General features: G+C 42.2%; 10 protein-coding genes across 19 annotated transcripts; 7 read left to right on the top strand and 3 right to left on the bottom strand.

Moving 5' to 3' along the window:
• Window positions 1–4,772: 4,772 nt before the first annotated feature.
• Window positions 4,773–9,002, top strand: LOC308120192 (sex comb on midleg-like protein 4). Of its 2 annotated transcripts, none has more exons than XM_080480642.1 (8): window positions 4,773–4,891; window positions 5,845–6,084; window positions 6,424–6,553; window positions 6,691–6,891; window positions 7,068–7,229; window positions 7,364–7,588; window positions 7,671–7,816; window positions 7,914–9,002. In XM_080480642.1, the coding sequence occupies exons 1-8, from the start codon at window positions 4,889–4,891 to the stop codon at window positions 8,037–8,039; spliced, it is 1,233 nt and encodes a 410-aa protein (XP_080336768.1). In that variant the 5' UTR covers window positions 4,773–4,888; the 3' UTR covers window positions 8,040–9,002. The 2 variants fall into 2 exon arrangements, with proteins under 2 accessions (XP_080336768.1, XP_080336769.1); XM_080480643.1 differs by lacking the exon at window positions 4,773–4,891 and adding an exon at window positions 5,223–5,434.
• A 5,453-nt stretch (window positions 9,003–14,455) lies between these two features.
• vsnl1b (visinin-like 1b) lies at window positions 14,456–21,439 on the top strand. Of its 3 annotated transcripts, XM_080479651.1 has the most exons (5): window positions 14,498–14,809; window positions 14,945–15,043; window positions 16,618–16,784; window positions 17,717–17,932; window positions 19,407–21,319. In XM_080479651.1, the coding sequence occupies exons 3-5, from the start codon at window positions 16,623–16,625 to the stop codon at window positions 19,602–19,604; spliced, it is 576 nt and encodes a 191-aa protein (XP_080335777.1). In that variant the 5' UTR covers window positions 14,498–14,809; window positions 14,945–15,043; window positions 16,618–16,622; the 3' UTR covers window positions 19,605–21,319. The 3 variants fall into 3 exon arrangements, with proteins under 3 accessions (XP_080335776.1, XP_080335777.1, XP_080335778.1); XM_080479650.1 differs by lacking the exon at window positions 14,945–15,043 and having other exon boundaries at window positions 14,456–14,809; window positions 19,407–21,439; XM_080479652.1 differs by lacking the exon at window positions 14,945–15,043 and having other exon boundaries at window positions 14,498–14,801; window positions 19,407–21,309.
• Window positions 21,440–30,947: 9,508 nt separating this feature from the next.
• Window positions 30,948–32,214, top strand: LOC308119708 (tudor domain-containing 6-like; the record flags this gene model as incomplete). Its single annotated transcript, XM_080479858.1, has 2 exons — window positions 30,948–31,486; window positions 32,196–32,214. The coding sequence occupies 2 exons, from the start codon at window positions 30,948–30,950 to the stop codon at window positions 32,212–32,214; spliced, it is 558 nt and encodes a 185-aa protein (XP_080335984.1).
• A 140-nt stretch (window positions 32,215–32,354) lies between these two features.
• On the top strand, window positions 32,355–33,234 carry LOC308119706 (tudor domain-containing 6-like; the record flags this gene model as incomplete). The annotated part of the gene is made up of 2 exons (XM_080479856.1): window positions 32,355–33,066; window positions 33,227–33,234. The coding sequence occupies 2 exons, from the start codon at window positions 32,355–32,357 to the stop codon at window positions 33,232–33,234; spliced, it is 720 nt and encodes a 239-aa protein (XP_080335982.1).
• A 26-nt stretch (window positions 33,235–33,260) lies between these two features.
• Window positions 33,261–35,219, top strand: LOC308119705 (tudor domain-containing 6-like; the record flags this gene model as incomplete). The annotated part of the gene is made up of 1 exon (XM_080479855.1): window positions 33,261–35,219. One exon carries the CDS (start codon window positions 33,261–33,263, stop codon window positions 35,217–35,219), a length of 1,959 nt encoding a protein of 652 aa, XP_080335981.1.
• Window positions 35,220–55,842: 20,623 nt separating this feature from the next.
• On the bottom strand, window positions 55,843–69,018 carry slc5a6b (solute carrier family 5 member 6). Of its 2 annotated transcripts, none has more exons than XM_080479642.1 (16): window positions 68,441–69,018; window positions 65,399–65,782; window positions 65,229–65,294; window positions 64,615–64,666; window positions 64,465–64,532; window positions 64,209–64,363; window positions 63,680–63,820; window positions 61,562–61,691; window positions 61,389–61,477; window positions 61,063–61,175; window positions 60,446–60,516; window positions 60,277–60,363; window positions 59,176–59,345; window positions 58,990–59,096; window positions 58,790–58,911; window positions 55,843–57,278 (listed from the first exon to the last, which is right to left on the bottom strand). In XM_080479642.1, exons 2-16 carry the CDS (start codon window positions 65,744–65,746, stop codon window positions 57,156–57,158), a joined length of 1,842 nt encoding a protein of 613 aa, XP_080335768.1. In that variant the 5' UTR covers window positions 65,747–65,782; window positions 68,441–69,018; the 3' UTR covers window positions 55,843–57,155. The 2 variants fall into 2 exon arrangements, with proteins under 2 accessions (XP_080335768.1, XP_080335767.1); XM_080479641.1 differs by having other exon boundaries at window positions 65,399–65,853; window positions 68,441–68,730.
• Window positions 68,608–75,401, top strand: cenpo (centromere protein O). Of its 5 annotated transcripts, XR_013935962.1 has the most exons (7): window positions 68,733–68,894; window positions 69,059–69,210; window positions 70,705–70,855; window positions 70,941–71,212; window positions 72,371–72,530; window positions 74,110–74,428; window positions 74,509–75,400. XR_013935962.1 is itself a non-coding variant. In XM_080479643.1 (6 exons), exons 1-6 carry the CDS (start codon window positions 68,873–68,875, stop codon window positions 74,217–74,219), a joined length of 867 nt encoding a protein of 288 aa, XP_080335769.1. In that variant the 5' UTR covers window positions 68,608–68,872; the 3' UTR covers window positions 74,220–75,401. The 5 variants fall into 5 exon arrangements, 4 of the variants coding, with proteins under 4 accessions (XP_080335769.1, XP_080335770.1, XP_080335771.1 ...); XM_080479643.1 differs by having other exon boundaries at window positions 68,608–68,894; window positions 74,110–75,401; XM_080479644.1 differs by lacking the exon at window positions 74,110–74,428 and having other exon boundaries at window positions 74,509–75,397.
• A 436-nt stretch (window positions 75,402–75,837) lies between these two features.
• On the top strand, window positions 75,838–78,662 carry LOC308119473 (protein yippee-like 5). 2 transcript variants are annotated; one of them, XM_080479491.1, is made up of 3 exons: window positions 75,838–75,990; window positions 76,926–77,091; window positions 77,180–78,662. In XM_080479491.1, exons 2-3 carry the CDS (start codon window positions 76,951–76,953, stop codon window positions 77,402–77,404), a joined length of 366 nt encoding a protein of 121 aa, XP_080335617.1. In that variant the 5' UTR covers window positions 75,838–75,990; window positions 76,926–76,950; the 3' UTR covers window positions 77,405–78,662. The 2 variants fall into 2 exon arrangements, with proteins under 2 accessions (XP_080335617.1, XP_080335618.1); XM_080479492.1 differs by having other exon boundaries at window positions 75,839–75,968.
• Window positions 78,663–82,291: 3,629 nt separating this feature from the next.
• On the bottom strand, window positions 82,292–97,636 carry lclat1 (lysocardiolipin acyltransferase 1). The gene is made up of 6 exons (XM_080480791.1): window positions 97,315–97,636; window positions 90,035–90,202; window positions 89,492–89,690; window positions 88,109–88,255; window positions 85,875–85,991; window positions 82,292–84,579 (listed from the first exon to the last, which is right to left on the bottom strand). Exons 2-6 carry the CDS (start codon window positions 90,200–90,202, stop codon window positions 84,059–84,061), a joined length of 1,152 nt encoding a protein of 383 aa, XP_080336917.1. The 5' UTR covers window positions 97,315–97,636; the 3' UTR covers window positions 82,292–84,058.
• A 9,639-nt stretch (window positions 97,637–107,275) lies between these two features.
• lbh (LBH regulator of WNT signaling pathway) lies at window positions 107,276–116,884 on the bottom strand. The gene is made up of 3 exons (XM_080480684.1): window positions 116,660–116,884; window positions 111,945–112,047; window positions 107,276–109,225 (listed from the first exon to the last, which is right to left on the bottom strand). The coding sequence occupies exons 1-3, from the start codon at window positions 116,686–116,688 to the stop codon at window positions 109,013–109,015; spliced, it is 345 nt and encodes a 114-aa protein (XP_080336810.1). The 5' UTR covers window positions 116,689–116,884; the 3' UTR covers window positions 107,276–109,012.
• Window positions 116,885–125,106: the final 8,222 nt, after the last annotated feature.

Genomic DNA, 125,106 nt, shown 5'->3' with positions numbered 1-125,106 from the left:
CATATTCCCTTTTGATGTATTTTGTTACGTTCTTAAAATGTGGATTTGTGCACATTGAGGATAAAAAAGACAGTGAACCCCAGTGTGTGGTCTGTAGTAAAGTGCTTGAACATGAAACCATCCAAGCAAAGCGGCATTCAGAAACTGAGCATGATCTGTGAGTAGTTCTGTCAACTGTCACCCCATACTTTGAAACTTTATCAAGAGTAAAGCCAGTGCCCAACTGTCCAATTACTTCCACAAATAACCTGGTTAGGAAAACTTTATTTTGAGCAGTTTTGACATTTATTTTACTCTCTTTTGTACATGCAATTGTCATAATGCTCCTTCATCTGTGTGTATTTATTTATTTATTGGTTTCTGTGTGTGTATGTATGTATGTATGTATGTATGTATGTATGTATGTATGTATGTATGTATGTATGCATGCATTTTACCACCTTTATGCAAAAAATATTCACCGGAATTGCATGAAATTTTTTCAGAGATGGTTTGTCATCATCCAAGGACCAATCGATGTGATTTTGGGACGTTACCAGCAAACCGTTTCAGAATAAATATCCCAAACAAAATAGATGAGAGAGGTACGTCATGAAGGAGCTCAAAGGAGATCGCTGTCTGTTGCCATGGAGACGCTCCCTGCTCAGTGTTTCACACTGATGTTGCTACCTGACAGGCTATTTAGCATCTATATGAGCTAACGGCTAACATGCTCAACTCGATTCCATAAACAAATGTGGCGCTGGCGAAGGTGTGCACACTACCGAGTGCCCGCTCTAGTTAGAATTTTGTTTGTTTAAGTAGGAGATATTAAGGCCTGGTTTTATTGTATTTATAGTTTCGTTTGGCACTCAATAGTCCCAACCTCCTCCACAATTGTTCTCTTGTATTTTCTTTTCTGTTAATGTTCAATAAGCTTTTTTGTTTGTCGTCATGCCACTCCTGCTTTGACTCCATGCCCTTTTTGATAATCATGTTAATGTCTCTTTACTTTTACAATATAGACTTAACCCAAAGTGCCATAGGTGTGTGTCCTTCAGTCAGTTACAGGAAACGGTGAAACTCAAACTATTTCGATTTTGTCTGGCACACAGAGGACCTCAAAGTAATTTGTGAGTCAGGATTGCCCTCATTAATCTATAGCCACTGGTTTCCCTGCTCTACTGAACCCTCACAGCCCCCCTGGGGTGAACGGAGAAATGTGAATTCAAAGTCTAATGTGTGATAACGATGTGTGAAACAGAGATGAGAAGCTTCAGTCCTGATTATGGCAGGCACTGTATTATATATATATAAACGTATATATATATATATATATATATGCCATTAAATGGAGCTGCATGCTGCTGCACTGCTGTGAAGATCTGAGCCACGAGAAACTGAGCGGAAATAAAACACGGAGGAAAACAAAGATCCTTCCAAAGCTCAGGGAAAAAATGTGATTGTTTGTTCTGAATTTCCATGTTTGTCACAACCGTGCAAACTTTAGGTCAACAGATCCGTATACTAATCAATCTCTACTCAATACAATATGTACATTTAGGTTTTTCTTACATTCTTAACCAACATTTTTCATAGTGTGATGGAAAGATTTATCTTACAGACCTCCCATCAACCCCCCCCCCCCCCCCCCACACACACACACACACAAGCATTAATAGTTGGTTAAATGATTTGCATGATAATGATGTACACAAGAAGATATTGTTGATAGCAGCTGTTTGGATCCCTCCTATGTCAGCCTGATGCTTTTGAACTTATTTCCACAATGCCTCCTCATCATACTTGTAATAATAAACTATAATCTAAAAATGTGTTTAACTGTTAATCATATGTTTAAGAAAAATTCCTGATCCCTAGATTTTTACTGCTTTTAAAAATCCTTATTCTGTGTTAAAGTGTAGAAGCATCAAGAACATCTTCCCTGGTGGGGCATCAGGTTACCCTCGAATATGACGCACATCGGTTTGAATCCTGGAACCAGGAGGGACAAAACCATTCATACACTACAATACGTTTCTGTGGTGACCCCTGTAAAAAATAGAAGCTGGATAAAAACTAAACTACATCTATTCAAAAAAAGAGACAATATTATGGTTGTTCATGCACAGTTTAGGAATTGAGCTTTGCTGTTGGAGTTCATGATGTGTATTCAGTTCACTATGTATTGGCTCTCGTCAGGGCAAAGTCAAATCCTTTACTGGGCAACTGCCTATGCTAAACATTTGCCTTTTTTTTTTTTTTTTACACCTCTTAGAATGGAGGTAATCTAACTCATTCTTTTAAATGAGAAAAGGGATCTAAGTCCTAAAATCACAGATAGCATATTTGATCCAGCACTCGACACATAAACTAATACAAATAACAATATGTCCATTTTCCAAATATATTTTATACCTGTCTAATACCCGCATTTTCACTACTATATTTTTTGCATATAATACATCAACTTGTGGAATATACAGACTATGACAAAAGATTCTCAAATTAACAGAAATAGATGCAATTTAAAGAATATTTTAATGTTGAAATGTAAATTTAATTGTTGATATATATCCAATTTGGGTCTATTTCACACATCCAAACAAGGTTTAGTATGTATATAAATGCCACATAATTGTTTTTCATTAAGACTGACTTGAATAATCACAAACTTAAAGGTTGAAATATTTTTGCACATATTTAATCTTCTGAAGTGTTAAAAATCTTTAAACCTCAGCAAAACATCATATTGGAAACCAGAAAAAAAAAGTCAAGTATAACATGTAAATAAAAACCATATTTTATTATTTGTGACAGTACAATCCAGGGAAATTGTTTGATCTTTTGTAAAACTGCAATGTGGAGTTAATGAATGATACATGGCGCTACCTAAATTTGGAAAATACATGGCCGTGCCTGAATTATGAAACATGTGGGAGTGAAGCAGCACCATCCTTTCTCGTGTGGAAACAATCCATAAAATAGAGAACGTTTCAATTCAAAATGGAATTGTTATCACGGTGATCTGTATTTAGTAAGGAAATTTGTGTTTTATTATAATTATGACAATAATCATTTTTACACATATTCACCTTTCATAAAGCACACGTTGAAATGTTTGACAAATATCAAGACCTAATTTAGTTTACCTGTGTGACTTTTTGAGGTCAGTCTTCAAAAATACAACGAAATGTTCATAATATGTAATAAAAACCAAATGTAAAAAATGTAAAACTAACCAAAATCACATTGTATTATATAATTCTCTAAAGAGACGGCAATTATTTACTGGATGTCTTTAAAGAAAACTCTTTCACAATACTGTTGTCTCATCATTAGTCCCACATTGTACTGTCCTGCAAAATATATGATTTCTTGTGTTTTATCACAAAAGTGACGTATTCTGTAATTGTCATTCATTTATAATGGTTGGTTAGAAATGATAGTTGTTTCATTTATTTATTTTGCACCACCAGCGACCAAAAGTAGCAGTAAATAATAAATACAGGACTTCTAAATCTCCAGCATGAAACTAATTCTAAATACGCAGGAGCTTTAGCAAAAATGTACTTTCAGTCATATTTAACTACAATGTAATGAATCATAACTCCTAATGAGCAGGCTCCCAGTCAAACAATGGAACATTAGTTGTACTTGAATACAAACGTTCATGACTCCTTCCACACGTCTTCTATGTCACTTTATTCCAGCTTTGAGTGAAGGCAGTGTGCCGCACACCCTGAATAGCAAACACAATTTAGTGTCGCCGATTAGCAGTAAATGAATGTTTTTTTGGAATGTTGTTGCATTATACAGACAACAATCTACACAAATGGACAACAAGCATTCTGTGCACACAAATGATCCTCACACAGTCTGCTGTGTCAACTCAGAAAATAAGCAAGTAAATCACACCAGTACACAAAAAGATCATATGTAGGTTTCACTTTAAAATTGGAAATCAAGCAGGTCGCTCTAGAGATGTGATTTGCAACACATCAGTTACAAAAATTAACAAAAATATGAACTATGTCACAGTTTGTCTCATAATTTTAATTTATCTATGTTGCACTTTGAGCAGATCCTGTTCTAAAATTAATGTTTTACTTAAATATCTACTTGTTTCTTTTTAACTTCATCTAAAAAAGAAAATGTGGCCCTGTCATCCCTTCATCCTATCCTTTGAAAACATTACACGTTTACTGTTAATTTTGATCCATAAAAATTCTAAATTCAGCATTTGTTTTCATTGTTTGACAAAGCAGAACTCAAGTATATTCAGTTTAATGAGCCATGACAATGAAATGCACAATTCATCAAATCCGAGTTAATGAAAACTGCAATTTTACTCCAAACTGACTATTGAAAACCAAATTATTCCATAATTCCCTCATTTGACTGCGTTTCATTCATAAGCCCACACATTAATGCAAATGTGCAGGGCTGCAGAAAAAGATGAAAATACCACTTGTACTTTCTCATTATAAATATTTACAGCAGAAACTCTGTCCTCGCTCTAATTATACCCCCACAGTGCTGAGCTGAGCCGGGAGTTGCAGACAAAACATGGCAGATAACTGTCAGGGTGTTACAGGGCTTACAGGCTTGTTGCCATGACAACAGAGGAGCCCGTCTCCCTCCCTCTCTCGCGCTCTCTCTCTCTCCCCTCCTCCCTTGCTCCCTCTTTAATGCACACACACACACACACACACACACACACACACACACACACACACACACACACACACACACACACACACACACACACACACACACACACACACATACTGTATTACAGTGGAATCCGCCTCGCTGTGAGATCCTCGCTCTGCTATTGGAAGCAGGAAAAATAAAGGAAACACAGTACGGAGCATCAGGATACTCCACATCTCCACATCTGTTCTGGATGGTGAGTGCCTGCAGACTATTTCTTTTTGTTTGTTTATGTACCGCATCCCTTTCATCAAAATGTAATAAACAGGACAAACAGCCATATTAGAAGTGTGTAGATTTCAGTTGGTTGCGGTGCTGCTGCACTGGAGAAGATTCTCTTCCAGTTGCCGCTTCTCGCTTCTTTTCTTTCTTTTTGTAGATTAGGGTAGAAGCTGTCATCATAATGGTAATTCATAGCTGGGTAGCCATGGTGAAGTCAATTTCCCCCCTCCCCTCCTCCCTCCCTCTGCCACTGCTGAATGCATTAGTCTAATGAGATGTCTGCAGCCTGGGTGCTGAGCAGCAGCAGCAGCGGTGGCGGTGGCGGCGGCAGCAGCAGCAGCAGCAGCAGCAGTGTGTTAGCCAAAAAGGGGAACGAGGAGAAAGCCACACACAGCAAGAGCAAGATGGCTTCACCTGCAATGTGAGAGATTTAGGTTTATAGTTGCCTTCAGGCTCTCTGGGATTTAAGACAAAAGGGCTTGGTTGGCTCGTGGGCTTTCACAATAGAAGACAGCAGGTAATAGTCCCCCCCCCCCCCCTCCCTCTCTTGCTCTTTCTCTCTCTCTCGCTGTCTCTCTCTCTCTCCCCTTCAGGTTTATTGGTGTGTTATCAGTGTGTGATGGAGGTGCTGTTTCCTCCACAGCTCATGCATGTGCTGCCTTTTGTTTTGTTTGATTTCTCCGATGCTCTGCTCAAAGCTGCCCCTCTCACTGCATTGCACGGCTCAGTATTCTGCAGTGTTTGGATGCTGTACACCTTTGCCAGCCCAGTCTGCCTCCTATGCTAATGCTGCTCCGTGTAGCTCCAGTAATGTAGCTGCTGAAGAGGAAGAGGGGGGGAGAAGTAGCATTAATGTGCAAGTTAAGTGCCTGATTGCGGCGCGTTTCTCTTTCTGAAGCTCTGTTGTTGTTTTTCCTTTGTCTCCAGCTCCAAATGAGTGTACCTGCAGCGACGGCTCAGAAATCAGACAGCAACGGCAACAGTGAGATGCAATCAGCTGCAGTGGCTCCCTCTTTCATCCCCAGCCAGTCGGGGAAGATACCGGGCAGGAAGAGAGGGAGACCTCCGCTCCGCAATGTCGCCAAGATGGATTTTCCCAACCGTTACCCTGAATCGCTCCCTCCGCTCAAAGTGCCAAAGAAAAGGGGGAGAAAGCCGGGCTTCAAGGTCAGCAAGATAGGAGGGGGTGTGTGATGCTGGTGTGTGGGTGCAGTGTGTTTAAAAATGCATGTGTACACAGGCAGACAGACACACAGGCTCCATGCCCTTCACATTTGTGGGACCCTAGTGTAACACAGCTAGAGAGAGGCTGCAATCTTTACTCTGGAGTTGTTTCATATAAGTAAACAGCCAGTTTTAGATGAAAAAAAAAACTAACCTGACTGATTACTATCAAAATATAAAAATACAGAGATATAACTCTCCCTGCGAATGTGTTTTTGCGTGCATAAACCTGTAATGGGCCTAAACACTAACACAGAAACGCAAAAATGTCTTCCCCTGCAGCTCAAACCCAGAATGGTGATGACCCCGTTAGCCATTTCTCCACCCAGCAGCACCCCTGAACCCGATATGAGCTCCATTCCCCAGGATGCTGCCACCATCCCCCACTCCGCTACGCCCCAGGTGCTCACAGGTAAGCCACAAGAACCGCGAAAATCTCCCGCAAGGAACTTGAACTGTGTTTTCTGTCTCACCTGGATTGGTGTAAAAACTCAAAAAGCTCACCCAACTTCAACGCAAAAGATGTTCTTTTGTCTTCTCCCGTTTCAGTCTGTATCTACATCAATAAGCAGGCCAACACCGGGCCAAACCTGGACCGGAAGAAGATCCAGCAGCTCCCGGATCACTTCGGACCCGACAGGCCCTCAGTGGTGCTCCAGCAGGCCGTCCAAGGCTGCATCGACAGCGCCTTCCAGCAGAAAACGGTGTTCACCCTCCTCACGCAAGGCTACGGGGGAGAAAAAATTTCAGGTGTTGTACAAAGACCTCGCTCAGGTGTTGTTCTGTTTGCTTAATCACTTATTTACCACCTTACCTGAGGTGGCGCTGAGAAACAATTTGCCATTAGCAAAAAGGTTGAATGACCTGATTTGCAAGCAGCTGCGTCTGCGCGGTGTTTCAAGTGGTTCCCTGTTTTGCCCCTGCAGCCACATTTGATGGGAAGCAGCATCTCCTGAGCCTCCCCGTGGTGAACAGCATCGACTATGTGCTCCGCTTTCTGAAGAAGCTCTGTCGCAGCTTGCACTGTGAAAACCTCTTCAGTGATCAGCCCATTACCCAGCACAGTGGTGGCTCCTATCAGTCAGATGGTATTTCTAAATTCTGCATCCCGAGTGGAAGTCACAGCACTGATCCAAACAGATGCTTGGAGGGTTTTTTTTGGGGGGGAAGGGAGTTTTGTTGATGATGGATGTCTCCCTGTTGTTGGGGGTTTCTTTTCCAGCGGAGACATCGATGGCTGAGGACTACCACTTAGACCAGTCAGACGGGAAACGCTACTCTGTCGACCCTGGTGATTCGGCCTTCAACTCCATCAGCTCGTCCTACTCCCCAAAGTCCTCGTACGGCTTCCGATCATCGCAGCAGTTCTCCAACGGCTCAGCCTCCATGAACATGTGCAGGCAGTCCTCGACCAGCCCCAACACGTTCCCGGAGAGCAACAGGACAGGTGAGACACCGCCACGGGACAGTTGCGGACGGGGCCGTCCTCTGAGACGCAAAGTTAAAACCACTTTCTGTTTTCCTCGGAGGCTACAATGGATCTTCAGAGTCTCAAGACTCAAAGGCTCCTCCCAATAAGGACCCGTCCACCTGGTCTGTGGAAGATGTGGTGTGGTTCATCAGAGATGCCGATCCACAGGCTCTCGGTCCTCATGCAGATGTCTTCAGGAAACATGTAAGTTTCTGTTCCTCTCGCTGTGTCGCCCCGCTTCATTTAACTGGCGGCGATGAAAGTCGTTGATTTTAACACAAACTCTCTCTGCCGTTGTCAGGAAATAGACGGAAACGCTTTGTTGCTCCTAAAGAGCGACATGATCATGAAGTACCTCGGACTGAAGCTGGGGCCGGCCTTGAAGCTTTGCTACCACATCGACAAACTAAAGCAAACTAAGTTCTGAACTCTTCCGAGGACAAATCTCCTGAATCCAACAAAGCATTTTGAGAAGGGTCACGTCTGAGGATCTCAGGTCTGTGAGCCGATGGGAAGAAAGTAGCTTCTTGAGGTTTCTGGGGTGTGTCACTTCATCACACAGGATATGACTTCCGGACATTAATCTTCGATACTTGTTCAATACTTCTTTAATTTATTCTTGCTTGTTAGCAAATTTCCCCAGAATGTCATATTCAAATTTCATCTATGTTGAAAAATGTTGGATTGATATTATTGCACAATTGTCCTGATTTCTTAGTTGGATTTTGGTTGAGCTGGTTTAAAGATTAAGAGCTTCAATTGCCTTGTTTTCTCATTTTTATAGTTTTTCTAATGAAGAAACAACAAAGTTTGACATACAGTATAGCTGAAATTGAAAACTTCAACAAAAATGACTTAAAACAATGTATATTTGATCAAATCAGTTTTCTTTGTGTTTTGTCACCAAGTGAGTCAATAATTCCAAAATGCTCCACTTTGTTCACAAGCTCCTCTGATAGTATTTGTGCAGGTCAAGAGGGTTTTTTAGGGTTTGGGAGTCCGACATGATCTATATGCCGCGAGACAAAATGACATTATGAAATAGAACCAAAATGGCCCAAACGTTTCTGTTAAATTGTTAAATACCTCCTCATTTTGCTGGATTAAAAAGTGTCAGTTCTTGCAGAGTTTAAGTCTTTTCTCCTCGAAACTCCACCTTTTACCTGGAGACCTTCCCCGCCTTCCTCCTGGCTCATAGACCTGGACTGAGGGTTTGAATCGTTTCGGTACATTTTACCGAGGATTTCCACGTTATCACGCAGCAACAGACTGACTTTCATCTCTCGCTTATCTCTTAGTCACTCTACATTTGGAGGTTATTTTGAACTCAAGCCTTCAGATCCTGGACCACACACTTCATTCAGTGATACAGCATAACGTAGTCAGTTATAAAAAAAAAAAAAAAAAGATGGTGTCTATCAAAACTACACGTCTCTCTGCCGCACCTCCCATTATATAAATATATATATATCTATAGAAAAAATTCATTATCTGACAAAAAAAAAGTATAACAGAAAACTCTTTATACCTTAAGAAAATAACACTTTGTCAAATATCACTTTACGATCTTGTTTACTCGTGTTTACCAAGCCGAAACATATCTATACCTGTACTTTAAAAAACAGTGCATTAATTACTACAATGCTTTTTGATTGAGAGTTTTAGAAAATCATTTTTATACTATTTTTTCACATTACTGTATTATGAAAAAGTAATGTTCCCATTGACCGTGTCATCCTTTTATTAGTATGATTTGAATTTTACAAACAGCCTAACACAACACAACACAACAAAACATAGGAGTGTTGCTCTCTCTTGTCTATTTACTATATAAAGAAAACGGAGAGCATTGTGAACGTGATATATTTATGTTTCAATATGCAAAATTGCTCCATAGCCTTTTTATGTATGCTCATTTTTTAGATTGAAATGTTTTATAATCAAGCATCTGTGTTATTACAGAGGTCATGGAAACACCAGAAACACCTAAACGTCACACTGGAAAAACCCAAACCGACATGTAAATGGGTATTTAGTACAATATTGCTTTTGTATACCACTTTTGGTGTACAGTATGCATCCTTTTTTAATCAATTAACCTTTGTAAGTGAATGCTGCTGTTAAGATATTCCATGTAAGCCATGCCTAGTGAGATCAAACCAAGGTGTTTTCTTTTGGACGTCACTATGAATAAGAGTTTTCGAGGAAGCTGATTGGAATCAGTTCTCTATGCTGGTGCTAAACGTATTTAACCGTTTGCTTTTGTGTTTGTGAGATGTAAATGAAATCTTACGTGTATGCTGTACTGTATGTGAGTATTAAATGCAGAAATTGAGTAATCGGCGCCGCTCCGTGTGAGAAATGGATGTTTTATTTGACCAATTTGTGGGCCAGGTTGTAAAACCGCACTCGCACTTCACACCTGAATGGACCCAGTTTTGGATTTGGGTCCGCACGTCTGAGAATTATTTTGGCTGGGAGCCTCGTCTGTTCTTGAATACACACAATCTAGCAAAGGTGACCTATATCTGTGTCTCAAAGTGCTGTTCGGGGCCCTTTAAGGGTATCTTGTGGGGCTCTCAGGGGTCCCCATGAATCACAGATGGACTCACCTCTCAACTGTACATTATCATCACAAGTTCTTCAAGCTTTCACATACGTATTGTGTAGCTCTGGTACAATCCCCACCGTCACAGGGAAGCACATCTCTGTGGGTGAGTAAAAATCCATTCTCAGGCTTAGATAAAAGGTTCTAACATGGTCAGGTCTTCAGCGCATAAATTAGCTGCAGCCTATTCTCAGTCATTCATATTGTCTATTCATAGAAGACATTTTGACATCGCAGTAAGAAACGCACATGCGTGAATAATGGAATTAATGATGGATGAATTACACTTAGCTGCTTCCGTTTTAAAAGGCCTGGTTCTTTGCATGCTACTGGTTCACGACTGCAATCCAAGGAGACAAATGTCTGCAGTGAGAAATAACCGTTCCTCTCCTTTGTGTGTTTTTTTTGTTAGGATGATAAAATGAGGTATAAAGTATAAATAAAACAAGATTATTTCTATTTCCATTTCCACCCCCATTCCCATTCCCATTTTTATTCCTATTTCTAAGTGTAAATGCACTGTTCACAGATCTTCAAGTTTGGTGCCCTATAACATTTGTTTTTAACCCTTTAGTCTGGAACAGTTAGGGTCTAATGAAAAGTGTCATTTCCAAGATAACATTTCTGTAGTGCTTTTATGTCTAAAAACCAAAAAGCAAAAAACTCTGAATATGTGAGCAGGTAGAGCTTGTCTAGTATTGCAATAAAAGTTTGCACCACAGACAGGTAGTCTGCAGTCTGCACCACTGGAGGAGCCGGAGCTCTGAAAGCCAGCCAGGACAGGCTGAAGCTGAAGTGACTCAACAGAAGCTGAGGTGAATTAAATTCTACACAATGCCCCTTTAATTAGGTCCACTGGCTAAACAAACACTTAAATCTTTGCAGATTAGTGATAATCTAACTACTTATACTTGCGAGAGACTTTGCCACTCTTAAACGTTCTTTCTATACCCAATGAGGTAAATGATAGTATAAGTTATTGGATCTATTTATGTTTAAGCATGTCCTCACTTGTTTGAGTTATGTTACTGACATTACATTCAAGATATTTTTTTAAATGGTCAAATGTCTTACTTTCACTATATGTACTGTATTTGTATATTGTGAATGAAATACAGGTCGATGACATTTGTGAATCATCTTCTCTTATTAACATTTTCCAGACCTGTTTCATTTGAGACATTTGAAGGGATTTTTTTATTCTCTTCAGCGGTTGCTCGATACTTGTATTTTCACATCAGGAGCACAACGCAATCTTAAACTGTTCTGACATATATGATATACAATCTATTTGCTTGGTTGTAATTTGATGAAAAAGAATTACTTTCGGAACATGCATCATGTAGATCAGCTGTGAGAACGGACTTTGTCAAAAGCTGTCAACATAAGGGGAACATATCCTGGACATCTTTGTCACGTGAGCTGATTTTGTGCCTTTTTTTTGTGCATTCCTCCCACTGGTGGTAGAAATTCATCAAAGTACCACACACCATCTGTCAGTATCAAATACCCAGGGGAAGTTAAAGGTTAAAACGTTCACGCTCAATGTCTGTCTGGAAAGATTTGTGTGAAAATTGGGATGTGGAAAGGTTTCTTTGCAGTACTCTTGGACGTTATGAAATTCACAAGAACAAATAGCGCCACAGAATCAAATGCGTCTTATTTTCTTACATTCCGCAATCGCACAACAGTGTTACTCCAACTAATTTAGATTTCAGTTGTGGTTTAGTTTCGAGGGGCTATCCCAAATGATGAATTGAGTTGAACAACTGTCTTTTTCCTAGAGAAACGTGGATCTGGAGGCCCCTGCTCCCCTGTGATTTGGTTGCATGGAAGCCTTTGGCTCTCGACTTAAATGAGTCTGGACGTTCATGACCTTAGGGACACGTTTGAAGACAGCGAAGGGAAAGACCTGAAAGCTCTGGGAATTAAGCAGAGTCATTCTTTGGGATGAACCTGAAAGCTTCACACTACAGAAATAGAAACATTTAACCCCTTACAAGACTCATTTAAATTCTTGGCTCTTTCATTATATAATCAGATTCCTGTTAAAGGGTTAATGAGCCAACATGGAAGTAATCATTTAAAAAACGGAATTAATAATTTTTTTATTGTTCTTCATTGAAAAAAAATAAGTTTTATTTGACCAATTTAATCTTTCTTTATTATCCGAATTGCCCCTTTTAGGAGGATTTGGTATGTTCCTGCCTATATTTTATTTCTTAAGGCCAGTAGACTTGATCATTAAATATAGATGAGTTTGGATGTTCAATGGAGACATGTTTGAGACACGCTTGGGATTCAGCAGGAGTCTGTGGGAGTGTTACATTGACTAATTGTGTTGGGTAAACCTAAAAGCAAAATTTTAATGTTCCCACCAATGTTTCTTCTGCAGGAAACAAAAAATATCTTAAGACGTCTAATGTTCAATTTCAGGGTATCGACTGTGTAATTACTTAGCTACACGCGATACATTTATTTTAAAATCTGACCTGCTTGAGAATAAATATAAATCAAACTGGAAACCTATTTTCAGGAGACACATTTTAAGACATACGCAATATACAACTGAAACTCCTTAGTTGTTAGAGTAACACCTTGGGATCAACCCGAAAACTTAATGCTATATTATACATTTTTTTTTTAAATCTAAATGACTAGTAGGGACAAGGTGACAACAAGCATGGAAGCACAAGCTTAAATAATTCTATTTCACATTGTTCAACCCTTATTACTCTGGAAGAATGTTGAATTGTAACCCATGTTTGAAATAAACTGAACTTTTTCCACATACACAACAGAAACAATAGGAATAAACAGCAGGTAATTATCAATGATGTGTTAATGTGCGGGAAATGTGACACTTCCAAGTGGGAAAAATGCATTTAAGACAATCAAATTGGAGGTAATCCGATGGCAAAGATGGAAGTTTTGGGATGAAGCTGCTGCAATTTTACTTAAGATGACAGCAGCTGTGATTCTAACATCTTGAAAGTGTTGTTTGAAAAGTTGACTTTATTTGAATGTACATGAGTTACTTAAGATATCTATTGATATGGTTGACTCCTCTGTGTTTTGCCTTGGGTGATGGTAATGTTTCTGTTAATTTTTCCCAGAGTTTTTATTTTGGACTTTATGACTGTTTCATCTTGTTTTTCATGTGGTGCAGACACATTCCTGACTTGTGTTTTTTTTTCAATTTTAAAACATCCATCCATCTTTTTTACGACTTTACAGAAGCTTCGGATCGTGGTGGGCTGGAACCGATCACTATGCATGAAGACAGGGTGCACCCAGGAGACTTAAAGACCTTTCAGAGTGGGGTTTGCATGGTTTTCCTCTGGTTTCCCCCAGCAGACCAAAAAACAAGTGATGTTCTAGGTTAGTTGGGGACTCATGGACAAGATTGAGTGTGTGAGAGATGTTTGCCCTGTCCCTCTTGGTATATACTGTACGTAGCCTTTTGAGGTTTTAATTGTACGGTGCACTCTAAATAAAATGGATGGCTGGATGGATGGATGGAGGAGATATACACAAAGGAAACACAAACACAAACACAGAGACAGGAAGAACATGCAGAAGTCTCTAATCCTGGCCCTGAACCAATATGAGGCGAAAGTAACAGCTACTGCAAATAAAATGGCGTAATAAACATTTTAAATGACTCAATTTATAAAGAAAATACTACAATGATTGAACTATTTTTGCCTCAATATAGTTGATTTGGCATGTCAACACCAGGATTTCTCTTCTTAGGGAGAGTAGACTTTGACACTAACTACAAGTGATTCTTGAAGTTAATTCATGACCTTGGGGATGCGTTTGAAGACACCCTGGGGGATACAGAAGAAAGCTGTAGCCATTTCCGATGACGCTCAAAGCTTCAAACTACAGAAATAGAACACTTAAACAATTCACATTGTTTCTACTCAAATTTTTTGTTTGTTTGTTTTTTATCTTTGATTTTAATTGGGGGGGGGGGGGGGGGGGGGTAATATGAAATGATTTCAGAGTTTGGACAATGAAGTGTGGTTATTGGTGCCTCCTAATCAATTCATATAAAGCCTAATGACAATGGGGCCAAATCATGAAGCAGGAATTAGAAATAATTAGTTGTGAATGATCACAGTCGTGGCGCACATGATGTCTCCCGCCAAACTGTAAGGCACAACACATGTTAAACGGTGAATTCCGAGGCTGACCCTCCTCATCACGATGAAGGATCCGGTCATAACGTGACAGGATCTCGCTGAAGCCAAAGCGAGCATCAGAGCATCAGTGAACTTCTGATCAGGCTGTGATGCACACGGGTGACGCCGCGCTCTTGTAGTCGCATAACCGCAGACTGGCGTGGGATCGGTCCCTGCTGCGCCTCATCTGGAATAACGTCGGGAAAATCCACAAATTTCATTAGCGGCTGCAGCTTCTCCTTCTTCATCTTTTTTTTTTTTTTAAACGGAGGCGAGCAGTGTTGAGAGTAATCCCTTTTGGGCAAACGCTTCCATTGGAAGGGGGGTTTTTTCTGTAGTTTGCAGAAGCCAGAGCAGATTTATTCCGATAGAGAATCATCAGATATAGGCGGTAAGAAGGTAAGAAGTGATTGCCTGCACTTGTAATATTTTTTGGGGCGGGTGTGGGATTATACATGCAGCAAGCGGTGGATGGATTCTGTTAACGTGTCGCGCATTATGTTTGATATTTCCCTTCTGTGTGAATGAATGGAGGGATTGTGGAGAAGAGGGGTTGGCTCACTGGCACCTGCGCATCCCTTAAAATAAAGCCTCTGCGTTTGGTCTGGAAACAAGCAGAAAAACAGAGATAAGGTACAGAGAGATTGTTTGGCGAACCAACAACATGTCATCGGGATTTACGCAATTGATTACAGTTTTTTTTTGTTGTTGTTTTTTTGGGTTATTTGTTATTTTTGGTGTGCGCCTCTGAATGCGGCTCTGCGGAGGCACGAAGGAGGCTGTCTCGCGCGTGTTGTGAGATTTCCCACCCCTCAGATAGATGTTCGGTGGTTGCATTTTGACATGTTTGTCATTATGAGCCGGACAGCGGGGTCTGATCAGAAAACACTCTCACTGCGTCGTTTCCATCGGAATGCAGCAGCGTCTGCCCTGCCTGCGCGCACGGGAGGCGGTTAGCTTTAATAGCATTAACTCAGACGTCTCTGTCCAAAGCGTGAAACAAACAGCATCTGTTTGGCCTGTTATTAGCCTTTCGTACATGTATGGCCTGTGCGGTGGATTATGTGGCGGATCATTTGCGCGAAACGCCGCAGTTGCGCGATGTCGAGCCGTTTTCTCCCGCTCCCTCTCTCCTCCAAGCTCTGCGCGCTGCAAAACACTTTTGTCATCTTCCTGCAAAAAAAAAAAAAAAAAAAGAAAAAAAGAAAAAAAATGTTTGTCCTCAAGGTCATTCGCGGTAGCCTGTTTTAGAGATAATACCCAAGATCTCTTCCTGTAATTGCCAATCATCCTCGCCAGGATGGCCTGTGTGTCACGCAGAGGACGAACATTAAAAGCTGTGATTTTGGCTGCAGCGCACATTTCTGCTGTTAGTTGTTGGAAGGCCCGTCCAATGCGGTGCTGCTGTCTGTGGAGGAGCTGTCCAGCCTGCTGTCATGCTGCTGCTGCAGAGAGGTGGACCATATGCTATTCTCAAGTGGTGGACATCCCCACAATGTCCAGTGTTCAGGCATGCAAATCATATTCTGCCTCATCATTTGTTAAATTATGTATTGGAAATTGGCGCATTCTTGGGCCACCTTATGTCATTTGCCACATCATGAGTCAATAATTAATGAATGTGTTGCTTCTGGCAGGCTGCTCTGGTGTGGTTGCTCAAGTTGCCAATGTAGATGAACTAATCCAGACAGACTGGTCTGTGGATTTGTCCGCAGCTGTTTGTTTTAAAACACTTTATTACATATCCACCAAGCAGTTATAAGCTATATCCCCACCCGGATCGGCTTACTGCTGCTCTGTGCTCTTGCACATTGTCCCTACTCAGGTCTGTGAATTTGCTGCAACAGCGTCTCTTTTACTACCACGCACGAGCTTTGTTGTCGTTGTCGGGGTTATAGGACAATGTTTGCAGTGGAAACTTGATAGCAGCGATCGAACATTTGATGAACTGGATCTGCTCTGACAGTGATGATCCAGGTCAGTGCTATACCCGGGCCGCAGACTGGCACTAACAGGCTGACGGGGGGACAGAAATAGAACAAGAGCACCAGGGAAATATTTGCTGCCATCCAAGGAAAGAGGGGGGGGGGGGGGAAACATTTACTCTCTGTACTCCTGTTTGAAGTGGAAATAAAAACAGAGAGATTTTCATACGGGCATCACTCAAGCATGGAGAAATGCATTATTCACGTGTTCTTGCACCACAGGAACCATGGGAAAGCAGAACAGCAAGCTGACTCCTGAGGTGATGGAGGATCTGGTGAAGAACACAGAGTTTAATGAACACGAGCTGAAGCAGTGGTACAAAGGCTTCCTGAAAGACTGCCCCACTGGCAGGCTGAATCTGGAGGAGTTCCAGCAGCTGTATGTCAAGGTTCGTGTCAACCGATTCTTTCCAGTTTCATGCCTCGAGCACAAATTACAGCAAAGTGCAGATTGTGTTGAGAAATAACCCGAACAATCCCACATAAGCAAGAAAGAAAGACCACTCGTTTTTAAAAGTATGAAAACCTCATCTGGCTGTCTGTGTCGTTTGGGTTTGTAAGGGAGAAAAGTGAACAACAAAAGGCAACATGAACAACAAACAGCAGCAAAAAACACAACACAGTGCTGCCTGTTTGGAGGAGGAAAGAACAGATTAAGATGTTTAATGGCGCAGCCTGAGATACCTGCAGGAAGGCAGACTACAGACTACAGGACAGAGAGACAGAAAGTGCAATGCTGAAAAGGAAAGACGCTCCAGCAGCCGAAACTTACAGCAGCAAAATTAAGAAAAAACCCAGAGTGACCCGAACCAACCTGAACAATAAGCCCAATCCAAAAGGGAGGTTTTAAAACAGATTTCTAAATTACAGACTCTATTAGCACGCTGAATGAAGATAGCTGGTCCTTCATCAGAGGAGCCAGATTTTGCGAATTTGAACTGTTCTGTTGGAATAACACTCACAGCTCTTTATGGTATGATGTGTCTGAGGAGAAGCAAGCAGAAGACATTTACATTGTATTTGAGATTTTACAGGAAGCCAATAAACAAAAACCAATGTGGGGAAAATAAGTTCACGCTGCTAATTCCTGCAAATAAAGACATATGAAAGAATAATTGGGGCACTAAATAAATAAGAGAAAAAATATTCCAGACAAAGTTTGAATTACAAGCTCTGAAAAAACATTCATTTTAAATATCCAATGCTTCTTCTATGTAAATCATCTGTCTGAGAGTTTGATCAAACCACAGGAACTTTCTCTGGCATAACTCACGCTAAATCTGGTTACACCAAAGTATTTACTGAGCGCATCTCTTTGCAGTTCTTCCCCTACGGAGATGCATCTAAATTTGCACAACACGCCTTCAGGACCTTTGACAAAAACGGGGATGGGACCATCGACTTTCGAGAGTTCATCTGCGCCCTGTCCATCACATCCCGCGGCAGCTTTGAGCAGAAACTGAACTGGGCTTTCAACATGTATGACCTGGATGGCGACGGCAAAATCACCAGAGTGGAGATGCTGGAGATAATCGAGGTGAGGGATTATCGAGTCATTAAGCCCTCGCTCATCAGGGAACTGTCTCTGTTTTTCTTTTTCTTTTTTTTCTTTTTTGTTATCGGCCTCCTGCACACCTGCAGTACAGACACAGCCTCCCAAAACTGCAGTTGTATTGAATTACATTGTGCTATTTGTAGAAACACAATCAGAATAGTGACTCTGATGTGTCAGTGATATTGGAGCATATCGATGACTCCTGTAGTGATAAAAATGGAGGGTATCAATTGTACATCAGAGGGTTTCTCTGATGTACTGCCAAAGGGTATTTTTGTCTTGTTTCCAGGCAAAATGTTTTTTTTTTGACTTTATCAAAAATACAAACACCTGACAAGTGGGATTTTAAAGAGATGTGTGTGTATAGTAGACAACAATTGTAGGCAAGGCCTCTGTTGTATTAGCAGGAAATATCTGGTGACGCAATCATATTGTTTTCATTGATGGATGAGGAAAAAAGAGCAAACATGAGGATTTCAGTGACTATGACAACAGCCAAACAGTGATGGCTCAACAGTTTGGTCCGGACATCTCCTTTACTGCTGTTCTTGTGGGGTGTTCCCATTCTGCAGTGGTCAGTACCTTTAAAAATGGTTGAAGCAGTGAATCAGTGACACGATCAAGGAGACCATGACTTATTAATGCACGTGGTGCACTCCAATAGACCAATTAATAGAAAAGAGGTAATGTTTGTTAACTGAAAAGTGCCGGGATACACTGTCTGCTGCAGACCAGTCAGGGTGCCAATACTGGTCTTAATGTTGTGGCCGATCAGTGTAGGGTAGTTTGTGGAGCCTGCATCCTGTTTACAATAGCAGATAATTCTTCATATTTCATACAAGCTAAGAAAAAAAGGGAAATGACTCCGACAAGTGAAAAATATGAGCTCCAAAGTTACTGTTTTTTACGTTGAATTTTCAGTGTTAAGGTGGTTTTGAAAGGAGGGAGATGTGGAACCATTTACTAGAGATGTATTTATTACCTCAAGCTAACTATTTTTAAGGAATGTCGCATACAATTTTGATGAGCTTTCATATTTCATTTCATTTTGAACATAATTGTTGATTCACTGCGATTAACTAATATTTGATCTATTTGTATTTGGTATAAAAGAGCCACAAGGTGACGTAGTGGTGAGCACAAGAGCGTCCTCCACTTTAATGGCCTCTGTAAGTGGAGTTTGCATGTTTTCTCTGTGATTGTTTCGCAGTCTCTTAACATGTATTTGAGGATAGTCGTTGACTGTAATTGCTCCTCGGGGTGAAAATGAGTGTGTTTGGATGTCTCTCTGCCTTCGCCCATAATCAGCTCCACAATAAGTTGGGTAAGGCTGGCGTAGAAAAATGGATTGATGGATATTCCTGAAACGATTTCCATCTCATACAGGGAACCTGACTTGAATGGCATAATGAATCACCACCCTCGGTTAATTGCTGGCCTCGTCTCTCACCCACAGGCTATCTACAAAATGGTGGGCACTGTGATCATGATGAAGATGAACGAGGACGGTTTGACACCAGCGCAGAGGGTGGACAAGATCTTCAGCAAAATGGATAAGAACAACGACGACCAGATCTCGTTGGACGAGTTCAAGGAGGCGGCGAAGAGCGACCCGTCCATCGTGCTCCTGTTGCAGTGTGACATGCAGAAGTGAGCCGCCCCTGCTCGCTCCTCTCCCCTCCGTCTGTATCCACACACTCTGGACAGCAGCACATGTTTTAATGTCTCATTAGGTTCTCTGCCATTTCCACAGGAAAAAAGAAAAAAAATCAATGCTTGGACGATTTTTCAATGGACTCGCTTCTTGTGGTTGTATGCATGAGAATGTCAAATGCTGAATAATTTTGAATATAGCTATACGATATGATACATTTCTATCTCAGAACATGCCAATGTGATTTGTGCACAGTGACCCTCTACATTCTCATTCAACCCCTAGCTTGTATTTCAGTGGAGCACTGCATTAAAATTATGTTTCTGCTGTATTTAGGATTCCCCCAGTGTTCACTGCTGCAACTACTGTACGCTTTACATGATAGTAAGAAAACAATAATTCCTATGATAATTGTAACTGTCTCTACTATCCAGACCTGTTGAGCTCTTGGAGAATAGAGAGGCTCCTGTCTGTTCCAGATGTTTTCACACGGTGGAACCAAGAAGAGTAGGTTCTTTGCATGCATATATTATGTGTCAAAAAATATATATAATCTCTTACCTTTTGCATCTTTAGGTGGTTATAAAAGAGAAACCCTCATACTAAATTCATTTAATATTGTTGCATGGAATGTACAGTATGTGACTCATTATCTCATTCGTTCCCCTCCAGTAATGTTGGAGCATGCTTCCCTTCATCTGATACACATCTTAGCGTGACACTTGAATTTTGGAGGGATACATTCGGGTTGCAGTGGTGGGTCAATGTCCAAGGAAGGTTTGTCACCCACACATCATTTTATGTTTTGCTCATTCATGTGACACTCCTTCCCTTATGATTCTATTGTACTGCTGCCACTTAATCCAAAGGAAAGGCTAAAACTGCAGTTGTCATCAGGCACAGTACTTACACATTACACCCCCCTCCCCCCCCACACAATGATGCAGAATTGGCTTCTTTTTCAAGCTTCTTGTTTGAGTTAGACTTAAAAGACTTTGAATAGTACATATCAATATGTTTACAGAAATGAAGAGCACTGCAAACTGAGTACAAGTCCTGGCTTTTGACTGCTGGGAGCTCACTCTCAAGGCTGGGGACCTTTTGAGGGGGGGCTCCACTTCCACATGCAGCAAAAAGAGTTGGAAAAATAAAAGCCTCATATATGTTTACTGGAAACACTGCATTCCTTCGTACGAAAACCTTTTTGTAAGTAGAAACTTTTTATTGAAAGGTCTCATGGTCTAATTTATTCTGTTTGCAGCAATCATCAAAGATGCAGGACCCTCGAGAGAGGCGTTTGATAAAACTTTTGAAAGAGAGCTTCAGTACGAGGCGAAAAAAGGTTGACGTCGGTTGAAGTGTTTGCAGAAATTCTCTTTCGAGAGTTTTGCTTCCCCCATTCCTAGGCTATGCAAGCATGGACTGAGTGTCTGCTTGTAGTCCACTTATAGCAGTGGAAGTTGCAGAAGCTTTTCATCGTTCTGTTTGTAACATGACTGAAACCGACCCCACACATCATCAGCGCCGCTATTATTTATAGACTTCAGTCCCGTCACCACATCAGATTCTTTGTCTTGTAAATGTTTATATCAACTATGGAAAATCATAATACAAGTGACTGTATTCTTTTATACATGTGGCATGTGTTGCACCCAAAATTAATTCTGTAGTGATTAAAATGAATAAACCATCAACAGGCTTTTTCAAAAGACACGAGCGAGCGGCTGGACTTAATGCTTTCAGGGAAAAGAGTCTGTGTGTGGATGGGTAAAGGAAATGCATGTGTCTGTGTGAGCGTATGAAACAAAGCAGCAACATAAACTGCTTTCGAATTTATGGATTGTTGGGATGGATTCTGTTCTTTTGTGACAAACCACCAGTGATGGCTTCACCAGTGTTACAAAGCAACAGGGAAGGATGAGATGTTTAACACTTTAACATTCTCTCTCTCTCTCTCTCTCTTTCTCTCTCTCTCTCTCTCTCTCAAAAAGTGGGGGGAAAAGTGTATCCTCAATCAGAACAGAACTTTTTAAATAGATGTCTACTTTTCAAACTAGACCAAGACTTTTTCAACAGATAATTTATTACCTGGACCTTTAAAACAACAAAATCCTTACTCGTACTTTGAACTTAACTTGGAGTCCTGTCATTGTGCACTTTTATACACTCTCATAATCACGGTGCTATATGTTTTTGAAAACATGGGGACAATCACTAACAATATAATTATCAAAACACAAAGCAATACTGCAACTTCATGATTGATGTAATGATGCAATGCATCAAAATAAAACTCAAATTTGCTACTGGTACAGTTGTGAACATTTACCGCCGTACAATATACTTGTTCATATGGTCTTTCATAGTTATGGATCTGCCATCGACAACAATATCTTTTGAAATGACAGAAAATTGCATATTCAAACTAAACTGCATAGAAACTGTACATACTGTATCTCACCCATTCTTCCCTGTAAATCGCATCCTGTTGCTTCTACAAACACAGCGAATCTTTTTTATGGTGCATTTGGGAGCCAAACCAACCTTTATTTATGCTCAAGAGAGTTGCTGTTTGAAGATATTGTCCTCTTAGGCAGAACAAATGTGACGCCAGTCACATTATTTGCGTGATGAATACTGATCATGCTGTCGTACGTGAAGATTTGGACTGTTTGCAGAGCAGTTCATCCGATAGCTTCTGTAAATTCTAGCAGAAGGCAAAAAAATGTAATGATTTTATCCTTAGAGGTCTAATTTTGCATTCATAGCAGGGGGGAAAAAAGGCCATCATATATATTGATGGGGCCAGCAGGGACAGACTTAACAGCCCTTTCAGCCAAATCTGTCGGAATGTTTAAGCCATTTAAGCAATAAACAATTCTAGGCACTTTCGAGAACATATTATGGGCTATGCTGCTGTATTATATCATGAATAAGTTCTAAATCAGTGTCAGCAAGTTGTTGGATCAGCTTTGAGATGATCGTGGCTTGGGGAGCTTTCTGATTGGAATTTGCATGTCCTCCAGTTTTCTCTTGAAATCCACTGACACGCATGCGAGGTCAATTCAACTTGTAAGTCTAATGAATCTGTGTGTGTGTGTGTGCGTGCGTGCGTGCGTGCGTGTGTGTGTGTGTGTGAACCCTGTGATATACTGGTGTCCTTTCCCTGCTTTTTGCATATACTATCAACTGGGTTCAACAAATAAAGCCCCCTCCTTTCCCCCTGCAACCGTAAAGAAAAGAAGAAGACATACTTTTAAAGTACACTGAGCTTTGTCATCTGACTTTGGCCCATCATAAAGGAGCAGACCCCAGAGGTGTCAGTGCCTTGCTCAAGGGTCCCCAATGGAGAGAGGCAGAAATCTCTTGGGAGTAGATTCAGCAACTTTCATTTACAAATTCACTTCACAGAACTCTAGACCACCACTTACTAGAGATGTGGAAGCTAATTCATTGCCATTCAGGGGTCACATGTACCCAATTTTGATCTTGACAGGGCCGAACCATAAACCAGACCATTAAAATTCTAGCATAACAATCTATAAAGAACCACAACTCGAAATATTTCTCTTTGTTATACTACACAGGAGTAGCCTACATTTGGACAATATGATTAAATTTGTTCATATAAAACGTGCCAAAAATTGACATTAAGGCATTTTTATGCTGCTTCCTGGTGCAAAATACAGGAAAATATCCAATCGGGGAAAATGCAACAAATTTGACCGTGCGTTTAATTAGACTGCCTAAAACCTGCAGTGAGATCTGAAATCCTCTGCAGCAGTACTACAACTCAGGCCAATGTTGGCAAGATCCTGCTTATTCTCAAAGCACATGACCTTCAATCAAAGACAGCATTTAATTTCATTTCACATTTTAAGTTGATATTTTCTTTGCAGTTGTCACAATTTGCTGAGTTTTACTTTGGGCTGGTATGAACCATCTGACCAGCTGACTTTGGTCCATGGAACATTCAGACGCCACTGACCTGGAGGTTAAGTCGTGTTGAAGGGGAAACTACATCCGTAAATCAGTTCACCGACATAGCAGGGAAGTAATGGAGTAAAAGAATCCTCAAAAACATCGCATTCGTGTTTCCCAGCTTCAATTATCTCAAAAAAGGGAATAACAAAAGAGCAGAAGGATGTATGGAGATAAAAGCTGTAAGGCCTTTCCAGATGTTCAGGGGCGTGCTGAAGATGAACTGCAGGAGGTGCTGACATTCGAACAGCTCCAGGAGGAGATTCACACATTTTCTCCAACTGTGCAGGAAAAAATGCCCAAGAGAATTTGCCCACTAGAATGAGCATGAGCCCAATTTTTTGTTTTTTACTTTTTACCTGATTTTATGCAGAATTGGATGTCAGCGGGTGTCAAATCTTCATTGTGCGCTCACTGTGCAGACGTCAAACCTGTTGAGGCAAAGCTGAAAGGTGACTCAGTGATCTCCCGCAGGGGAAAGCATGAAGCAGACAGTCAAGAAGGAGGATTCACCACCAGACTCTTGCGCTGCTTCTTTCCTACCAGGAAGTTTTGCCTTCATTGTGCCAGAACAGTGAGGGTGGATATAAACTCCACATTAAATTTTTCAGTGTACTCCCTTCCTTCTTTATCTATCTGCCCGTCTGACCGCCGGGCCAATCGACAACCCTCCGACATTCTCGCTTGGTTGGTTTCCTCTCTTTTGAACGTGAGGGTTCTCCCTAATGAGGTCAGAGGGAAGAAATTGGCATCGCCTTCATTTTTCAGACTTCAGAACTCAGCAGGCACGTGCTGGAAACGAGGGCAGAAGATGATTTAGTGATGGCCAACAGGCAGATCCGATTAAGGTATACAGGCCTAAAAACAGTCCGCTGCAAAGGAAGTCTCACTGGATGAAGCTCAGCAGGCAGGAAACATCGGTGGAAATCACTCAAAGCACTAGAACACTCCTCGAATGCGTCCAACTGAAAACTTGAAAAAAACCAATGAAGTTCATAAGTTTGAGAGCACTGATAAAAATTACAGGCATTGAAATGTTCAAACTTGAAGTCAGAAGACACCCTCATCAAGAAGCAAGGCATTGGATTTCAAGGTGAGAGGGCTTTTACTGGTTCTTCTGTCAAAATGTGAATATCCCGCTCTTTGACATTTTTCTTATAATTTTGTACACAATGGCTTTATACTGTATTGAAACAGCAATATCCATTGTGAAGTATGAAAGGAAACCTGGAATTAGTTATTCTTTTCTTAGCTACACCAATCCCAGTTGAGGTTAGTCGTCAAAAGGAAACGGCTGCAGTGCAACCTGCGCAAGCAATGTACACACAAAACTGCCCACCTGTCAGAACTGTGAGTCTATTGTTGATTGATATCTTTAGAATACAATTTTGAAGGGTTTTGAAGGCATTTTTCCCAGTTGGCTGATGTTCTTTACTTACAGTGAGCACATCGTGATGCTCATCTGGAATGACAGTTTTCAAACAGTCTTCTTATTTTTATTGACAGGGATGGTTGCCACATTTGCAAAGGTTGGAATTGACATTCAGTGTCTTCAAAATATAAGCTTTGGGAGAATATGTTTACTTGATACTTGATACAATGCTTTTGATTTCCATGACAAATTGATATAAAAACAGTGTTTTCATACAATTTTTGGGTAGTTGAAATGAAAGTAAAACGCTTCCCCTATATTTCCACTTATTCCTGATGGGGGCTGCAGTGGCAATATTCAGAGCAAGAAAATGCCAGAAATCTCTTTTACTATCTTAATTCAACTCTTCTAGGGGATCTTTGATCTGCTCCCAGCTGCACATGCCTTGTAAACCTCCAATGGGAGGTGACCATGGGGCATCATATCATATCAGACATCCCGAACCACTGCAACTGGCTCCATTTTGTAGCTGCTCAAAAACTTATTTCAGCCATTTGAGCCTGCTATTACATTCCTTGAGTCGTGACCCAGAGTTGATGACCGATAGCGGTACTTTACAGCTCAGCTCCTTCCTTACCACAACAGTCCGATCTCTCCTCCAATCACTTGTAAATATGGCCCAGAGGTACTTAACTCTTCCACCTGGTTAACCTCAAGAGGGCCGGTCATTTTGTTTTCCTATGGATGGACAAATACTTTGAGGGGTTGATACAACATCCCAGCTGCTTCAAACTCAGTTGCAAACTGTCCCAGTGCATACTGTAAGCACTCGTTCAAATGTCATCCGCAAAAAGCAGGTTAGGCATCAACATGGTCCAACACCCAGCTTGAAGTCATTCATCCTAAATACTTAATGTGCTTCAAATTTAGAAAGCAAAATCAATTTTGAACATTAAGTACTTTTAGTGTTTTACATTTCACTATTGGATACCAGAGATAAAACAGAGAGCAGCGGCATATTTTGAGACTATCTGGATTATATATTACCTGTCAGTAAGAACCTGTTTTATATCTCGAGGACGGGGGGCATCCACTGTAAACACTACTGTGCAGCATGTGAAGGCACAGAACAGTCAGTTTATATGGTGGTGAGGACCCCAAGTGCTGCGACATGTATAAATAGACTTGTATATCAGAAGAGGAGGTCTTATGACTCACCTGACAGAGCTGAAGGTTGTCCTGATGTTTGTAATCATTCTCTTCCTTTTTCAGTTCAATCCTTCGCCTGCTGTTCGAGCTGCTCCTTCTCCCCGACCTGAAAAACATGAAAGAAGTACCTTGATCATGTTCAAATGAAGCAAACTCACTGAACTCACTTTTTCCTTCCAAATTGGCATATCAAACATGTAAACATGTACTATATTGTATATTAATTACACATGTGGAAATTCTATACCATCTATTTTTTTCCCCCCAAATGGTTCTTCAGGAGAAACTCCTGCTTTAGGTCCTTCAGAGTACAATTTTTTTTTTCAAAAGTAGACTTTTATCCTAATTCAGTGTGGGAATACTGGTGTGTCATGTAACCACTTGAGATTGGGTTAAACATTAGTGCACTAGGGCATCCAGAGAAGGTAAACAAAACCAAATCAAAGTAGCTAAATCAATATCTGGGGGGTAAAGTGATGAGCTCCACATCTGCAGCCCTGAGGAAGACGAGAGGGCATGAGCAGCAACAATTCTCTAACAATTATTGACAAATGATTCATTGAAGTAAATTTGTTGGTTTTCAGCTTATTTGAACGTGCCACAGAAAGATATAAAAAGTTCATAGCACATTTTTACTGTTGTGAAATAAAGAAAAATACCTATTGATTTCGTAAAACTTTCAACAGATTTATCAAGAACGAACATCATCAATATTTTAAGAATAACTTGGTTTAAACTCTTCATTAAGCTCTTTCAGTAATTCTTCACTTTGGTGTGTAATTTTAGTTTGTTTCACCCCCCCCCCCCAAAAAAAAATACCTTAGTGACATTTACAGCAACTGAAAAATATCTGACTAACTTGTAAATGTAAGACACTCGTGGTAGAAAACAGGGAAGCTGTGACATCCCTATAAAATGTGCGTAAGTTTAAAAACTGAGAGTAAAGAATGTATACAGGAGGAATGAACAGTATCGTCTGGTTAATTTAAGTCAGAGGTGTCAAACTCTTTTAAATCCAGGAGCCACATACAGCCTGGTCTATTCTTCAGTTGTCTGTATCAGTAAAACAGTGGCATAATAATCTCCCTTTTGTTTCAGTGCAAAGAAGTAAATCATGAAGACGATTACATTTAAATCACTGTGTTTTAAAGATGAGGCTTAATGCAGTTTTACTTCACTCCCTGGTGCAGCAGAGTAGATAAAAACATGTCTTTATTTGCCATATCTCTATGTGTCTACATAAACTGTATGTTTATGCATCTACCTATAAGTCTATGTATCTACTTCTATATGTACATTTGCCTACTTCTTTATTTATATGAGTCTACTTCTGTATCACTATGTGTCAGCTTGTGTATTTTTATTTGTCCTCTTATGTGAGTCTAGTTGTATATTTCTATCTATCTATTGGCATTTGAGCACTGCAGTGTTTGGCTCTAAAGCGGAACGTTTAAAAGTCAGGGCTCATCTTGGCTCCATGTCACCCAAGACTACAAATCAAGCCAGAAATTGTGGCGTAATTGTGGACTCAGAGCTGAAATTCAACAACCACGGTAAGAACAACAACCAAATTAGTTAAGTACCATCTGAAAAACATTGCAAGAATTAAATGGTTTCTGGCCGAACAAGATTCAGAGAAACGTGTCCATGCATTTATTTTCAGTAGGCTGGATTTGCTCATAGAATATAAAACATCCACAGCCCCGAGGTCCTTAGAAAGAGGTTTACTCAATGGTAACAGAGTCAGAAGAAACAATGAGAAGCAACTTTTACTTCTTATCCTCCTCACCTGGAACAAACTTTCTGCTGACAAAACTCACTTCATTTAAACCAGGCCTTAAAACACTATTACTAACTCAGGCCTTCCATCGGCCAATAGATTTTACTTATTTTATTACCTTTATCTTAATAAAGTGTTTACTTTATTCATTCTTCTTTAATACCTTTGTTAATCACTAGTGTATCTCTTGATTGCCTCATATTAATGCATTTCCTTTATTTCCTCGTAAAGCACTGTGGATTGCCTTGTGTCCAAATGGTGCGATTAAAAAAAAGAATATATATATATATATATATATATATATATATAACCATCCCTCAGGATTTCCTTGATTAATAAGAACAAATTTAAATAAGCAGCCCGGGATCCGCGCCTTTGTCCTTCGTATTCGACGAACTTCCGCGACGGAACAACGCAGCAGGCTGCACTGTCTCTTATAGTCCCGATACAGATGATAACTGACTGTGTTTATGAGCTAGATTCTGTCCTGAAGCATCTTTTCACCACTTCACTAAACCGCCTGATAAGCATTTTGAGGAAGCAGTCACACGCGCTGGCATGTGGATGGACGGACGGACTTTTTTTTCCACCGTGAAAAAAAAAATCTCGACTTTGATTTTCGACTTTTTCTGTATGAAGCTTTTTGATATATATATATATATATATATATATATATATATATATATATATATATATATATATATATTTTAATAGGAATAAACTTACCTTTCCTTCTCCGTGACTCCGTGCGCCTGGAGCGCGCGTCGTGATTGGCTCCCTACCGCCTACGTGCGCGTTCGCGCTTAACTTAATTGGACGTTGCTCGGACGAAAGCGTTGCGCTTTAGACGACTCGAATTTCAAACTCTCCATTTATACTTTTAGTAAATACTAGCGGACGTTATCACCCCTTCTTGGTTAATAACGCGTTTTTCTCCGTGGTATGTAGGATTGACCGTGAAAACTAACGGCTATAAAAGGCAGTTTTGAGGCGCGTGTCTGCCCCAAGAGACTGAACCAGCTGAAGGCAACATGGCCTGACTTCTGCAAACACGGTACGAAAAAAGAAAACCTGGGGCCTTTTAAAGGCTTTTGTCGTCCAGTAACTTCAAATGTATTGTCGTCTTTAATTAGATTGAAAAATATAGATATTTCTAGATTCAAACTTGATAATTTTACTCAAGTGTTAGTCACTTTGTCTGAGCACTAAATGTGTGTGTGTGTGTGTGTGTGTGTTTTATTAGGCATACATTCAGTAGAGTACAAACCATGGAACTGCAGTCAAGTCCCACACCCCCAAATTAAGAATTAATCAATAGGTAAGTAACTAATATACAGTACAGTATATTAAAAAGTAAACATATATGGTACTTATTTCTATCACGAGTTGGATCATAGTTGATAGAGGGCATCCATAGTCTCAAAAATCTGTGGTTTATCCTTTTAATCTGCATCTTATACTTTCTAATGGTAAGGTTGACATCGTTTGCTGTCTTAATTACTTGGTTGTTGGTCTCTAGTTTGGTGTCCATAATGATGTGATAGTGTCTGGCGTGTCCTCGTTTTTATGGTAAGTCTAATTTATAGTGTAAACCCGGCAAGAAAAGTTTGGGATCCAATACAAGTTTGTATTTTAATGAATAATGTTAGCTTTGAAGCAATGGGATTCAAAAATACAATATCTCAATGTTGATGATAAAAAAACTTTAGTGAACACATTATGTGTAAAAATATCTTACAAAATCCAATTGCATCAGACTAAAGGGTTGGTTAATAGTTGAGTAGATGGGTGTATTTTAACATTTGTTGTAAATTTCCATGAAAGATTTATAGTTGTACATTTTAGCCAAAAACTATCCAGAGAAAATGTATCTCCTGATATCAGATATATTTCATGGTTTGTTTTAAACTATAGGTAATAATGATTGAAAATGAAATCTGGGGGGGGGGGGGGTATATAAAATAGTGTGTGAACGCGTGCACCACGAGGAATTTTTGAATAATAATGAATGTGTTAATGAGTGGCAAATAAATGTTGCCCTCTATGTGGACAATAATCAATACTGGACTTGCATCTGTATTTATAAAATGTTCTGTGGTATTTGTGGTTTTCTTGTTCAAATAATCTCCCACTGTAAGTCGCGATCCGCAGTGGTTGGCGAAGGTGTTTCATGTGCTTGACTTGCTCAAAAAGATGTTTTCAGTTAACCGCTGACACACCACTAAGCTGCCCAGGGGGCTACTTCTACTGTTGAAGTGAATCAAATTAAATTGTTAGTGGGTCAATGTGTGTCAGCTGTAATCACATTGTCTGCAGTGCCCATTGTTTTAATGAGCATTTTGGGAAATGAAGAATCTAGATGGTGCCTGGCTTTCGATGCGCGTTAACGTTTATTGACGAGGGAGTGAAAATGAATCATCTGGTTTTAGTTTGATGTTGTACACTCCTCGCATTTATCGGGAAAAAACATGCAAGGCAGTTTAACCACAGTCGGAGCAGCGAGCAGCAGCTTTGACAGTTCACAATGAGTGAGTACTGATGACCTCCTGTGGAGTAGAATAGATTTGTAGTTGAATTACCTGCCAGGACTGGAAGATTACCAAGGATTTATCTTTCAGGATAAAACAAATTCTACTTATGTATTTGAAAGATCTTAAAAAAAAAAAAAAAACAACAACATGTTTTTAAGAGTTTTGATCAGTGAACTTTCAGACTGATGTTAAATTGCAAAATTATCCCAACACATCAAAATATAATTTTATTGTAAATATAATGTTGAATTTTAGTTGGTTTTTTTTGTCTTTTACATTCGAGTGCCATTAGATTCCATATCATGGTGGCTGATTTGTGAATATTCAGTCAGATGTGGCATATTATTATTATTATTATTATTTTTGGCATTATCCTGAAGTGCTTTACCACAATATTTAAAATGACTGTTTCCCATAAGATTAATGTATGTTTGTTACCTTGCAGGTGTTTTTTTTTTTTTGTCTGCACCATGTGCTCAATACCTGGACTGCCAATGCCCCAATCAGAAGCATCTGTTGTCATTGCAAGGGTGAACCTGAACCCCACCTGTCACCTTGTGCAGTTATGGGTCAGAATGGAGGGTGGGCATAAACACAGTTATGAAAAGATGAGGGATGAAATTCAGACTCCAGACAGAAAGTTCTGTGGACCAGAAGGAAAACCGGAGGACCTCTGTCTGGTTCGCATCAGTGACACCTGGCATCGAGCTCGGATTGTGTCGGTTCAAAGTGAAACTTGCAGTGTTTTTTTGATTGACCAGGGGCAGCTCCATGATACCACAAGTGAGGCCTTAGCCTGGGCACAGAAAGAAAGTTTTGTCCTGCCACCTGAAATTGAATCCTGCATACTCGCAAATGTCCTCTCGGTTGGTAACGGCTGGTCTGAAAAAGCCACAGAGTTTTTGTACTCCTTGCCTGGAAAGAACTTCACAGGAGTGGTTGAACACGTACTGATGCCAGACAGGATTATTCTCCTTGACTTACCACTTGTTTCCACGCACATGCTTAGGCTTGGAGTTACAGAGACGGTCCCAGCAGAGGAGTTTAAATGCCTTGTGCAGAAGAGTTTGCCTTTACTGACAGAAGGGACATCAGAGGACCTCGGTTTAACACAGGAACACAAGCTGAATTTAAATGGCCAGCTTGAAGAACTTGACCAAACCTTTTGCCCAGAACCTTCAACTGGTGATTATAAAACTGTTGCGAATGATGATGGATTACCCATTGGAACTTTTCCAAGTCACGAAGTTCCAGTAGTCAGTGGCAGGACAGAAGATGAATCTACTTCTGACATGAATATGAAAGGAACAAGTAAACATCTAGACCTTCTGATGAACAACAGCGAGCATCTTTTGACAGGTTTTCTCCCTGAGCGGCAGAATGGTGAGGATGGCGATGTGTTAACTGTAGAAAGCAGTGTTGGCATGAAGGTTTCCCCCTTCGAAAGTCCACAGACGTTCAGGTGCTGGACAGCAGAAAATGAAGATTCGTGTGGACTCCTCACACAAGATCTGCAAAAATACTACACATCTTTTCACTCTCAGCCGCTTGTCGAGTCGATCTTTATTGCCCGTAATCCAGACGACAACATGTGGCACAGAGCGAGGATCATTGCAAATAGCCACTCCCCTGTTGTAGACGTCAGATTTCTCGACTATGGTCAGGTTCAAAAGATCCCTCTGCAAGATATCCACCCCATTGATCCTGCTTTCTTACAGCTGGATGCACCGGCTGTGAAATGTTGCTTGCTGAGTTTCACAAGCCCCACGGAGCCCTGTGCTTTCACCCACTCTGATGCTGCCTTAACAGAGTTTCAGAAGTTTGTGGATTTAGGGGTTTCATCAGAAACTGGTTCAAAACATGTCATAAAAGAAGTAATGTTTGATGAAGAAGGTCCGCTGCTTAACTTGGTCAATGTTGAAGCAGCCTCTGACAGTGCAAGCAAGTCTTTGTCTCAGAAATGTGAACAGTCTGAAGCCCATGGGCAAGTTCTTCCATTGGTCCCATCCCATGAATACACTTTCTCCAGGCACAACATTGAAGTTGGTGGGATAGAAAAGATACACGTCACCTCTTCAGAGACCGTCAATCACTTCTACTGCCAACTGGATAGGAATTCTCATTTAAATGACAAGGTGATGAAAGAGATTGCACAGCTGGTTGGCCAACCACCGTGTGAGGATCAAACCCTCAAACTCGACAACGCTTGCCTTGCCAAGTACGCCGACAAAAAATGGTACAGAGCTCAAGTAGCAGAAATGTCTCCAAAACTTAAAGTGCACTTTGTGGACTTTGGGGATACCCTGGTAGTGAATGAATCGGATGTTCGCCCCTTCCCCCCTCAAGCGAGTGTGGCCTTGTCTACTCCTGTGTTGGCTCTTCCTCTTGGACTCTCTGGCATCCCCGCAGATGTACCACAGGACGTTAACCAGTGGTTTGCAGATCACGCCATTGGAGAAGAGTTTCTTATCTTGGTGGTTGCAATAGGGGAAAATGGAAAGTTGATTGTTCAACTCTTTGGAGAAACAATCAATGAGATGGTCGGAAAGAAGGTGGCACAAAAGAAACAAACCAGAAAAACTACTTGGAGTAATCAGACTGACCAGCTACATCAAAATGGCTCCAAATGGACAGCTAAACCAAATAAGGTCGCTACAAAGACGACTCCGCAAAACGAACTCCACGAACATAATGCGAAGTCTGCTAGTGAAAAAGTACAGATTAAATCAAAATCTATTTCGCTTTGCAGTAATGTGAGCATCTGCACATACACAAGGCCCAATATGGATCAAAACAAAATCACAGAGGCATACGCGACCTGCATTGTTGGACCAAATTACTTCTGGTGTCGGCAGACAAACCCTGAAGATTTGCTCACGCCGTCGAAGCTTGCACAAACAGCTGAGCTTGCTCAACAAGTAGTTTGTCTTAAGACACTGAAGCCTGGAAGTCCATGCCTTGCTCTTTACTCCTGTGACAACCAGTGGTACAGAGCGCAAGTCATCCGGACAACAGACCACATGCTTGATGTTCTGTTTGTTGACTATGGAAATGAATCCAAGGCGGACATCGGAAATGTGAGACCTCTACCAGAGAGTTTGCTGAAGGCCGCTCCTCAGGCGTTTTTGTGCTCTCTGAATGGTTTTGATGAATCCACAGGCTCCTGGGATGATAATGCTTGTGATGACTTCTATAACCTCGTGGTTGACAAGCCACTTAAAGTCACGGCCATGCAAAATGGAACCAACTCAGAGTTAGGAGTTTCTCAGTATGCAGTAAAAATTGAGTGCGATGATACAGACATCAATGGTTTGATGCAGAAATACTGGCGCTCATCTTTTAAAGAGCATGCCAACAGTGCTGTGGTCCGAAGTGAAACTTCACCCCAGGATGCTCAAACCGAAGGCAAAACAACTCAAACTGTTTCCAAAAGGAATGTCAACACCAGTATGAGCAAAAATCAAACCGTAACAGTGTATGGCTCTTGTATTTCAGAGCCACACTTCTTCTGGTGTCAGTATTCTAACACAGAGGATCTAAACACGGTGCTGGAGCTTGCTCAGGAGGCAGGACAGGCACAGCAGGACATGAGATTTTGTGAGACTCTCAGTCCTGGCAGTCTGTGCCTCGCTCTGTTTCCCAGTGACAACAGATGGTACCGAGCTCGAGTCACTCAGCAAGTTGATGACGTTTTCCACGTTGTTTTTATTGACTATGGAAATGAGGCTGAGGTTGAGAAAGAGAATGTGAGGGCACTGCCTCGGCATCTGTTGGACATTCCTCCCCAGGCCCTCTTATGTTGTTTGGGCGGTTTCAATAAATCTGAGGGCTCGTGGACTGACAAAGCTTATGATGACTTCTACAGTCTTCTGGTTGATAAACCATTGACACTAACCCTGTTGAGTGTGGAAAAGCATTCAGAGAACGGCGTCCCTCAGTATTTTGTGGAAATCAATTGTGAAGGACTTCTCGTGAACACAGCAATGCAAAAGTACTGGAAACCAGCAACAGTAAAATGTGCGTCAAAAGAAGGGCTTCCAGCAGAAGGTTTACTCCAGGGCAGCCAAACTGAGTCCAAGACAAACCAGGATTGTGTTTCCAAAGAATATGTGAGCATTGGGATGTACAAAGAGGCTACGATTTCCCAAAATATGACGGAGACGGTCTATGCATCTTGTATTGCAGAGCCACACTACTTCTGGTGTCAGCATACAATCACAGAGGATCTAAACAAAGTGTTAGAGCTCGCCCAGGAGGCAGGACAGGCACACCAGAACACAAGATTTGCCGAGACTCTCGGTCCTGGCAGGCCATGCCTCGCTCTGTTTTCCAGTGACAACAGATGGTACCGAGCTCAAGTCACTCGGAGAGTTGAAGATGTTTTCCACGTTGTGTTTATCGACTACGGAAACGAGTTGGAAGTTGACATAAACGGTGTGAGATCGGTACCTCAGAATTTGCTGGAGATTGCTCCTCTGGCCTTTTTGTGCAGTCTGAATGGATTTGAGAAGTCGAAGGGCTCCTGGGCGGATGAAGGTTATGATGATTTCTACAGTCTTCTGGTGGATAAACCACTCAGACTGACCATGGTCACCATGGAGAATCACTCAGAAGCCTCTGTTCCCCAGTACTATGTTGATGTTGAGTGTGAAGGAGTGGTGGTGAATAGACTGATGCGAAAATACTGGAAAAAACTGGATGCCGAAGAAACATCGGTGGAAAATCTGAAATCAGGTCTGTAGGTGATTTGCATCATGTTGTTTTACTATATAAGCTGTGGAAGTAAATCTGCTTATGTTTGATTTGATTTACCACCTTCAGAGGACCCGAACGAAACCAGCACAGTGGAGGAGAACTGAGTTTAAAGCCATCAAGCTGATCGATTAATGGTAAGACAATGGAGGTTTCACTGTTTCTAATGCTCATTGTAGGAATACATGTTTATTATTGGTAAATAGCTGAACCTAAAAATATATCTTTTTGTTTGTGAATCAGTTGATTTCAAGAAAAGCAGAATGATGTTCTCTGAATCCTTTGTTTTTTTCAGTTTTGTGTCTAGATAAAAGGCGGCCGGGGAGTGGAGTGGTGGCAGATTGTGATGGCTTCAGTGAATTCAACCCACATTTGTTCATGTGGGAACTTTTACAAAGAACATTCACAGGTTTCAATGTGATTTTTGTCAATAAACATTCAGTTTTCAAGCATTGAAAAACAAATGATTTTGTGTGTTTCTGCAATGCAATAGACATTTAAATGGGTTAATTTGGTGGATGCATTTACTTCAACCAAAATAACACACAGCATATATAAACACTATGTGAAGTATAACCTTGTAGTATAGACCACACACACGTACTCGTCAGGTAACCTAACAATGGAGGTCAGAAGAAGGTAAGAAAATCCACGCTAGCACAGGGAGACCATAATTGGGGGCCCCCTCTTCAACAAGCTTAAGTAAAGCTTCCACAGTATTATTTAAAGTACATTAAAGCTACTGTTCACACATGTGAACCAACAATATTTAGCTTATTTAACATAAGGCCTTCCCTTGGTTGTCGGCTTCCTTCCTCGGTCCAAAAACAATTCCCATAACCCATCTTCTATAAGGTGAAAGAATACTAAACACTACATCACCTTGCAAATGTAAATAAGATTGATAAGTGCTGTAATCAACTAAAATGCATATCTGGCATTGATTTGTTTAAAAAAAAAAAAAAAAGCCTATTTCTTGTGATAAAATTCACAAACGACCCCCAAAAAATAGGCGCATTCTGGTCTAAACTGTAGAAGTAGAAGTTCACTTGATATTAATCCTTTTGACTTTTATACATGACTCATTTCATATAGGTGAACAAGTTGAGGGCCACAAAAACATCTCTGAGGGCCAATAAGGCAGGTTCTGATGTATGATGATTGGAAGAGCTCGTTTGCACATTTATAAAGCTTATAACTGCATATATATATATAGAGAGAGTCAAAATGCTAAAGAATTATTAGCAATCGATGTTGGGTTCAAACTTGGTACATTTTGGAAATTAGGACAGCACATCTGTATTTTCCATTTTTTTTCCGATAACATGCTTTATTCAAACCCTCTTGAATTAAAATGTATTTTAACGGGGCAAAAGTTGAATAGAGACAGGAAGGTTTTTATTCCCAACACAATATGTTATTACAAAATTTATAGTAGCCTGATTCAATTGTTAACTTGATTGATAGGCACAGAATCTAATCTGTTATAATAATCATGACCAGCAGGGGGCAGCCTTTTCTTATTCACAGGTTCACTTCCGGCAGAAGGTGTGTTGATCCGCAGCGTTGCTAGGGCAACCGTGGCATCGACATGACCGAGTTGCACCAGGCAGCAGCAGCAGGCAACTATGATCACGTCGAGGAGCTCCTCAGGCTGCAGAAATGCGACCCAAACCAGAGAGACGTCGACTGGAGCTACAAGACTGCTCTCCACTGGGCTGCAGCCAAAGGTAGTTTGTGCCGTGTCCACGCTCACCTGCTGCTCCACAGGTCATCCAAACACTGCAGCTGAAGAAGTGTGTCGCTAAATTAACAAACGAGCTTAAAATCATCAATGCCCAGTTTAGTATTGGTTTCACTGTCTTCACATGTGTGGCGTCTTTAAATCAACTCTGTGACCACTAATTATGCGTCTTCATTTCAATCTAAAGATAGTGTAAATATATGAGCATGGGTCCAAAGTACGTGTCACATCTTAAGGATTGAAGGGTTGAAAAGTAGCAAATTGATATTAATCATATATTTGACCATTTTTATGCCAAAAACTCTAGAATTTCTATGTTCATTGGTTTTTTGTCTGTTTTTTGATGATTGGATATCTTTGGGGGAAATGTCTCTCTATTTCTGTTTATTTAACCATTCCTGTTATTTTTTTAATCTTGATCGCACATAAGGAGCAGTTGACTGCTGCAGTGTATTGCAGCTCTGGGTTAAAGGCCTTGCTTAGAGACCCACAATGTTTTGTTTTGTTTTTTTTAATTAATTTCGCTATTTCCTCACTCATGTCCTATATATTATTCATCCATCCACCAATCTTTCCCTATTAGTCCATCCGTCTCAGTGGCAGTATCAAAGAAGACATTCTTTGATTTATGTTTGGGATTTAAGGAAACACCATTCCCCTAAAACTAAATATGACTTACCATTGATTCTATGTATTGTTTATATTCATGCATGCTGTAACCATAGCTCAGTTTTAAAAAATAACATTAATTTTATTAATTAAAACATCAAAAGGATCAATCAGGCACTTTCAATAGGAAGAAAAAAATGCCTTGAGGCAAAACATAACCAGTAATTATGTATTTTCTATTTAATGTTAATTTGTAAATTACATTTTCAGAAGCGAAGGGTGATGTGGGTGTTGAGAATGCATTGCTGCACATTTCTACTTTCTCACTGACTGCATGTCGAAGTTGAACTTCATGAACAAGCAGGGTCACAGGGTGTCGTGTCTGTGCGCCCCAAAGGACACACAGACACAGTGAGGATCCTCACGGCGCACGGGGCCAGGCCGTGCCTCAGGACAGAGCACGGGTGGACCGCTGCACATTACGCCGCAGAGTCCGGTCACCTGGCCGTGCTGCAGCTGCTGCACTCCCTCCACGCACCCGTCGACAAGGAGGACTTCTGTGGAGACAAACCGGCGCGGATAGCCGAAATATACGGACACCACAACTGTGTTGCATTCCTAAAAAAGTAGCTCCTCTTTCTTGCCATTTCGATAACGGTAACCAACACGTTCATCCATGTTCATACATGAGGAAAGTCTTTCTGTTCCTGTTTGTTGCAGAGCAGAGCTTGAAGCTGAGGCCTACCGCAAGATGGCAGCCCAAAGCGGGATCGCCATTGATGAAACAGATGAGGAGTGGGGAGAACGGGACAAAGAAACCGAGGAAAACAAGATTTCTAAAGGCAACCTTCAGACTTAAGTCTACAATACCTTGACACAAAGAAATCCTGATCCTAATTGCCATGAGCCTCGAGAACCTCTTCTGTGAGTTCACTGCGAAAGTAGCAATTAAAACTATCTCCTGCAGTATTACCTTGATCCAGTCGTTGCAAGTAACTGGATATTTGTACTTCATGGCAGTACTGAAGCACATCCGTTAAACAATTTATTCCAAACCAGGAAGACAGTTTGGTAAGACATGATCAAACAGGCGAGGTCAAGAAACACGAGGAGCAGGACAGAGCACGGGGCACAAACTCAGGCCTTGTTTACAAGACAACATGTGACAACACCTAATATGTAAAACAAACAAAAAAAAAGTGTCGACACTGCAGCATCAGATACACTGCCAAAGATGCAGTCAATATGCTGGGCCACGGGAAGGCGCTGTTACTTGTTTTTGAAATGAAACCACACAGACGAGTGCAGAGAACAATGCATTATAAACGTGAACAAAATTGAGAGAACCCGACATTTGGATGGTCTGATGACGAATCGGAGGCAATTACAAGTCTCAAATTATAAATTATAAAACTAAAATACGAACCACGAGTCATACCACTACAGGGGCCGCCATGTTTGTTTACTGGCGCTTATCTACTTACTATTTTGGCAGTCTCCGCAGGGGGGAATTGCTCCCGTAAAATAAAAGTTCCACTTTGGGAGTCGATATAAAAAAGTCATGGATACATTAGATCGGACCCCCTAAAAGTGAAGGAAGTTTTGCGGAAACACTTGTTTCCGTTGTCATGTAGACTCAGTGGCTGACTGAAGAGACTCTGACAAGACTGTGGACCAAATATTTATATACCACAGCAGACCTAGAGCTGACTGCAATCAAGCATTAAGGGAGCTGGAAACTAGAGATATTACAGCTCTACACTGTGAATTCAACTAAAATCATCAGCAAGAAACAACATAAGTCTAATCAAGCAATAACGTCTGCAATCGTAAAAAAATGGCTTCCTGAGTGTGCATGATGAAGGTGATATTCATTTCTTCTGCGTTGAGTTAAGCTCGAGAGTGGTACTGATGGTCAGTACGGAGCCTCTGAATCCCTGGTAAATAATGTGTAAAATGACGTCACGGTTACTGTGGTAGCTACACAGGAGTATTCCCACCTCCAATTCACGTATTTTCTTTTCGATGGAGCTCATCAGTGTTTCACCGGACAGTCGAAAGTGGATCAAAAACATTTTAGTGATGCTTTACTGTCTTGTGTGTTGTCAACTATTTATTGGTAATAAAGAAAATAAATTAATTTACTTTTTTTTCTGTGAAATTAAAAGCAAAGACTGATTGAAATGCAGTTGGACGGTCATTTAATTTCTCTTACCATTTGGTCCCAGAGGCATGTGGTCAGAAACCCTGGGGAAGGGGGGGAGGGGGCGGCAGCAGCGAAGAGGATTCACTCAGCACGGTCGTACTTCGTATGAAGACAAATGGCTGCAGGTGCAGCAGGCCTCATGAAAAAGACCTTCCCATCTGCGCCCATGTGGTGACCACTCTTTGCTGCTGTAGTTCCAGGAGACGCAACTCATTTCTACGCCTTGGATTGAAAAACAGAAAGTCAATCATGACCCTTAACTTGTTGTCTTTCGTAGTTGTTACTGACACAGCGATACTGTTGGGCTCATAGTTCCCACCGTCGCTGTGGGGCAAGTACCTCTCCAGGTGTTTAAATCCAGCTGTTTTCTCTCAGCCCTTCCCTGAACTATTCAGGCTTATGTTGAGGTTATACACTGAGCTCTCACAGGTTGCCGTGGGATTGCACATAGATACTTCAAGGTTTGCTTTATTACCGTTTACTCTGCCAATTAACTGCACAACTGAAAGCAGATATCTCTGAGCCAGAGATTGGTTTGCTTCAATAAATGTCATTTTCCATGATTTCGCAAGACTTGTTTCCAGCAGACTGCCGGATGACGCCAGACGATTCTGAAAGAAAACGAAAAAAGAAGAACCACATTTAATGTTAGACATGATGACCAAATTGGTCATATGGAACATTAATTTGGTCATCTGATAACCTTATAAACATGCTAGCTCTTGTGAAATCCTCACACTGCTTTTTTGCCCTGGTTAATTTTTTGGGGGGTGAAAAGGATAAACCTTTTCCATCACGTAGACTACACCACTGTGTAGCAATCATGGGCTTCAGCCATTGTGAGCTTTTCCTCTTACTGCTTCAACTCAATACACCATCTTGTGGTTCAGGCTTGTATTGCAAGACAAACGCGGCGACAGAAAGTTGCCAAACTTGGTCACTTTTTCAGATATACCAGCAAACATTCAAAAATTGTCTTTAAGACGACATCTGTACTGTTTTAGCACATTCGGCTCATTATTTAAGGTTATTCCGTATTGTATACCCAATAGCATTTTGAGGCATAGTTCAGCAATTTGTGTTCACAAGACTAAGTTTTTTTAGATAAACTCACGTAACTGACCTGAGCTTCAAAGGATTGTACATGTACATGTCAATTTACAAGTTTACCAGACTTCATTTGATTGTATAGAAATGTATTAAGACCTTTGATTGAAAACACCAGAATTCTGTCATTAAAACTAAATGAAACTTCATGCTGCTCGTTTTGGTATTTCACATCCCATGAACATAATATTTACATCTGCAGTTGTTTCATCAATTATGCTCCGCAGGTTTTCGCCCAAGATGCTCAGAACCTGAATTGATGCACTCATGTTGGCATAAGAATTAATGCTCTGTGTTGTTAGTGATATATTTAGGTAAAAAAAAACGTCTAAAGCATTTTCCTCTAATGTGCCGAGTCAGCCACCTGGAACCAGATGTGGGAGGAAGATTGAACCTTTTTAAAGAAGTACAACTACATTACTTAAGTTGCACTCTATTACAAGTGAAAGCGGGCACGATTGTACAGAACATAGGAAGACTCTTCTCTATATATAGGTATGGTGTTTTTTTGTATATGTGTATATATATATATATGTACGTGTGTGTACACACTGCATACTCCCATAAGAACAAGAACAACAGAACAACAATTGGGCTGTGAGAAATATGTTGTGCGGTTGAAAAGTTAAAACGCCACTTCACAGTTATGTGCCTGCTGTGAGGGGGTGTGGCCTGTGAGTTCGACAGATTCTTCTTGCAGTATGAGCTGTCCTGCCGAAAAAGCATTTTTTTTTTCGGGAGCTGGCTGACGTCACAGTCGAACTTTGTTCTTGTTCTTGTGGCTTCTAAATGGGAGTATTCAGGGGCCTTATAATGTGCGGTCCAATACAAAAAAGAAAAAGAAAAAAACACTCAGCTGGCCAAACAAATCTCCATCACTATGTCACTGCTTTTTAGAAACAGTGACGTGTAAGACTACTCTATTTGGTTTACCCAAAAATCCTTCACTAGTCTTTGCTTGCTATTACAAAATGATGGTGGCTTGATCGGGAGCAGTTTGTAGGCATGACCGGTCACACAAGCAGTTTGTATGAATGTAGAATGTATTCTGTTTGAGGCAAACGTGGTGTTTCAGGTTGGGTTTTTTTTAAAAACATTTATTTAAACAGAATACTTCAAATCTGAAGTTGACCATGAATCCTTGTTCATATTTCACCTCCAATCAAACGCGCATATCATTCTCTTCCACACAACCCCACCAGATGAACTCAAAAGGGCAGTTCTAAAATTTAAATAACTTCTTTGGTTTTCAATAGCTGAGCACTATTTTAGCATACTCCATTAGATAATATCACAACAAATATTAAATATAATTTTTTGAATGATTACTTTGTTTTGAACATATTCATTTCAATCAACAGAACAATATTCTAGACAAATGCTCTTGGTGCAGGAGTTTTCGCACAGAGTGTCTATAACGCTCAGCCTCACTTAAAAGACAGTTATTCTGCCTTTGTCGTTCACATTTCCAATAATCTCGTCTTTCAGTTAGATGTGCAGCAACCTGTCAAACAAATGGACCAGCAGGTGCCAGTGCGGGCAGGACCATATGATGTCACGCATCATCCTCGCTTTCATCTGTCTTGGGCCCGTTATGATGTCTTGGCTTTCATCTGATTGGCAGCAGTGATGCAGGAATCTAGGCAGGACAGTCCAGATCACAGTGATCACAGAACCTGCAGCTAGTAAAGAAGATTACAGAAGATTTCTCAGCTTTAAAACTATCCCTGTGAGATAACATGGGCAAAAAAACAACAGAAATGTAGCTCGGACAAATTTAGTGGTCCAGGTGAGAAACATCCCAGACTTAAGGCCAATTCATTCTCCATAAGAACAAGAAGAAAGTTCGGCCCTCCGGGTCCTGCAGAACAAAATGATGTCATTTTCTTCAGGCAGCTGGCGGAAGAAATTTGATTCGGCTGTGCAAAGCTTCCGGGCTGAAGTATGTCGGTTCCGCACTATGGAAACTTCTGCACTGCTGTGCGCTGTGCATGCGTGTTCCAGCTCGCTAATGACTATCAGTCATATTTCAATCATGTTTACCGTGTAACCTTGTTACTATATGAGCCCACAGCCTATTAATATGTATATAATATTAATATGAGTGCAGATTTACATGATACACCTGAACGCATCACTCAAAGCGGTCAGCTCCTGCAGTTAAAGCCGGTCCAACATTGCGGCTTGGACACAAACTTTCCCTTTTTTTTAATGAAACAGTTCAGCGAAATGCCATTCTGAAAACATATGAAGCAAAAATAAGCTGTGCAGTCGAGAAGCAAAAACGCTGCTTCAGAGAAGTGTGCTTGCTGTGAGGGGGCGTGGCCTGTGAGTTTATGAACTGTTCTGCAGGCAACTGGCTGAAGTCACAGTGGAACTTTCTTCTTGTTTTTATGGCTTGGAAGTATGCAGGGACCTTAGTGAAGACTGTGTTGAGTGGGTCTGCTGTGAAAAGGCGATTTGATTATTGAGTGTAGAGCAGCACACAGCAGCTCTCAGAAAAATATCTTTGATTTAAAATATCGTCATTTCATGACAAATCCAGTGATTTCAGAAACTCATGCCACCTCAGCAGCTTCACTTTGGTTCTCACGCTGTTGAAAGATTTCCTGTAGAAGAAAAGTCATTAACTGACCTCCCTCAACCTTTTTCTCTCTTTTCTCTTCTCTCTCTCTTTGAGCGTTCCCCCCCCGGTCGTGTACGGCAGCCATGCCATCTTCTGACGGAGAAGGCAACAGGAGGAGACTCCAGGTCTCTCCCTGTTGCAAGACCAAAATCTGTTCTGACTCCGAAGGCTCTCAATCACATCATATTGTTGGCCCAAGCTGCCGAACAGGACAAGGGCCAAAAAAAAAAAAAAAAAAAAAAAACTGACAGCAGGGTTGTTTTTTTTTAATTAAATAATGATTATAATAATAATAATGATAAACATGTCAAACACTGTAATATTAACACATACAAACAGGGGTGTGGGTACCCAATTACACATACTTAGATGTGTTTTATTGGACGGTCCAATAACACCCCATTTTCAACGTCTATGTTTGGGCTAAATTTGGGAGTGCCAATTTGAGGGTGCTGTCATGCCACCCTGTCACGGACCCTAACCATCAAGAATACATTACGAATGCTGTCACACTCTATTATGCATCACAACTAATCCACACGCTCAGTTGCAAACTCTGCAAATCGAGGCAAATTGATGTTTGTGGAAGATTTTTTTTGGCAGCCAAACTCAAAAATCAAAAATGCCACGCTCCGAAACACCCATTTAAGAACCCTATTCAGATGCGTTACGGCACATAAAGAATGTTAGGAATGTGCCATGAATGACGGGAAAATGATATTCGGAACATATCGTGCCTATGTATAACCCCTGCATACGTTTGCAGTTTATTGATCTGTCTCACATCGCTCTGTTCAAAACCGTCAGAGTATTGCATCCGTTTTATTCCATCCTGTTGAATGTAGAGGAGCCATGGTTTCTGTTGGATGGACTAAGTGTTTCTAGCAAACTGAACACCTTGTCTCTGTCTCTGTCTCTGTCTCTGCAGTAGAGCTCCTCTACGACCTCAAATCCTATCCTTACCGGCTCCTGGACATAATTGGTCTATGTGGATTTGGAAAACTGGCAACATTTCAGAAAGTAGATGACCAGCAGATTGTGGTCGTCAAGGTTGTTATGACAAACAACATGAAGGCCACTGACAGAGAGGTAGATATTTGGACCTCTGGATATATTTCCATGCTCAGATTTATTCTCCCACAGCAGAATATGTACCATAATATGTTGTTAGTTGTTGTAATCATTGAGACAACGTCTTCCTTTTGTCTCCCCAGGTGGCCATGTTAAAAGCTATCAGTGTCCTTGATCCTGACAGCGCTAATGTGGTCAGATTTTATGAAAAGTTTGATTACCTGAGTTTCACCTGTCTGGCATTTGAAAAGTTGGATGTGAATCTCTATACCTTCATGGAAAAACGACGATTTGCACGATTACTGCCTCATGAAATTCGCCCTATCGCAAAGCAGGTTTGGAATCTTGGCCCCAGGAATGTCTGAGTCCTCAGCCTGCACAGCATCACAAACCTGACCTCTCATGCTCTTTCTCTGCAGCTTCTGGTGACTTTAGACGCTCTGCAAGGTCTTGGTATCCTGCACACGGACATCAGACCGGGCAATATAGTGTTTGTTGACACAGTGAACCAGCCTTTCAGGGTGAAACTAATCGACTTTGGGCTTGCTGTACCAGCCAGTGGAAAGAAACATAGACGCATGAAACGTGATATGTGGCCTAAGCTTCGTGGGTACAAGTAGGTTCACGCTGAGTAGATCCTTGTTTAAACCACACTACCTATGTTCTTCTAAATCTAAAAGTTATGTGGATCCTCACAGTTGTCCGGAAGATTTCACAGATTTAGCAACTGTCTTTCCTCCCCAGAGCCCCGGAACTTCTTCTCGGCCTTCCGTTCTCGGGAGCAGTCGACATATGGGGACTGGGCTGCACCCTGGCCTTTCTGTACCTTGGGGAACACCTCTTTCCAATACACTGTGACTTTCAGATGGTACGTCTCCTTCCTCAACACGTTTCCAGAACCCAGTGGAAACCTTGTAAAGAGCCTCAGCTGATGTGTGTGTGGTTTGTGTCTGCAGATGAGTGCCATGGTGAAGTTTCTTGGAAAGCCACGGGACAAGAAGCTCCAGGCCGGGAAACACTCCAAGAATTTTTTCATCAAGTCGAAGGAAGCTTATGGCCCACGATGGAGGCTGATGGTGAAGTAGCATACACTTTTTGATTGAAACTGGTGTAATACTTTTCTTTGAAGACTTCTAAAACAGTTATGTTGATTCTGTTTCTTTAGACAAGAACAGAATACAGGGACGTGGCTGGCATGCGAGGAAGACAGCGGTGTCCCTCCTTTCGGGCAGCCTGTTTGGATGATCTGGTTAAGGTAGGTCTTCTCTGCTGTGTTGTTTGAGTCAATTGGTGCTTTTATCTTCTTCAGTTTCTCACCTACAGTCACTTTAATAAATTGCCCCAGTCATCAAAACCTACTGCCGATCAAAAATACAAAAATGTACCCAGATACTGCTCTAAACTGTTTATGATGGCTGTTTTCAGTCCTCAGTGACTGTTTCTATTCTATTACATGTTTTCACCTTCTAGATATTCCAGTCATTGTTATCAATTTAATAAGTTTCTGGATACTGAAAAACAAAGAAACATTTGTTCTTGATTTAGAACATGAACTTTTGAAATACATCTCATGTAGCTCATTATATGTCTGAAAGAAATACCCTATTTTGCGGACTATAAGACAGTTTTTTTTTTTGATAGTTTGGTTGGTCCTGTGGCTTATATATCAAAATATATAACATGTATAAAACAGCTGGTATTATCGCATTTTTGCCACCGATATGATCGAGTATGAAGCCAACTTCATCAGTCAGCCGTTAGCATAGCCACCTACGTTGGCATCAATCAGTTGTTAGCTTAGCTGTCAATCAGCTGTTAGTGTCGTGGTGCACTTCCTGCTCCGCACCTTGGCGTGGGGTGCACACGCCCGACTCAGTGCGGGCATGTGCGATTTATAGTCAAGTGCGACTTATATATGTTTTTTTCCTCTTCATGGCACATATTTTGACTGGTGTGTCTTATACTCTGGAACGATTTATAGTCTGGAAAATAAGGTGAACGCCTAACAAACACTCATATTATGAGTCATGCTATGGGCCATTACATTACTTTTCCCATGCTTCAAGGAAACGATTGAAATCAGTGAAGAGAAGAAAATGTACTGTAAATACAACAAATATGAAGAGAGTATATCTTTGCTATGTGGTTGTTGATCCACTGACGTGACTGTTTTTCAAATCCAGATCAGTCCACACAAATGTGATGCCGAGCTGGCGGACAGGAGGGCTTTGGTGGACCTCCTGAAACGGATGTTTCATCTGGAAGGGCATCTAAGAATCACACCCGGTGAAGGTCTGCAGCACCCCTTCATTACCATGTCCCACCTGAACCAGGACCCCAGCAGCACAGAGTAGTAAGTGGCTCTTTGTTTGCTCACATGTTAAGGTTCTCTGTTGTTTCCCACAGAATTACTAACTGTCATTCTTCCTCCAGCCTGATTACCTCCCAGGTTAACATGGGCATGAGTCCAGTGCAGACGGTAATAGAGAGAGATATGACATCTCCAGCCCCCGAAGTGTCTGCAGCTCCTGCAATGTTTACAGCTCCCAAAGTATCTTCATCTATCGAAACGTCTTCACCTCTCGAAGCGTCTTCACCTCTCGAAGCATCTTTACCGCCCGATATGTCTTCACCTCTCAAAGCGTCTTTACCTCCCGATACGTCTTCACCTCTCGAAGCGTCTTTACCTCCCGATACGTCTTCACCTCTCGAAGCGTCTTTACCTCCCGATACGTCTTCACCTCTCGAAGCGTCTTTACCTCCCTGTAGGAGCCAAATGTGATATTGGATTGTGTACAAATGTTTGACCTGTGTGGGTGTGTCACTGACGTCATGCGCATATAGATTGGGGCAATGAAGGAGGAGACAGGTGTTGACCCCTGAAGGGCACACAGGTTTTTGACCGCTCTGGCGGAGTTTAACGGAAAATACTTCTGGTTTGTGCTCTGGAGAATTGAACTTAAGAACTTAACTGAAATAAAGAGATTGTTTATATCTTACCGGAGCGTTGGACTCAATTGATGGACACAAAGCAAAAAAGGTAAACAATAGCCGCCTAGCGCGTCAGACCCACCTACCGAGGCAACAGCTCACCAGCCCAGTATTGGGTGGCTGGTATACTCCCGATACGTCTTCACCTCTCGAAGCGTCTTCACCTCCCGATACGTCTTCACCTCTCGAAGTGTCTTCACCTCTCGAAGCATCTTTACCTCCCGATACGTCTTCACCTCTCAAAGTGTCTTTACTTCTCGATACGTCTTCACTTCCTGAAAAGTCTTCACCTCTCGAAGCATCTTCACCTCTTGAAGCGTCTTTACCTCCCGATACATCTTCACCTCTCAAAGTATCTTTACCTCCCGATACATCTTCACCTCTCGAAGCGTCTTCACCTCCCGATACGTCTTCACCTCTCGAAGCGTCTTCACCTCCCGATACGTCTTCACCTCTCGAAGCATCTTTACCTCCCGATACGTCTTCACCTCTCAAAGTGTCTTTACTTCTCGATACGTCTTCACTTCCTGAAGAGTCTTCACCTCTCGAAGCATCTTCACCTCTTGAAGCGTCTTTACCTCCCGATACATCTTCACCTCTCAAAGTGTCTTTACCTCCCGATACATCTTCACCTCTCGAAGCGTCTTTACCTCCCGATACATCTTCACCTCTCGAAGCGTCTTTACCTCCCGATACATCTTCACCTCTCGAAGCGTCTTTACCTCCCGATACATCTTCACCTCTCGAAGCGTCTTCACCTCTCGAAGCATCTTCACCTCTCGAAGCATCTTCACCTCTTGAAGCGTCTTTACCTCCCGATACATCTTCACCTCTCAAAGTATCTTTACCTCCCGATACATCTTCACCTCTCGAAGCGTCTTCACCTCTCGAAGCATCTTTACCTCCCGATATGTCTTCACCTCCTGAAGAGTCTTCACCTCTCGAAGCATCTTCACCTCTTGAAGCTTCTTTACCTCCCGATACATCTTCACCTCTCGAAGCATCTTTACCTCCCAATACGTCTTCACCTCCTGAAGAGTCTTCACCTCTCGAAGCATCTTCACCTCTTGAAGTGTCTTTACCTCCCGATACATCTTCACCTCTCGAAACGTCTTCACCTCCTGAAGAGTCTTCACCTCTCGAAGCATCTTCACCTCTTGAAGTGTCTTTACCTCCCGATACATCTTCACCTCTCGAAACGTCTTCACCTCCTGAAGAGTCTTCACCTCTCGAAGCATCTTCACCTCTTGAAGCGTCTTTATCTCCCGATACATCTTCACCTCTCAAAGCATCTTTACCTCCCGATACGTCTTCACCTCTCGAAGCATCTTTACCTCCCGATAAGTCTTCACCTCTCGAAGTGTCTTTACCTCCCGATACGTCTTCACCTCTCGAAGTGTCTTTACCTCCCGATACGTCTTCACCTCTCGAAGCGTCTTTACCTCCCGATACATCTTCACCTCTCGAAGCGTCTTTACCTCCCGATACATCTTCACCTCTCGAAGCGTCTTCACCTCTCGAAGCATCTTCACCTCTTGAAGCGTCTTTACCTCCCGATACATCTTCACCTCTCAAAGTATCTTTACCTCCCGATACATCTTCACCTCTCGAAGCGTCTTCACCTCTCGAAGCATCTTTACCTCCCGATATGTCTTCACCTCCTGAAGAGTCTTCACCTCTCGAAGCATCTTCACCTCTTGAAGCTTCTTTACCTCCCGATACATCTTCACCTCTCGAAGCATCTTTACCTCCCAATACGTCTTCACCTCCTGAAGAGTCTTCACCTCTCGAAGCATCTTCACCTCTTGAAGTGTCTTTACCTCCCGATACATCTTCACCTCTTGAAACGTCTTCACCTCCTGAAGAGTCTTCACCTCTCGAAGCATCTTCACCTCTTGAAGTGTCTTTACCTCCCGATACATCTTCACCTCTCGAAACGTCTTCACCTCCTGAAGAGTCTTCACCTCTCGAAGCATCTTCACCTCTATAAGCGTCTTTATCTCCCGATACATCTTCACCTCTCAAAGCATCTTTACCTCCCGATAAGTCTTCACCTCTCGAAGTGTCTTTACCTCCCGATACGTCTTCACCTCTCAAAGTGTCTTCACCTCTCGAAGCTTCTTCACATCTTGAAGCATCTTTATCTCCCGATACGTCTTCACCTCTCGAAGCATCTTTACCTCCCGATACGTCTTCACCTCCTGAAGAGTCTTCATCTCCGGATATGTCTTCACCTCCTGAAGAGTCTTCACCTCTCGAAGCGTCTTCCCGTCTTGAAGCGTCTTTACCTCCCGATATGTCTTCACCCCTCGAAGTGTCTTTACCTCCCGATACGTCTTCACCCCTCGAAGTGTCTTTACCTCCCGATACGTCTTCACCTCTCAAAGTATCTTTACCTCCTGATACATCTTCACATCCCGAAGTGCGTGCAGCTCTCAAAGTATCTTTACCTCCGGAAGCATCGTTAACTCCCGAAGCGTCGTTACCTCCCGAAGCGTCTTCACCTCTCGTAGCGTCTTTACTTCCCGAAACGTCTTCACCTCCCGAAGCATCTTTACCTCCCGAAGTGCGTCCGGCTTTCAAAGTGTGTGCAGCTCCCAAAGTGCTTGCCACTCTGAAGTGCCAAGTACGTGGAGCTCGCAGACTACGTGCAGTTCGCAAAGTGCATCCAGCTCCCAAAGTCTGTGCAAGTCCCGTAGTGCGTCCAGCTCACAAAGTGTGTGGTGAAGCTCACAAAGTGCGTGTAACTCATGACGTGCGTGTAGCTCACGAAGTGCGTGTAGCTCATGAAGTGTGTGCAGCTCCTAATTTGTCTGCAGCAGAAATCTCCTCACTGGACTCAGCCTCCACTGGTCATTCCAGTAAAGTGATGAAGACAATCCGCATAGTTTGGAGGAGGATCGAAACCGTATTTTGTTGCTGCATCTGGCCCCAAGTTGAGGACTAAAGTTTTTGGATAGCTCTATCGTGTCAATTCAGTGCCAAAATCACAAGGGCATAAAAAATCTAATCGTTTGATCACTCCATGCCTTTTATAGGGTTATATTTATGCTAAAATTCTGAGCGAGCAATGGGAAACTTTGAGCAGAGAAAACTACAAGTGCACAAGTAGTATTTTGAGGTGCAACCAACATGGAGGGAAATGGAAGGGAAAAACACATGGGAGGATGCAATCCTATTGTCTCTAACAGTGAACCCAGAATGGCAGACTGCATAGAACAATTCAAGTTAAAATAATCCAACAGAGGAAAAATTTAAATTGCCTTTACATAGAGCCGGTTCTTGAGGAGACGCTCCAGGACTTGGTGGACATGTTGAGTGTGTTCCTTAACATTGCGGGAGTAGATAAGAATGTCATCCAGGTAGATGAAGACAAAGCGGTCAACCATGTCTCTGAGGATGTCGTTCATGAGTCCTTGGAAAACTGCAGGGGCGTTAGTGAGTCCAAAGGGCATCACAAGGTACTCAAAGTGTCCCAGAGGTGTGTTGAACGCTGTCTTCCATTCATCCCCCTCACGGATGCGTACGAGGTGATAGGCGTTTCGAAGGTCCAGCTTGGTGAATATAGTGGCGCCGTGGAGGGGAGTGAACGCAGAGCTGAGCAGAGGTAAAGGGTACCGGTTCTTGATGGTGATGTCGTTGAGTCCCCGGAAGTCTATGCACGGTCGTAGTGAGCCGTCCTTCTTGCCCACAAAGAAGAACCCGGCTCCTACTGGAGAAGAAGATGGTCGAATGAGGCCTGCAGCCAGGGACTCCCGAATGTAGGTCTCCATGGCGGTGCGTTCAGGTCGGGACAGATTATACAGGCGGCTGTGAGGCAGCGTGGCTCCTGGTAAGAGGTCAATAGGGCAGTCATATGGGCGATGTGGGGGCAACGAGAGAGCCTTGTCCTTATCGAACACTGGAGCCAGGTCACGATATGCCTCAGAGACCAGGGAGAGGTCCGTGGCATCCGGGGGTGCAGGCCTGGTGGGCGTAGACGGAGTCAGGGCCGACCGCAGACAGTGGTTAAGGCAGTAGGCGCTCCAGGAACTGACCTCCTCCCTCACCCAGTCGATCCGCGGGTTGTGAGTACGCAACCAAGGGTACCCCAGAACCAGCGGGGGGCGAGAGTGGTCGATGAGGTGAAAGGAGAGGATCTCCTGGTGGTTACCTGCAAGCACCAGAGTGACGGGGACAGTCTTATGGGTGACCCGAGCCAGATGGAGACCGTTGAGAGACCGGGCTTCTAATTGGGATTCCAAGGGGACAGACGGGATGCTTAGTTGTTCTGCTAACTGGTAGTCCATGAAGTTCTCCTCTGCTCCGGAATCCACTAACGCAGAGACCATCAGAGTCTGGGTCTGGAAACAGAGCGTCCCGGATAATTGGAGTCGCTGGGGGGCATCAGAGAGGTTTCGGCTCACCAGTAACCCCCTTACTACTGGCGGGCCCGTCCTTTTCCCGGGCGTGTAGGACAACGGGTGATGTAGTGTCCCAGTTCACCACAGTAGAGGCAAGCGTCATTAGACCGGCGTAGTTGTCTCTCCTGCGGGGTGAGCTGGGCATGTCCAATCTGCATGGCTTCTGGCTCGGAGCTAGGACCTGGGGAATCTGCCCGCGGCTGTCTGGGGAGTGCAGGAGTTCAGTGCAGAGATCGCTCCCTGCGACGCTCCCTGCGACGGTTGTCGATCTGGATGCTAAGTTTAATCAGCTTGTCGAGGTCTTCAGTTCGGTCTCGGGTGGCGATCTCATCCTGGAGGTGATCCTGCAATCCCCGGTAGAATGCAGACTGGAGCGAACGGTCATTCCAACCACTACCCGCTGCTAGGGTCTGGAACTCGATCGCAAATTCAGCCACACTGCGGTTGCCCTGGCGGATGAGGGTGAGTCGGTCACTGGCCTCCCTTCCACGAACTGGGTGGTCAAATATCCGCTTCATTTCATCCGTGAACGTCTGGTACGAGCGACACTCAGGAGCCTGGCCCTCCCACAACGCTGTTCCCCAAGTTCTGGCGGTTCCGGACAGGAGTCCAATAAGGTAGGCAATCCAGGATCGGTCGGAGGAATAGGACTGGGGCTGTAGTTCAAACACCAGGCCCACCTGGGTCAGGAAGGCCTGGCATGATCCCAGATCACCTGCGTACCTCTCTGGAACGGGAGCAAAGGGTTCTCTGAAGTGGGCTGCAGGAGGTGGGCCCAGGTCTGGCACTGAGACCGAAGGCTCAGGTAACCGGAAGGCCGGGTTCTGCTGGACAGTCAGGCTGGTCATCTGGGAGGTCAGGCTGGCCACCTGGGAAGTCAGGCTGGCCACCTGGGAGGTCAGGCTGGCCACCTGGTCTAGAATTGCCCGATTGTTGGCTACTAGGCTCTGCAGAAAGGCGTCATGCTGACCCAGTCTGGCGTCTTGGCTGGAGAGGCACTGCTGGAGAGACTGGTCCATATCTGATCCTGGCTGGTGATCTGCTGAGCTCATCTTGGCGGGACCGTACTGTTACGGTGGGGAGACAGAGGCTCAAGCGCAGAAAGTCACCAGAACAGAGATGAAGTGAACCAAGGATTTTATTTAACATAAGAAATAATAATTTTAGAGTTCTCCTCCAGAAGAGATAAAGTCTTGGGGAGAGTGGCTCACGGGTCAGGCTAGCGTGGACGGAGTCAGGCTGACGGAGCGAGGGGACGTGTCCTTGTCCGGACGGGGGCTCCCGGGAATCAGCACCAGAGCCGAGTACAGAGCTGATTGGGGCAGAGCAGGTTGAAGCTGTGGTCCAGTGGGCGGCGGCCGAGGCGGTGTGGGACGAGCTGGTGCTGGCTGGGCCCGAGCGTGGAGTGTTGACGACGTCACTCTGATGATGAGGAGGAGTGAGAGAGTGTATGAGCAGGTAGCAAGAGGTAGAGTTAACAGACAAACACCACAACTACTAACTCTTGTTGATTTTACGGTCCCGCATCGAGTGGAGTGAGGAGCCCGTTTAAAAAGCAGAGCCACTCCTCCAAAACGCCTCCACCTGCTACCCGCAGCTGTACTGAATCCTGGTAATTAACCCAGCCAGCTCTTCCATCCCAAACACCACCTCCAGGCACGCCCACCTGAAACACACTGCAGGGAAAAAAAGCACACACCTGCAGCCAATAACCCCTCCCCCTAAGGGGCTGCAGGAGAGCCGATCATGACAGTTCAGCCATGCTGCACATGGACGCGCACGGTCTTGAAACAAGAAAATTATTACAACAGATACAGTCTGGCTCAGATACATTGGGAGAGAAACTGTTATATAATAAAAACCAAAGCTGCACAAACAATAATTCTTTGAGCACAAACCAGCACTAACGCAGCACTAACGATTGAGGCCATTTTTGTTCAGTTTGGACAAAGTGGAGGAGCTGTGTGAACTTAGAAGTTGCACCGTTGCTGCTGCACCAGTGCGAGTGACCTCCACCTTGCACTCGGGCGTGCGTGCGCACACATGCACGCCTTTTCAAATACTATTTATTTAACAACACCGCGGTCTTTAGACGAAGTGCAGACGCTCCTCTCAGTAACGGGAGAGGAGCAGATTCAGTGGGAGCTGGACGCTGCTGTCTGCTGGATTTATAAATTTGTATCATTTTGTTGGCCAATCCCACAGTATTAAAGAAAACAAACGTTAATTAATTAAATGACTTGGATCAGCTGTTTCCATAATACATATGTATCATGCATATATAAAGAAGAAGAGGAAATATTTAAGCCTTTTGTTGTTTTTCTTTAGAACATTATAATGTAGCAATAAAAAAGTACAATTGTTAAATAATTGAATATTTCATAAAATGACATTCTTATTTGACTTTTTAAAAAAGCTTGAACAATTTTGATTTATATATTAGGAGTGTAGATAACCAACCAACCAACCAACCAACCAACCAGTCTTATGCATACTATTAATAATATACATGATGAGTGTAGTTACACTTGTATTATTTTAATAGTTAAATGAAGGCTGAACTCAATTAGTCTAATGAAAACACAAATATAAAAAAAAAAAGTATTTACCTTTCAAAGTTTAAATACATACACGTTTCGCAGAACAAACTGTACGTACGCACACATAATGTCTAGAAGAGTAGCAGAAATTTGTCCAACCGGTTTTCTTTGCTGTGCGTCAGTGAATCATCACAGCAACATCTCACCATCCTGACAGGACTGGTCCGTCCCCCGCAGCTCGTAAACAACAGTCTCTTGTCACAGGACGACAGGATTTCATCAGGAAATACAGGACTTTATTGTAGGGACATGCAAAGTGAAATGCCAACTCTGCGACACTATTTCGACTTTCAAAAATGAAGCAACCAAATGTTTGTGTAATGAAAGCCTCTGCCGTTTGCGCAATTATAGAGGAAACACGTGCTACAGCAGGTATACAGTAGGTCCGCGTCAAGAATGCTCAAAAAGGGGCTTTTAGGAAAAGAGTCATACAAAATACATTTTAATAAAATGGACAATAGAGTGAAAACGTCCACAAAAAGGCGATTGAGTCTAGCTTTTGAGACCAGGCGTGAGTAAAACAATAATTTAACTTCCTGAAGAGAATTTTACTGAGACGCCATGATGTGACTGTATATGAGGGCCATTTTACGGCGGTTCATTTGACGTTTCCTGGATGAAAGAAACTTTGTGAAGCACCAGGAACAACATTTGGATATCCTACCAATTACGACCTCTGTTCTAATATATAAAGGTTATTGGAACTTGAAATGGCCTCCACATACTTAGATGATGCTTAATGTTTGCTCAAAAATAGATAATATAATTCAAAATAAATTCAATACATTCAAATATGTCTAATCTTTGTGGATGGAAAATAATTTTTATAAAAACAATAAGTAATATATCTCTATAACCAAAGACACACATCTAAACATCTTTCTCAAATAAAAATAAACGTTACTTATTACAAATAATCCCCGTCTCCAATCAAAAACCAGATACCCAAAATACCTAAAAATAGAAATGTTTGTCAAATCCCTTTTGACAAAAGAATAAAAATACAAAAATCTAAAAAAAACTTTTCATCCAATTTTAGCAATACAGTATTTTTTCTTTTTTTTTTAAATAAAAAAAATGTCAATGTTTAAGTATAAACAACAAAACAGCAGCAAAACGAGACCTCAATGGATTCAATAGGGATTTTCTTTTTCTACTTCTACTTGTGATTTGACATTTTGTGGGCTGATTAGAAATGCTGCTGCTGTGATACTTTTTATAATTTTCAGATTTATTATTTTTTTTTTTTGTCTTTTGTGGGCAGAAGAGTGTATGTCACAAAGTCAGATACTTTTTGTTCCCATCGACAAGGAGGAGTGCCTCACGAGAACCGAAGTCACTCAGTCCACCTGAGCACCATGGAAAAATAACATTTAACATTTGATTTAGTCCGCAGAAAGTCTGTATTTTATGAACTTTAGTTCACCTTCATTAGGAGCTGTCTGCATCTGTTTTCATGTTTGTAGTTCATCTGAGCAATTCTGCTTCTTCTCATCATCACTGTCGGAGGAATCAGTCTCGCTTGCATCCAGATTAAAAAGTCTCTTCCGCAGATAAGTCATATATCATCAAATAGACGGACCCACACAATAAGAGTCATGTCTACATCGAAGAGACTTTTATTTTATTAGTTATGTGTGATGTTGTCTATATTTCCACAAAGGTGTTGTGTTTTAAGAAATGCATTAAAAATCTTTTGACATTTTTCCATCTTGCTTGGTGGTTTGGCCGGATTGGAGCCTCTTGTGAGCCGGTTTTGGCACATTGACACCCCCTTTAGTTCCATGTCTTTGTTTTTCTATTTTAGAAAATGCAACTAGTTGTCACAGAATCCAGATTAGGTCTGTACAACCTTCATCCATTTATGAGATGAGCCTTGTAAAAGGAAGTTGTGTTATATAATCGGATTTTCATATGTTAGAACTAATCAATGACTAAATCTCAAATAACTTGAAATTGATTATACGTGCAGCAGTTTTTAGCTGAAAACTGGTGTAAGAAGGTAAAGCTTTTAACAAACCCAGTATACAGTTGCGGCATGAAATAAAAGGTCTGAGAGGGACTTCCAAGTTCTTAAATATAGTTCTAAGGCACCTGATAAACCCCCATGTCTTTTAAATTCAGAATCTACAAAACATAACTTAACGTATTAATCAGTGAATTTACATCTCCTGATGAGACATTCATCAAAACTACGTTTAAAAGACTGGAATGACAATAAGAGCGCTTGTGTTTTATTAGAAAAATGCATTAACTGTGTTTCAGGGATACTACAGTATAAAAGTACTTTCTTAACAAGTGAGGTTTTGCCATGTCACAGTAGAATTGGACAATTAAATATAAAATTAAAAGTAGAAAACAGGGAGTTGGTGCTCATCGGACACGCGATGGGTGTAGTGCAGTTTGTCGACATTGTCATTACTTTCCAGTCCCACGGCGACGGGATCAGCAGCACAGATTTTCTCAACGTTAAAACATTGACGGTGGAAACTTGATTCACAAGTTGTTGTCCGTCCCTCGAGTCGGTCACCGGAGGTCTGTGTGAAGATGGCTTCCGGCTTTCTTGGTCTCACACTGCACTTTCCCTCTCAGTACGAGTCTGTGGGAGAAAACACTCCGTGTCCTCCTGCAACGGGACGGAGAGTCCATTCCTGTCTTCTGGCTTTGGAGGAAACCTTTGCTGGGCTGCGGGCTGGAAGAAGGAGCAGAGGATTTCAAAGAAATGAGACGATAAATATATTATTGAATCCACTGATGCGAGACCAAACGGCGGTGCGTGAATCATGTGTATGGGTTTCAGCACAAAGTAATTAGGAGGTGGGAGAATACCTATTTTGGTCGGTTTTCCTTATTTTGCTAAAAAAAGACCCCCACTGGACTCAAATCGGAGATAATCTGAGGCCTGTCACACGTCTAGAAGAAAAACACATTAAATCCACTCTCGTGTTTTAATGTTACACTAAAATGTGTTTTTTTTTTATACTCTGAACTCCATAATTGCAGATTGGTGTTTCATCGCCAAACCTCTACACACAGACGTGGGGCCTCATTTATAAAGGTTGCTGACGGACAAAACGGGACCTGAGAGATTCTGTACGCCACTTCCCACGCAAAGTGTGTGATCTAAAAAAGACGCATGTCACTCTCCTCTGACCTCCACCTTCAGATCAGACTCTTCCTTCTCCATCTCTGCCTTCGCCGATCTCTCTGTGGCTCTCACACTATATACAGCGGTGACGACATGCAGCCTATTTTTTTTTTATTAGTGATTCCACTGATGTGATCACCAAATAAGATCCTTTCCTGACCTCCACCTCCTCCATGACTCTTTCCAGGAGTAGGATACCTACGCAGTGTTTCCTAAGTGAGGCCCCTGGTGCACAGCTCCACTTGTGCTCCTGCATCATCATCTAATAAAAAGTATTCATCCCCTGAAGATATTTAAGCCCACATTAAGAGAATCCCAAGTTACATGCATAGAAATCGATAAAACGAGCTCAAAACAGCATGAAAATAATAAAAGAAAAAAAACATAATCTTCAATATGTTTGTTTTTTAATTAAATGGATAGTAGGTCTACGACTATCCCCTCACTTTGTTACAAAAATGTTTTTAAAATCTATTCAAATCAAATGTTTTTAAATATCACGTTTCAGACTGAAACAATGATAACATTAAAAATACAATATACAAGAGCATTTATTTATTTAAAAAAACACCTTCAAGAAGAGAAGATTAATGTTAATAATAATAAAAGTGATCTTGAAAACCAGTTGAAATAATTTAAAACTTGTCTATGAACTTTCAACTCTCTATTCAGAACGTTAACTGAGTTGGCAGCTACAGCTGACTAAAGCTACTTTCATCACTCAAATTGTAAAAGTGTTGTAAATGTGCACTTCAATGCGTACCTGGTTAAGCACACGTACGTTTACATATGGGTCACACCTAAAGACATGCCCATGAATAATTAGGAGACTGTACAAAACTCCAACGTCTCGGATTTGACACTTTTTCTTTTTAACCAGACAAAACACAATGAGTCTCTTCAGTTTAAAACCTGCTTTTTACGAAGACACATATTCACACTGAGCAGAGCCGAGTTAAACTCACAGCTTTTAATTGCCCAACCCGGCATCAAACATCAAAATGTGAACCATCATGTCCGGAGTTTTGCTCATTTTGTACTAAAAGTTGACCCACCATTCGCTCCTGAAGAGTCTCACGGCAGCACTTCTTCCTGAGCCGCTCGGGTAGAAAACCCACCAGCTTTTCAAACACGGGGTAGATGGTCCCCGGCGCCACATTTTCTTTTTTCATTGGACCTGAAAGGAAACGCTCGTTGAAATCTTTTGAATGAAGATAAAAGTGTAAAGATAGCGATCTGGTTAAAGAGAGCCCACCTGTGGCGGCGCTGACGATCAGGCCGACGATCACCACCGTGAAACAAGTGAATCCACTGTACCACATGTAGGACAACGAATAAAACCTCCCGAGTCCAGACGGTCGGCTGGAGATTCATAAAATCATCAGGAAGAACGCGGGAAACAACCTGGAGAAGAATGAAATGAAGTCGGAGTGATTCTTACCCGACGGTGACGTTGAACAACGTCCCAACGGGAGAAGTGGTGTTGTGTGAAGGCAGCCTGACTCGGCAGTCTGGAGTCAGCGGTCTGCTGCCGGAGGCCCGGGTGACGATGCTCCCGATGCCCACCCAGAACGCCACAAGCAGACCTGCACCCAGACCGGCCACCGCTCCCTGGAAACAGCCGGGAAAGACAGCAAAAAAAAATTATCATTTCTGCTCACAGTCTGTTAATCTGTTCAGGATGTTACATCATAGCTCATAGAGCAAACCTCGGTTTATTTATTATTATTTATAAAAACCTGTTGAGTACAGCTCTTTAACATCAGCTTGTTTTCTCCAGCTGAGAAATAGTGCCACCACTATAATCCATCTGAAGCTACAACAGGAGGTTTATCCTATCAGCTGTGGACAGTTTGTTTGCTCCTACTATAGGGATTGTATATTACTCCATTTTGCCAGCCACAGCCACACTGTACAAAGCAACAGAACTATAACAGGGACTTAAATTCATCATATCAATTTGAAGCACCTCTTTATCTCTCATAAATCCAGCAAGCAAGAACAATAACACTTTTTTCCCATTTGTACACACACTGGTCTGACCGCTTCTCAAAAATATTCTTATGTAGATACCAGATCTCAATTCCAATGTGATTTTTATCAAACGTATGCATGCAATAAGTTCCTGGACTGGACCACGTGAGGCCAACTTCATCTGTCTGACCTGTTTTAACAAAAAATTTAACTGGAATTATTTCACATCAGCGAAAATGAACGACTACAAATGCAGAAAAGTAGAAATTAACGCAAATATCGAGAAGATATTTAATTCAAATATGGATTTCATATTTTGTACTTTTTGATAATGATTTCAAATAAATGTTCCTTTTCTTTATGAGCCACTAGAGGGCACTTGTCTTGTACCTTTGTAAATCCTGGAATAGAAAGTCACCAGAAACCAGAGCACTTCCTCTCGCATGCTTTAGTTTGTGTAAAGTTTCTCGCCTGACCAGCTGACTCAATCTGCATGTTAACGTGTACATAGTTTCCATTGTATAAATGTTAGACGTGTTGCGGATCTCATTGGTGAGCTTTAACTTACGGTGGAGTTTGCCGAGGGGAAGAACATCCCCAGACAAAACAGGCCCAGATTGGGACCGCCAACCATCCCCAAGATCTTCAGAGCCACCTGGATTTTAAACATAGCTTACAATCAGCATAAAGGACTTGAAGTGTTGATTATCATGTCAGTGTATATAACGGGAGCTCACCAGTAAAACGGAATCACCCATCAGATGAGTGAGATACGCCATGGCCATACACAGCAGTCCATAGGACAAGGCTGATGAAAGGAGACACGATTTAGAGCCAAACAATTCAAACTAACGAGAGATTTCTTTTCTAAATACGCTATCGAGATCACAAAATGATTAAGATGATGCAAGACTAAATTCCGAATTGAAATGATTTAAACGTATCATTTAGAGTTCGGATTGTATGAAAAAGTATCACATTTACTTTGAGCCACTATATTTCATAAAGTATGATCACCGACTGGTATCAATGTCGATAGATCTTATTTCTTATAGTGCATTACCACCTCTTTTACACATATTAAATTAATTAATTGACGAAATTTTGCTGCTGTCAGGATCGGCAGAACGCCTCATCATGGATTAAGATCTTGTGACCTCTTAATAACTGGTTACAAATGGAGTTACTAACTTAGAAGCCGTGAAATAAAATGACAGAATAAGAGTGATTGTTCAATGTGGCGACTAAAAGTTGAGTTAAAAACTTTTTAGTCGCTCATTATCACTGCTCAGTTTTCTCAATCGTTTAAACTTGACTGGCTGCGTAACAACACAGGAAACGGAACATTTCTAACCTAAAACTTTGGACACTGTCGTTGCTCTTTCTTCAGTCATGGTGGGAAAATATGGCTTGACGAGGTCTTCCATGGTCACAGTCGCCAAAGAATTGAACGCAGAAGAGATGGTGCTGCATAAGGAAAGCAAAAGAAAACATCGATGTAGTAATGCACTCAAATCAAGTTTCGGTCAAAACTGAATCCTCTCCATGTGGCTCATAATGCAAACTTGTGCACTCACAGTGGCTTGAGTGATACTTTAAAAAAATAAAATGATTCAATGATCCGATTTTTTTGCACAAACTGCTCATAATAGATATTTTACAAATGTCTTTTATTTTTACCTGAGGGCCCCGCTAAATAAACAAGCAACAAAAAGTCCAGGCAGTCCGGGGAGTCCCTGCAGCATATCCATCACAAAGTACATCACCATCTGTAAAGCAAACAAACAGTAACGGCATTCAATGCTCACGATGATTTAGAAAATAACACGGGCATAAGACACAACTGGACTCACCGTATCGCCTTTGGCGCCGCCCAGTTTGCTCGAGTGGTCCTCTCCACAGTAACGCGCAAACATGACCAGGCCGGTCACACAGCCCAGAGCCAGAGCCAGCTGCAGGGAGGGGAACACCATGTAGCATGACCTGCACACACACACACACACACACACACACACACACACACACACACACACACACACACACACACACACACACACACACACACACACACACACACACACACACACACACACACACACACACACACACACACACACACACACACACACACACACACACACACACACACACACACACACACACAGCAGCAGACGGCGTTACACCACCAGGGCTTTTCTACTGCTTTAAAGTCCCCTGATATCACTAGAAATTACATGTTGATCTGACAAGCATTCAGAGAGCAGCTGTTGCATTAGTATTCAATACCTAAGTGTACAAAATGTTGAATTTTAATAAGAAATTTCACAATTAGTTTAAGTGTAAGACATGAATGATGATGTAATTGGTGGAAAGTAAATGTATTTTACATGCATGATGTAAAGAATACCAACTTAAATATATATATACATCTCATGAGGATGTGATTTAATTGCGCTGGACACACATCACTAAGCTCGTACATTCATTATCTCAATTCAAGCTTATTTTCCTGCCGATTACAGCAGAACGCCTCCACCTCTGAGTCTGGTTTCTGCAAAGGTTTCTTCCTGTTAGAGGGAGTTTTTCCTTTCCACCGTCGCTCATGTGGATTTGTTGGGTTTCTCTCAATTAAAAGCACCTAGACAAGACTGTGTTGTATTTGGTGCTTTATAAATAAAGTAAAACACCTGCATGTAAATGTGCCGTCACCGCGTGTTTGGTATTGAAGGAAAAACACATGCAAAAGAACTACGACCAGCCATAACATAACAAACCAATAAAAGAAATGAAAAAAGAGTATGTAGAAAGTACAAGGGTGTGTGAGTGTGTGTGTATTAGAGAGAGAGAAACCTGTTAACTTCATTTCCACCTTTGGAGTCATTAATTGCTGTATTTATAAATATGAACCCTACTTACATCCTGCAAATCCTTTTGTTAAATACTGAACTAACGTGGAGTAGATAGGCCAGATAATAAAACGCCTTTGATAATGTTACTGTGGCGGCCCTGAGCTTCTGCCAATGAGCTGCTGTTTCAAAGTTCAATCGTGGCTCCAGTCAGACGCTTTGCAGTAAAATTTAAAAACAATCCAACAAGGCGTCGACACATTCAAAGCACGTATATCAAGATTTTAAGACATTAAGCCTTTTACTTCTATCCCATCTCTGTTGACAGGATTTGACGTCCATACTTCTCATGATCATAACTCCTCAACCATTCATGATATCTAGAAAATATAAAAAAAATTAAAATAAAAAATCACCACAAAGCAGAGGAGTGGAGCTTTGTGCAGATATACAGTTCATTACAGTGGCCAATCACAGAATACATTCAACAACGTGTCACACATTTGTAACATGAACCTTGAAAGCTGGAGTTATATTGGAAACGTAAGACAGAAGCACATTTTTAATAATTCGACCACCATTAAATCAATTTTAAATGACAAGTATTAAAAGTAAAGGAAATACCTATTATACTGCAAAAGAGAGTGATTATTCATTATTCATATTCATTATTCATTATTCATAGCGGTTATTCATTTGAAGTGATAATTCACCAATGCAGACAGTAAATTACAGATTCGATAAAACATTTGACAAAGCATGTAAAAATGTATGTTAATGAAACTGGGAGCCGCAATTAAACTTTCCCTTGGTTGATTTACTCCCTTTCTCCGAGTGAGCAGGGCTGTAACAGTTTACTTGAAAAAACAAACAAACTGGTAAAGCTGACATACTTTTGGTCTATGCAAGGTGCAGACCTGGTCCAGCTGACCTGATCCACTTGCTTTGAGAAAACAGACGGTGTCATTCAATCTGCTCTGCATCCAGGTTTCAAACCGGCTCTCTGACCGGGGCTTCAAACTACTTTCCAGAACTGCTATGCTGCTTTTCTTTTTTTTTTTTTTTTTATGACTTGTGTACGTGTGCCTCTCCCATTTCCAGACACCTCAGTGTTGGCGAGCATACCTGACAGCTTCTCTCTCTGTGCGGGCGCTCAGGTATCTCTGGACCTGGGCCTGGTTCACCCCGTACAGCGACAGCATGAGAAAGACCCCTCCGACCCCCAGAGTCCAGAAGGTGTGTCGCTCTGTGGGATCCGGGTTCAAACTGAAACGGGCAGATTTAAAGAGATTCCGCTCACAGGTATGTTATGTAACAGATTGACGATGACTTTGTGAGGTCATTATTAAAGAGGTTTGTTTTACTTGAGAGTCATTCTCGACTGGATTTGTTTAATCGCCGTTAAGCCATAGAAACGGGCTACTTCCGGAAGCCATATTAGAAAAACAAACTTCTATCAGCTTTGTCATAGAGTTTCTGACCAATCAAAATAGCCAATATTTAATTTTGTTGACTTGTAGAAACAAAGAAATAGCTCTGATTCATTTTTTTTTTTTACTTTTCACATTGGACCTAAATGACTATAACCATAATTAGTGTGACTGAAAAGCCACTCCCGGATGCGGCTCGTGCTCGTATAGGCTTGGAGACTCACTCTAAACCGGAGATGCGGTTTCCTTCCCAGACTTTAGTCCAGACTGCAGACACTCCTCCAGTCTGCTGCACTCCCACCACGATGACCGCCAGCTGCCCGGCGAACATCACCGCGGTCTGAAACACGTCCGTCCAGATCACGGCCTTCAACCCACCCTGCACGGAAAAGACAGCAAATAACTGGCTTATTATTTCTAGATCAAGATGCATGAGCATTAATGTGACGCGTCGCATGGCGCTTCGGCCTTATAGCTCACTATTGCCGTGTACAATGTGCACACGAGACCCGTGGCCAGCACCGTCCCCCACAACTCAAACCCAGTGACTGAAAAAGAGAAAAAAAAAAAATAAAGCAGTAAGACATCAAAGTCTTTTTGACTCCAAATTACCGAGTTCACGGTTCATACCTGTATTTAGTGCAAGAGCAGGCGTATACACACAAACAGCCATGTAGATGACCTGTAGCAGAGCACAGAACGGACAACAGAGGCAATAAATCAAGATCTGAAGTGGTTTTTTTTTTTTTTTTTTATTATCATTACTTCTGGAGGTCACAACCTGCAAACTGCTCAGGTTGCATCAGGACCGACGTGTCACGTTAAATCAAAAATCACACATCACATGTTCCACTGCGGCAACCCCGGAGAGAAGCAGCCAGAACGCACCGCGGATGTTTTTGTATGGATTTTGTCTTACAGATGTAGAAACGCTATCCACTGAAGTGGAGCAAGACGTTCACTGTGTTTTGTTCTTTAACTTTGGAGCTGAAGCCAGCGCTTTGCTGAGCATGAAGGCTTGAGACGAGGAGAAACAGTGTAGCTCAATAATAAACATGGAGTGTTACTGTGATTTAGACATTCCATTGATTTTTCTCCTGAACAGATTAAAAAAAAAAAAAAGGACATCGGGTTCTCTTTATCATACTTTGCCACGATGAATCATTCAAGTTACAATATCACAAACATCTGAACTCTGACTATAGCGAGTTTTTTTTACTGGTTGCCGTTCTCCTTCCACCCACCATTTGAAAGATGAAGGTCAAAGTTCCACAGATCCGCACCACTTTGCTGAAGCGCAGCTCAAGATACTGTGTAATGAAGAAAAGAAAACAAAAAAACACGAGAAATGTAGGTCAAGGGGATAACTTCAATCTGCGAAACGAGCGAGAGACTAAACGCAGCCTTGGCGTACCTGATAAACGCTGGAGAGCCGCAGTCTGTACAACAACGGAATGAAAACCTGAGCTGGAATGAGGAGGCCCAGGATGTAGGCACAGCCGATGAACCAGTACTGAGTGCCGTGAGCCGAGATCTCGGCCGGCACGCCGATGATCGCCACCGCCGACTGGAACGACGCGATGAGCGAGAGGGAGATGGGAAGGCAGCGCATGTTCCTGTCGGCCAGCAGGAACTCCTGCGTGGTGCGCTGGCGCCCCCCGGACAGGGCGTAGAACAGCCCGATGCACAGGGAGGCGGCCAGCAGGAGGGCAAATATCACGTAGTCTGCCGCCCCGAAGTGCTTCTGGTCGGACGGGTCCATCGCGATCGGGAACTGGCTGGAGGGGACTGCGAGCTTCTGCAGCGGCACGGGCAGACGGAGAGAAGCAGGTTGTGTTCACACCCATCACCTCAGCAGAGCCCAGGAGTCTTCATATGAAAACATGGGAGGAAGAAGGAGGGTGAGAAGCAGCATGATCACAACTTAAAAGGCTGGGGGGGGGGGGGGGGGGGGGGGGGGGGGGGGGGGTCTTCTGAAGATTCACCATCTCAGCTGGACTCACTGACTCAAGTTTCAAGACAAATAAATATGAAAGCAGTGGCACCTGCATCATCACTAAACTGGACTGAAAAGAACAGAAAAGCTTTAGTTACGTGGAGGAAAAAACTCACGTCTTTGATATCAGTGTCAAACTAGAAAATTCCAGAGGAAATTTTATTCGCTTTCCTCTCCTTTGACATCGATCTCCTTTAATCTCCTCCGTGAGGTGCCGCTCCCATCCACTTTGTATTGAACATTTTTTTGCTTGCAGCTGGTCCAAATAGGACAGCTGCTTTGGAAATGGGGCGAGGTTCAAGTCAAAAAGGCAGACGGGAGCAGAAGCAAAGGTCACACATATCAAAAGATTCAACGGATTTCAGGCCGTGTGTTTGCAACACTGTACCTCCGAAAAGAAAATATTTCAACTGAAGACTGTTGCACAATTCACAAACACAACCTTCAACCAACACACAAAAGGATGAACCACTTATCCAAAATCTGGCTCAAACAACAACAACAAAAAGGGAGCAAATGTCATATTTGAACAACAGAGACCAAAAAAAACAAAAAACTAAGCATGTGGAGGTGCTGAGGTAATCTGAGCGCACTGGACTCGGGAGGCCTGAGGTTACTGAGGAGTGGACCTGCAAGTGAAACGAGTTAGACGGTCCGGCTAAAGACTTCCCCTCACGGGGGCTTCACAGCAGCTTCTTTTGTTAGAAATGCAAACAGACGGCGAGGATTCCTGGTGAACCAGTAAATCGACTCATTACCGAGATTTGAGTCAGCCAACTGACTCCCTTCAGGAGACACCACAGTGGATCATCTGCCTCCGTCTCCCTCTCTACCCCGCCACTCTACTGTTACTCCAACCATCTGCACGGCCCCCTTCACTACATGGATCTTCTGCTGCCTGGCAGCCCCACCTCCAACGGTTTTTATTAAATACATCCACCACCTCCCTTCAGCCGTCCCTCTGATCTGTTCATTTGTAATAACTGACACACATCCTTGTTTAGCTGGTTAAATAGTGAGACGGTGTGACTCGCTCATCACATATAGAGGTAGGCAGGTAGTGAACTGAACACACACACACATATATATATATATATATATATATATATATATATCTCATTATTTTTATAAATTTAATCAACTAACATAACAGCAAGTTTTCTTTACCAATATATACAGATTAAATAAACTATAGTAATACAAACATCTTGAACCCTTGGTCTCCTTTACTAAATATTTTGCTCCTGTTTTTGTGGTTATACTATTTGACATTTTCAGCCACTATTACCCCAACATGAAAAATTCAAAAATTAAGTGAAACCATCATAAACACTTAGAAAGTTTAAGCAGACCAGATGTATGAGCTTAAGTAAGGATTATTTGATTTAAAATGTATGCATATATAACTTATCTACATTTGCATTCTTTGAGTGTATATCAAGAGGTGGGCATCATAAGGCCCGGGGGCCATTCACGGGCCTTTGGATGTGCTTGACTTTCCCTCAGGGAGTTACAGAAAAATTGTAAATCAAATGAGTTGGTGTGCATGATGCATAAAGTACTTTATTACATTTAAATGGTATTTATATTGACGTTATTTGTAATTGATGTATTATTTGGTGGCTATATGGCATCTCACACCTTAGCCAGCAGAACATACAACTGCTACTACCACTGTTAATTTGGTGGTTCACAGTAAAATAATTGTTTTTACTTACAAGTTTACTGAACTCACAATTTAAAAAATACATTTATTGTCATTACAAAACTAAGACTGGGAAAGACAAAGTGACTCAGAGCAACCATACCTCATAAAAATAGTGACACAAATGACTTTTTATCATAATTTTCTTCTCGAGCAAAACTGAAGTCATCTATTGTCTCAGCCTCTATAGTACTGCTCATTGACTTAGTATCTCACCCTTAGTGTACATACATACACATACTGTAAAACTTTTTGACCTTGCGTTTATATTAAGTACATTGGATTTTGGAATTAATTGTATTTATGAGCTTGTTTCATGGGGGCCAAAACAATAAAAAGTTTGACTTTAATGTCCTTGATCTAACTTGCCTTGTTCAAATTCTGGAAAGTAAATATAATGTTACACACAAGGGGAGAAAAGAAACAAGGTCACAAATGTGTCAGTGGCTGTTGGAATTTGTATGTGTTGCAAAAGCAGATTATCCACACACTTGAACACTTGAACAACAACTTAAATTACAGATTACAGTAGTAGATTACAACCAAATCGAGTTACTATACAAATAGAGAAGCAGCAGCTGTGTTTATATAGGGGGGGTGTATAACATACATTATAGATGTTTGTTGCCCCAATGTGGTGTTAAATCCGTAGGCTAAAGTTGTATAAATCAAGTGATTATGTGGAGATAAGAGCAGAAAATATGTGACTGACAACAGTTGTCAAAAGTTTGAGGGGAAACGTGACTCGCACTCACCTTTGCGCGCTGCTGCGCTTCTATCCTGGAGGCACCATGCAGCTCCGGGACGCGTTCAAGAGCGCGCCGCTGCTTGTCAACACTCGCCCTGGAAATCACTCCAAACTGAAATCCTCGCGTTTAACACCCTCCCTGTAATCACAGCCCCTCTGGTTTCACACCCCATCAGTAGTGACTGTAAAGATCTGGGAGGCGCACAGATTGAGCGCGTGTATTAATCTCCTCCATCGCTCCATGTGACGGAGGATCGCTGACTGTGTGTGTGTGTGTGTGCGCGCGTGTGCGCGCGCGCAGTTTTCTTCCGGGGTGGACGTTGTGGGAGGCGGTGTCGCTGTTCAGCCGCAGCAGCCGCCAAATTCAAAACATTGACCGTCGGTTTTTTTGGGTCTCATCCGAGCAAAGCGCGTAACAGCGCAACGCCAGCCGTGAAACATGGAGGGAGCGTCTAAAAGAGGTGAGTCCTAGCGTCCGGAGCTAACTGACTTAGCAACGCGCGGCTAACAGGTTTGTAGCGACGCCGCGGTAGCTTCGCGAGGCTAGTCGTTAGCGTGTTGTTGACAGGTTAATCCGTGTCGTTTGAAAGGTAAGGGGGGTGTGTGCGCGTCGTTTTATCTGCAGATGTCTTGAGCCATCTGAGTCAGCTGGAGGTGCAGACGAGGAGCCGCAGGAACCAGCCGCAGCAGCATTACCGTGTGAAGGAGCTAAAGGCTAAAGTGGAGGCGCTGATGCTGCAGAGAGACCAGCTGAAGGCAGAGATACACATCCTCAAGGTACTAGGCTGGATTAAATGTTTACAGAGATACACATCCTCAAGGTACCAGGCTGGATTAAATGTTTACAGAGATACACATCCTCAAGGTACCAGGCTGGATTAAATGTTTACAGAGATACACATCCTCAAGGTACCAGGCTGGATTAAATGTTTACAGAGATACACATCCTCAAGGTACCAGGCTGGATTAAATGTTTACAGAGATACACATCCTCAAGGTACCAGGCTGGATTAAATGTTTACAGAGATACACATCCTCAAGGTATCAGGCTGGATTAAATGTTTACTGAGATACACATCCTCAAGGTACCAGGCTGGATTAAATGTTTTACTGAGATACACATCCTCAAGGTACCAGGCTGGATTAAATGTTTTACTGAGATACACATCCTCAAGGTACCAGGCTGGATTAAATGTTTACAGAGATACACATCCTCAAGGTACCAGGCTGGATTAAATGTTTTACTGAGATACACATCCTCAAGGTACCAGGCTGGATTAAATGTTTACAGAGATACACATCCTCAAGGTACCAGGCTGGATTAAATGTTTACAGAGATACACATCCTCAAGGTACCAGGCTGGATTAAATGTTTACTGAAATACACATCCTCAAGGTACCAGGCTGGATTAAATGTTTACTGAAATACACATCCTCAAGGTACCAGGCTGGATTAAATGTTTACTGAAATACACATCCTCAAGGTACCAGGCTGGATTAAATGTGTTACTGAGATACACATCCTCAAGGTACCAAAGAGCCATCCAAATATCTTTTTTACAGAAGTTGCAGATCCCCGACTGAGCTCACAATAGAACCTGTATAATTACATTCAGTGTACTTTTGGAATCAGACTTTTGTCATACTTGGCTGCTCAAATTCAAAGATTTTCTTCCTTTTTTTTATTGAAGAATATCAAACAACAGCTAAATGATTGGATTTCTGAAAAGGGCTCTGAAAACTCTTTCATAGTGGCAGCAACATTAATCTAAATAACTGAGACTATGATTGTTATTTCCAGATATTATTCATGTAATCTGCATACTTAAGCCCAACTTGAAGACAACAAGCAGAAAACAATGAAAAATACAGAATGATGTCAAAGACGATGAGAAGAAAAAGGGATCCAAGGTTGAAATACTGTATTTTTAATCTCTTGGACGTACAAGTTAAAAAGATTAGATTTTTTTTTTAAAGGCTTGAAATAATTGTAGTTTTTGTGTATTAAATCTAACATGTGAACCTTTTACAGTTTGAATTGAATTATGTCACAAAACTTGTTCGTGATGTTAAATGTTTTGTGTTACTGTGTTGTTCTCCTGAAGCATCATGGGGAGAAAGTAAACAAGAAGGTCAAACACAGCTTATTTCTCATTCTACATAATTCCACTGCAGACTTTACCAGGGAAGGTTTCAGTCACGATAGCAGCGTATCGACGGTGTAAGACGACCCCTCGGCAGATGTTCACATGGTTCTCCTCGTCCTCTCAGAGTCTTCACAAGCTGCGGTCGTCTCTGGACCACCAGCGGGACGGTGACGAAGACGAGGCCATGGAGGTGGGATCAGAAAACTCCGATCTCCTGCGGCTGATGGGCAAACACATACAGCTGAGAGACCTTCGGCACGCTCATCACCTCATCGGTATCGGCAGCCGTCCTCTTCATTTCCTGTCTTGTCCCAGATCGATCAGTCGACCTCACCGCTCGCCACGTTGGCTTCCCACCAGGTGGCTACGACGTCGTGAAGACCAAGCGAGGCCGGGGCGCGTGTTTATCTCTGCCGACGGCCTACGAGGGCGTCTGCCTGGACACCTACAACCTGGAGATCGACCTGAAGCCGGCGGTGAGGATCAACCAGCACAACATCCCGCCGTTCATCCCCCTGAGCAGCCTGGCCGAGCAGAGCGACCTGCAGAGCGACCTCCGGGGCTTCCTGGACGCCCTCAGCCGCCATCTCAACGCCTTCGCCGGCCGCAAGCAGCAGCTGAAGCTCGTCAAGGTCCGCCACTCGTCACGGGGGTTTCACCTGGAAGTCGCTTTTTATCAATGACGGGAAATACAGTTAGCCGTCGTTCACCGGGGGGGGGAATTGAATGAGTCAACACACTTTTTTTTTTTAAAGTATTTCAATTAATTTAACCTTCTTTTAAGAAATATTCTGGCAAAAGATTTTAATAAAAACAAAACGCAGTAAAGATTTGTATCCAGAATGGAACAAAGGACTACAAACTAGACCATAACTACGCAAAGAAGGTTTTTAATTTTTATTCGATCCATTTTCTATTTATTTTTTATTTTGTTCTAATTGCGTTTTCTCCGTTCTATTTAGATTTAAATGTTTCCCTTTTTATTGAAGCTTTTCATTTATTATTACAGTTTCTACTTTATTCATTCAGCTCTCATGCGGAATAGAGTTTATTTCTTACTGCTTACAATAGTTCTGTTTTCAAGGTTGTTTTTTTTCTTTGTGTTTTTAAATCTTTAACTGTTTTCTACTTGTTACACCTTGTGATTTACAAAAAAATCTATTTTTTCTTGAATAGTTTTTCTACGGTACATATTTTTTGAAGTTTGGAAGTTAATTTTATTTTGCACAATTCAACAGTAAACAGAATTCAGACGCCGTTAAAGGTAGAAAAAAAAGTTATTTAATTCCATAAATGTAAAGTTTCCATATATTTTAGTTTGATCCAAAAAAAACTATTTGCAATCAGATATTTTAGGAAATTTATTGTTTGATTGTTGTAATAATTTGCGTTTATTTGTCACTAAAATCAAAATGACAGTATCTTGAAGTATCAGATTGAAGATGTTTTACTTATGTCTTTAACCTTCGTCCTTCACGTTCTCTACGACAATATGGATTTAAACATTTGAGCTGATTTCCACAAACTTTTCCATAACACATTTAGATTCGCCTGAATGTTTCCCTGCTTGTGAGCCGTCATCTTGGATTTGCATCAAAATGAGTTTTAATGGTGTTTATTTAAAGATAGAGGATGAAAAATAAAAAAAAAGATAAAAATTTGCATATTATTTTCAACAGATTTTTTTTTTTTTCCTACATTAGCGGCACATCGTTTATTTAAAACGTCCGGGAATCATCCTCCGGGATTGACACTTTCAACATGAACCAATGTCAACGCGTTCTCTGCAGGAGCAGCACAAGAGCGTTGACGTGATGGAGAGCAACATATTGTGTTCGAGGTTGGTGTTGATGTTGACGGTGCCGGGCGAGAAGCAGGCCGTGCTCTGCGTGCTGGAGTACACCGACCACACCCGATGTCTGCCCACAAGAGTCCACTTTGAATCCAACGGTGAGATTTCAACTTTCACCCTCAAAAGCTTTTCGGGAGAAATTCGGGGGGGGGGGGGGAAACTGTGACATAGTTTGATTCATGTCCGACCTGAAGTTTGAACGCGGCACAAATCAGACTTTTTCAAGTTAAATGAAAAATAATAATATAGGCAATTTTAATTAAAAAAAATCAATAAGCAATTTGATTTTGGTTTTTACATTTTTTATGAGAATGGATGATTTTTTTGACCTATGCATCATTTTAAATCCAAGAATAATACACAATATCACAATAATTGTATTGGTTTAAATAAGGAGTTGCTTTGATCCTGATTAGAAACTCTTTTCTGAGGTTTATTAGTAGATACAGTAAATTCTAATTATTGTTTCCCCAAATCTTCCGGTACACTGAAATGCTGTGATTTACTATCAAAAACCATTTCATCTGATTCTATCATCTAATGTTATCCCCACAAACGTCATATAATGAACTCTTTCTTCATCTGTTTTACATTCATATGAATATTCAATCTACAATTACTAAAAAAACTATTTTTTATTTGATTCAAACGTGACTGGAACCTGTTGCTGTCCAACTTCTTTATCCATTTTAAAAAGCCGCCTCGGAGCTTTAAGCAGGTGAAAATCTGTCATCTTCTGCAGCGTTGGCCAACTAACGGTTGCAGTGGTGGAACAGAAGGCACGATACACAGTACCGCTCCCTCGCGGGGAAAACAGACACACAATCACAGTATTTATTACAACTTCCAGTCACCTATTAGCCTCAAATGCATGTTTTGTTTGGGGGGAGGAAAGCAGAGATGATCCACGCAGAGGATCGAACCCGGCAAATTCTTGACTATGATGCAACAGTGATAAGCACAACACCACTGGGTAGAAATCCTACTGTACTCTGTTTACTTTAGTGGTTCCGTTTGGGTTTGGGTCTATATCTTTTCAGTGTTAGAAATGGAGCAAAGGGAACTTTTCTCTTTCACCTGTTGTCCAAACCACTAAACCACTTCGTAAGTGTGAACGTGAAAACAAGCTGAGGACAACGTCAGCTGGTTTTCTATCTTCAGATTTAAAACGGGAGTTTCAAGCTTTGTAGTTCCCGGGCCAGGAGACGCTGCCGTTGAAGGATTCTTTTCTTTGTGTTAATTCAGTTACCTTCAGGCTTTGATAAAATAAAACCAACAAAAGGAGTTATCAGTTTTACATACCAGGGTACGGTGCCTTTTTCAAGGTTTTCTAATGTTTAATAAACGGTATTAACCAGGATCTTAGTCAGATGGCAAAATAAAAAACATTTTTAAAAAGAAAAGCACTTTGACAAGTTGGATATATGTGATTTATGGGAAAACAACTGAGTGCAAGTCTCTAATTTAAGTTTCTGGAATCAATATGCATGTTCATTTTTACACCAGTTCATACCAAAGAATTTGCTGAGGAATTTGAAATGATGGTTCTGCTCTTCTATTACCCGCCAAGCAAGCAAATGTTTAATATCTGAATCAAAAGTCAGTCTACAATCGATTGAGGTAAAGAAATAGTTCCTCTTCCTCTGTAATGAACTTCTGTCTGTCGGTCTGTTGCAGATGAGAAGCTTCCTGACTCTGCCCTGTGGACCACAAACTGCAGTTTATTTCTGGAGACTCCTGTGCACAAAGCTTTGACCGCAATGAAGAAAACCGGCTTTATTGTTTGATTTCTTCCCCCTCGTGGGAAAAGCGAACATCATTTTTGTAATCTGATATCATATTATTACACACTGACGAGCCACAACATTATGACTTGATGTCTGGGTCTTCCTTTCACTCCTCAGACTACTGCAGTGGTCATAATGTTCTGGTCGATCAGCGTACATACTTGTTGTGTTGTGATGAAACATCGTCAGTTTGACTTTTCAGTGTTGAGGTATTGATTGAAGAAAAACCCGAGAACTTTCCCCTCTACGGCGGCTCTCCGATGATCTCCGTGTTGCCTTTTTCCTTCAGATTCTGGATGAACGTCGTCACCCTGTTGTGTAAAGCTTCCCTCTGAAGCTGCTTCAGCCGCTCCGACTCCTCTCCAGCCCGCTGCCGCTGTCTGGCCAGCTCCTTCTCCGTTATCTTGTCAATGGTCGCAATGTTTTTCATCTGCATGAAGGACACGCTGCCGCGGACGTGGCCTCTGTGTCTCACCGAGCCGGAGGGTCGGGTCGAGGCCGGCGGAGCCGATGCGGAGCGACTCGGCTCCGCCTCGGAGTCTCCGGCCTGCAGCCCCCCTCTCCCTCTCCCTCCGCCCGACGTGTGCACCGCCCGGCCGCAGGGCCCCTCGGCGCTCCCGTACTCCTGAATGTCTCTCATGGCGATGTTGACCGTGGCTTTGGGTTCGCAGAGTTTCACCATCACCACCCGTCTGCCCTGGCTGCTCAGCGAGGCCCTCCTCTGCTGGAGCAGTTTGCGAGTGGAGCTGTACTGTTTGTCCAGCAGGTCCAGTCTCTGCTGCAGATCTCGGTTCTCCTTTTGGTTCTGCACATCGAGCGTTCTCTGCAGCACCGATCTCCTGTAGCTCACATCCATTTCACACAAAGACTGGAGAGAAAAAACACGTTTTAAATTCATTTCTCTCCCATTTAAAACGTTTTTTCTTTTCAATTTCATTTTTAAAAGAGGTCATTTTCTTACCGCAGTTGCGTGCGTCGTCCCACAGAGCAGTTGTGCAGGTGTGTTTGCTGCTATGGCCCTGTCAATGCATGTAACATAATAGCCCATTGTGAAGTGTGTCTCGTGAAAAGGATTGCTGTGCAGTGTAATTGTGCGTCAACACATTCCTTATAAATTGAATTACAACACAGTCATGGGATCCTTTTACGTCTTCATGCAACAAAATAAATGTTGGCTCAGAGTTTTTGTGTGTTTTTCTTCATTTTTAATGATACTTTAGTATTATGTGTTTGTTGGAACTGCAGCATTTTTTTATTAATGGTAAACAATTTACGTCTCGTAAGTGTTTTTTGACAACAGGGAGGTTTTTCACTTCAGTGCCGGTTTTGAAAAGGAAAAAGTAAAAGACAAATATATTGCTACCATTTTGAGTATCTATTTTGCTACTATCTTTTTAAGTGTGACTTTTACTCGTACAAATTAAATGTATACAAGGTATTCTACTTTTAAAATCATACTTAGTACACCCACAATTTAAATTAAAGCTTTAGTTTTTTGTTGAAGTTGTTGAAGTTTATTCTTTGAACAGAACATTCAATGCGTGTGTCCACGCTCTCCCGCCCCCTGGCGGTGCCTGGTGTCACTGCAGCAGCAGACGCGTCACGGCCGGATGTTGACAGTGCCCAGAGCCGCTCGCGCAGGAACAGCTGAAAAAGAAAAACAAAGCCACGACGACACAAAACAACACATCACCGCCTGAAATAAACCCAGAAAACAAGCGACGCCGGCCTCGGTCGAGTCCTCCTGCGGTGCGTTAACGAAGCCAAACGGGTAAACAACCGTCATGTAGAGATAAGCAGAAATACGTTTTGTTGTTTGTTCTGTTAGCACAGCGGGGCTAGCTAACGTTAGCTACTTTCACTCGGAATTTATACAAAGGAAGTCGGTTAAATCGAATTTAGCCTCTCTGTGAGGTAAGTAACGTGATTCTTTGTGTGAGTCGGACAAACGTCGTCGTGTTTTAATGTGCGGTTATTGAAGTATTTCCCATACAAGCATTGATTTCGGGCCAGCTGCCCCCTGCGGTGAACATTACTCCCAACGAGCAGGACGGGACAGAGAGTTCTGCTCAAAGGTGATAAATAACACGCCGAACTACTGAGACACGCCCGAAATGAACAGAATTCGATTCTAAAACGCAGAGTGTCGAGTTTTTGTTCTTAAACACGATGAGTTGATATTAAATACACGCAAAGTTTTCACCAGATTCGGTTTGCAATGTTACTTCCTCCACCAAGAGAATGAGAGACACTGTGACATGTTTAGTTTGGTGTGAGCCTCAAACTGGGAGGCTGCCTTCAACAATTCTGTGTGAATAGGTAATTGTTTATTATGTTGTTTGTTGTGACAGGCTTTGTCTTTGTCTCAGCGTGCAGTTTCTGAATGAACTAGCAGAAGTTGTTTGAAAACATCTTGGAGAGCTGAACACAGGTTTTCTGATGCTGTAGTCTGATCGCATGGTTTTTAAGTCCACACAGACTGTAGGATGTTTTCCTGCTGGGGTTATACGTTTGATATGTCGCATTATATGATCTTGCATGTGTACACATTCAAAGGAATAATACTAAAGATAATGTAATATTAGGGCTGCAGATTTTAGTGAAACATACAACGCTGTTGAGTAATATGATCGACGACATGCTGATCATATTACTCAACAATTGATTACATGACTCAACAGTATTGTATGTTGTTTGTTTTTTTAGCCTTGGTTCAGTCACAGATCAGAGGATGGGGCGTATCTTCTTGGACCACATTGGCGGGACACGGCTCTTCTCCTGCGCCAACTGTGACACCATCCTGACTAACCGGTCTGAGCTCATCTCCACTCGCTTCACCGGCGCCACGGGCAGAGCGTTCCTCTTCAACAAGGTACGGTTCAGAGGTTTTTTCCCCACTTCCAGCTCCGTTCTGTGTTTGCTCAGTGACTGAAGAAGCGTGTGGCGCTCCGTCCCCGCAGGTGGTGAACCTGCAGTACAGCGAGGTGCAGGACAGAGTGATGCTCACCGGCAGGCACATGGTGCGAGACGTCAGCTGCAAGAACTGCAACAGCAAGCTGGGCTGGATCTACGAGTTTGCCACCGAGGACAGTCAGCGGTACAAGGAGGGCCGCGTCATCCTGGAGAGGGCGCTGGTGAGGGAGAGCGAGGGCTTCGAGGAGCACGTCCCCTCGGACAACTCCTGAGCCCCCCGGACGGAGGATTCCCCCGAGTTCCCGGGAGGCTCGCCCGCTGACCTCCCCTCCCTCTCCTTCACCCCCCTAAGCCTCTGCGCCGCAACACCGCAACCCCGCAGACTTTGTGGTCGCTTGGAGTTTTGACTTCGCTCCTCCACTGCTCCTCCCCCTGTGACTTCACACCTGCTGATTAGCTGATTGGTGCGTCGGTCCGTTCTCGCTGAATAGGCTACCCCTCCCCCAAACACTCTTCGATGTATGCGTCACAGGGCCGCCCCCCTCCAAAAAAATTTAAAAAACATCTGGGGGGGGGGGACGCCATTAAAGAGACGTCCGTATTCATACACAGTCACAGAGTTTCCATCGTGGCTTCACTGAGCATGCGGCACACTTTCATGTCTGATTAATAAACCGGTCGGTCACATCAGCTGCTGGTTCCGTTTCATCCAGATAAGTGGACGCAGTTCGTCGACAGACATGGATGAACGCCGGCCGCCGTCGCCCCCATGTTGCTTTTGTGGTGTTTGTGCTTCTGTGTTGTGAACTTAACCTCGATGTATTTGTCACTGGTTTAGCAGGAAATGCAGTGAAGACGCCATCGCCGTCGCTTCCGTATCAGTTAGTTTCTCCTGGCTCGTAGTTGAATCGATATTGTGTCGGAGGGAAAACAAAAAAACTCGTCCAAAGGAAACCACGAGGGAACCGCACAGATTGATGTCATATTTAAGTGTTTCTGTTGTGCTGGACAGTGACAGATGTTTTCTTTAACATCTTCACCTGGTGTGCGTTTATTTCCATTGATCTTAACATTTCTTCATTGGATGCGACAGAACACCAGTGTTGGGGAGTGACACGTCCAAAACCGTGCGAAGAGCGCCGCGTCACTTCGGTGACTCGTCACGAGCTTGTAGCTTTCGGGCCGTTTGTCGCCGGCGCGACGGAGACGGAGCGCGTCCGACACGTGGAGAAGATGTCCTCCGGCTGTCTTCGGGGCGGGATTAGGAGAGGACGTGTGACGGAGGCGTGGGGGTGGGTGGGTAGGTGGGGGGGGTGAGTTGACCACGGTTCAGTGCGGCTGCTGACACCTCGTTTTTAAAATCTAGATTAAGATGTTTTTGGTCAAAAGATGACATGGTATCCACAAAGCCAGGCTGGCTTTAATGGGAATTCATCATTAAAGTCCTGCGTCTTGGCCGGAATCTCCATTTTATATTGGTAAAATAGAAAGAAAAAAAAAAAAAGCAATTTTCTTGACATTTAAGGTTAATCTGACTCTGCTGTAACGTTGTGCCATGTCAGTGTGTGTCTGCCTGCCGGAGTTACAGAAAGGCTCCGCCCTTCGTTTCAGACACATTTTATCGTTTGGTTTTCATTTGCTTTACATTATATGATAGTTCTTTTATGGATTGATGCGTTTATCTTACTATTTTCTTGATTTTCTGGGTTGCTTGTAACAGTTTTGGCAAGATTTTGCTCTGATGTCATTTCTTGAATAAAGTTGTTGAATTCAGACTTTTAGTGTTTGATTGATGCGGAAGCTCCTTCCTGGTCTCGAGGATTTGCACCGTATTCCTGAGTAATAGGATGAACAGGTTGGGGGTTGTTTTTTTTTTGCATTCGCAGAAATAAAAATAGTTTCACATGTTCTGGAAGCAGGGCCACGGGCGATGGTTAATCAGAACAGTGTTGATTGAACAATAAACAACAGATGCTATTACGATATGAAAGGACAAGTCGTGAGTTTAACTGAAATCCTCACGAAAGGCTTCAACAGAAGTAGTAATACCTATATTAGTATGGCTGATGGTACTGAATCTTTGAGTGAATTGTCAGCCTCGGACGTGTAGGTGGCAGCAGAGCACCGAGGGACGGGAGGAAGATGTTTTCTCTCAGTGTGGTGATGCTGAGTCTCCCTCCCTCCCTCCCTCCCTCCCTCTGACGTTACCTTGCTTGGCAAAGATCCTCGCAGCGTCTCTGCAGTCTGGAGATACACATCCGTAGTGTTACTCCCAGGAGCACAAACACATGAGTCATTCACACTCCAGTCAGTCCACGACAAATCAGTCTTGAGTTGACCTTAACAATCAAAGCCTGAAAATGCAGATAAAAAATAAAATAAAAAAAATAAATCCCTTTTTAAGTGTGAATCAGTGAGGATGAGGAGGTTTTTTACTGCATTTGGTTCATAAATAGGAAGTGACGCCTCAGTCCTAATCCACCCACTGATATTGCAGTGCTGCCGTGGAGTTATTTATAGCTCTGATCCTGCTTTCTTTGTTGGCGTTTTCGGTGAGGGTCTGTGTCACTGTGGTGGAATCAACAACAGGTTCTCTGCAGTCACTCCTGGAGGCGCCAAACTTAGCTCACACAAATATTATTTAGGGTAGCTGAACAAAACAAGCTGTTCTGGTCACAGCTATTTTGGTATCCACTGCAGATGCAGTTTTTTTTTTTTTTTCCCTTCTCTCTCTCTCTCTCTCTTTCTCTGAGGGATCTGGGGGCATTTATGGATTGCAAAGATGTCTAGTGCCATTTAAATGCTGGACATAACCAGAGGCAAGAAAAGAGCAGGCTTTATGATTCATGTAAGACTTTGACTTTGTCCCTGCGTAACCTCAGGATTTTCTGCTCTCCTTATTGAGAAAGCCATCTGGCCAGATAAGGATAATTACGCCGCCTTCTTCATCCTATTAGAGCGCGTGCAGTGGGACGGACATGGCGCAAATTTAGATGTCACAGTCTTTAAATGACCGTGAGCACCTACACTCTTACAATATGTGTTTTTAATTTCAAATCGACATGTTATGATGTGTCGGTTCCCCCGTCTCGGCTCCACGAGACCTCTGAAGGTGTATCCGCCACCAAGTTGTTCGCACATCGGAAAGGTTCCGTAAGCTGCCTTCGAGGTGATCTTCTCTGGATTGGACTCCAGCGCGTCCCACAGATCTGGATCTTGGAAAACCGCAAACTTTTGTTCAATCGAGGAATGCACGAAAAATATCAGAACAGCTGATTATCGGCCCGATATTGGGGGGAAAAAAACAACCACAGCCCGATAATGAATCCAATCATAAATAGCCAACATTGCCTTGATTTCTTTCATTTTCAGTCCGTTTATTTGCTGTGATGCTGCAGCCGTGAGTCCCTGCTTCAAACCTTATACCCTAACCATTTTAGCCTGGCCTTCTTCCCATGGTGCATCCTGGTGCCATATGGCCCTGAGGTAAGCCAAGCCTGTCCATCCAAACCATGTTTAAAAAAAAATATGAAAAAAATGTGATTCGTCAGAGCAGGGCAGCTTCGTCTACTGCTGTGACCTACTTCTGACGCTCTCATGCTGATTGGTGTGTTTAGTCAGCACTGGTTGTGCTGCTGGCGCCGGCCTTCAACCATTCATGCTTTGGGTCCTTGGTCTTCAATACTGCTTCTCCTCCACGGTGCATCATGGAGCCATTTACTCCCCAGGTAAGTGACGCACACTCGACCGGCCATCGCTGTCATGTAAAGGGAAACATGATTCATGGGACCGGGGCACTTTCATCCACGGCTCAGGGGCCAGTTCTGCAGGAAGCCTGCAGGACTTTTAGTGGTGGGCGGGGTCAGCTTGGGCAACAACCAATGAGGCCAGTTCTTCTCTTATCGGAGATAAGAAATACTTCAGACTGGAACATCCTGCACCTGGAGCAGTTTTGGAGATGCTGTCAAACTTTGAGGACAAAGTGTTCATTAGCTACCTGATATATATTCCTATCGGCCAAATCATTAGAACTAGCTGCCTGATTTTGTGTTGGTCTCTCTATTCAATGCCAAAAAAAACTACTCTGTCCTCTCGGGGAATGGACTCCCCTCTGCTTTCACAGACACTGACCACTGCATACCGGGGAACTCCCAACAAGAGCCTCAGCTTTGTCGATGTTCTGATCCAGTCTATCCATCACAACTCGTTTTCAAAGTCCCTCAAATCCTGGCACATGCCTACTTGTCTCAAATGTCCTGTCCCTTAACAAGTGGCGCGATGAGTTGGTGACATGATTCGCTTCAGTTGTCAGTGGTCATAATGTTACGGCCGATCCGTCTTGTGAACGCAGCAGAACGGAGTTTGCTTGCGTCATACGTCTTCCACCCACTGTCAAAACCTCGTGGAGCAACAGAATTTAAAAAAAGAAGCTGGAGCATTGATGCACCCTTAATTGGCCCATGATTCACAATCCCCCCCCCCGGAGAGCAAAGATATAGAATATGGAAATAAACTTCTCTCTTTCCACCTCTCTCTTCATGCACACAAAGGCGTGACATCATTCTGTCACCAGGAGAAAATAGCATGCTTTCCATTGACATCACTCTACATCCTGTTGCCAGGAGACAGGGGAGTCAACATTGGTTGCCATGGTGACTGCACTTCACCTTCAAAGCTCCTGACCTTTCTGGTTGTCAATGGCAGACCAGCGGGTGTGTGTGTGTGCGTGCGCGCCTGTGTGCAGAGCAGACGAGGCAAACCGCCGTGGCCTCTGTGTTGTGTAACGTGAACATCCAAGGTCCTGTTGACTCGTTCAGCGCCATGTAGACTGTTACAGTACATTGTGGATTAAAGGTCTACATAGAGGAATACACGAGATGGCACGCAGCGAATAAAAATGTCAGTTAGAAATGCTGCTGGACACTTAAAAGCCTGGTCAAAAGTCCCCCCTATAATCTGGTGGAGCTACAGCGAGGGCGCGTCTTTGTGACGGCTGTAACATTTGGAGCTGTGAAGACATGAGTCCTTACATAATTTCCCACAAGATCAAGTTATTTACAAGCTCGGATCCGGAGGGAGGGATTCGCATTTGCTCGGGAGGGGAAAAATTTACTGGAACAAAACAAGAAAAGAATGAAAAACAATGACTGGAGACGTGAGTGGGTTGATATATTTATTTAGATATATATTTCTTCCTATAAGAGACTGACTCATAACAGTGTCCACTGTGTTTTCCTGAGGACAGTGACTTTTTGAGAAGTCCAGCATTGGCAAGTAAATATCAAATGAGCAACACGGAGTGGAAAAAAAAAAACAGACATGTAGAGATTGAAGCTGGTTTGGGAGTATAATAGTACCATGTTTGGTCAACTACTACGAGCTGATAATGAAACTGCTGCATCACAGTGGCTAAATCAGTCCCTTTACACCCGGTAGAAACACAATGGACGGGTCGGCACAGACAAAAAGCGACGCGCCGCTCGGCCTCGTGTTGTGGCGAATTGTGAGAGACAGATTTGTCGCACAAAAAAATGAGTTCAAGTGATCAGCGCGGCGTTAATGGAGCTCGCCCACTGATGTGGCTTCAATCGTATTGAAGGCGAAAGCAGAATCGGTGGCTCAAATTGCAGCTGGAGCTCGGCTCCAATCTCGTTTTAATTTCTCTCCTTTTTTGGCACAATTGGAGAAGCTTTCTCAGCTGTCGTCTGCTAATTGGGTTTAGCAGGCGCACCGGTGCCAGTCCTCCGGGGGGGGGGGGGGGGGGGGGGGGGGGGCGGGCAGAGGTGGGCATAACGGGGCTTTTTGGGATTAGGTTGAGTTTTCCACTCCAAGTCTGGTTCTCCGTGCCACCCTGCACATTGGAAGGGTAATGTTGTCCCAACAGGACATTCTCCCGCCCACATCCTGCCTCTACCAGGTTTCCCTTCACTCCCAGAAAGGGCACGGAGCCCAGCTGCTCCCGCAGCTCTTGAGATCCCAGTCAAATCTTTTTCATTTTATATTTGATACCATCACAAGTGTTGCCTGGGTGAAGCTACAGATAGCGCGGCTCGCCGTGTGTGAAGGTACCCGCTCCTAACAAGGCTTTGTGTTTGGTTACTTTTTTTAAAAATTTTTTTTGATTACTTCTTCCCCACATCGCGACTGCTGCTTTTCTCACCTTTGGCTTTTATGTGCAAAAGCTACTTGAGCAAACCTGTAAAATAATAAAAGACAAATACCTGACGCTAAGGACAAACTGCACACGGTCAACTCCCAAAACGTATAAACAATTTAAATTATACCTTAATAAAAGTAAACAATGGTGCACAAATATACCTGTATACTCCTTAATAATTATCTTGTAATTAGATCGGTCCTTTTCTTCCCTTGCTTGACTCGGCTAATAAAAACTGGAATTATCAGTCCGTCCGGCTTACAGTGCTCATCTGAATAAAGTTTAGTCAAGTCATTCTGCGTACAGACGCTGTCTGTACTATGGCTCTGTTCCATTCGTGATGCGGGAACTAAAGATAACAAAGCAGCCAATTAAACCGGTTTTCATACACATGGCAACAGTGTAACAAATACTAACAGCATTTTTTTCATGACACGTTCACATCGGGGTTCCGAATCGTCACCAACAGCTGGCTAAATAACAGTGATTATACAAAGGAGGGGCGTACGGCGGGAAAGTGACACATCACGTGTGACGAGGTCCATTAAACCCCGCCCAGATAAAAGTACGCAACATTCCTTTTTTCCTCTTCAACAGAAAGTTAAGCTCTCTCCACTGAAGCCATGCACGCCATCAGGAGACGGCTTTATTACTCAGGACCTAAGGCATCGGGCGTCGGACTCCGCTAAGGGAACCTCCAGCCCTCCGGACTGAAAGACAACTGAACCTTCAGTGTCCTCGCGACTCAAAACTTTTTATTCTTCCATCCTCACTGCATCTTCTCGTCTACCACCTTGTTCTTCTCACTCACGCCGGACATCTTCCAGTATCTATGGCAGGCCAGCTCCAGCAGCTCCATGCCTCCGATCAGCTTCTGTTGGGTCAGAAACACTCCGACCACGATCACGAAGTAGAGCCTGAACGGAGCCCAGAGCCACAGGCCAGTGAAGCACAGAGCGATGAAGCTGGTCCAGTACAGCAGCGACGCGGCTTTGATGAGAGCCACGCGCAGCTCCGACTTGCACGGCGGCACGCGAGCGACGCCGTCTCTGTCGAAGCCCCGCGGCTGGCTGGAGTAGAAGTCCCGCAGACGGACTTCCTTCTCCGCCCAGCGCTGCCGACACCAAGACTCCAGCTCGGAGGACGAGGGGGGAAGAGAAGACACCGGGTAGCGGCGCACGTGGAAGTGGATCTCTCGGGGGAAGTGGCCCAGGATGAGGTGGCGTTCTGTCTGAGGGATGTTCTTGGGGTATGCTACTGTGATGTCATGGACGGCGTCCAGATTGTCTCCTGGGAAAAGATGTTCAATGTACACAGATTAAAGTTACAATATTGCTTTGAAAAAAAGTCAAAGACAAACTATTATGAGGCTCAGATCTAGAAAATAATAAACACACAAAAAACAAAAGGAAATAAACATTTCTAGAAAGCACTAATAGCACACGTAGGAACCGAAACTGTTTCCTGGTTTCATGCAGTCCTCGGTGCTTTCACTGCAACTCTTCCTTTGCTCTCACGCTCTGGTTTCGCCTGATCCTCCCGTAATGTGTCATTCAACAACGTGTTCTTGTCTCCTCCCTCAATGCGAAGACGGAGTCACGGTTCACTCTGCACACCTGACTTTTGACTGGGTCATTCATCTTTCCATTAATCACATCCTCCATGTTCCTCTTGTTTCTGCGGCAGAACACCGGAGGCGAAGCACCAAAACGCACAAGATAAAACCCAAAAGCGGTACAATGAAACGCTTCTCAACACAAGAAGGTCACCGACAACACATCCAATAAGCCCCGCAGATCCAGACACGAGGACGTGTCACCGGACAAGAGAGAATCGTCATTATCTCTTTTACACGTCCACACTGTTTTGTTTTTTTAAATGTCTGCCTTGTACCCTTCAGAGTACCGAGGCCGTGGCCACATTACACCGATACCACTGGTTATCCAGGGACTTACTCCTCCAAACCCACATGAGCTCTGCCGTCATTGCCGATGTGATGTCACTGCCATTACATCACTCATCGAGCTCTAAATGAAATATCAAAAGCACAAGACGACACCCCCTGTAGAGCTCAGCTCTACCGCGGTAAATATAGAGCGGGGGTTGGGTGGTGTCAGTCAGCAATACAGGGAAAGGTGGAGGACAGTTAGCCAAGTCTGGTGATATCATAGTGATTCACAACACCTGCTTGGAGAGTTAGTGCCACGCTCAGCATCCCGGGGAGGTGGCGGTGAGACGGCGGAGCCAGAGGTGGTATTTAAGACCTCTGGAGGCCGGCCAGAATTAGCTCATACGGAAACATGAGACAATGAAGGGAGGTGTAATGGCTGGCAGTGGGATGAAGCAAAGGTCTGAGACTTTGAGGAATAACAGATATGATCCCGCCGCTGCAAACAGCGTCGGTGGAATAAGTACAGTCATCAATGCATCAGGTTATTTTCTGCTGGTCTGGTTTTATCTCAATGACAGGCTGTGAGTGCTGTTTATTTACACCTCCACAGATAAACATACAATTTATGTCAATTCAGGGGGGGGTCACTTGTTCAAACTGACTGCTGCCATTGTTAAAGCCGTGGAAACCTGACCTCTTCGGAGTCTTTCCACGATGAAGGTGAATCCGGTGGTGCGAGGATGAAGCACGTACTCCAGCTCCGGCAGGTTGTTCTGTGCAGCGAACACGTCGCTTTTTGCTTTAGTGTTTTCTGCAGGAGACACATGAACAACGTCTTCAGCGACAGAGAAGAAAAGAGAAAATATGAACAGCAGACCTCTTGTTGGGGCTGCACGGTGGTGTGGTGGGTCACGTGACTCACGTCCTCGTCGAATATGGAACTTTTTGTGTGGAGTTGGCCTCAAGCAGTTTAAAATATACTGTCGGGTGAAACGGATTGAAACTGCCCGGAGGAGTGAACGTGTTATGAACTGGTGAGCGTCCATGGTGTCGTCTGCCTTCACGATCTCAAATGGGCCAGACCAGTAAATAATAGCATTATTATATGTAAATAGTAAAAACGGCAAATTCAACAAGTTCACCATGTGAACTATTTATTACACTATTTACATCTTCATAAGCACAACACATTTGTCCACATGTAGCTGGAACACAAAAATATAGTCGGCGAGTTCATATTATGATCAGAATAACTTTTCCAACTCCAGAAATGACTTTAATGTTGACACATTTCTACATGTGTGTAGTAATCCTGATCACCTGAACTGACTCACCACTCCATTGGAAGTGCGCCAGTGCGCCCCTGCTGGTTCAATAAAGGTATTGCAGTTAATTTCTGGATCGTACACTTGACACTCCTGGTATAGAGGATGGACGGATGTTTCACAACGACTACCAGTGTCTTATTCCAGTGATGATAACTTGGACTCTCTTTTGGAAAACTGTAACTATGACTTCATTAATAAAACGCATGTTTGAAAAGGAAATTTCAATGAAACACGCAAATGAAATGTGGGTGTTGTGTATATGCTGAAGCTTGGTTTCATTCATTTACATATTCTCTTCCTAAATGCATCTATCATGACTCTTGCACAGACCTACAGGAAAAGACCGTTGTTAAGGTTAATTATTACAACTGTGAAGAAGAAGTTTTGAGCATCGCAATCATTTTAACGGGTTCTCTAAACGTTCCTCTGGCAGCATTGTTATGACTGCTATCGATTCATCATTATTAGTTTTGAGGAAACGCTGAAGAAATGTGGAAGTTATCAAATAGTCACTCGTGGGTTAAAGAGGGAGCAGTCATTTTAAATCTAAATAATTTGGACTTATCAACTGCTTAACCGGTGAAGTTTGCCACCAGATATCTATCACAAAATCATCAAACCACCCAAGGTAGAAACAACATATCAGACATCCTTATCGGATAAGCAGGAATTTGACTGTCATGAGTAACGTGACATTAAAGTTTCAGTATTATAGATCACTAGAATAGCTGTGACAATGACAACTTCTCTTCTCCACTTGTAAAATCCACAGGGGGTTTAGAATACACACAGGAAAGGAGACCGTTCATCAACTACACATTCCCCAGAAACATGTCGCTCCAACATGTAAACCATGTCACGTCTCATTAGTCCCATTATGCAACATGCAGCTAATTCAGACGGACCTCTGGGACAAAAAAAGCTCCGCACAGACATCTGCTCTTAAACTATTACCTGTCATTTTTATGTGGCCTGTCAGTCACTGCACAGAAGTTCCGCGAGCTTTAAAAAGAGGCCCTGGAAAATGTTTGAGCTTAAGTGCACCCTGAGCCTAAGCCAGTGTTTGCGTGTCACTGGGATTGGTATTAATGTACACAACGCCTCCTAAATAAGTCATCAGAACATACCGTATACGTCCCCTTGTTTGTTACGCCAAATTAAGCTCTCGGGTTTAAAAGGCTTAACACAGATTGTGTGCACTCGTACATGCGCACACCTAACACAGAGTAAAGCAATATTTAAAGCTCTAAATCTGCTGACCAATTAAGATGTAACCATACTGGACCCTTCATGACGTCACCATATACAGTCAAGTTAAGCTTCCCTCAGCAAAGCTACTCGTGATCTGAGCGGGCTTTAGGCCCCAGCGTGACCGCTGCTCGGACTGAAAGATCAGAGCATTCTTGCAGAAATGACGGTGTGGGGTGTGTGTGCACGCCGGGGTTTAGGTACGTCTTATCGCACTCAAGTTTTGTTTGCGTAACAGCGTCACTGCTAAGGTGTCAGACAGGTGCAGCGCCACACTGAGCCCAGGAACAATTCTGAGAAATATGGGAAATCGTCCCACGACTGAAAGGAGAGTTGTGGTTTTCGCCGTCACCTGTCAGATCTGTGCCCTCGGGGAAGAGCAGCAGCTGCAGGGGCTCTCTGATGTCGCAGAAGTAGTCCAGCATGTTCTCCAAGTGTCTCTTGTCCTTCTCCCAGTGGCGCTGAATGAAGACAAAGCAGGCCACCTGCATGGCCCAACCTGCAACGCACAAACTCCAAATCGTTATTCCATGATTATACATGATTACATGTTCCAATGGTACCTGTAATACTTTCCAAAGTAGGCAGGCCCTGACCTCCAGACTTTCCATCATACCAAGCTGCGTACGTTTTGTTCAGAGATCGCGTGAAATGAAAAATACATGACCTCAGGTTTTTAATCTTGTGTCCATGTGCTGGTTATTCACGTCTCGTTTGTCAACATGAGCATGAAAATATAATACTGAAGCTTCTTTTCATGACTTTATGAGGCATGCATTCCATTTCTCCATGGAGTACATGTGCTTGGTCTGAATTTGTCCCTGTGGGAGTGAGTAGGAGCTTTTGTGGTCCCCAGAGTCATCTGTGTTTCCATCCATCAAGAGCAACACCAGCTTCAACTACCGGCTCAAACTGGGGAGGGCATGTGGCGCATCGACAGCGATTTGCTCCTGAAAATGACAATCAGATCTACAGCATGCCGCCTCGAGATTGAAGTGTCTTTCTATAGATTCTATCTGACCAAGGAGGAATCAGAATCAGAAACCTGAACCACTTCAACTGGCTTCTCTAAATGTGGAGGAGTAGTCGCTCTAGAGCAGGAGTATCAATGACATTTCAGTTCAGCGGCCACATGCAGCCCATTCCCACCTTGAGTGGGACGGCCCAGTAAAATAAGAATCTTGAAATTTTAACTTTTTGTGTGGTATACACATTGAAAAGATCTACAATTTCACAAAACCAAACAATTATGACTGAAAATGACTACAATCTCACCATAAAGCCAATTGTAATGTAACCTCGTGGTGCAAAATACAGTGAAATCTCCTTAAAACTTGTTGTATTATGTCTGTTTCTACAAAGTCACCCTGACAGCAAGGCTTTAAGGCTTGTTTGCTCACAATGAGGTAGATAGCTTTAATGACAGCATCACCGATCTCTCCACTCTGTGTTGTGCTTGCTCCGCTAAATTTGTTAATTAAAAAAAAAGTTTTTTTTGAAATGTTTACAATTTGCTTGGCGGTTCGGCAGTCAGGTTGGGGTTTCTTGTGCAAAACAATCTAAATGGCAATTTGCGTGGGTAAAGCCTATTTGGGTCTTAACTCTAACGGTACTAATGTTAGATGCGTGTATTCCCCTCAAATCCATTCCATATATACAGCAACCAAATATCACTCTGGCACTATTTTACAGGTTGAAAAATGTAAAAATGTTTGTCCTGCCATATTATACCCACCGAAGCCAGGCACAGCTTTGAGTCCAGCCTTGAGGCAGATCTTCTCCAGTCGCAGGTAGCTGTACCTGAGCAGGCAGCACCACAGGAACATCCAGTCCAGCCGGGTGCGGTGGTTCATGATGATTACACTCCGCTCCCCCGGAACGAAGCCATCACCTGTTATCACCACCTTCACCCCAAACACCAGCTCCAGCAGGGACTACAGAAGAGAGAGGGAGGAGGGACGGGCAGCGGGGGGAGTAAAGAAAAAAGGCGCGGGGAAGAAGAGATGGACAGAGAGGATGAAGGAGTGAGAGAGGACGAGTGATTTAAAAGCAATGCAGAAGAAGAGAGGTGGGACTGGGAAGATGAATAGCGGGGAAAAGATAAGAGTGAGAAGAAGATAAATAAGAACATAAATCCCGGTGGTCACTACGTCATGAATAAAGTGTACTCATGACTATAAATTGAAAGCTTAAACAGAGGAGTCATCTTGATGTCAGACAGAGGTAGCTTCAGGCCACGCTGAGGCAGTCTAAATAAAGGCTCAGCCGGCGTACGCACCACCGGGAGGGTGAGCCAGGTCGCCACGATTCGATCAGTGAGCCAGCGGTACCACGCAGGAGACAGCAGCATGAGGGGCAACACTGGACCCAGCATGAAGACACTTCCAAAGAAACTCCCCAGGAACAGGGTCACCACGAAGTAGAGGCCCCGCACCGACACGGCCATCTGAAATGGGGACGACAGCTTCATTAATAAGACAATCCAGAAGAAATAATAAAGTAGTCGCACTGGGAGGTCTGAAGTGAAGGAATAAGTAAGAAAGGAGAGAAAAACATCTGTAACTTGAAACAAATGCACTTATCAGCAGTCTCATCAATAGTAAAGACTGCGGTTCTGTTGTGCTTCTGACATATTTTCCCACAAACAGTGGAAAAACCAGGGCAGACATTCCTGGTGCGGAATGTAAATAGGGGAACCTTTCTGACTGCGGCTGACGAATTGTGGGTGCGCGGTCATTAAATCAAGTGTAACTGGGGCTTCTGAGTTATTTACTGAATGTACTGTGGGTTATAAGCTTTGTGTCACGCTTCGACAGTTGTCCACTAAATCATGGTCCCAACTAAACTATTAGAAGACGGCATCAAGTACGAAACCACCTTTGAACGTTATTAGGGATGCTCCTGGTGACTCAGTCGACAAACTATTTACAAAAAGGCGAGTCGACTCATGAAAACCAAACAAAAAAATTGCCAAAATATAGCTCGATTTATAGCTAGGTGTTCTAAACGTTGTCCTTGAAAATAGTGCTTTAAGAAACCTTTAATCACAATCTTGAAGCAACTAGATTATATTTTAAATACTGTGGGAGAAGTCCACTTAAAGTTTGACTTTATTGATTTTCAGTGTGTTTTTGACAATGTTAAACGTATTCCATTGACTTCCTAAAGAATTTACTTTCAATAAAGTTCAGTGGAAGCGCATGTTGTGATAAATCCAGCAGCACCAGCCACTGTTCAGTACAGGTTAATAATAAAATGCACATCACTACCTGGTTTTCATTTTCTAGAAGGCAGTAATGACAAACAGAGATGGTTTTGTAAAAGGATTTTTCTCTAATTTTCACCGTTTAAAACCTGAAGTGGAGCGGCACCAATGTCTGACGGCTCTCTGGCCCCAACTAGTGGCAGGAGGCTGAATAATATTTAAACACTGTTCTGCAAAGGATAAAGCTTCGCCTAGTGTAACCATAGTTCAGGGTCAACCTGCTTGGGTGCAAATGATTTTTTTTCACTTTAAGAATCTCATGAATACGCAGCAATATTCAAACTTTCTTTCACAAAATTTGTAATTTTTGAAAACCTATCACAATGCCGTACGTGCAAATACTGGAGCAAAAAATAACTATTGCACTATAATTGTCTCCTGCTTGCAGCCAACATGTTTATTCCAACTAACTGTTTCATCGTAGCCTAACAGTCCTCTACTAAACCTTTACAGTTGAAATATAATGGATATACAACACGTGAGTCACTGCCAGAAGTTGGTGCTCTTTGAGTCACACATAAGATGTGGCGCTAAAACAATAAAAAATAAATAAAACTAATGAAAATGTGGTTTAAATTTTTTTTAGCACAATTTCAGTTGCAGTAATTATTCATGTGTGAAAGCATGACCGAGCCATTTCAAACAGTAGCTGGTATGAAACTGAAGCAGATACAAACAAGATATCAGACCGATACTCTGTGAATATGAGTGGCAGTCGTACAAGTACACAGACCACCGATTATTCACGCTCATAACAGTAGCTGCAACATTGTGGAGATCGCAGACGGTCAGAAGTGAACCGAGCCAGTAATCCTCCTGAAATTCAAAACCCAATAATGGGACCTTCAATTGTCCATGACATATCTGATAAGTTAAAAGGGACTCATCTCGACATGCCGGCGGGGATCCCTGGTCATTTCCGTACCATTAGAGGTGACCATCTTCCAAAGCTAAAGTTACACTGACAGCCCACACAGTAAATCCACAAGGGCATTCCCACTTCAGTGGTTTGATAGGACATCTTGTCAGGACTCAAATCTTCTTTTATTATGATCAGTACCATTTGAATTTCAGGGCTTATTTGCTCAGTTGTTGGTTTACAATTGTAATTCAGTATCAATAACCTGTGGAGGCCTGAAGGGCATTCACAAAGCATTCATGCAGTCGAACGTGAACCATAACCCTGATTGAGATGAGCTGCGGTGGACGGCATGTGCGAAAACACATTTGGATCTCATGTACAGTGAAAGCTTTCACACTCTGCAGTTATTAGGTCAAGTTGTGGGACTGAATGTGGAGCATTAGGGCAGGAGAAGTGTGAACACCACACCCACAGTCAGGTTTGATGTGAGAGCAACCTCACCAGGAAGGACACCAACTGCTACAAGTACACACAAGTTTGAGTTCAAAAGGCTGCAACAGTCAGCACCATGTGTTTAGCCTTAATCCGGGAGTATATCACCATTGAACAGACCTGGTGAAATGATGTGTTTAGTAAACACCTCACAGAAAGAGGCTTTAATCGCCTCGTGGGAACAGTGAAGAGTGGGATGTCTTCCAATCACGGGTTGCGGGTTTGATAACTCCTTGCACGGCAGGCATCGCCAGTGGCGTGTTCATGAATGGGTGAACAGCATAAAGTACTGGAGCTAAATATGCTGATGCACGACACAAAAACATGTCAGCACAACCCAGGGGGGGGTGCAGACTAATCCTAATCGACCATCAAGTCGTCATCAGATGCTCAAATTCGTCGAGTCCGCACGGCGGCTGGCGCACGGCCTGGTTCAGCTACTTTCCCGTCACACTCGCAGCGTACCAGAGTTGGACTGGGGTCCGTCTGAGGCCAGCTCTTCAGGTCTTGTTTTGGTGCAGCCATACTGTCCCACTGTACTTGGTTGAAAACCATATTCAGTCTCAGGAATAAGAGAGAAAAATAAAGAATTTACATAAGAATGCACACTTTTTCCCATTTCAAAAGGCAACAAATTCAAGTTTCCAACTTTGAAAAGTGCTTCAAGTTCCCACGGGTATATATTTGGTCTAATCAACACACGAGGAATCAAATAGAGATCAGTTACAATTCAAAGTCACTCCCAAGTGCTATAAATGAAAAAAACAAAAACAGCAATCTCACTCTCATGGATTTTAAAGCATCACATCATTTCTGCTCAAATTCAGATGATCTTTTCTGTCTGGTAAAGCCTTTTCTACAAAGCAACTAACTGGACACACAAAGACTTCATAAAATGCCAAATATTATGAGGACAGGTGGTGACAAGAACTTGATTTGACACTCACTCGTGAAACTGATTGGAAAATATCTAAGTACTTAAAGAAAAAGTCAAATGGGAATGCAAACGAGGAAGAAAAGCTTTTCACAACACATTTTGCCTGTAGTAAAATTCAGTTGGTTAAAGTGTCGAAGTAGAAAAACTCAATTAAAACCAAGTCCCTTAAGAAGAAGGTCTAAATTAATTTAATTAGGGCTTGGCCTTGCTGATGTGGCAACTTTGGGCTGGTGCTGCAGTGAAACTTTTTTATTTTATTTTTTTTGTGTTTGCTTCTGGTACATCATTCTTATGTATACTTTCCACCTCAATTACTGTTATGATTATGCAGATCTTTGGTTCACACTAGGTGCCCCTGACTCTGTCATCATCCTGCCCTTGTTGACACCGGCGGTGGCACCATGACACAGCACGTCTCACAGCGGCAGCCCAAGTGGCTGAAGGTGCATTTAAAACAACGGAAGAGTGTTTGTGTTCATGATTATGCTGGCAATGAGGGTTTAAGGGTTTCTGCCTGTAACGACGGAAAATGTGAGACATGGGAGAGGTGAGGAAACAGGCTTGCTCAGCACAATTGCAACAATTAGGTTGTGTCCCCACACATGCAAAAAACAAAAAAAACACACCGTTGGGTGGCTGGTGGAACAACCGGATGAGTCTATTCACACACGCAGCAAAAAAAAAAAAAGGCCCGACACACCTGGAGCCATGGATGTGTTGAGGTGAATGGAAATATGGAAATGAAAGCGTTAAATCAACATGTTTTTTTTTTCCGCTCGGCATGAACACAAGGGACGCAACGCTATTTATGTAGCATCCACGGAAACAATTGTTTTCATACGCCACGGCTACTACCACTAGTGAGTTTGCTTTAACCCCCATCCATTTCAACATTTATTTAATCACCATAGTAATGATCCTCCGGGCGCTTCCCCGAGCACTGCACCACACACAAGGCACGGCGCACTTCCTCACAGTCCAAGTCTGAATTCCCTGGCAGTCGATTCGCATTCCTAACTTTAAGCTAAGACCAGACATCCCAACAGAGCAAAGCGGAGTGAAGAGGTCAAGCATGTCTAGGCTAAACAATGAAGCTAAGTGGTGTGTGTTTGTGTAAGAGACAGAGAAGGAAAAGACAGAGGGGAGAGGAATGAAATAGGTAATGGCAAAGAATTTCCAGAGCATAATACAAGTGGAAGCAACTCTCTGGCTTGATGCTGTAACACAATGAAAAACACCGTCCCTTTTTGACCGACTCACGACTAGATGGACGGAGTGTACAGTTCTTAAAATAAGCGCTATGACTGGGTGCTTCTTATATTTGTTTCCAACATGACTTCAAACTTTCAATATCCGACAGACCTTCCGCATCACTGGTAAAAACAAGCTTGTGTGACAAATATTTCAAAAAACAAACGAGAGAATCAATAATTGTACAGTTGAACTGCAGTCGTCCTTAAGCTTGATGTAACCAAGTTACTTACTAACCATTACATAAAGGTGGAAAGCTTTGTTTTACAGATATCATAAACCATCTAAGTTTAATGTTACTCTACCAGAATCCACATGGCAAAAATTAAAACATTTAGGACCCAGTTTGAGTTGTCGTTGTACATCTCTAATACCTTTTTGAAGGAAATTCGTCATTACATTCTTACGAACACATAATTACAGCATTAAAATGTTATGGAACACACCCTGTTTGTTGACGTCATAGCGGCCACGGAAACTAATGTGAAAATTCCAGAGGCAAGATCCCGTTTGAGATCTCAGGAATCGCACTGGAAAAAGTGATCCATTTCTACGATCTATTTCACAACATTTAAGACTATTCTCATGGCTTGACTACTCTCTTTGAAAATATCTGGCTTTTGTTTCCGGGCTGAATCGGTTAAATGTCGATAATGTTACTTTAATTGTCACAACACCGTCTTTGATTTCTCAGAAAGCCATGCTCACAGATTTCCGAAGATGACGTCAGTTAGCAAAATGTAAAAACAATATTGATGGCTACAAATTCCGATTTGTTTGTAACCATATTGACTGTGCATGTTGGTGTGGTAATCACATTGTCTTCGTCGATTGGTTCATTCTCTGTGCAGAAGTGATACACAAGTACAAATACATATCCACATCAATGTTTGTAATTCTCATGAATCATATCAACATCACAGTCCCTAATATGATACATGATGTAGATGTCTACCTACTTTAACAGACCTGAACTGCTTGATTCAAAGAAGGTCTAATAAGAAAGCTCTCACTGCTGGTTCAAAGGCCTTAAACATGCAGTCCGAGAAGAGCAGGATTAGACACGCCTGCTGTATAGGACACTTGAAAATGACCCTAGGAAGTTTTCAGTGATAAATCATTAACGGGGGAAGGGTTATGCATAAGAACAGTGGACGGTGCACATCTGACAAATGCAATAAACCCAGGAAATAACAGACTTAAAGGGTGAAAACACGACTTGGATAGAAATGGAAGGAAAAAGATCTTCAGTGCTTAGCCTCGCCCACAGGTAAATGGTGTGGGTTATTATTATAGGTGCATCTCAAAGGATTTGAACATAATAAAAAAAAGGTTCAGCCGAGTTATTTCCAAACTCGTAACTTATACACTACAATTTCCCTCATTTCATCAGCTAAAATTGTAAAGACATTAAAGTTTCCCAGTTTAAATTAAAGTATGGGAGAAAATGCCCAGTGTAATTATAGCTTAATTTATTAAGAAACACATATATCTTTTATAAGCTGACAAACTGCACAAAGATGAGAAAAATGTTAAAACAGTGAACTGTATCGACGTATTGGGAAAAAGTTCCACTTAGTATCAGGAAAAGATTATTTTACACGAGTACTGCAGAGCTAACAGATAAGAGATAAAACTTACAAAAGTTTCGTCAGACGTAGAGTTAACAAAGAAACCAACTCATACATACGGGCGTCAGGAGCCTGTACCTGGCACTATTGCTAATATAACACATTTAATCATTCAAACTTTACATGAACCAAAGTCACACAATCATTCTCAAACAAATAATGACAACTGCCATGCAAAGTACTCACACACACCACTGGAGGAAACTTCAGTGTATTTGCCAAGAACACTAGACGACAAGGGGTATTGAACAAGCGATCGCAGGGTTGGAAGGTACTTCAATATTAAAAACTGTAAAACAAACCTCCACAATTACTATTTGGGGTCTTCAGCTTTAATCTGCTTGTGATCCAGAAGTCCTGGAGATATCAGACTCGTTTCTTTCACACTTCAAGTTATTTCTATTTAGTACATAATTTCTTTCCATGCATTCTACAGAGCAGCTTATTTTAAAACATGTTACAACTATCTGACACAACTTTCCGTTTGAGACATCAATACAATTGATTTACTGATTGTTTTGTTTGAGTGGATTCCACCTTTGAAGTGTTTAATCTGTCAGATGAAGCCAGTAAAGGAAACTCAGAGTGAAACCACGCCCAGTTGAAGGAACAAAAACAAGAAGACCTTTAAGCAGGTGGTGAATTATTTCTCTTGCATTTGGCACAGGAAGGGGACAAACAGAGACTGCTCGAGTTGGCCAACATTTAACTAAAAGCTTAGAGATGTGCCAGGTTTTCTATGTAAATAATCCTCTCTTGGAGAATTATTTGTTTTCATGCAAACACGCAAACGACACTGGAAAAAGCTGACGTTGTTGCAGTTTGTGTTTTGAAGTGGAAACACCATAACACCATGTTTGACCACATTAAAATCCAACTTAAACTATAATTAAAGCCTTAAAAAAAAAAAAAAAAAGTTGAACTCTTAATTAAAAAAACAACCTGAGGTTTGCAGCTGCAGTGCAGGTGGTCTCACTGCTCGCGCTAATGCTAAGATGCTAACGGCTAAAATGCTCCGCAAATCAAACGGAACTACTGAAAAGCGAACTCAACTGAGCTCACTTCAGCGATAGCCGCCGGTGAACAGTTCCCACACGGTGTCACTTCGCAACACACCCACCTTTTCGTGGTTTTCCTCCGCCGTTAAAGTTCTCTTCGGGTGTGCTAGCCTCGTTAGCCTCAGTGACTCGGTTGCGACATAGTATGAGCCAGCCAGCTAGCAGCGTGCTAACGTTAGCGAACCAGGGGAGATTATCTACCGAACCAAACAGCTTCCGACGATTAAAACAATTTGGCACCTAAGTGAGCTTTACTCCGGGCCTAATGTAGATAACTTTGCATGCTCCGAGTGTCTTTTCTGGCTGCAAATGCTGCGGCAGGCTTTAGCAGCAGGCGACCCCTCAACTTGTTACCTCTCACCTGTCGTTACACCCGGCGGCCGAGAGGGGGCGCTGTGTGTGTATAGCTCTGTAAATACAGCTGGAGAAACACATTGCGTCCCCGAGTTTACAATGACAACAACAATAACAACAACAATACATTGTAAACAGTGTTTATTGTGGTTTTCTGTGGAATCCATTCTTTTCATACTTATGTAAGCCTTCCACATGTTACTATTCTATTCTATTCTATTCTATTCTATTCTATTCTATTCTATTCTATTCTATTCTACTCTACTCTACTCTATTCTATTCTATTCTATTCTATTCTATAGTGTATACAACATATATACCCATAATCAGAACAACCCTGTCTGCCTTGCATATTTCTTTCAGTTTTATATTTAATTTTTTTATTGGGAATATTATTTTAACCAATTGCTCTAAAGGTATTTGTTATCCACTCCCATAAAAAGATATTCCACTCTCAAATGAACACTACGTCCCTTTATTACACTCTTTAAATAAATATACTTGAAACATGGGCACTTGTATTTTTAATTTTTCACTCAGGAAGAGGAATAACACTGAGTTGAAGTAAAATTGAATGAGTACAATAGAACAATAAAGCTTTGCAAAAGTTTCCCAAACTTGCGTTCCCAGTAGTTTTCATCACAGTGAATCACTTGAGATTACCAGCAGCCAAAGTCAAAACAGTCATAGTCCAAACAGTCATGCGTCTCTTTGAAATGACTATACCTTCATTTCCTCCTCCAGAGGGTTCAAGCTTCCTGTACAAGCTACACTGATCTCACTGCCCAGGAAAGTGGAAGTTACCAAATGTTAATGTTGTTTGTTACCTTCATTTAGTCTAAATAATTTTCTCTTTTTCTTCGACATACTTTTGTGGCTTGTAACTTTTCCTCGATACTTATACATTATGTACGAAATAAGATTTTGATGATACTGCATTTCCTACTTAAACTTATGAATGATACTCAGTGTTGTGCTGAAGAACTCAAAGTAAATTCTATTCATTTTTATTCTATTTATTCTAAGTTAACTTGTTGGTATGTGAATGAGTTAACCAATTACCCTCAAATGCATGTTGTTGGACAAAATTGTCTAAAATAATACACAGAAGCACAACTACATACTCCACATGTAAGCCAGCTTCACACTAGAGCCTTTAAACCAATGCACAAACCATGGTTTTTCAAATTATCATGGAGTGCCAAAACATAGGAAACACTCCTAATCCATTGACATAACACAACATCACATTTTCATTTTGATAAGACTGAGTACCATCATTTAGATTATAGCACTCATTTAAACACACAGTTTTTAACCATTGACATAAAAAAACAGCAAGTCTCCAACATCTGATTGAGGATAGAGTCAATAATAATGCCCCTTCGTCCACATGTTTGAAGAGTATATAAACACCAGGCGTCACACTGTTTCAATAGTCTTTCCTTAAATCCCGTTTGAGATCACAGACAGGTATGTATGTGTATTCCTGGACCCTTTTTTCCCAGCGCTCAAAAAGGTTTTGTCTGCGTCCCTGTGTTTCCCCCCCATGAACCCCTCGTTAGCAATGTGTCAGCAGTCATTCAGTATGGTACTGAAGATATACCTCCTGACTGACTTCTCCCACATAGCCTTTTAAAGTAGTGTAAATCCTCGCGTGTGTCATTTGTTTCTTCTACCCACAGTTATGAGCTGTTTCTACTGTTACAAATTACCTCAGCGTTCAGTGATGTGTGTGAGTAGATTGGTCAATGTGTCAGAGTGTATCCGAGCGTGTACGCTCTGCATGTACATGTACGTGAGTGAAGTGGAGGTGGACTGACAGACAAGAGGAAAAGAGAGAGCGCACTTAGTCTAACTGGGGAGACTTTTCCATGACCTGCTCCCTATGGCATGCACTCTATCTGAAAGACTAAGAGAAGTGTATAGCTTTATCAGTGTAAACTTCTCCAGGGTCAAAGCATCACTTCACCGGGGAGCGGAAAAACCTCGCTCCGAAACAAGCTCACATTTTTGCAGTCCGGTGCCAACTCACCTTATAAAAAGAACAGAACATCCGCAAGATTAATGAGGACTGTCTGAAATAATCCACCAAAAGCAAAGTGATCAGGTGCTTTTAATCTCATTTTCTTTCAAGAATTCCCCCTAAAAAAGAATCACAGTCATTTGAATCCAACATAAAACATGAACTCAGCGCTTGATAAAAGCCATGTTGGGAGATAAGCCAAGATGAATGCAACATTTTTCTTTTTTTTACAACTGAAGTTAAGATCAAATTGACTGATAAATGTTGACAGCAGCAGCAGCAGCATTAATTCATGTTGGACGTGCCATTCTTCTTACATAAGCCTGAGTTGGGGGAGACGGAGTGACTTTTTCGGGCATTGTACTCGTGTTTTGGTTTATTTTCATTTTGGAGTCTATTGATAGCACTTTAATGAGATTTACAGGAGAAAAAAAAATGGTTTGTTTTCTATTTAACATTCTTACCTCTTCTGACCCATTGTGCTTTTCTGGAAGTTCAAAGTGGGGACATGGGCTGTCAAACTGGGGTCGTCTTCTTTTCTTTTTTAAAACCTGTAACAACACATGCAGATCACTGTAACTGTTAACCCTGATCGTGTCTGTCTGTGCAATCCTGTTTCACTGCCTTCCTTCCCTTGTCTGGTCTCTTTAGGCTGTAAGGATTAGCGTGGTGAGGCCATAAGATGCCTATTTTTATCAATGACGGCCTATGGAAGAGCAACAGCATGTGGCTTAGCACATTAACACACAGAACTACCACACAAAGTGGATGCCAGCAGCCTTGCATTGATCAAAGCTTTAAAAGCTTGGTAATGAGATAGAGATGCACCTTACATCACACAGTTAAACACACAACGAGTCCCGTGGTGCTCGGACTTGTCGGTTCGAACGTGCAGAAGCTGCAAATCCAGCACATAGGTTACGTCTTGTTTGATGTACAAGTCGAGCCCTTCACTGGGAGTTCAACTTTTAGTGTGCTGGTTGTTTCAATTATCACGGGTTATAGAATAACTTACTTTATAGCGGTCACATGACATTTCTTTCCTTTTTCTTTTTCCACGTCGTCCTCATGCATGTAGTTCACGGTGTCATTTGGAAAGAACATTAGTTAAAGTTTATTTGGCCAGGTTGACACTGAGCAACTTTGAGCTTTTTTGCTTGGTTTGCAGTTTACTGTAACTCACTGGATCTCATAAACTCGTCATTAACCTTTCATTATCTTTAGACAGTGTTGGAAATAGTATGTTAAACTAATACTTTTAGCAGTATTGGGCTGTTTTTCTTTTTTTTTTTGTATATTTTGGATAAAGAAAAGTGACCTGCGGAGTTCCATTTTCAATTTAGATACTATTTTCTATTTTAAAATATATAAAAAAGAAATGTTGCGGTTGCATGGTGGTGTAGTGGTAAACACTCTTAATTTACAGCAAGAATATCCCTGGTTCGACCCCAGTCTAGCTGTGGAGATTACATATACAGTGTCCTTCCAAAACTTTACAATTACTGTAGATGTTTACTCATGTATGGTCGGGGTTGAGGTCGGACACTTGCAGGAGCTAATGCACCGCAGACTGGGATTTTATAATCGTTCCTGTGGTTCTGAATGCAATTTGTATCGCATGAGGTTTTTTGGGATAAGGCTAAAGCTTTGGAAGGCTGTTTTAATGGTTAGAACTCTCCACTCACTGTGAGAATAACTTGTGCCTGCCTAAAAACACGGATTTGTGGTCAGTTGGCAACTCTAGAATTCACTCCATGTTGGATAAAGCACTGGATGTCCGTTTTTTTTCCCTTCTCAATCTTAACTTCAATAGTTGCCCGTGCTCAAGTCCTTTTAACAATTACTTTTTCACAAAACTGCCGTTTCCTGGAGGAAAGCCTCATGGTGGCTGAATTAGCTCAAGTTGTCCTGACCTGAACGATGTTCGCGCGATGAGCAAGGTGAGCATCAGCTCCGTCTATATTTCACTGTCATGCATACTATTATCTTACTGCCCGGTACTGTTTGCGTGCTGGTAGTTTAGCTCAGCCGTTAGAAGCGCTAACATCCAGATTACAGAGCATTTTGCACCAACTTACTGACTTAGGTGAACTTACTGAGTAAATCAGTCCTCAGGATGACCCACATAGTGCTGAGAGCTCAGCTAATGTGTAACAGCAACTCCGCAAAAAAAAAAAAAATACACTTATGTGTACTTGCAAAAATTAGTTTGAGGGAGATGATAAAAAAAAGAAAATCAAGGTACTTACTTTCTCAGCAAGTAAATCTGCTACTTTATAAAGAAGTGACCAGTAACTCGAACTCATTTTCCGTGACTTACGCAACACAGGTCATAGTTGGGGCCTTTTTACGCTCTACCTCTTCCATATCCCTCTTCTTTTTTTTTTTTTCTTCCTTCACCTTTTAATGCCCCCTCCTTTTTGTGCGCCTCTCACCACATCTTATTCGAGCTCTTCCCTTGTTGATGGTGCCAGATATGTGTCTGCGCTCGGTGGGCCGTCTCCAGACAAGTTATAAATAACTATCTAGAGTTTTTTGCTTCATGTCCTGAGAGCTCTGCTTGCTTCTCACACTTGAGGAACCATGGGAAAAGAATCTTTCCCTTACGCACATGGCACTCGTAATAACAGACGCAGTTATCCGGCGCATAAAAACCTCCATGCGCCCCATTGCAAGCTGAGTGCAAAACACACAGACAGCCATGCATTGACACAGAATAAAAGCATCTCCATGGCTTTGGTCGCAGTGCTAAAATAGCAAGGTTATAAGAACGGGGGCACTGTTTATAATGAAACACAACCTGTGCGGCGGGAATGCAGTGTACATTTCTGCTGTTGTGTAAGTATGGGAAACTTGCTGAAACAACAGAACGGGATAAAAGCCTGGGAGAGCAAAAAATAGAAAGAACAAGAAAAACAACCAAACTGGAGAAAGAAGTACAAAATAAAATAAAAAAATTGTGAAGAAGGACTGGAAAAAAAAGTCAAGCGTTATTTTTCTCCTTTGACACACCGAGGGAGAGGGGGAAGTTATGTTATAGGAAATGTGTGGAGGAGTGACAGAGAAACAGTGTTAATGTGGACTATAGCTGGGAGTCCGGGAGAGTTTGGGGGTTGGCAGGTCAGACTCTGCTGACACACTGGGATCAGCGATGGGATTGTTTCCATTGGAAAGAATTCCAAGAATGAGCCAGAAGAGCTATCAGTGACTTCACTCAGAGGACTCTGACAACAGTTTTAATACATAGCCCGCCACACACGCTCTCACACACTTTTAAAGATACTGCGTCTCATGCCAACAATGGTGTGCGAGACACTTTCAAGTCCCCCGAGTCCTCATCTTACCGCTCACAGAATGAATGTTGCCACATCTGACCACCGGCGTGGCAGTTAAAGAAAAGATTTACAGACTCTAGCAAATTACTTATGGATATAGATGCAATCGAGCATTTCTTCCATGAACTCCAGTTAACACATGAAGGAACATCCAAAGGCCAAAACTCAGTCCTCTAAACAGTTTCACATTCTGAATAGACGGGATAATATAAATAAATTCATGACCAAGTAGGCCTTTGACTAATCATAACATGCTTTGGAGTTATTTGTTATTTTTCTGGGATACTTCAACATTATGGAAAATGTATTTGCTGCTTTCTTGGAAATGCTCATGAGAGGTTATTGTCAGCATCCTCGTGTTTCACATAAACTAAATAAGTTGTGCTGAGGGGCTGGATGGGTTGAAAAAATATTAAGCACATTTAGAAATAACAAGATTCAGCAAGTTTTTGAGCTTTAGAGGTCATGATTGATGGGTTTTCGACTGTAATATAGAGCAAATTAAGGCTAAATCACTTCCTTGTAGGTGTAGGATGAAATTAGAATCAGAATTAATAAAGATCTTTATTTCAAGGTATGTTCAGCATGCAAGGAATTTGTCTGAGGCGTTCTTTGCAGCAGTAACAAGCATCAGTTGATATTAGCATAACGTTTACATATATTCACACGTAAACAAGTACATGTACAATGGAAACGTACACAAATAATGTTTGCATATAGACATATCGATGAGTGACAGCAAGTGGAGGTACATATTTACATATACACATATGTACTCTACATGTCAGAGTGAAAGACAGTAACACACACCCACATTCATTCCTACAGGCAATTTACAGTCACCAAATTCCTCAAAGGCATGTATTTGAACTGCGAGAGGAAGAAAACTCGAATAAAACCTACGCACACACAAGGAGAGTACGCAAACTCCACACAGCATCTGAAAGTGAGACAATAAAGCAAAACGTTGACCTGTCCAGATAATATTAAGATATCCAGTCAGGAGACAAAACCTTCCACAGAGAAACTGTGAGGGAAGCAAACATCATCTTTGCAGACAAAACTCATTCCTAAATTCAAATGAAATCAGGAAAGCTGTATCAGATAACATTTTGCAGACATAACAGATACAAAAACTCATATTTTCCTCAGTTTATCAAATTATTTAATGAATAAAGACAATGTTCTTGTAGGGTTATTGGATGTATATTGACGTGCCATGGGGAGTCTCCCATAAAAAAAAACAACTTAATAGGTAAACATCATAAAAAAAGATGTCAAGAGGAAACTTCTCTTAGAAGCAGATAAAACTTAGAGTGTTCATATAAGGCATGGGTCTGCAACCTGCAGCTCTGGAGCCACATGTGGCGCTTCAGCTCCTCTGTAGCGGCTCCATGAAACTTTCACAATATGTCAGGTAAATAAAAATTGGTTTTCATTTTTATTTTCTTTGTATTACGCACTGATTTTCAAAAGAAATTGTCTAATGTTCAGGCTGGAAACAGTTAAGTAAGGTGAAACAGTTTGGCAGCCTCGTTTCCGTCAGTCTGCCCCAGGGCAGCTGTGACTACATACGTAGTTTACCACCATGGAGTATGGAGTGAATGAATAATGCAACGTAAAGGGTCTTTGAGTGTCCTGAAAAGTGCTATATAAAACCCATGCATTATTATTAATATTATTATATAAGACTAAAGCAGGAAAAATCATTGAAAAAAACCTTTTAAAATGGTCACACAGCTAAAATACAATGTAATGAAATAAATCTAAATTGTACCTGTGACACTTCATCAATCCGTCCTTCTTTTTGGATTCATGGCAATTTTTTTCAAGATGTCTTCTCTTCATTTCAGAAGATTAGGATGTTTTGCGGCACCAGACAAGTTCTTTTTGGTGGAAAATCATGAAAATTGCTCTTTTGGTCATAAAGGTTGCAGACCCCTGATCCAAGGAGTGTCAGGGGCAAAGTGTTAAAGAAAATTTGTGATACATGTGATACAAAAAATTAAAATAATTCTCATGTATTTGCATAGGATTCTGCAACAGTAGCGCTATTTCCATTCTAAAATCAGTCTTGAATGCACTTTCCTCTTGGGTCTTGTTATGTAATGAATTTCGACCAGATTTTTATCTATTTATTGTCCCTTCTTTATCTTTGTCAACAAGTTTTCATAGTGGTTCCTTCTGTTTATTTATTCATTTATTCACTTTTTAACCTGTCAGTGAGCCTGTGAGTGCCCATCTATGTCTGTGTCCCTCGTGTTTTTTTTACTGTCCTGCATTTTATTATATCTGAATGTACGGTCAGATGCTGTTCTCCTCCAGCACAAAAATCTACCTACAGGTATCAATAAAGTTACCACTGACCTTTGACCTTTGTATTGCATATGTTGAGTAAAGTGATGGAGGTCACAGCTCTTTGTCTTAATCTGTTTATTTATCATTAGGAGCAATTTCAACACGAGGTGATTACAATGTATAATGTCCCGGGGGTAGTTCTGGAGGTTATTATTGTTCAATATTTTGTTTAGATTTCATAAAATGTACAGAGTCTATTAATTCGTTTATTTATGAGGTGGCTGTGTGTTATTCTGTGGTGTCACTTAATATGTTCTACAGTCACTTTTCTTACACTTTTCCAAAGGTAAACTAATAGGCTTCCTTTAGGCTTCCCCACACTGTGTGCCTTGTCTTATCTTACAGTACCAATCCAGGATATAAACTATGGTTTGAAGCAAGAAGAGCAAACACTAATCACAGGGTTTGAAAAAGGTTTCTTGCTCAGTTAATCAGCTGAACCGTGGCCACAGAAAAAGAGCCGGAGATAAGCGAAGCTCAAAATGTCAGAATGCCATGGAAACATGCTGCGGGGCTCCTGTTCATATCTCCTTCAGCTCCAGACACACAGGACCTTTCCTTATTAAAATGGAAGTATATTGCTTTCTCTCCTGCAATGTTTGAGAGACGACACCGGGTTCAGGGGTCTCTTGCTGACGTCACACGATCACGTTGTTGGGTGTAAGTTCTGCCCGTCTCCCTGAGGACTGTTGTCTTTTTCTAACTACTTGTGATTTCTCTTTCCATGATCTCACGACTTTTTCCACTGAGATCAAAAAACAGTCAACAAGAAAGTCACAGGACACCTGCATTTCTCGGCTGTCGGGGTTTTACACACTTCTGAACACAGTCATCAACTGGGGGTATTAATAACCGTTTATGCTCCACCTTTTTTTTTTCCATGAAAAAGGAAGCAGGGGAGAAGGGCATTTCATTGTTCCCCTTCCAGGAAGTCACAGGAAAAGCCTTGAGAGTACCACCTTGGCCTATCTACGAGGATCTTGGCCCGCCCGACGGCCTTACCGTAGCAAGTCTCATGGACTATTCCCTGTACTGGGTGATCAAACTTGACCCACCAGGGTTAGTAATACAGGACGTAGCACTAAATCACCTGAGAAGTTTCCATTGTAATCCGTGATAAGAGAGCTTTTTGTTTATTCTCATGAAGCCCTCAGCTCCACATTACAGCTTTTCCACTTAACTGCATTTTATTAGAGGACTATCTTTGTTGAGAGGGTTTATGGGTAGAGCATGAGAAGCTCTACCGCATGTTTATACCAAGACTGTTCCAAGAATATTTCTGCAATTTAAAAAAAAAAAAAAAAAAAAAAAAAAAAGCGAGATTAAGAATGTCGTCCTTACTGCTGGATGCCACCAATGTTTTAAAAGTTACTCAGTATTCAGGAATGAGATTTTGGTGCGACTTTGTGCTAGTTGAAGACAGGAAGTAAGCATGTGGCACACTCTCGCTTCTATATTTACACGTAATTGAGGCATCTGTTTTTGTGGAGAGTGAAAGAGAGAGAGCAAGAGAGACAGGTAGACGGGAAAAAAAAAAAAAACATGAGACAAAGACAAAAACAGGAGGAAACGAGGAAGAGAAGACAGAAACAATACCAAATAGAAGAGTGAAAGACTAAGGAAAAAAACACAAGTAAGAGACTGATCGGAATGAGAGAAAAAGAGGTTGAAGAAACTATAAAACAAATGGAGACAAACATTCTGTGTGTGAAAGATCAGAGCAGGAAGCAATACCTCTCTTCTGTAACCACAGCAGGTGAAATGACAGGTTCCAAGAAGTTGGGGGGGGGGTTTGACATAAAGGAAAATGAAAGTAAACAGAATTAAAGTGGCATCTACTTCAAATGTGCCGGAGGATCAACCCTCCCAAAAAAAAAAACCCCTCGTTTACTTCATCTTGTGTCATCACAATTAAAGAAAACCCTTTAGAGACGGCACACTCACACATTTGGATAGCAAATTCAAATGTTTATTTACAGCCTCTGCAAGTGTCACCAAGAAAAGTGGTCTAAATACAAAAAAAAGAAAAGAAAAAGAAAAGATGGCGGCTAATCTCCCTGAGCTTTACAAAAACAATGTGGGACCTGTAGGGGACCGACAGGAGCAGGAGGGGAGATGTTTTGTACACAGCCCTAATGCCACCCAATGAGGAGTTACAAAAAAAAAAAAATCAGTAGACATCTCAGTCATGCTGCACAATAGTAACATCAGGTTGTACACAAATGGAAATCTTTTCCACAAACAGGAAGTTGTGAAGCTCGAGTGCAAAAAAAAAAAAAAAAGAAAAAGAAAGAAAAAGGAATAACCACTTTTGAAATTACATAATCAGTGGATGAACCAACAACGAGAGAACGAGACGGAACTTTGGCAGACACCAGTGATCGTTTCATCGATGAACCAAGACTACTTTTTCTGGTATTTCTCAAGAGTTTTTAACCCGTGAAGTCAACCCTCACAGGGTGAAACTCCACGGCCTCAGAAGTTTGGCTACTTTCGAAAAAGAACAGGAAGACACGGGGAACTTTCAGTTCAGATGTTTACAGCTCAGAGCAACGTCTTTCGAAAAAAAAGAAAAGAAACCACACCTACAGTACAAATATGATCAGCGCACAACAAGGCCTCCAGGGTTAGCTCACTGGGAACATGTATTTACACATCCTTCATCGAGTCTGTACATTATTTTACCAAGTGCCTTTTTTTTTTTTTCCCCAAGTTAGAATTTTCCATCTTTGCTTAGTTTTCTCATTGATGACAACCGGTGTGTGACGCATTCTGTTGACACAGCCATACTGCTCATCTGAAGGCTTTAAGGAAGCCAGGAGGAGAAGACCATAGCATAGCGGTGTCTTCGGTGCATAACAAACCTGTCAAATCATATCACATGTACTCCCCCCCCCCCCCCCCCCCCCCCCCCCCCCCCCCGATATTTCATTTTCTGCCTACTTCTCTAAAATAACCACAGGTTGCTTTTTTACTGTGAACACATAACCCCAGATCAAATGCACAATTTAGACAAATCATGTGATGGGGGGGGGGGGGGGGGGGGGGGGGGGTGAACCCAGAGAGACCCACTTTTCAGAAAAACAAATAAACTTGTCACAAAACATTCACATCTTCTAGACACCAGCGGCAAACACAATACTCAACATAGCAATCCAGGAACGGAAACACAAACATGTACGGTGCACTGTACAATAAATCCCGCGGGTACCACAATAGTTCTGTACGCAAGTACAAAGTCTCTGGGGTCATGACGCCAGCCATTCTGGAGTAAAGAACCAAGCAGAAGTAGCTCTCTGCAGATTAAGAGCTGAAGCACTGAGCTGCTGCTGACCGACGCGACATCCCGCTGCGGCCAGGGGACATGCAGTGGTAGACATAGGAAGAAGGAGCTTAGAGGTGAAGGTTTTCCAATCTTGAGTCCATTGTGGTGGGACTGCAGTCCAGGAAGATAAAATATTGTGTGAGAGAATATGCATTTGTGTGTGTGTGTGTGTGTGTGTATATATTGCTTCTCTTGTGGGAGTGACCTTTTGGTGTCATGGGCAACCAGATGGCATCATGGGACTCTGAATGCGTCCGTCAGTCGAGTCTGCTGGAGTGCCGAGGTGAAGAGTAACCAGTGTGTGAAAGGAAATGTCCATCAGAAAGAAGCAACACCAAAGTGCGGGTGCTGCAACACACCCTCTAGTGCTGGGAATTCGGTGTTGGGTGTCCATTTTGAATGCTACCATTATGCTGTTCCTCTTCCTCTTCCTCCTCTTCACTAACCAGGAACTCCTCGGGGGGCCAGCGGAGCTCCCCGCTCTCCACGTCTCCTTCGGTCGGCTCCACCACGATGGACGGTAGGCGATCTTTGAGTTTACAACAACGATCAAAGTCCGACGGGTCCGGGAATATCTGAGGAAAAAAACAAATGTGTTATGTTACTAACCTCCTCAGGAGTAATGCAAATGAGACTGACATGCAAAACAATACAGAAGAACATGTTGCCCCTTTGAGAAAAAAAAAAGTTCTGAGTAAAACGGACGTGCTGCAGGCACAACAATGAGGTCAAACATGGTGTGAAGATGGCTAATTTGCAATTGGAAGTAGCTTCCTAAAATCCTTGTGTTATACCTGCTCCTGCCCATCCCACATTCCTGTAGTGAAACAGGATTTCCACACTCTCAGGTGCTCGCAGAAAAATTGCACAAGTCCATCGGTAGCGGTGTGTGGGCACATGACGCATTCCTTGCGAGACTTTCGGGAAACGCTGCATCATGTTTAATCACAACGCCTGGTGCCAAGCCACCAGCAAATGCCTATAAACTCTCCTACATCACTCAGGAGATTATATGAGAGCGGGATAATGGCAATTTGAATAAATACTCAATTCATAGAAACATAAAAGTCCAATGATTTGCAGTTAAATAGAACAGCCGCCCCTATAATAGACAATATTTAAATATGAGAAAGTTGAATCGGTTGAGTTATCAGCCCATCCAGACTGATGTGTGGTGCTTGTATGTGCAGCATGCCACACTCAGTTGTTTAGATGTGAAATGAGACGTTCTGACAACAGAGATTACATGCGTCCCCCATCCTGGTAGGATTGGACATCAACCTCCGACTTTCTCAGTTCTCAGGAACAGGAGAAATGGCCCCTGGGGGGAAAAAAATGCTCGCCACTCCTGATCCAAGAACAGCATTTTTTCTTGCTGTTGTTTGGATAAAGTGGATGAATATTTTTAGACCTGCATATTTCACTCCAAGACGTTTCAGAGGGTGGGGGCGATGTCGCTGTCTGGGCAAAGAGCCCAGTGGAAAGAAAGCATTAGATGAGGCGGGAGCGCGAGGGAGACAAGCGATAGAGGGGATCCAGCTGTGTCCAAGTCTCCATGAATTCCATAGGAGGAAGGCGGGGAGAGAAAACACTAGAAATGTGCCATGGAGGTGAAACTTTCCCAGGTTATGAATGTGTGTACGTGTCCACCAACACTCCACTGTCTTCAACCTCACAACAATCGCTGTAGTTGTGTGTGTAATTCCTATGCGTTTCTGGCCTGCGTCGCCACACTTCACTGTGCATGTGCACCAAAGAGAGCTGGACAGCGAGCGACCTTGCCTTCAGACCCCTGGCTAACACGCTTAATCGTTTCTATTGCGGTGACAGGAAGTGACAACGCAAAGGCTATTTTAGGGGTCTTCTCGTAGGTCGAGTTTGGTTGGTTTGGGGCACAATACGCCTGAATCGTGACACTTTTATTTACCCTCTCTTTAACTTGGCAAGTTGTTTAGAACAAATTTTTTATATACACCAGGTAGCCACCTCCTGTCAATGGATCCACTGGACCCTGGGCCTAGTGTCTCGGCATGGTGCAACAGAATTCAGCACAGGGATGTGAAACTCGGATTGGTGAAATGATGCTGTAATAACCTTTACATTTAAACTTTAAAGATGTTCTTTGGTGTGGCACAGAGTATATGTGATTAAAAAAAAAAAAAAAAACTAATTTCACAAAACTAAACTATTTTCTCTTCGACCCCCCCCCCCCCCCCTCCCTGGGACTTTCCTGGACACATAATTCCAGTCCCACAAAAACCATAATGGAGGAAGTAACTGGTGTAGCATCACTGCTGAAACGGAGCCCGGGACCTTTGACAAATGCTTCAGGAGTATGGAAAGAGTGGAGAAGTGGCAACCAGCAGACTCCTCTTCCCCTTCTCTCATCCTCTCAGACAAGACTCGCAGCTGGGGTGTGAACGGAGGGAGAGGAAGCCGGCATTTTCCTCTGGGCCAGTCTACATCCTTTCTCAGTTTATGTCCACATACTGCATGCACAGGCTGTTGCGTACAGAGCATAAATGTACCGAATCCTCCTATTCTTATAATCAGATCTTTATGTGGATCAAATCACATTTCTGTACTGAATGTGAAATGCTTTAAGTATCAACACAGAGTCCTTTTATTTGGATCTTGTGGGAAAACGGCACAAATAAACACTGAAAACAGCAGCTGTGAGTTTAAATAGTTTAGTTTCCGAGATGACCCGATTGAGCTGACAGTAAAACAAAGCTGCTGGCGGCGACTTGTCAGGACCACCTGATGTCTGTATCCCCGATTTCTTTGAATTTGCACGGTTCATTTTTGTCAAAGACGGCTGTAAATTTGCAATCTGCTCAGCATGCTTTTTATTTCGGCCATTTGTGTGAAGTGACAGCTATAATCGGCTACGTCCGGCTCTGTATCTATCAGAGGGTGAAAGAAATATGGCGTGTGGATCATTCTTCAATGTTTTGACCATGAAGCTTCTCCCATTTGCCACGTTAACATTTGGGAAATATCTTTAGGACAGTAAACAACAAAATGCTTATCAAACCATGATTTTAAAGTGTCACACTTATGATCGCTATATTACATATCTCCTCAGAGTTTATATGCTTACAATGATGTTTTCATTGCCTCAAAATGAGGATGTTGTGTTTCAGATAGAATACACGCAGAGAGAGTTTCCTGTGTAACCTGAGGTCACTGCAATGTTTTATTATGGATATAAGTATAAAACAGTAAACCTTAGCAGGCGGGGCATTAACAGCGAAGCAGTGCTTGACCGTCAGGCTTTTATATTCATCCTACCTGGAAGGAGAGTCTGTCCTTGCTGGGACTGAGCCTCATATCCTCCATGGGGGTGCTGTTGATCATCACCTCAGTCATATCTCGGCTGGGTACAAACACTGGGCTGCAGGGTTGGGAGAAGAAAAAAAAAAAGATATAAATAATATGGTACAATAGTGATCATTGCACATGGATGAGATCCAATTGCATATATAATTTTAAGTGCCCTTTACTATTAAAAATAAAAGAATACACATAGCAACAAACTGATCAATAATGACGAGTAACAAAGAGTGAAAACCAAAAACAAACTGACTTTTGTTTATACCCTTTGCAGTATGACCACAATACAACGAGCTTCCATTTGGTGCTCTGCACTGCAAAGCATCACGGTGTGGCTTGCATAAGGTGGCTGTTTCTAAATACAGGAGGATGTGCTCTCGCACTAGCAACCAGAGAACAGTCATTGTGAGAGTTTGCTGCAGGCGTGTTGTGGTATTTGACTGGGGAGGAACTTGATGTACTCGGTTCCATCAAAGCTTGGCCAAAATTTCCATTTTAGATGAAAGAAACAAGAAGTTGTTTGTCCACACGCAGTGCTTTCGCTCTCCAGCATTGTCACCGTAAAGCTCGGGGAGAAAAAATAAAATGGAAAAAAAAGACTTCAAAACAGGTCACAGGACTGACAGAGACGTCGTCTTGAGACACGATGCTGAACGGCCTTCTCACGCTCTCTATTTAAGGCCTTGTGCCTGGTGGTCAGTGGCCACAGGCTCATGGTTTGTGTGGTCAGTGGCTATATAGGACAAAGAAAACAGAACACAACAAGAAGCTCACTCACATTATCTGAATCACCGGGTCTGTCTTTTTTTTTTTTTTTTTTTTTTTAGGGGTGGGGGGGTGAGATGTGTGGGCTCTGCTTGACCTACTTTGAATCCTAAATGAAATGTTTATTTTTGGCTACAACAGAATAGTGACAAATCATACCATGGTGGCATTTAGAAACATGGTTTTAAAAGAAGGGATTATTATGTAAAGCATGGTTTCCATCCAATTCATTTCATCTTTTACTACAGCCTTCATCTAAAAGAAAAAAAAAAAAACCTGCATGGAAGTCAAAAATAGCATTAGTAAAATCCTGAAAATTCTAAATCATTTAAATGTTTCATATGTTAAATAAAAATCTCTTTGGATAAAACAGTATAAATGTTAAATTCTTGAGGTTAATACACCATTGTTGTCGCGAAACGAGTTATAACAAAATATTGAAAAACGTTTTCTGTCACTTTAAAAAGCAAGTTAATTCAATACTTTCGGTCTAATGACGCAGCGCCATGATACAGGAATGGGCACAAGAATCCAAATTTTCAACGTGGGCGTCCGCATTGAGAACGTTCATCTTGTGAGACAACCTTTTGTTCAAGCCTCAATCTAAAAGCAGGTGAGAGTCATTGTGACAAGAGTCACTCATTTTCAGGAAATCATTATCCCGTGAAGCAATACCTGTTCATCAGTTTTTCCATTCCTAAATTTACACACACACCCTTTTTGTTTTCAGGAGGAAATAATGACATCACAGCAGGGTGCAGGAGTGGCTCTGAAAAATGCCAACACTGAAAAGCTTTCAACTGGAACACTGTAAGCAACTTTTACTGCATCAGTCAGAAAATATGCATGCTTGGCCTAAACAATAGCCGGATACTCCCCCCCCCCCCCCCAAAAAAAAAGAGGCTTGAGGGAAGTGCAAGGTCTGACTTGAAAAAATAAAAAGGCAGCTGGCGTTGCTGTTGAACTTGTATCATCATGATGTAGAGTACAGAGGAGGGTGAGGCAGGCATGCAAAAAGAGGCAAAGGAGAAGAACGACGGGAACAATGACAGTGAAAACCTGAACAGAGGAGGAGCAGGGAAGGGAGGGAGCGGAGAGAAAAGAAAGATAAACACTCAGGCCTTGCCAGTCATATTTCTGTACTGGGATCGTATAAACATCCTGCTCGGCTAAGAATAACAGAACATCGGCCTAATAAAACATAAAGGGGCACAATGAGGAGGAAGTGGGGGTGCGCAAGTAACAAGTCAACCTGGGAGGAAACAAACACGCAGCAAACTACCGTCACAGCCATTATTGATCCACATGTCACAAAGGGATGAGCAGCAGGTCCCTCCCCATCAGTGGAATACTCCAGGGGGGGCCACATTAGCAGTCCTCCAAGTCTCCATCAGCACACATGCTTGATATTCAGGTCTGAACATGCTCAACCACACGGCTCAAACCTGCATTCAAAGTGGCCAGACTGTCTAATTCTGCAGGCAAGACACATTTTAAGGACAATGGCCTCACTGATTGATGGGTGAGGCTGGTGGAGCAGACGGAAGCAAGTCTCTTTACCGCTTCACCCAGTCAACATAATGCATACCTGGTCTAGTCAGCTTCGTAAAGTCACATCCAACCAAGGCACAGATGGATTGTACGCAACATCACGGGGACATTACGTTGAGACCATGTGTGCTGAACACTGTCTTGAGGAGTACGTTCAAAACTGTAGAAACCATTCAGTGACTTGCTGTAATCAGAACGTGTTTATTTTGAGAAAAAAACCCAGAAAACGTTTCCAAATCAATCTTCAAAAACACTGCAGAACTGATCAAGACTGCAACGGCAATGTTCTTTCCAGAAGTAGAACAGGACAAACCTACAAAAACTTTTCACTTGTTTTGGTTTACGTACGCAAATCATCTTTGATTAAAGTGCAGCTCAGGGTCTTTCTATGTGGAAGTCACATGTTTTGGTTTTTCTTTGTGCAAAGGGTTTTCTCAAGATACCCTGGTTGCACGCTGCAAAAGCATGCGTCTGAGGTGTACCACTGTGTTGAACTTTACCGTAACGTGTGTGTGTGTATATATGCAGCAGAAAAGTACATTCACTTCCACCAATTCTGCAGCAGCCTCATCTAAACAGTAGGCCCTTGCTATGGTCTTCAAAGCCTTTCACCATCAGCATCCATAACCCATGACTCTCACAATCATTCATGTAACATACGCCTAAAGACTGACAGTCTTAATGCACGCAATTATGTAAGTGTCACACCAGCTTCACCCACCTGTCTCAGGACTATAAAAAGTGCCATGGCCATGCATGCTGCAACTCCTTCATTGTCTTTACAGTAGCAGCGCTGACAGGAGCACAAGTGGAGCCCACAACAATCCCACTGCATAAGAAGGGAATTTGCCCCATCAACATTGTTTCCCCTCTGCCACCTCTCACTTCTTACTACAGCAATCATAAATCCCGGGCCCATGTGGAGACAAGGCGAAGCTGCTGACGTGCCATGCCAGCGCTGCGATTTCCACCAGCCGACTCACACCACTCTGCAGGCATGTGGGGGGTGGGGGGGGGGGGGCTGAGTGACACCCCCCCCCCGGAGCGAAGAGGGATGAAAGGATTGCATGTGAACTCGTATGAGTCGACTTGCCCAGTTATGACCAGAAACATAATTCTACATTTACAAAAAACTTGAACTAATACCTTTATGTGGTCATGTTCACTTGGACAGTCTTATGTTATGCAATACAGTACCTGCCATCATTTGTACCAATAATAAAAACAAAGAACTGACACAAGTACTAGTTTTATATTGAGGTTGTATTTTGCGATGACATTGGACTGGATTACAGTAGAGCCACTTTGTTTATGTTGACCACTACATTACCATATAGGAGAGGCAGAATATCAGGAACACCAGTGAAGCTCCAGTGCAACAGTCATGATTAAAAAAAAAAAAAAAAATGTATTTCATGAGAGTAGACCTACAGTGTCAGTAGAACTATAAACTAATGAAGAAACCTGCGAGTGCATAGATATTGGTGAGAAAACCAAACATTTTAAGAAACAAATATGCAATCAAACTGAAAAAAAGAAAAAAAAGAAAAAAAGAAAAGAAAAACCTTGATTTCTCGCTCGTTATAGAAAGCAGAAACTTAACCCTGATGTGAGAACAGACAAGAAAACAAAATGTGGTTACTGTAAAGAGGTCGAATCAGAACTTCCTGGTAGAGACAGACAAACAGAGGCTTGTTGAGGTTTTTAACACCACTTGTGAATCTATAGTTCCAAGTAGGCTGTGCATCATTCAACAGGAAGGAAAACACTCCAAAGATAAGAGAACAAAAACGCACCCTTATCCTTCTATTAATGCATGAATTAAAGAGGTTGACGATCCCTTGATAACAGGTTTTACATGCAACCATCCTTCCCCATCTGAATTCCACCTGCAGCAGCAAAGACCACAGGATGGAAACAATAACCAGTTCATTTCACCGCCAACAATGTCTTGGAAATTAAAAAGTGTATTGCACCAAAGCTGAATGTCTCATATATGGAAAGGCACCGTGTGACCACGGTGACCTTTCCAGATTTGAAGAAACAGCAACAAGCTTAAGCCTGAAATCTATTATTTAAAACAATCTGCTTTGGAAAACAAAACAAAACAAAAAAAGGACTACATCTTGAATGTACTTTCCCTTCCAATTTGTGACATTTGCCATTTTTTGTGGCATCACCCCACAGAAAAAAAATCCCAAAAACATAGTAAACAAGTGGGAGTAGAATCAGAGGTTGTTTCTGAGGGAACAACCAAGCACAACAAACCACTTCAACATCTTTTTACCTGTGAAGTGAATCAAGAGGATTCAGTTATAAACAAAAGAATAACAATCTTCTGTGTGCCGGGTACTCACCAGTATATCTGTGGTGGAAATACAGACATGAATTCACACCTGCTGTCAAATCCTGCTGAGGGGGTCTGATGGCTGAGACTCTTTCTGTACTTTTTGTCGTCTTCTTCTTTGCTTTGTTTCCCCACCAGGGCCGCAGAGGAAACCCCCTCAAACACCCCAAATAACTGCAACAACGACTTTTAAAGAGCCTGAGAACAAAACGCTGCTTTCCAGATTGGTGCGTCTGACCAGCTCCACAGCTGTGTGGAGTATTTATAAGAGAGGCGTGTATCCGCGCGACCGGGGGGACACACCCCCCTCCCGTGCACGAGCCAAAAAAATCCTCAATGGTGTCTCGTCAACGGCAGGAGCCAATCAGAGCGCAGAGGGCCGGACGGGCCACGCCCCCCAGCTCCGTTGACGTCAGCAGGTGCTGAACCCGCTCACTGGGAATGGACAGAAAGATACCGCACCACGCGATTGATCTGTAGTCTCCAAGGCAACAAAATGACAGTCTTACCCCCTTTTTTGAGTGACAAAAAAATAAAAAATAGAAAATAAATAAATAGAATAAAATAAAATAAGAAATAAAAAAGATGCCTGTGACATTAAACCCAAATTAGGCGGAGAGATGCATCTCATTCACAAATATTCCAAGGGCAAGTCAATGTCTGCAGGTTTCATTGACAACAGCAGTGAATGCAGCAGAGCTTTGCCACCATTACACCAAACAATGCATGCACAGAAAAAGAAAGCCACTGTCAAACACATCATCCACTGTCCCTTCATCCAGGCGGGAAGTCTCAATGAGAATGTCAGCGAAGTGATAATAAGCCTGGTTTTCCATGGCCTGATCAAGTTTATGGTATTGTCAAGACCTCTGCTACACGGTTGACCTTCACAGCTCGCAAAACGCACAGTTGTCTTCCTCCCTGCACGCGGTGTACTGTACATTTGGCTCGTGGAAAGCAGGTGCACAGGACAATCCGCAGCTGTAGGGGACAAACGATGGAAGGCAGGCTGGACACTACTGCCACCTTGTGACCAACTGTGGAGAAACTCTGGGATCTCATTTGGACTCTCTGTAGCAGTGGGTCAAACTTTATATAAGGACTAAAAGCTGAGAAAATGCTCATCTCTTCAGGGATCCCTACAATGACCAACCTCAGGAGACATGTTTTACTCAAAATATCAGGATTATTTATTAACATTTTACCCAAACTATAGTAATAGTAATTAAACCTTAAACTCACCCTAACAAGGTACAGCACGACTTTATTTGTCATAAATGCAGCAAACCAGAATATTATAAATAACAGCTGTCATTATCTAAGTCACAGTGTATCCTTACTTATTTCATTCTAAATCGTTGCATTACATTGCATTTATGTTATAAGCTTAAATTTTTTTTAAATGGGCTTTCTTTTTATTCTGTGAAGATAGCATTATCTTATATTAGTATATAAGAGTATAATGTGGTATTTGCAAAAAATAAAAGTAAAAATATGGTCATGCTCATTAATAACGAGCAGAGGCATTGGGTATGTGTTCGAAAATATGCATATACATTAACTTGCACAGGTTTTGTGTGCGCAGTGCTTATGATTCAACGTGATGTCACAGTGGTGATGGTTTTGCTACGAGCTGTGTGAGGCAGAAGGGTTGTGGATCGTCATGCTTATACAAAACTCTGAAGATCTGAAAAAATCAATACCAATGTTAAACACAACCAATAATCCATGTATGCTGAAATAATGATGTATGGTTAACTTGGGACTTGTAAGAAAGACAGAGGTTTCTAAATGTGGTCACTTCATGCCTCACCTGCCTTATAAAGACTCAAAAGAGACATATTATATATGTATATATCAGTGGTGGAAAGAGGACTGAGTATCTGTACTAAAGTACAACTACTGTTGTGAAAAAATTGAAAGTAATAGTATGAAGTACTTAAAAAAAACAACTAGTTAAAACATTATTTGTTTTTTATACATATATAATTGGATTGGCATTAACAATTTTTTGACTTTACAAGTGTAAAAGTTCTACCTTTAGGGCAAATTTATCAGACAAACAATGAAATATGAAGTATGATATGGTTATTTGTTTTCTAAATGGATTTAATGTAATTGCGGGTCACTTTATTTAGGGTCTTTAGACTGTGGGAGGTAAACCAGTGTACCTGGAGGAAACCAATACACATGCAAAAGTGATTTAATTGTGTGTATGATCCAGGTCATGTTGTGGATTCTAAATTCATGAGAAAGTATTTCGATCTATGATTTGATCATCATCCTCATATATAGTACATACAGTATATGACTTAACTTGAGCAATGCAATTTCTTTTTTTTGGCTGAGATGTCACTTGTTTTGATTGTTCTCAAAGAAAGGTCTACTAAATGTTTCCCATTTTTCCTGGGGAGAATTAATGAACTACAATTTAGTGTTAAAATAAAGAAAAAGATTCAAAAGAAAAAAATCTTAAAACAACTTTGCTGACTGTGGTTTGACTTATGATTCCTTCATGCTAAAGTTAAAGCTTGAGAGTCTAAAACCTCAGGTCCAATGTTATATGCAGTCAACCTGAATACAATGAGCTTCAAAACATTTACAATACATTGAATTAATATTACAGCAAACAAAATGAATCAAAAGTTTGATCATTTCAGTTAAAATACTGTTGCTTTTTAAATATCTTATGCCAGTGATATCGAAGAAATTGGATACAGGACTGGACAATAAAGCATCCACATTAAATAAAATACGTACAACTGCTAAAAGTCTGAAATCTTCATGAGTTAAAATCACTGTTTGAAAATAGTCACATGGCTGGAATCTTTAGGTTTTTAGTGTGCTTGATTTTGGTGCAAAACGAACCAAAAGACTGACATATATCTCCATTTCTAACCTATATTTTTCTATAAATCATATACGTTTCTCCCTGGAAGTCTGGAAAGTATATCTATAATCTTGTTATACACTATTGAGTCCAACAGTCCCACAATAAAATGTGTAGTTGCTAAAGAGTGTGACTCGCTAAACATAATCGTAAGTATATGTTGAAATGGATTTGACGTGCACAGTGCATAAAATCGTGGGAACTCTCACCAGTTCTTCTCATTTTCAAATTCCATTATTTAGTGCACTGACTCAAACAATATCTCTGTTATCATGACAAGTTTCAAACACAGCAGTCTAGTATTGTTATATTCCATCAATGTTGTCACAAGCCTACATAAATAGCATCCACTACAACGTTATCAATAACCATAGACTCATCTTTTCTGTGGCTTATTTTTATTGGGAGGCTCATAGTATTAATAAGTTAATGTTATCTCGGCCAAAATACTGTAGACACTGGTTATGTTTGCGAGTACGCTATGGAGCGAACGATATTCAGCCTGATTAGTTTGGGAGAAACACAAGCAAATGTGAACGTTTATCAAACTTCCCTGTTAAAGGGTTAAAAGTACATATATATATATATATATATATATACAGAGCAATCAAACTCATTTCAGTTCAGGGACAAAATACAGCACCATTTAATCTCAATTGGATGAAACCATAAATGATAAACCTTTTGACATGATGTACACATCCACGGTGGGTTTTAATCAAAGTGAAAATATCGAGGTTGATTTTGATTTTGGGAAAAATCTGCCAAAAAGAAAAAAACATATCCAGAGATTGACACACACTGACCACACGATGTCGCCTGTGTCACATTAATAATCAGGAGGGTTGCAGAAGGCTCACAGAGGGGGCTGCTGCTATAAAGGTTGTAGTGATATTTACCAACGACTTCATTAGCATTCAGGAAAATGTACAACTTTGTTGCTTTAAGGGTTTTCCAATAATTTGATCTGCAAGAAAATCCTTGTTGAATGACATGGATGGAGGAATACTGATGAGAAGTACAAGGTATCATTTCAGGAAACTATATAATTTGGAAATAGAATCAAGATAACCTACACAGCAAGACTTTGAACAAAAAAATTTAAAAACTATGCAGCCAAAAATGGGAACAGGCCTGTAAAAAGAGTTCAGAGTCTCCAATAGAGTGAAAAACCACAAATGTGGCTAATTGTGGGCTAAAAGCAGGTCGGCCTGATCAGGGGTGTTTCTGGAACAGCAGCTGCTGGTTGAAGTTTCTCAACATTGAAGTCAGGTTTGACACTGGAGAAAAAAGCAACTTATCCATGTGTTTTTTCACTTCATGGGTCATTGTTTTCAACAGATGAGACTTATACTTAAGTGCGACTTTATAGTGCGGAAAATATGCCCCAGGACGAAATGTCTGGCAGCTTTCATTGTGGTCTGTTAATGGATCTTCTGCACTTGGCTTCTTTGTTAAATACTTTAGTATTTAAAGTCTTTGACTCGCGAGAAAAACCACAGTTTCTTCTTCCAAACTCCTTAAAACATTTTTGCAGGTGAGCAAATGAGGTGTTTTATATGATCAACTTTGTCAACATCAAGCAGGCAAAACAAATGCAGGCTGTAAATGACGAAGTAGCACAATGCTGTCTGTGGTACTTGCTTGCTCGCTTGAGTGGAGACCGGACTTAAGCCCATTTACGTGACGTTTTCAAGTGAAAATGGAAAACCTTTGTTGTGTTTTGAGCATCCGCTTATACAATAATGGCGCTCGGAGCCACTGAAAACCCAACTTTCGAAAACAGCTCCTAAGATGGACCTTTTTGAAAATGCTTTAACTCCATCTCAATGTAAACAAGGAAAACCCAACTCTTCTGAAATGCTGCCCCTGTGCCTGCTCACCACAGCCGCAGTCAATCGTACCTGCACGAATAGATGGACAATAACAACAATGTCATGACTCCCAGGCCACACACTCTCCTGGGACTTGGTAGTTTTATAGCTGAGCGTCACCGTATTAGCAGTCCAACAGAACCCAAATAGAATAATAAAAAAAAAAAAACCCACAAACTCTGTATGATTTCCCAACTAATGATAACTTTAGGTGCCTCTGCCATAATTGTGCCCTGAATGAGGGCGGAATACTTTTCTAGAACGTGTTGGGAGTAAAACGGGTTTATCTGAGCAGTCGGTTTGTTCCTCCACAGCAACTGTGTCCAGAGAGTGAGCGACACCCACTGTTGTGTTCGCATGCCTGCAGGCCAGCTGCTTTTATTCCTGCTCCACACAAACAGCTGCACATCTGGACGAGCAGGGACGTCTCGGAGGAGCAGAGGAGAGGCTGAGGACCCACTGCACAATGTGTAAATGAACGAGGCCCTGAAGGGGCCGGCAGTCGACAAGCACCCGTTGTCCTCGTGGCTGTTTTTCATGGTGGGGTTAAGTTTCTCCTTGGACTGTGATCAGACCGTTAAAAAAAAAAAGAAAAAAAAAAAAAAGAAAGAAGCTGAATCCTTTGTGGTCTTTCTTTTGTTAAGACTTTCTCTCTCTCTCCTTCTGCTCCTTTCAAACCTATCGAGAACCATAATATAAAAACCTTGCAATATGCATATTTCCCACCATTACGAACATGCAACAGCTTCCTTTATTACTGCCAGGAGGGGTTTTTTGGGGGGGAGAGGAAATCACTCCTCCATACATTGTTTTGAGTGTTTCCATGTTCACGTTGTTTTTTTTTGTTGTTGTATGTGTTTATGTCCATTACTGTAAGCATGTGCAGGCCTACAGGTTTATCCTGTGTGCAGAGATCGGGTAGAGTGTGTGAATACTTTTTTTTTTTTCTTCCTCTCGTGCATACTTGTGTGTGTGTGTGCTTGTGCACGTGTGCTGCAGAGGGACATCTGATCACCGAGCTCGCTGCACGCCACGCTCGCTTGCAGGTGGTCTGTCTGCGCTCAGGGGCCGAGCAGATTTAATATTTCATAGGAGCACAGCACACCCCTGGACGCCATCATTGGGTCCACATGGCCGTCCAGAAAAGCTGCTCTGTGAACACTGGGCTGAAATATGCGGCCTGCCAGCCCCCCCCCCCCCCCCCCCCCCCCCCCCCCCCCCCTCCACCATGCTGCTCGCTCACTCGCTGGGCCTCACAATTAAAAGCTAACCGCAGCTACAGATGTTGGCAGCTGTCTTTAACCCATGATGTGCCACTGTTATCACAATCCGAAACGCTGAATGTGGCTGATAAAACCATCAGAACGCTGGCTTGTTGAAGGGGTTTTGGGAACAAAAGCAAAACGGAGAAGAATGGGTGAAAAAAAAAAAAGAGAAAAGAGCAACATTTTCCCAGACTATTTAGTTTTGAGAGGTTCCAGACTGAGCATGCTAGCTAAAGCCTCAGATCCAACAGTTTTAGTGCCCCCCCCCTTCTCCTCCACCTCTGTACACCATATAAACAGGAAACCAAAACCAAAGTGTTTATGGCCACCTTGCAAAATCCAATGCAAGGAATTCAAGTTCAGGTCTGAATTTTCTTTCACCATTCGTCAGGTTCCTGAACCTTGTTCTGTGTCTGCCCATCATGTATGGTGTGACGTTGGAGCTCGGCCAAGGAGAGCAGAAGGAACTTCACCAGCACCATTATTCAAGCAAGGTCAAACCCGATTTAGATTTGAAACCAAAGCCAAAACAGGGCATCTTGAAACTGTTAGGAAACTATTCCAGATCTTAAACAGACCAGGGGGACTGTGTACATCTCCCTAATTGCACATGTCAATTTATGTACAAGCGCTTGGTTTAGTCAAGCTCCATTACCCCCCCTCCCCACCCAACCTCCTCCTCCTCACTCCACGATTCACTGTTCAACACATGCACACTTGACGAATTGGGCATTAAGAATTATACGATTTCTAGTACTTAAATGTTGCAAAAAGGAAAAGAGAAAGAGCTTCCATAACATTATGCAAAACAACTTGAGCTCAATAAGAGAAACCATGTCAGTTCACAGCTTGACAGCTTGTAAATGTTGTGTGACTTCTCTGGAAACAAAGGATGCATTTCAGAAACCCAAGATCGCATGTGATTAATCCGACCCCGGCAATAACTCTCTCAAATATTTACCATACTGTGCTATCAGTGGCTTGGGTGGGTGGGTGGGTGGGGGGGAGGGACGACTAATGAAGACCTCACACATCTGTGGGAGTCTGCTGCTTCCAAAGACTTACGACGAGTAGAGCAGGTGAAAAGAGTTCTCGCTCACTTCTCAACCGTCAAGGACTATATAACGTTTTAACACACTGACCATAACCCTTTGGGGACTTAACCACCATAATACTGTCATCGCCTGGTTTGAGAGTTGAGACTGCTGGATGGTGTGACACAAGCATCCAGCGTCTGTGGGAGAGTGTGTCCATGGGAGAGTGACCAAAGCAAACACAGCGTGTGTTGGACATTTCCCAATGACATTTGTTCTTTATTAGATCTTCAGTGTTTTCATTTGACTTGAATTCTGCAGACTCTTGAGATCCAAGACGATTTGGCAGCAGAAAAACACGCACATCTCAGCACAGGTGAGCCAGAAACTGCAGCATTTCTTAGTTTACTTCAACTCATTTATTAAAGTCAAAAGAGTGCAGTGTAGATTTAATTTTTATTTAATTTTTAAATTTTTTTTTTTTTTTTACAATTTAGGATAATTATGGAATCTGGTTGAGAAAAGTAAAAAAAAGTATGTGATATCTAAATATTTTTGATGTTCTGTATTCCGTAGTCTTATAAGCATTTCAGTGTTTGTGTAATAAAGGTAAAAATTCATGGAAGTTTTATCGTTTTCATTAAATTATCAGACAAAAAGACCAATTGTATTCTTGTGTTTTGAGATACACCTGCATACATATGCATAAATCACATATTTTATCTACACATGTGAGTAATTCGGTCTGCATCCTCTTCCTTAAGATACTTTGAAGGTGCGAGAAATTGAACTAAAACATCTGTCAAGCACTGAAACCAAAGAAAACAGCGTATTAACGATGAGAGATGCCTACTACACATGTTTTTCTTTCTGTAGCTGTAACAACATTGGAGTGCAAAAACCATTAACCACACATTATGCATTTTCTGGTAGCATACTTACACAAAATCACACATTGACAAAATATTTTTCACTTTCTTGTGTTATTGTAAAAAAAATTTTTCTTGCTATAATTGATTCATACATCGATCCAATCTTCTACTTGCCTTATTTAAACCTATGGTCATGATGGGCTGCAGGCAGCTGGGATGTGTGAAGGCAGGTTTCCAGTTCATCACAGGACAAACACACACTCATATTCACACCGACAAGCATTTGAACCTGAAATGGATGTTTTTGAATTTTTTCTTCATAAACTCGGATCAGAGTTCAATTAGAGATGACGTGCTGAAAACAGAAATACGGTATATATCACATAGATGATGTGCAGTGCGACTTATAGCTTCTATAATGTTTACCTCGGCTCTAGGGTAAAGGCGAAAGTAGGTTCCCCTCAGATTAAAATAATCTTTTCACAACACCACCTCAGTGTTTGCACGCCGGCTATTTTGGAC

The sequence above is a fragment of the Lipophrys pholis genome, assembly GCF_963383615.2.
Source record: "Lipophrys pholis genome assembly, chromosome: 14".
Classification (NCBI taxonomy): domain Eukaryota; kingdom Metazoa; phylum Chordata; class Actinopteri; order Blenniiformes; family Blenniidae; genus Lipophrys; species Lipophrys pholis.
This window is presented reverse-complemented; position numbering and strand designations above follow the sequence as displayed.

Bases quoted from the DNA above. Each gene is read 5' to 3' on its own strand.
- LOC308120192 (XM_080480642.1), top strand. The intron at 6,085-6,423 runs GTCAGCAAGATA...CTTCCCCTGCAG, and splicing joins GGAGAAAGCCGGGCTTCAAG to CTCAAACCCAGAATGGTGAT. The intron at 6,892-7,067 runs GTGTTGTACAAA...TTGCCCCTGCAG, and splicing joins CGGGGGAGAAAAAATTTCAG to CCACATTTGATGGGAAGCAG.
- vsnl1b (XM_080479650.1), top strand. From the start codon at position 16,623: ATGGGAAAGCAGAACAGCAAGCTGACTCCTGAGGTGATGGAGGATCTG. The intron at 16,785-17,716 runs GTTCGTGTCAAC...ATCTCTTTGCAG, and splicing joins TCCAGCAGCTGTATGTCAAG to TTCTTCCCCTACGGAGATGC. The intron at 17,933-19,406 runs GTGAGGGATTAT...TCTCACCCACAG, and splicing joins AGATGCTGGAGATAATCGAG to GCTATCTACAAAATGGTGGG.
- slc5a6b (XM_080479642.1), bottom strand. From the start codon at position 65,746: ATGGACCCGTCCGACCAGAAGCACTTCGGGGCGGCAGACTACGTGATA. The intron at 64,364-64,464 runs GTGAGCTATAAG...TTTTCCGTGCAG, and splicing joins GCACATTGTACACGGCAATA to GGTGGGTTGAAGGCCGTGAT. The intron at 59,097-59,175 runs GTAAGAATCACT...ATGAATCTCCAG, and splicing joins TTGTTCAACGTCACCGTCGG to CCGACCGTCTGGACTCGGGA.
- cenpo (XM_080479643.1), top strand. From the start codon at position 68,873: ATGGAGGGAGCGTCTAAAAGAG. The intron at 71,213-72,370 runs GTCCGCCACTCG...CGTTCTCTGCAG, and splicing joins AGCAGCTGAAGCTCGTCAAG to GAGCAGCACAAGAGCGTTGA. The intron at 72,531-74,109 runs GTGAGATTTCAA...GGTCTGTTGCAG, and splicing joins AGTCCACTTTGAATCCAACG to ATGAGAAGCTTCCTGACTCT.
- LOC308119473 (XM_080479491.1), top strand. From the start codon at position 76,951: ATGGGGCGTATCTTCTTGGACCACATTGGCGGGACACGGCTCTTCTCC. The intron at 77,092-77,179 runs GTACGGTTCAGA...CCGTCCCCGCAG, and splicing joins GAGCGTTCCTCTTCAACAAG to GTGGTGAACCTGCAGTACAG.
- lclat1 (XM_080480791.1), bottom strand. From the start codon at position 90,202: ATGGCCGTGTCGGTGCGGGGCCTCTACTTCGTGGTGACCCTGTTCCTG. The intron at 89,691-90,034 runs GTGCGTACGCCG...TCTCTTCTGTAG, and splicing joins CCTGGCTCACCCTCCCGGTG to TCCCTGCTGGAGCTGGTGTT. The intron at 84,580-85,874 runs GTCAGGTTTCCA...ATCTTTTCCCAG, and splicing joins CGTGGAAAGACTCCGAAGAG to GAGACAATCTGGACGCCGTC.
- lbh (XM_080480684.1), bottom strand. From the start codon at position 116,688: ATGTCTGTATTTCCACCACAGATATACTG. The intron at 112,048-116,659 runs GTGAGTACCCGG...CCAACCCTGCAG, and splicing joins TTTCCACCACAGATATACTG to CCCAGTGTTTGTACCCAGCC. The intron at 109,226-111,944 runs GTAGGATGAATA...TTTTTTCCTCAG, and splicing joins AGGACAGACTCTCCTTCCAG to ATATTCCCGGACCCGTCGGA.